The 128,820-nt window shown below is 46.4% G+C and overlaps 24 non-coding genes and 2 pseudogenes across 24 annotated transcripts; 11 read left to right on the top strand and 15 right to left on the bottom strand.

The window, feature by feature from the left end:
* Positions 1–70,296: 70,296 nt before the first annotated feature.
* Positions 70,297–70,460, top strand: LOC134950539 (U1 spliceosomal RNA). Its single transcript, XR_010183440.1, has one exon. It is a non-coding gene; the product is annotated as a U1 spliceosomal RNA (small nuclear RNA).
* A 152-nt stretch (positions 70,461–70,612) lies between these two features.
* On the top strand, positions 70,613–70,775 carry LOC134952145 (U1 spliceosomal RNA). Its single transcript, XR_010184734.1, has one exon. It is a non-coding gene; the product is annotated as a U1 spliceosomal RNA (small nuclear RNA).
* Positions 70,776–71,458: 683 nt separating this feature from the next.
* On the top strand, positions 71,459–71,622 carry LOC134951886 (U1 spliceosomal RNA). The gene has a single exon (XR_010184542.1). It is a non-coding gene; the product is annotated as a U1 spliceosomal RNA (small nuclear RNA).
* Positions 71,623–71,774: 152 nt separating this feature from the next.
* LOC134952291 (U1 spliceosomal RNA) lies at positions 71,775–71,937 on the top strand. The gene has a single exon (XR_010184849.1). It is a non-coding gene; the product is annotated as a U1 spliceosomal RNA (small nuclear RNA).
* A 671-nt stretch (positions 71,938–72,608) lies between these two features.
* Positions 72,609–72,772, top strand: LOC134951098 (U1 spliceosomal RNA). Its single transcript, XR_010183900.1, has one exon. It is a non-coding gene; the product is annotated as a U1 spliceosomal RNA (small nuclear RNA).
* A 152-nt stretch (positions 72,773–72,924) lies between these two features.
* Positions 72,925–73,087, top strand: LOC134952317 (U1 spliceosomal RNA). The gene has a single exon (XR_010184869.1). It is a non-coding gene; the product is annotated as a U1 spliceosomal RNA (small nuclear RNA).
* Positions 73,088–73,758: 671 nt separating this feature from the next.
* Positions 73,759–73,913, top strand: LOC134953166 (U1 spliceosomal RNA; annotated as a pseudogene).
* A 145-nt stretch (positions 73,914–74,058) lies between these two features.
* Positions 74,059–74,200, top strand: LOC134953316 (U1 spliceosomal RNA; annotated as a pseudogene).
* Positions 74,201–74,895: 695 nt separating this feature from the next.
* On the top strand, positions 74,896–75,059 carry LOC134951384 (U1 spliceosomal RNA). The gene has a single exon (XR_010184135.1). It is a non-coding gene; the product is annotated as a U1 spliceosomal RNA (small nuclear RNA).
* A 152-nt stretch (positions 75,060–75,211) lies between these two features.
* LOC134952115 (U1 spliceosomal RNA) lies at positions 75,212–75,372 on the top strand. Its single transcript, XR_010184720.1, has one exon. It is a non-coding gene; the product is annotated as a U1 spliceosomal RNA (small nuclear RNA).
* A 672-nt stretch (positions 75,373–76,044) lies between these two features.
* LOC134951571 (U1 spliceosomal RNA) lies at positions 76,045–76,208 on the top strand. Its single transcript, XR_010184287.1, has one exon. It is a non-coding gene; the product is annotated as a U1 spliceosomal RNA (small nuclear RNA).
* A 2,025-nt stretch (positions 76,209–78,233) lies between these two features.
* LOC134952044 (U1 spliceosomal RNA) lies at positions 78,234–78,396 on the bottom strand. The gene has a single exon (XR_010184664.1). It is a non-coding gene; the product is annotated as a U1 spliceosomal RNA (small nuclear RNA).
* A 152-nt stretch (positions 78,397–78,548) lies between these two features.
* Positions 78,549–78,712, bottom strand: LOC134950960 (U1 spliceosomal RNA). The gene has a single exon (XR_010183787.1). It is a non-coding gene; the product is annotated as a U1 spliceosomal RNA (small nuclear RNA).
* A 22,721-nt stretch (positions 78,713–101,433) lies between these two features.
* LOC134953405 (U1 spliceosomal RNA) lies at positions 101,434–101,596 on the bottom strand. Its single transcript, XR_010185560.1, has one exon. It is a non-coding gene; the product is annotated as a U1 spliceosomal RNA (small nuclear RNA).
* Positions 101,597–101,748: 152 nt separating this feature from the next.
* Positions 101,749–101,912, bottom strand: LOC134950354 (U1 spliceosomal RNA). Its single transcript, XR_010183288.1, has one exon. It is a non-coding gene; the product is annotated as a U1 spliceosomal RNA (small nuclear RNA).
* Positions 101,913–104,520: 2,608 nt separating this feature from the next.
* LOC134952952 (U1 spliceosomal RNA) lies at positions 104,521–104,683 on the bottom strand. The gene has a single exon (XR_010185316.1). It is a non-coding gene; the product is annotated as a U1 spliceosomal RNA (small nuclear RNA).
* A 152-nt stretch (positions 104,684–104,835) lies between these two features.
* LOC134951738 (U1 spliceosomal RNA) lies at positions 104,836–104,999 on the bottom strand. The gene has a single exon (XR_010184423.1). It is a non-coding gene; the product is annotated as a U1 spliceosomal RNA (small nuclear RNA).
* A 671-nt stretch (positions 105,000–105,670) lies between these two features.
* LOC134953085 (U1 spliceosomal RNA) lies at positions 105,671–105,833 on the bottom strand. The gene has a single exon (XR_010185419.1). It is a non-coding gene; the product is annotated as a U1 spliceosomal RNA (small nuclear RNA).
* Positions 105,834–106,503: 670 nt separating this feature from the next.
* On the bottom strand, positions 106,504–106,666 carry LOC134952538 (U1 spliceosomal RNA). The gene has a single exon (XR_010185040.1). It is a non-coding gene; the product is annotated as a U1 spliceosomal RNA (small nuclear RNA).
* Positions 106,667–106,818: 152 nt separating this feature from the next.
* LOC134951431 (U1 spliceosomal RNA) lies at positions 106,819–106,982 on the bottom strand. The gene has a single exon (XR_010184173.1). It is a non-coding gene; the product is annotated as a U1 spliceosomal RNA (small nuclear RNA).
* Positions 106,983–107,652: 670 nt separating this feature from the next.
* Positions 107,653–107,815, bottom strand: LOC134952290 (U1 spliceosomal RNA). The gene has a single exon (XR_010184848.1). It is a non-coding gene; the product is annotated as a U1 spliceosomal RNA (small nuclear RNA).
* A 152-nt stretch (positions 107,816–107,967) lies between these two features.
* Positions 107,968–108,131, bottom strand: LOC134951885 (U1 spliceosomal RNA). Its single transcript, XR_010184541.1, has one exon. It is a non-coding gene; the product is annotated as a U1 spliceosomal RNA (small nuclear RNA).
* Positions 108,132–108,805: 674 nt separating this feature from the next.
* Positions 108,806–108,968, bottom strand: LOC134952228 (U1 spliceosomal RNA). The gene has a single exon (XR_010184797.1). It is a non-coding gene; the product is annotated as a U1 spliceosomal RNA (small nuclear RNA).
* A 152-nt stretch (positions 108,969–109,120) lies between these two features.
* Positions 109,121–109,284, bottom strand: LOC134951945 (U1 spliceosomal RNA). The gene has a single exon (XR_010184584.1). It is a non-coding gene; the product is annotated as a U1 spliceosomal RNA (small nuclear RNA).
* A 674-nt stretch (positions 109,285–109,958) lies between these two features.
* On the bottom strand, positions 109,959–110,121 carry LOC134951967 (U1 spliceosomal RNA). The gene has a single exon (XR_010184600.1). It is a non-coding gene; the product is annotated as a U1 spliceosomal RNA (small nuclear RNA).
* Positions 110,122–110,273: 152 nt separating this feature from the next.
* Positions 110,274–110,437, bottom strand: LOC134950594 (U1 spliceosomal RNA). The gene has a single exon (XR_010183487.1). It is a non-coding gene; the product is annotated as a U1 spliceosomal RNA (small nuclear RNA).
* Positions 110,438–128,820: the final 18,383 nt, after the last annotated feature.

The following is a 128,820-nucleotide window of genomic DNA, read 5'->3' as shown; positions in this document are numbered from 1 at the left end:
GTGCCCAGTGGAGACTGGGTGCTTTTCAGGAGCTCTCCTGAGCTTTCTGACAGAAAGTATTTTGTTAGGTTTTTAATTTTCAGGGAGCACTGCTGGCAACAGACTCCCTCATCGAGGGACTGAGGGGAGAGAAGCAGCCCTACTCTCTGAGTTGCAAGGTCCTGCTTCTTAGGCTACTGGACACCATTAGCTCCAGAGGGATTGGTACGCAGGATCTCACCCTCGCCGTCCGTCCCAGAGCCGCGCCTCCGTCCCCCTCGCAGAGCCGGAAGATAGAAGCCGGGTGAGTATGAGAAGAAAAGAAGACTTCAGAGGCGGCAGAAGACTTCATGATCTTCACTGAGGTAACGCACAGCACTGCAGCTGTGTGCCTTTGCTCCCATACACCTCACATACTCCGGTCACTGTAAGGGTGCAGGGCGCAGGGGGGGCGCCCTGGGCAGCAATATAAACCTCTTTCGCAAAAATATAACATATATACAGCTGGGCACTGTATATATGTATGAGCCCCCACCAATTTTACAGTTTAAGCGGGACAGAAGCCCGCCTCCGAGGGGGTGGGGCTTCTCCCTCAGCACTCACCAGCGCCATTTTTTCTCCACAGCACCGCTGAGAGGAAGCTCCCCGGACTCTACCCTGCTTATACCACGTTAGACAAGAGGGTTGAAAAGAGGGGGGGGGGGGCACATAATTCGCAAATTACATACAGCAGCACTACTGGGCAAACATTAAGTTACTGTTTTATTCCTGGGTTATATAGCGCTGGGGTGTGTGCTGGCATACTCCCTCTCTGTCTCTCCAAAGGGCCTTGTGGGGAAACTGTCTTCAGAAAAAGCATTCCCTGTGTGTGTGGTGTGTCGGTACACGTGTGTCGACATGTCTGAGGAAGAAGGCTATATTAGAGAGGAGCGGGAGCAAATGAATGTGGTGTCTCCGCCGACAGCTGATTGGATGGATATGTGGAATGTTTTAAATGCTAGTGTAAACTCATTGCACAAAAGATTAGACAAGGCAGAAGCTTTGGGACAGTCAGGGTCTCAACCCATGCCTGATCCTATGTTGCAGGGACTGTCAGGGTCTCATAAGCGCCCACTATCCCAGTTTGTTAACACAGATACCGACACGGATTCTGACTCCAGTGTCGATTACGATGATGCAAAGTTACAGCCAAAATTGGCAAAATCCATTCGATTTATGATTATGGCAATAAAAGATGTTTTGCACATCACAGAGTAACCCCCTGTCGCTGACAAGAGGGTACATATGTACAAGGGAAAGAAGCCTGAGGTAACCTTTCCCCCCTCACACGAGCTGAACGAGTTATGTGAAAAAGCTTGGAAATCTCCAGATAAAAGACTGCAGATTTCCAAAAGGATTCTTATGGCGTATCCTTTCCCATCAACGGATAGGTTACGATGGGAATCCTCCCCTAGGGTGGACAAAGCATTAACACGCTTATCCAAGAAGGTAGCCCTCCCGTCCCAGGATACGGCTACCCTCAAAGAGTGTGCTGACCGCAAACAGGAGATTACCCTGAAGTCCATTTATACACATTCAGGTACCTTACTCAGACCGGCAATTGCGTCGACCTGGGTGTGTAGTGCTGTAGCGGCATGGACAAATGCCTTATCTGAGGGGATGGATAGCCTAGACAAGGATACTATTTTATTGACCCTGGGGCATATAAGAGATGCTGTCCTATATATGTGTGTATGCAAACTACCGGTGGTGCTGCAGGGCCCACACCCTTTTACTTGTCTTGTAGAGCAGCTCTGAAGCTGTTACAGTGCCCAGCTGCTGCAAGAAATCAGCTTGAATGCTTCAGGGGCTTGGGCATGGCCAACATGAGCCCCACACCGAAGGAGGGTGGGGGTGTTTAATGCAAACTTGGGGTTATCCAAGCGCCGCAAAAGACCGCCATGCCCCGCATGCCCCTTTTCTCTTTTCATATACAGATGAGGGTTCCAGCCAACTTTGGCCCACTGCTTGGATGACATCACCGAATGCAAATCCGTCTGCTGCAGACCTTCCCCCAGGAATGCTTGCAATAGTTGTTGCATATGGTTTAATGTCTGAGGGTGCTTCAGTATTAGGCAGCCTTCCGCCCTCCCATGTTCATCTGAAAAGATGTGGTCTCCCTGCAGTTGTTGTCCTCAGACGAGAGTTCCCTTGTGCTTCCTCAGTTAAATCTCCTTAACTTGACGAGGGTGTGCCCGAGCAGCCGCCCTCCCCAGCCCTTTCCCAACACATACTTATCTTGCATATGAGATCTCTTGATCATGAAGATAGTTCTCACAGGTTGAGGTTCATCCTGGCCCCGCTCCCCGCTGGAGAGCGCTGATGAGGACAGCAGCGGGGCTTCAGCAGCAGGGTGAGTATGTGTGGCCAGAGACCTCCCTTCCCATCTGCAGGCCTGCAGAGTGTGCCGCGCAGGATGGGGCATGTGACACTCTCCCTCCCTGGGGCTCTTCCAGATGTAGCTCCTCAGCAGTATTTTTCCCGGGCTGCGCGGCGCTCTCCCCGACTGGCATCCGCCCTGGAACACTGCCTTCCTCAACGCAACATCAGCAGGGGGCCCGGGCCTCATCACCATCCCAGGTCTTTCTCATGTATGTATCATGTATGTGTGTGTGATATATGTATGAATCATATATGTTTGTGATATCTATCTATCTATCTATCTATCTATCTATCTATCTATCTATCGTATGTGTGTGTATATATGTATCTATCATGTATGTATGTATCTATCTTGTATGTATGTGTTCTATCTATCTATCTATCTATCTATCTATCTATCTATCTATCTATCTATCTATCTATCTATCGTGTGTGTGATATATGTATGTATCTATCATGTATGTGTTATATGTATGTATCACACCTTCCTCTATACATATACATACATACATACATACATGCATACATACACACACCTATATCTGTACGTACACTGACATACACACACCAACATCTATACATAAACACGCTGACCCCTAAACGTACACCAACGTACCCACATGTGAATCTATACATACATGTGCTGACACCTGGACATACACTGATGTACCCACACCTAACATCTATACATACACATGCTAACAACTGGACGTATACAGACGTACCCACATTTGCATCCATGCATATATAGATGTAGGTGTGTGTACGTCAGTGTACGTCCAGGTGTCAGCGCGTGTATGTATAGATGCAGGTGTGGGTACGTCTGTGTATGTCCAGGTGTCAGAATGTGTATGTATAGATGCAGGTGTGGGAACGTCAGTGTAGGTTCAGGTGTCAGCGCGTGTATGTATAGATGCAGGTGCTTGTATGTCCAGATGTCAGTGCATGTATGTATAGATGCAAGTGTGGGTACGTCGGTGTATGTCCATTTGTCAGCGCGTGTATATATAGATGCAGGTGCTTGTATGTTGGTGTATGTCCAGGTGTCAGCATGTGTATGTATAGATGCAGGTGTGGGAATGTTGGTGTATGTCCAGGTGTCAGGGCGTGTATGTATGGATATTAGGTGTGGGTACATCAGTGTATGTCCAGGTGTTAGCGCATGTATGTATAGATGCAGGATAATAATCGCACAGCGTGCCCCCCGCCAACCACAAACCTCCCCCACCCCCCTGTATGACATAAACACCGCTAATTCCACTTACACACAATAATTTCAGTTTGCGACCAGGAGCCGGCAATGTATGTGCACCCAAATGAAGCCACTGTACATGCCCTGCAGGCTGCTATGTACTGCACAGGTGCAACAAATTTAAATGCCCTATCTTTAAAATGGGGCATATTTTACTAAATTAAAAAAACCTGTAACTTTCTGTAAAACCTTAACCCCAAAAGGCACTACACTAACATCGGGGTGTAGAGTTGGATGTTGATCCAAGGCACCAACAGGCTAAAGCTTTGACTGTTCCCAGGATGCCTTGCACCGCCTCCTCTATAACCCTGCCCAGTGGCGTAACTAGACCTTTGTGGGCCCCATAGCAAAATTCTGAATGGGCCCACCAGCACTCAACAAGAATGAGTGGCGTTTGGGGTCAGAAAAGTAGAGGGGAAGGGGTCTGACAGAGTAGGGGGCAGGACATGAATGAATAGAAACTGAGGTGTCCATTATATAAAGAAATACAGTATGTGTGTCTGTGTGTATATCACACACACACATATAAGGGAAATTCAAATGCCCTCAATTATTGCGCCCATTACACTCTGGTTTAGGTGCACAAAGCACCTAAACCTGAATAAAGTAATGGGCGCGATCGTGAAAAGACACCGTTTGGTTGCCCAAATGGGTCTCTTTGCACACATTTCAGCTTGTTTCCCCTGGGGGTAGCGAGCTGAAATAAACATGTCGCACCCGTTAGCAGCAACATTAGAATAGCTGCTGACGGGCACGATTGAGGGAGGAAAGGGACATTTGAATCCAGCCCATAGATGCAATGTGAATATGTAATTTGTACCTTCCTATCTTAAAATGTATATAGTAGTGTATACACTAGAGGTCTTTCCGAACCCCCTAATCCTAACATTGTAATTTGCTTTAGGGCGCACCTCCAATTAGTCTAGTGTTTCGTATTTTCACATTAAATACTTTCTTGCATTGGTTGGTTAAAGATTAGATCGTATATTTTTCTAGATATAGCTGTGCATAGTCTACAAGGCTACATGCTTCACCCCTAACTAGAGATGTGCAGCGGGCATTTTTCGTGTTTCATGTTTTGGTTTTGGTTTCGGATCCGCAGTTGTGTTTTGGATACGGACGCGTTTTGGCAAAACCACCCTTTCGGGTTTTGGATTCGGGTGATTTTTTTTTAAAACCTCAAACAGCTAAAATCATAGAATTTGGGGGTAATTTTGATCCTATAGTATTAAGCTCAATAACCATAATTTCTACTCCTTTCCAGTCTATTCTGAACACCTCACACCTCCCAATATTATTTTTAGTCCTAAAATTTGCACCAAGGTCCCTGGATGACTAAGCTAAGCGACCCAAGTGGGCAGCACAAACACCTGGCCCATCTAGGAGTGGCACTGCAGTGTCAGACAGGATGGCACTTAAAAAAATAGCCCCAAACAGCACATGATGCAAAGATAAATAAAAAAAGAGGCGCAAGATGAAATTGTAGTGTGTCTCTCCTGCTCAGTGTCAGTTCTCAGTAGTATCCTCATCAGTGCTCAGTATCACTGCTCATTGTCTTGTGCTGCATTGTGGTGCTCAGTATACTAGAGTACATTACTAATAGTCCAGTGCTGCATCTTGCTGCTCAGTGTCAGTTCTAGTATCCTCATCAGTGCTCAGTATCACTGCTCATTGTTTTGTGCTGCATTGTGGTGCTCAGTATACTACAGAACATTACTAATAGTCCAGTGCTGCATCTGGCTGCTCAGTGTCAGTTCTAGTAATCTCATCAGTGCTCCGCATCACTGCTCATTGTCTTGTGGTGCTCAGTATACTACAGTACATTACTAATACTCCAGTGTCTTGTGCCGCATATGGCTGCTGTAGGGTGCTGTGGTAGTGTCCTGTCACTGTGCATATGTCATCATTCCAGTCACAGTGACATACCCTCCAACTGTACCTTTTTAATAGGTACAGTACCTTTTTTTCATGGTCTGTACCTATTTTTGGCTCTCCAAACTTCCATTGAAAGTATAGGAAAAGGGGCGTGACCACGCCCCCTTTACCCGTGACCACGCCCCTTTCCCTAATTTGTACCAATTTTTGTGTGTAAAATGTTGGAGGGTATGCAGTGATATCTGGTATCTATCTAGTGGTATCTAATTCCAGACATTACCACCGTCTAAGTCCAGATATATTACTGGCATATAATTCCACACATTAAAAAATGGAGAACAAAAAGGTGGAGGGCAAAATAGGGAAAGATCAAGATCCACTTCCACCTAGTGCTGAAGCTGCTGCCACTAGTCAAGGCAGAGACAATTCAATGCCATCAACATTATGTAATTATTATACGATAGATTATATATCATATCATTGTATGGTTGTAAAATACAACTTAAAAACTTTAATGAATAAATACATAAAGTAGCTTTTATGTAACCTTTTTAAACCTATTAGCATAGACCGAATCTCATCGTGTGTATAGGCCTTTAGTTCAACAACAGCATGGGACCAGTTAGTGTGTTTTGACCACTGCACAGCACCTGGTGTTATATAGTAAGCACCACTATGGCATAGTATACAGCATTATGGGCCTGATATGAGTGTGACCAGCGGTGATGTGGAATGCAGTAGGAGGTGCTGTTTAGTAAGCACCACTTCTATATTCACCATGCAGTATATTGTGTGAATATAGAAGTGTTGGCTGTGTTATATATTAGAGTAATTATTGCAGCTCCCAGCTAAAATTGCAACAATGTAATTTAGTGACAAATTGCAGAGATTAACCCTTTCTGTGGCTGCTGCACAACCTCTATTCATATAGCTGAATTCAATTAGGGAGATGTTCTCACCCCGCGAGCAAGCGCAGGTATATGCCACACTTATGGTAACATTGGATTTGCAGATATTTTCTTGCAGGGGTGTTTCTAAACAATTTGGCTTCAAATGCGTGCCCCCCGCCACCATTGGCATTAAAAATTGTGCCCCTCCCCCATATATATATATATAAAAAAAACTATATTTGCGTGAGCGCTCCGGACGGGATGGGGGGGCGTGACCTCGCAAAAATGGGTATGGTCTCCATAAAATGGGCGTAGCCTTGCAGGCAAAGACTACCTTACACCCCAGTTCTTGACCCTGCACCAACAGACCTCGGCCACCACAGGGAAAAAAGTACAGTAATTTCCACCATGTTAAGCCCCACACATTAATGCCCTTTGGAACATATTATGTCACTCACCACAATATCTGTGATACACTATGCCCTACAGTAAAGCTTCTAATTACTTTTACAAAAACTGCTCAATGCCAAGAGTTTCACGTGCTGGGTGTCATGCTCATTGCCAGGGGTTTCACTCTCTGGATGTCATGCTCATTGCCAGGGGGAACGCAGTAGGAGGTGTTATATACTATAGTAAGCACCACTATGGCATAGTATATAGCATTATATATATTGTGAGCACTGGTGATGTTGAGTGCAGTAGAGCTGCTGCTGGGTAATTACAATTGACTACAACCACCAATATATTCTGCTGCACTATATCTATATATGCAAAGCTAATTCTGCTGAGTAATTACAATTGACTACAACCACCAATATATTCTGCTGCACTATATCTATATATGCAAAGCTAATTCTGCTGGGTAATGCAAATTGAAACATTATTGCATAGTATGTGATTTTGAAGTACTTTTTTAAAGTTTTGAATGATATAGACCCAGTTTAATCTTTGTGGAATGCCTGGTTGTTGTTTTTAAGGTAATTTATTGCCTGGCATTTGAGGGGGTGGGGTGTGGTTACAGATTTCAATTATTGATTTCACTTGTAATAGTCTTCTACTTAAGTCCAATGGTGTAGGCTGTGCAAAGCCGTTTGGCTGTGCATTTATTGATCTAAGCGTGCATTTTTATCAAAGCGTGATAAAATTGACACATAACAGCAGTGTTCAATCAGCATTAATTTATCTTCAGCTGATATCGATTGTGAATTGACGTTTCTTCTCTTCTTGTCACCTACAGGTAATTACAATTGACTACAACCACCAATATATTCTGCTGCACTATATCTATATATGCAAAGCTAATTCTGCTGGGTAATGCAAATTGAAACATTATTGCATAGTATGTGATTTTGAAGTACTTTTTTAAAGTTTTGAATGATATAGACCCAGTTTAATCTTTGTGGAATGCCTGGTTGTTGTTTTTAAGGTAATTTATTGCCTGGCATTTGAGGGGATGGGGTGTGGTTACAGATTTCAATTATTGGTTTCACTTGTAATAGTCTTCTACTTAAGTCCAATGGTGTAGGCTGTGCAAAGCCATTTGGCTGTGCATTTATTGATCTAAGCGTGCATTTTTATCAAAGCGTGATAAAATTGACACAACAGCAGTGTTCAATCAGCGTTCAATCGAAGTGAAAAAGAAGGAAAACAGAAGCACACCAATCTAACAAAACAAAGAAAACTGAAGAACTAATAACAAATGTGAGTCACTTACTCCTCAGATCACTCACCTCCTGATTGTTGCATCTGATTACATAGCACAGAACTACCTTACTTGGACATTTCATAAACCATCCATTTCACCTACAAATGCCTGTATCTGTATTATTGTAATTTTGTTTTTTAAGCACAGCTGCACCAATGCAATTTAACCTGCATACACTTAAAACATCTAACATAATTACCATTGCTTCTTAAACCTCTCACAATCCTTTCATTTCTTACACTCCAAATACTTTTCTGCATCCACTTTATCTACGCTTTTGACTCATTTCATACTAAATCTACACCCCTTGAGCCTACACTGCTTTTCTCACCTGCATTTCTGCAATTCTTCTGCTCGGATTGCCTTACAGTCTCCTCTCCTACTTCCACTTTCCCTCAACCTATTTACCTACTTAACACTATGTCAATGTTTTCTTATACTCCCCACATCACTCAGTGTTTACCTAATAATGTATCTTTAGCCTTCCCCCCTAGTCTCCTCCACCTCCTCCTCTCTCCCCTCCTCTGTCTCCCCTCCATCCCTCTGTTTCCTTCCCCCACCTTTCCTGTTACCCCACTTTCATTCACCTCTGCCCCATGGTCCTGCTACCCCACAACTCAGCCCTGCTCCCTCTCTCCCTTCCCTGTCACCTCCCCACACCCCCATCCACATCACACTGACCTCCCTCCCTGCCCACCTCCTGCAGTTTCCCCTCCTAGCTCAGGCACCCGTACCATCACTACTCTCTCATCATCCCTGCCCTCAAACTTAATCCCACCTCATCGCTACAGCAACCCTGAAAATCTAATTCACATCTCTCCCACAAACTCATACCCCCTATCCTGTGCCCTCTGGAATGCCAGATCTGTTTATAACAAACTGGTCCCCACTCATGACCTTTTCATTTCCAACTCCCTACACCTACTAGCCATTACTGAAACTTGGATTACGCCCTCTGACACTACTTCTGCTGCTGCTCTCTCTGCTGGGGGCCTTACATTCACACACACACCCCGACCTGGGGGTCGCCATGGGGGTGGTGTTGGGGTCCTTTTACCTTCTAGTTACTCCTACCAACTCATACCACCAGAACCATCCCTTATATTCTCTACAGTTGAGGTCCACGCCATATGCCTCTTCCAACCAGTCCATCTTAGAGTAGCTGTCATTTACCGCCCCCCTGGCACTGCTTCCAAATTAATCGACAACTTTGCTTCCTGGCTTCCTCACTTCCTCTCTTCTGACATTCCCACCATTATCCTAGGCGATTTCAACATCCCTATTGACATCCCCACACAATCCCCTGCCTCTAAACTCCTTAACCTCACCTCTTCACTTGGTCTCTCCCAGTGGACCTCCTCACCCTCCCATGCGAATGGGAGCTCACTGGATCTGGTCTTCACTCACCGCTGTGATATTTCTGATTTTTCCAACTCCCCATTTCCCCTCTCTGACCACCACCTGCTCTCCTTCAACCTATCTCTCTCGACTTCCCCATCTCTACCTCCTAAGGCTACCATCACTAAGCGTAACATTGAAGCTATTGACACCACATTCCTTTCCTCCCTGTTTGACTCACTTCTCTCTCCTATTCTCTCTCTCATGCCCTGAACAAGCCACTTCCACATACAATGCTTCCCTTACTTCTGCTCTTGACTCTGTTGCTCCACCAACCACTATTCACCCTCACAAATTAACACCTCAACCCTGGCACACCAAATGCACCAGATATCTGCAAAAATGCTCACGTACGGCTGAGCGACACTGGAGGAAATCACGCTCTAAGGCAGACTTCCTCCATTTCAAACTTATGCTCTCATCCTTCAGTGCTGCCCTTTCTCTTGCTAAACAGTCATACTTCAAGAACCTCATCTCCTCCCAGTCTTCCAACCCCCGGCGCCTCTTTGCCACTCCCAACTCACTCCTCTGCCCACCTCCACCTCGTCTCCCTTCCTCACTCTCTGCTCTTGACTTTGCCACTTACTTCACATCCAAAATTGACTCCATACGTCAGGACATCACATCACACCAGACTATCAGTAACCAGCCTTCTCCCAACCCTTACCAACCCTCCCCATCCCTCGCACCAACTCTGTCATCTTTCTCCCATGCATCTGGAGAGGAAGTCATGGCCCTCATTCGTTCCTGTCCCCTCACCACCTCCCCACTTGACCCAATCCCCTCCAGCCTCCTTTGCCACCTCTCTTCTTCTGCTTTTTCCCATCTTTCCCACCTTCTCAATCTCTCCCTCTCATCAGGCACTGTCCCCTCTGCCTTCAAGCACGCTCTCATCTCTCCTATTCTTAAAAAAACCTACCCTTGATCCAAACACTCTCTCCAACTACCGACCCATCTCTCTCCTCCCTTTTGCCTCCAAACTCCTTGAGCGTATTGTCTACAACCGCCTTACTTCCTTTCTTTCCTCACACTCACTGCTTGACCCATTCCAGTCTGGCTTCCGTCCTCTCCACTCCACTGAAACTGCCCTTACAAAAGTATGCAATGACCTCCATGCTGCTAAATCTAAGGGACACTACTCTCTACTTATTCTACTTGATCTCTCTGCTGCTTTTGACACTGTGGACCATCCTCTCCTACTGCAAATCCTTCACTCCATTGGTCTGCGTAACACAGCCCTCTCTTGGTTGTCGTCCTACCTTTCTGACCGTTCATTCTCTGTCTCCTCTCATGACTCCACCTCCCCCTCACTTCCACTAACTGTAGGGGTACCCCAAGGTTCTGTCCTTGGTCCTCTTCTCTTCTCTCTCTATACGTCCTCACTAAGTAAGCTCATTAGTTCTTTTGGTTTCCAATATCATCTCTATGCTGATGACACTCAAATCTATCTTTCCTCTCCAGACCTCTCCCCTACTCTCCTCACTCGTATCTCCAACTGTCTCTCTGCTATCTCTTCCTGGATGTCCCAGCTCTTTCTTAAACTTAACATGTCTAAGACCGAGCTGATCATCTTCCCTCCCTCCCGCATAACCTCACCTCCTACAATCTCATTATCTATTGATGGCACTACTATCTCCTCTACCCCCCAAGTGCGCTGTCTTGGAGTAATCCTTGACTCCTCCCTCTCCTTCAAACCACACATTCAGCACCTCTCACAAACCTGCCGTTTTCATCTAAAAAATATTTCCAGGATCAGACCCTTTCTGACCCAGGATGCTACTAAGACTCTTATCCACTCACTGGTCATCTCCAGACTGGACTGCTGTAATCTCTTCCTGACTGGCATTCCTGACAAATACCTCTCTCCACTCCAATCTATCCTCAATGCTGCTTCCCGGCTCATTTTCCTCACCAAACGCACTACGTCCACCTCTCCTCTCTTACTAGTCCTTCACTGGCTCCCCTTCCCTTTCAGAATCCATTTCAAGCTTCTCACACTTGCTTACAAAGCCCTCACCCACTCCTCTCCCATCTACATCTCTGATCTTATCTCGCTTTACACTCCCACCCGTCCTCTTCGCTCTGCTAATGCACACCGACTCCTGCCTACGGATTACTTCCTCCCACTCCTACCTCCAAGATTTTTCACGTGCTGCACCACTTCTCTGGAATTCCCTACCTCTCCCCCTCAGACTCTCCACCTCTCTACAAAACTTCAAACGGGCTCTCAAGACCCACTTCTTCACCAAACCCAGCCAAATCTCATCCTAAACCTCTGTTCTACGCTCTCTATGTACCCCATCTGTCTCACCCCTGTCTGTCTACCCCTCCCTTTTAGAATGTAAGCTCTCACGAGCAGGGCCCTCTTCCCTCATGTGCTTACTCTTTTCTTACTTTAATAATCTTCAGCTGCACCAAATCCAGCAGTCTTCTGCCACCTGATACTTATTCCAGTGTCATCTGCTGATGTAGCTATGTTTATTTACCCTGTACTTGTCCTATATTGTCGTCAACTGTAAGTTGCTGTTTTCCTGTTTGATTATTTGTTTATGTACTCTGTAATTGGGCACTGCGGAGCCCTTGTGGCGCCATATAAATAAAGGATAATAATAATAATAAATAATATAATATATAGCAGTACGGTACAGTAGGCCACTGCTCTACCTACCTCTGTGTCGTCAAGTATACTATCCATCCATACCTGTGGTGCATTTTAGAAAAAAACATGTCTCGGCAGAGCAATCTATAAATCCATAATTTTTCAGACAGCAACAGTGGGTATTGTAATAGTCACCCAATCCATCACTTTTATAGGGTTACATGCACCCACATGCTACAGCCTGTCTCAATAATTTTACTGTCACGCTGTGTGTGTTTGTGTTTTTATTTGGGTATTTTTTGTTGTTGTAGAACTACAGGTACCAGCAAGCCCGTTATTTCCCCGCCTGCTGGTACTTGAGGTTCTCCAAGTACCAGCAAGCGGGGGAGGCTTGCTGGGCCTTGTAGTTCCACAACAAAAAAACAATATTCTTTTTTTACACACATGGCTATCAGCCCGGCACCCACCACCCAGGGGTGCTGGGGACAGCCTCGGGCTTCACCTCTGGCCCTTGGGTGCCTCGAGGGGAGGAACCTCTTGATTTAAGGGGTCCCCACTCCTCCAGGGAACCCCGGCCAGGGGTGACTAGTTGGAGGGGTAATGCCAAGGCCGCAGGGACCTACATAAAAGTGTCCCCCGGCTGTGGCATTATCTCTCTGGCTAGTGGAGCCCGGTGCTGGTTTTAAAAATATGGGGGACCCCTACATCTTTTGTCCCACGTATTTTTGGAACCTGGACCGTTCTAAGAGCCCGGTGCTGGTTGTCTGAATACGGGGAACCCCTGTCCAATTTTCCCCCCAGTATTTAAATAACCAGGACCGGCTCAAAGAGCCCGAGGCTGGTTATACTAAGGAGGGGGGACCTCACGCATTTTTTTTTAACCCATTCAGACCCTTCTCCTTTAAGTTAATGGAAGCCCTGGACAACAAAATTGCATTCATGTCCTCCTCCCTCACCCTTCCCAGTCCCAAACACTCATTTTTTTTTTCTTTAAAAATGTATAATATATAACAAGAACAATGAGCAGGCAGGCAGCGGGCATTGGCGGCATCGGACTGAGATAGAAATTAGTGGTGGAGGGCTGGGTCAGTTGATTGTGGGAGAGTTTGTAAGCCATTGGCGGTGGCAGCGGGTATCGGCTCAGAGGCAGTAGCGGGCATTGGCTAAGGGTCATCGGCAGGATTCGGCGGAAATTATGGCTGTAGTGCCTCACTAGCCACTGACCTCACCGCACGCCACTGTGGGACAGATGTAACATGCAGAGAGAGGTAGATTTGGGAGGGGGAATGTCCTAGCATAACTGTTAATTGCAGTGTAATACTGTAATTCAGCTGTGCAGCATTTGTGGCTAAATGTCAACGAAGCCAGTATTTACCCTGCATGCAAAACAATAAATGTATTTGAACATACCTCCCAACTATACCAATTTTTGCAGGACAGTCACTTTTTTGGGGAATGTCCAGCTAACCCAAACACCCCCCCCCCCCCTGTGGGGGCCGCAGTGTCCCATAGTCATGGGGAAGGGGGGGGGGGTGGAAGGCTCCCTGTAGCTTGTTGCTCTGCAAATATGCACATTGTGGGTAATTCAGACCTGATCGCTAGGGTGTGTTTTTTGCATCCCTGTAATTAGGTAGTTGCCGCCTACAGCGGAAGGGAAAATTTGCTGTGCAGGTGTGTGATCACATGTGCACAAGAGCTGCACAGCTCAGCACTTACTCAGCCATTGAGGTGACGTCACAAATCCTCCCACAAAACGCCGTGTCCCTCCAGTGTTTTTCCGGACACTCCCTAGAAACATTCAGTTGCCACCCACACAAACACCCTCTTCTTGTCAATCTTCTTGTGATCTCCGGACCGTCGCACTTACGCATTGTGGCGCATACGCATGTGCAGTGCAGACCTGATTGCCCGCTGGGTGAAAATAAATTGAAGCGATCTGGTCTGAATAAGCCTCAATGTCTATTCACGGGAGACAGAGGGGCTGGGGCATGGCCAGCAGCTCACAGAGCACCTATAATGACAAAAATGGGAGACATGGCTCATGATTGCGATATACCTGCGAAGGTACGCCCTCTACTGATTGACAGGCAGAGGCATTCGCATTTTCTGCGGGGCACCCGGAGAAAATGTAGGCACACGCACAGGATGGACCCTGCGTATATGCCCCCATCCTCTTCATAGTTTTTGCGGTTGTAACGCGTATTACGATCCAAACTATGTCTTATATACACGAGCAGTGTGAAAATGGGGGTAATTCGATGGGGTAATTCCAAGTTGATCACAGCAGGAATTTTGTTTGCAGTTGGGCAAAACCATGTGTACTGCAGGGGAGGCAGATATAACATGTGCAGAAAGAGTTAGATTTGGGTGAGTTATTTTGTTTCTGTGCAGGGTAAATACTGACTGCTTTATTTTTACACTGCAAATTAGATTGCAGATTGAACACACCACACCCAAATCTAACTCTCTCTGCACATGTTAAATCTGCCTTCCCTGCAGTGCACATAGGTGGTCATTCCGAGTTGTTCGCTCGGTAATTTTCTTCGCATCGCAGCGATTTTCCGCTTAATGCGCATGTGCAATGTTCGCACTGCGACTGCGCCAAGTAAATTTGCTATGCAGTTAGGAATATTACTCACGGTTTTTTCATCGTTCTGGTAAACGTAATGTGATTGACAGGAAGTGGGTGTTTCTGGGCGGAAACAGACTGTTTTAGGGGCGTGTGGGAAAAAATGCTACCGTTTCTGGGAAAAACGCGGTAATGGCTGGAGAAACGGAGGAGTGTCTGGGCGAACGCTGGGTGTGTTTGTGACGTCAAACCAGGAACGACAAGCACTGAACTGATCGCACTGGCAGAGTAAAGGGCCCTACACACTCGGCGATGCGCCGCCGAGGTGCCCGACGGCCGATACGGCCGACGAGCAACCCGGCGGCGGGGGGGCAGTGACGGGGGGAGTGAAGTTTCTTCACTCCCCCCGTCACCCGGCTGCATTGAAGTGCAGGCAAATATGGACGAGATCGTCCATATTGGCCTGCATGCACAGCCGACGGGAGACCAGCGATGAACGAGCGCGGGGACGCGCATCGTTCATCGCTTAAGTCTCCACACTGAAAGATATGAACGAGTTCTCGTTCATTTATGATCGAGATCGTTCATATCTTTCAGAATATCGCCAAGTGTGTAGGGCCTATAAGTCTCGAGCTACTCAGAAACTGCACAGAGATGTCTTATCGCAATATTGCAAATCTTTCGTTCGCAATTTTAAGATGCTAAGATTCACTCCCAGTAGGCGGCGGCTTAGCGTGTGCAATGCTGCTAAAAGCAGCTTGCGAGCGAACAACTCGGAATGAGGGCCATGGGGGGTAATTCTGAGTTGATCGCAGCAGGATTTTTGTTAGCAGTTGGGCAAAACCATGTGCACTGCATTTACGAACAGATGATTTTTTATATAAATTTTAAAATGTTAGTAAATGTGTGTTTTTTTTTCAACCTGGAAGCCCAACATCGATTAAGATCGATCTTAAATAGACCCCTGGGTTTTAAGGATAACCATGGTTGAGTCCAATGGTTAATTCACATTGACCGAAGTTCTAATTAAGTCACCTGTGCTCAAGCATGATATCCTTAAAATCTGGATTGCAATGACAGCATTTGGGAACTATGCCTAAGGGTTTAATTTTTACATTTATCCACTGACAATAAATCTACCTACAATATCCCTGTAACTGTTATGATTACAGTATTTCACTAAATAATTTAATTTGCTGAACCTTCTGTAAAAAGAAATATTAAGATGCTGTAATTCCCAGATGCAGCAAATTTGTTAGCTAGTGGGCAAAACCATGTGCACTGCATGGATGGGGGGGGGGGGGGCAGATATAACATTTGCAGAGAGATTTAGGTGGGTTATATTGTTTGTGTGCAGGGTAAATACTGGCTGTTTTGTTTTTACACTGCAATTTAGATTTCAGTTTGAACACACCGCACCAAAATCTAACTCTCTCTGCACATATTATACACCCCCCCCCCCCCCCTGCAGTGTACATGGTTTTAGCTAATAAATTTGCTGCTGTGATCAGATCTGAGTTAAGCCCTATGTATTTGGCACTGGCAAAGGATTAGAGGCCTTGCTGTAGAGCTCACACCTTTCTTATCATGCATTGTAATATTTCCTATGTCCTGATGTTGTGCTCTCTGCTCCATCCAAGTAAACAGCAATGTAGCGTGGCTATCAAAGAGCGTGAAGATTGCAGATTTCCTGGGATTAATGCTAAAGAATGCTATTATAGAGGCTGCTGCTTTAATTCAAGTGTCACTGGGGTTAAATGGTGTTTTTACCTTAAAAACACAGGTAGAGTATACAGTAGAGTGGGAGCATGTAGTGCTATTGATTACAGATTTGATGGAGCTTAAACATGGATAAGGTCCATAGCTATAAGAGTTTATCTTGTGTATCCTTTATTCTTAGTCATGGTCAGATAAGATTAGAAAATACCATTTAAGTGGAAATTTCCTGTTAGCTGTTTTAGCTAAATTGTACCAGTTAAAAAAAAAAAAAAACTAAGCTGCTGTAATTCCTGGATGTTTCCTTACTGCATCAACAGGAAGTGACAAGAAACAATGTAATGTGGAACCGTACAGCAGAAGGGATTGCGGCTACCCCTCAATAAGTGCAGCGGAATGTAAGAAGAGGAATTGTTGCTTTGACTGCAGCATTCCCGGGGTTAACTGGTGTTTCTTCAAGTCACAAGGTATGGAGCTGCTGTATAGTTACTCGCAAGTCAGTAGTTGTATGATGCTCACACCTGTTAAGCTGGATACACACAGAATGCCCTACACAGGGGGTGAAATGAGCGCCCCCCCACCCCCCGTACGCTCAGTACACATCACGCTGTGCTGAGCGGGGGGAGAGATGTGTGCTGAGCAGTTCGCTCAGCACACATCTCCCCAAAATCGGGCCGTGAATACGGACCTTTAAACTGGATCCACACTTAGATTATCTGTCCAATTTTTTTTTTCTAGTTGAAACAAAATTATGCTAATATGTGGCAGCAAATGACAATTGACCATTTGCTCACAAACACTGGAAAACATCCAAAAATGGTCATTTAGATAAATTGGTTAAATCCATTTCATTTAGCTAATTTATCCAAACTACCTTTATTGTATCTTTGTGGGTGAATGATGTGTGGGTCAGTGTTGAGGGTGGTGGAGGAGATGGGTAATAGGCACAGCAGGGTGTGGACAGTCAAATAGTGTGCTTAGAGGTTCAGAGTCATTGTATGAGACTCTGGCAACAGTGACTTGATGAGTCTGGTGTCCATAGGGTGGGACGCACTAACCTTTTTATGCTATTGAAATAGTTCTCCTCCTGACCGACGCAGTTCCTTGCTCCGAGGTTGGTGTATTGTCCTGTTGCAGCGCCTCTCCACTGTGGTCACAGTGAGCTGTGTGGTGTTGCTGGCGCATGCCAATCTCCCCCCAACCTCCCTCTGGCATTTCAGACCTACGTACGCATGATGGGATCTTGTATGATATGCGCGTGTGCTGTAGAGATGAAAGTGGCGGTGAGGAGGCAGATCGTGAGATGGGGAAACTTTGTGGACTGTTAGCGAAGGGGAGCACTGGGCAATCTGAGTTGCAAAGAGGGCAGCAGAAGAGGTTATTGCATGTGCACTGGTGACAGGTCCATCCTTGGTGGCTAGCCTCAGTGGTAAAGGGGTACATGAGCTAGTGTCCCTTGGTCAGCCATGTACCATGGCCACCTCCCTACCTCCTATATATTCTCCCTAATCTGTCACTTTGTTACGGTCTGCTGCTGGCACTGGTGTATCGTCCTGCAGATGCCGTCTCCGCCCATTGATGTGACTTCCCCCAGAGTTAGCCACACAGAGTGACAGATCTGGGAAAATATATAGGAGATCATTACTTTCACTTGCAGCCTACCTTATTTTTTGCAGCCTAGCATGCTCCTGACCCCTTCTCTCACTAATACTTTTACAACATTCATGAACTCATCTTAAGGTTTCTTTATTATTCAGTCACACTGTCTTGGATCCAAACCATTTCCTGTGGCATTGCAGTCAAACAATTGAGCTATTTACCCTTGCATAGAAAGGTATAATCTAAGCTAGAGAATTCTATTTGGAGCTCACCTTGTACTTTGTGAAGAAATAATCAGCATTGTGGCTGAGCAGATATATGGAGTGTGTGGCTGCACACTGCATTGATCTGCTGAGTTGCAATGCTAATAATATTTTTTTGCAAAGTACCAATAGCTTCATATAATGTTCACAATTTTTATGCAGGATCAAGTAGCTCAATGGGTAGGGTGTTTGATTAGAATTCAACAGGTTATAGGTTTGAATCCTGGGTATGGTAGTTTGAGGTGTTATTTAATAAAGTGTGTTTTATATATTAGTCACACATGGCTTACTTGTACAAATGGCATGTCACCAGTTAGTGCTGACTGCTGATATGCCATTTGCACAAGCAAGCCATGTGTGACTGTATATGCATTTAAGGAGGGCCCCCCGGCAATACCACAAACCATTGAGTGTCAAGTATACTAGATATATCTTCATATCTCATGTGCTTTCTCTGAGACCAATCTTGTTATGCCCCTTCCCCACGAGGCATGCGCCTTTTGTCCATATTGCAAAAATAGTGGGGGGGGGGGGGGGCATATAATTCTCTGTCACAGGGCACTAAAAAGTCTAGTTATGGCTCTGGTATGCATTATGTAATCTGGCAGACCATCTCTCCAGCACTGGCTGATTGGAATAGAAATCCGGTTATCTATGTGAGCAAATGACCATCAACGATTTACTCTCAAACACTAGAAAATGGACAAAAATGGTCCCCTAAACAAATTGGTTAAATTTTGGGTTTAACCAATTTGTGTAATGACCATTTTTGACCACTTTTCTAGTGTTTGGGAGCAAATGGTTAATCGACATTTGCTCCTATACATTACCAGATTTTTATTCCATCCATCCAGACTGGATAGATAGCCTGACAGATAATTGTGTAGTGTACGCCCAGGATAACTGTCAGTTATGCTTTATTTTATGATGGCACACAAATAGGTGGGCAGATCCAGGGCAAGCACTGCCCACTCATGCATAGTTGTCAACTGATGTGAAGTTCCAGGGGGCAATCTCAGTTATAAATAATAGTATCTGGAAATTGTCCCTAGTTTAATAAAAAAAAAAAAAAAATTGATCAACTCCATTTATTTAGTATGATATCCCAGGTGATAGGATGCCGGCAGTCAGAATAACATGCTTTATTAAATAACACATCTCAAACTACAATACCCAGGATTCAAACCTATAACCTGTTGAATTCTAATCAAACACCCTACCCATTGAGCTATTTGATCCTGCATAAAAATTGTGAACATTATATGAAGCTATTGGTACTTTGAAAAAAAAAAAGTATCAGCATTGCAACGCAGCAGATCCATGCAGTTTGCAGCCACACACTACATGTATCTGCTCAGCCACAATGCTGATTATTTCTTCACAAAGTACAAGGTGAGCTCCAAATAGAATTCTCTATCTTAGAATTATACCTTTCTATGCCAAACCTAGAAGTCGGGCCCCCCACCCTGGGATCCCCCAGAGGGAGGCCCGCCCCGTCATGCGGCAGGCTTGTCCGTTTTGGAAGCAGGCTGACGGGCAGCACAGGCTTGCTTCAGTCTGGGCTTGGCAGGTCTGGAAGCATGAGCTTGCTTTGGGTATGCCTGACCATGGGTACGCTTTACCTGGAGGATGAAAGGGCCAAGGAAAAGTACTTTTAGCCTTCTGCGTGGTAGGAGTCATACTAGGTAGGCAAGTTGTTTTAGCAGTAGCCAGATCAGCTACAATCTTATTGAGGTCTTCTCCAAAGAGAGTGTCTCCCTTGAAAGGAAGCACCTCCAGGGTTTTCTTGGAATCCATATCCACCGACCAGGATCTCAACCAGCTGTATAAAGTATTACCTTGGAACTGGCTCTCCACTCCCCATTATCTGGTTATCATGACTTCCTCCGCCAGTTTCCAGACTCGCTTGCTGAAGCTCGGCCACTTCTTCCTAGCAGCAGGCTCCTGGATCACTGGGCAGCAGAGGTGCTTGGGAGCCGGATGGGGGAGGAGCAATAAGGCAGGCAGCCTTTGGCACCCACACACACCCACACACACCAAAAAAGAACATATCCCAGTTTAACATAACGCTATGTGGTGCAAGGTATGGAGCTGGTCACTTGTATCAGACCTCTGACATTTGCCTTTTCACCCATATTGCATACTTTTTCTTGCAGGTTGTGTCTTAATTCAAGAAGTGTTCTAAGTACTTCAGCTTAGTATCTTTACTGACCCCTCTTTACCCCACACTACATAACTGACCCCTCTATACCCTACACTACATCACTGACCTTTCTATAACCATCACTGCATTACTGACCCCTCTTTACAGTACACTGACCTCTATATACCTGCTAGTACATCCCTGATGCCTATATTCCCTACGCTACATCCCTGACGCCTCTATTCCCTACGCCACATCCCTGATGCCTCTATTCCCTACGCCACATCCCTGACGCCTCTATTCCCTACGCCACATCCCTGACGCCTCTATTCCCTACGCCACATCCCTGACGCCTCTATTCCCTACGCCACATCCCTGACGCCTCTATTCCCTACGCCACATCCCTGACGCCTCTATTCCCTACGCCACATCCCTGACGCCTCTATTCCCTACGCCACATCCCTGACGCCTCTATTCCCTACGCCACATCCCTGACGCCTCTATTCCCTACGCCACATCCCTGACGCCTCTATTCCCTACGCCACATCACTGACGCCTCTATTCCCTACGCCACATCCCTGACGCCTCTATTCCCTACGCCACATCCCTGACGCCTCTATTCCCTACGCCACATCCCTGACGCCTCTATTCCCTATGCTACATCCCTGACGCCTCTATTCCCTACGCTACATCCCTGATGCCTCTATACAGTACAATGCATTACTGATCCCTCTAGACCATACATCCTCATTACATCAGAGAGTTAGTGAAACACTGGAAAAAATAAGGGTATAAGTGGACTACAGAAACTGATGCTCTAAACAAAGGAGAGAGAGAGAGAGAGAGAGTAAAGCACAAGGGAAAGTGGGCAATTGGAACACCATAGAGAGAGGAGAGATAGAAATGCCTGAAAAAGTAAAGGGGGTTGGGTATGGCATCCGGCGCTCGGGATTCCAGAGGTCACATGATCCCCAATCCTAATACTAACCCTCTGGGGGGGTGGCGGATAGGGCTAACCCTCAGGGGGTGGCAGCTAGGGCTACCCCCCCCTCCCCTCCTAGTGCCTTCCCTTACACCACCTCCCCTGGTCCGACTCCTAACCCTCCCTCCAATACTCACCTTCGGGATGTTGGCTGTCTGTGTGCCGGCACCAGTCTCCCAAGTGGTGTCAGGATTCCAACATCGGTCAAATGACCGCCGGTATACCGTCTGCCAGGATGGTAAATGTATCCTGAGGACAGGAAGTGAGTGTGGAGGGATAGGTGGTTCAGTAAAATGTAACGGCTCAAACTGCGATCATTCACTGATAAATTGATTTATAGCTCTCCCTTTTTAACCATTGCAATTATAAAAGCAATGTTTTTTTTTAAACTTTTAAATAAAGCTTGTTAGCATCCCCAGCACACTGTATATGCTGGGAGATGTAGTTCTCAATATGAAAACATTTAATTACTGTATGAACTCTAATCCCCCAACTGAAACCTGGATGGTGCTCCTGGCAAGTGACATCCTGGCCAAGGGGTAGATACGCCCCAGAGGGTCAGGGCCAGCAACAGAAATCTTGGGCCCCAGTACACTGATATCTCTTGGGCCCCCTTAAGCCCCCCTTAACTTGGCAGAGGGATCTTTAAAAAAAAAATGGAGCCTTTGACTCGGACCGTCAGTGAGGCCGGCAGGTGGTTTTCATACTGGGCTATCCAGCTCTTCGGTGGCGGTGGCAGGGACATTCAGAAAAGGGCCAGCACAGCAACATGCATAATAATGGCAATACAGTATGGACCACAGGGACTGGACAAAGTGATGGGGTAAAAGGAGGGGGGAGGGTTTAGTTGGCCTGTTGACACTGCAGCATACTTACGACTGCAAGGGATATAGGACTCTTGAGTTCACGGGCCAATTTCATGGCAGTCTCGGATAGGAGGGCATTGTGGATTCACCAAGGGAATGCTGATGCTGACTCCAAGAAGAAAGGGAGTCTCTTCCCTATGAAGGTGAAGCCTTGTTTGGCGACGGCCTAGTTAATTTGATCTCGGCAGCTCCCGCAGGTAAGTCAACCTTCTTGCCCTATGTTCCCTCTCAACGGATGAAGATGCATCATTATCTACCGCAGTCATTTTGGCCCAATAGATATGCAAGAAGTTAAGATTCCCCTTTCTTTGCAGGTAGAGGAAGGAGAAGGAAGAGGTCTGTAGCCTCTTCAAGATCGCAGGAGCAGAGATTGTCCTCTGCTTCTGCCAAATCCACTGCATGACGCTGGGGCTTTCTTGCAGGAGCTCACACCAGTGGGGGCACGTCTAAAACTCTTCAGTCAGTTCTGGATTCATTCGGACCTGGACTCGTGGGTTTTACAAATAGTGTCCCAAGGGTACAAACTGGGTTTTCAAGACGTTCCCCCTCACCGATTGTTCAAATTGGCCTTAGTCAGCAGGGAGAAGGTTTTTATTCAAGCCTCTTCGTGGTCCCGAAGCCGGACGGCTCAGTCAGACCAATCTAAAATCTGAAATCCCTCAATTTCTTCCTAAAGAAATTCAATTTCAAGATGGAATCTCTCAGGGTAGTGATCTCCAGTCCGGAGGAAAGAGATTTCATGGTTTTGGTAGACATAAAGGATGCCTACTTACATGTTCCCATTTAGCCACTGCATCAAGCTACCTAAGGTTTGCAATTCAGGATTGTCATTACCAATTTCAGACATTGCCGTTTGGTCTGTCCACGGCTCCGAGGATTTTTACCAGGGTGATGGCGGAAATGATGGTTCTCCTTCGCAAGCAAGGAGTCACAATTATCCCGTACTTGGATGATCTCCTGATAAAGGCGAGATCCAGGGACCAGTTGGTGCAAAACATTGCACTCTCCCTGACAGTTCTTCAACAACATGGTTGGCTCCTACACTTGCCAAAATCGCAGTTGGTCCCAATGACGCGGTAGTTGTTTTTGGGAGTCATGCTGGACACAGAAGAGGTTTTCTTCCAGGGGAAAGGCTATGGAGATCCAGAGTCTGGTCAAACAAATTCTGAAACCAGCAAGAGTGTTAATCCATCAATGCATTCGGTTGCTGGGGAAGATGGTTGTGGCCTACGAGGCCATTCAGTTTGGCAGGTTCCATGCCAGAGTGTTCCAGTGGGACCTGTTGGACAAGTGGTCCGGATCCCACCTACACATGCACCGGAGGATAATCCTGTCTTCCAAGACCAGAATCTCACTCCATTGGTGGCTGCACAGTTCTCACCTCCTAGAGGGGCGATGGTTCGGGATCCAGCACTGGATCCTAGGGACCACAGATGCAACCCTCCGAGGCTGGGGAGCAGTCACACAGGGGGAAAACGTCCAAGGAAGATGGTCAAGTCAGGAAAGTTGTCTCCACATAAATGTTCTGGAGTTAAGGGCCATTTAATAACTGCAGACACAGTACACACTGGGACGGGTGCCCAGCATCCTCTACAGACTAGGAGAAAAGGATTTACCGGTAGGTATTAAAATCCTAGTTTCTCTAACGTCCTAGAGGATGCTGGGGACTCCGTAAGGACCATGGGGATAGACGGGCTCCGCAGAGTTCATGATCTTCACTGAGGTAACGCACAGCACTGCAGCTGTGCGCCATTGCTCCCATACACCTCACATACTCCGGTCACTGTAAGGGTGCAGGGCGCAGGGGGGGCACCCTGGGCAGCAATATAAACCTCTTTTTGGCAAAAATATAACATATATACAGCTGGGCACTGTATATATGTATGAGCCCCCGCCAATTTTACAGTTTAAGCGGGACAGAAGCCCGCCGCCGAGGGGGCAGGGCTTCTCCCTCAGCACTCACCAGCGCCATTTTTTCTTCACAGCACCGCTGAGAGGAAGCTCCCCGGACTCTCCCCTGCTTATACCATAGTAGACAAGAGAGTTGAAAAGAGGGGGGGGGCACATAATTCGGCGCAAATTACATACAGCAGTACTACTGGGCAAACATTAAGATACTGTGTTATTCCTGGGTTATATAGCGCTGGGGTGTGTGCTGGCATACTCTCTCTCTGTCTCTCCAAAGGGCCTTGTGGGGAAGCTGTCTTCACACATTCCCTGTGTTTGTGGTGTGTCGGTACACGTGTGTCGACATGTCTGACATGTCTGAGGAAGAAGGCTATATTAGAGAGGAGCAGGAGCAAATGAATGTGGTGTCTCCACCGACAGCTGATTGGATGGATATGTGGAATGTTTTAAATGCTAGTGTAAACTCATTGCACAAAAGATTGGACAAGGCTGAAGCTTTGGGACAGTCAGGGTCTCAACCCATGCCTGATCCTATGTTGCAGGGACTGTCAGGGTCTCATAAGCGCCCACTATCCCAGATTGTTGACACAGATACCGACATGGATTCTGACTCCAGTGTCGATTACGATGATGCAAAGTTACAGCCAAAATTGGCAAAATCCATTCGATATATGATTATGGCAATAAAAGATGTTTTGCACATCACAGAGGAACCCCTGTCCCTGACAAGAGGGTACATATGTACAAGGGAAAGAAGCCTGAGGTAACCTTTCTCCCCTCACACGAGCTGAACGAGTTATGTGAAAAAGCTTGGAAATCTCCAGATAAAAGACTGCAGATTTCCAATAGGATTCTTATGGCGTATCCTTTCCCATCAACGGATAGGTTACGATGGGAATCCTCCCCTTGGGTGGACAAAGCATTAACACGCTTATCCAAGAAGGTAGCCCTCCCGTCCCAGTATACGGCTACCCTCAAAGAGTCTGCTGACCGCAAACAGGAGATTACCCTGAAGTCCATTTATACACATTCAGGTACCTTACTCAGACCGGCAATTGCGTCGGCCTGGGTGTGTAGTGCTGTAGCGGCATGGACGGTTACCTTATCTGAGGGGATGGATACCATAGATAAGGATACTATTTTATTGACCCTGGGGCATATAAGAGATGCTGTCCTATATATGTGTGTATGCAAACTACAGGTGGTGCTGCAGGGCTCACACCCTTTTACTTGTCTTGTAGAGCAACTCTGGAGCTGTTACTGGGTCCAGCTGCTGCAAGAAATCAGCTTGAATGCTTCAGGGGCTGGGGCATGGCCAACATGAGCCCACACTGATGGGGGGTGGGGGTGTATAAAGCGATTTAGGTGTCATCCAAGCGCAACCCCACAAAGGCCGCCATGCCCTGCGTGACCCTTTTCTCTTTTCATATGCAGACGAGGGTTGCAGCCAACTATGCCCACTGCTTGGATGACGTCACCATATGCAAATCCATCTGCTGCAGGCCTTCCCCCAGGAATGCTTGCACTAGTTGTTGCATTTGGTTTGTTGTTTGGGGGTGCTTCAGTATTAGGCAGCCTTCTGCCCTCCCACATTCGTCTGAAAATGTGTTCTCCCTGCAGTTGTTGTCCCCAGATGAGAGTTCCCTTGTGCTGCCTCAGTTGAATCTCCTTAACTTGACAGGGGTGTGCCCGAGCAGCCGCCCTCCACAGCCCTATCCCAACACATACTTATCTTGCATATGAGATCTCTTGATCATGAAGATAGTTCTCACAGGGTGAGGTTCATCCATTACATTTTAAAGTAGGAAGGTACAAATTACATATATGTGCTGGATTCAAATGTTTCCCCCCCTTCCTTTCTCAATTGTGCCCATCAGCAGCTATTCTAATGTTGCTGCCAATGGGTGTGACACATTCATTTCTTCTGTGGGGTACACTGGACTCCACAAGGATTCACATTGGGGTGTAGAGTAGTATCTTGATCTGAGGCACCAACAGGCTCAAAGCTTTTGACTGTTCCCAAGATGCTCAGCGCCCCCTCCTCTATAACCTCGCTTCCATGAACAGGGAGCTCAGTTTGTAGTTGGTGCCTTCAGTAGCAGGCCACTTAGGTAGCCTATTCTTAGCTATTAATTTTGGCAAGAAAAGAAGAACTTTTTTCATAAGAATCTACAAGGGCTGCAGCAGGCTAGGTCTAATAGACTTCTTTACTGCAGCTCCATCACTCCCAGTGGCGCAGTATACTCCCGTGCCCCGGTTGCTGGGTCACTGCAGCGGAGGCTCCGGTTTCTTCCTAAGGTCAGTCACACACACACCACCCTCCGGGATCACGAGGCCGCTGATGGGGGCGGGCCGTGTGCGCACTGGCGTGGACACTGATTACTGGGCAGCCGCTCCACTAGCCACCAGGGACAGTTAAGGAGCACAGCTCTGGGGTTTTTTCTCCTATATTAACCCCATTTTGTACTACCCGCAGTGCATTGTGATAGGTAATGGGGCCTGATTCAGGTTGGATCGCAATCCAACTGCAAAAACTGCTAAGAGCAAACGCATCCGCCTGCATTTTCTGCGGTACCCCGCAGATAATGCGATCGCCTCTGCCTGTGAATCGGTGAAGGGGGGGTCAACAACATTCCATTTCCAAGTCGGAGATGGAGCGGTGCGGGGGCACGGTTTCAAAATGGGGTCGGCAACGGAGAAACAGGAGGTGTGGTCAGAGCAGCTGCATGACATCACATGGGCCGGACTCTGCCAGTGGAGCCCCAGCGTCATGAGGTAGATTTTGTAGAGGCCGGGGAGGACTTCTGTTCCTGGGAACTAGCTGTGTTGTGCAGCTTTATTCCTCTGCCCCTACCTCTGGCAAGAAAGGACGCACCTCGCACTTTCTTGTTTCTTTGTGACCAAAAGGACTGCATTTGATAATGCGGAGCTTTCTTATGCTGTGAGGGAACATAAGGTAAAAATTTGATTTTCCAACTGTAGCTGTGCGTGTTAATGCTTTGTCCATCCTAGGGGAGGATTTCCATCGTAACCTATCCGTTGATGGAAAAGGATACGCCATAAGAATCCTTTTGGAAATCTGCAGTCTTTTATCTGGAGATTCCCAAGCTTTTTCACATAACTCGTTCAGCTCGTGTGACCCCCTCAAAGGTTACCTCAGGCTTCTTTCCCTTGTACATATGTACCCTCTTGTCAGGGACAGGGGGTTCCTCTGTGATGTGCAAAACATCTTTTATTGCCATAATCATATATCGAATGGATTTTGCCAATTTTGGCTGTAACTTTGCATCATCGTAATCGACACTGGAGTCAGAATCCATGTCGGTATCTGTGTCAACAATCTGGGATAGTGGGCGCTTATGAGACCCTGACAGTCCCTGCAACATAGGATCAGGCATGGGTTGAGACCCTGACTGTCCCAAAGCTTCAGCCTTGTCTAATCTTTTGTACAATGAGTTTACACTAGCATTTAAAGCATTCCACATATCCATCCAATCAGGTGTCAGCGAGGACACCACATTCATTTGCTCCCGCTCCTCTCTAATATAGCCTTCTTCCTCAGACATGTCGACACACGTGTACCGACACCACACACACAGGGAATGCTTTTTCTGAAGACAGTTTCCCCACAAGGCCCTTTGGAGAGACAGAGAGAGAGTATGCCAGCACACACCCCAGCGCTATATAACCCAGGAATAACACAGTAACTTAATGTTTGTCCAGTAGCGCTGCTGTATGTAATTTGCGACAAATTTTGTGCCCCCCCCCCCTCTTTTCAACCATCTTCTCTACCGTGGTATAAGCAGGGGAGAGTCCGGGGAGCTTCCTCTCAGCGGTGCTGTGGAGAAAAAATGGCGCTGGTGAGTGCTGAGGGAGAAGCCCCGCCCCCTCGGCGGCGGGCTTCTGTCCCGCTTAAACTGTAAAATTGGCGGGGGCTCATACATATATACAGTGCCCAGCTGTATATATGTTATATTTTTGCCAATAAGAGGTTTATATTGCAGCCCAGGGTGCCCCCCCTGCGCCCTGCACCCTTACAGTGACCGGAGTATGTGAGGTGTATGGGAGCAATGGCGCACAGCTGCAGTGCTGTGCGTTACCTCAGTGAAGATCATGAACTCTGCGGAGCCCGTCTATCCCCATGGTCCTTACGGAGTCCCCAGCATCCTCTAGGACGTTAGAGAAACTAGGATTTTAATACCTACCGGTAAATCCTTTTCTCTTAGTCTGTAGAGGATGCTGGGCACCCGTCCCAGTGTGTACTGTGTCTGCAGTTATTAAATGGCCCTTAACTCCAGAACATTTATGTGGAGACAACTTTCCTGACTTGACCATCTTCCTTGGACGTTTTCCCCCTGTGTGACTGCTCCCCAGCCTCGGAGGGTTGCATCTGTGGTCCCTAGGATCCAGTGCTGGATCCCGAACCATCGCCCCTCTAGGAGGTGAGAACTGTGCAGCCACCAATGGAGTGAGATTCTGGTCTTGGAAGACAGGATTATCCTCCGGTGCATGTGTAGGTGGGATCCGGACCACTTGTCCAACAGGTCCCACTGGAACACTCTTGCATGGAACCTGCCAAACTGAATGGCCTCGTAGGCCACAACCATCTTCCCCAGCAACCGAATGCATTGATGGATTAACACTCTTGCTGGTTTCAGAATTTGTTTGACCAGACTCTGGATCTCCATAGCCTTTCCCCTGGAAGAAAACCTCTTCTGTGTCCAGTATGACTCCCAAAAACAACTACCGCGTCATTGGGACCAACTGCGATTTTGGCAAGTGTAGGAGCCAACCATGTTGTTGAAGAACTGTCAGGGAGAGTGCAATGTTTTGCACCAACTGGTCCCTGGATCTCGCCTTTATCAGGAGATCATCCAAGTACGGGATAATTGTGACTCCTTGCTTGCGAAGGAGAACCATAATTTCCGCCATCACCCTGGTGAAAATCCTCGGAGCCATGGACAGACCAAACGGCAATGTCTGAAATTGGTAATGACAATCCTGAATTGCAAACCTTAGGTAGCTTGATGCAGTGGCTAAATGGGAACATGTAAGTAGGCATCCTTTATGTCTACCAAAACCATGTAATCTCTTTCCTCCGGACTGGAGATCACTACCCTGAGAGATTCCATCTTGAAATTGAATTTTTTTAGGAAGAAATTGAGGGATTTCAGATTTTAGATTGGTCTGACTGAGCCGTCTGGCTTCGGGACCACGAAGAGGCTTGAATAAAAACCTTCTCCCTGCTGACTAAGGCCAATTTGAACAATCGGTGAGGGGGAACGTCTTGAAAACCCAGTTTGTACCCTTGGGACACTATTTGTAAAACCCACGAGTCCAGGTCCGAATGAATCCAGAACTGACTGAAGAGTTTTAGACGTGCCCCCACTGGTGCGGGCTCCTGCAAGAAAGCCCCAGCGTCATGCAGTGGATTTGGCAGAAGCAGAGGACAATCTCTGCTCCTGCGATCTTGAAGAGGCTACAGACCTCTTCCTTCTCCTTCCTCTACCTGCAAAGAAAGGGGAATCTTAACTTCTTGCATATCTATTGGGCCAAAATGACTGCGGTAGATAATGATGCGTCTTCATCCGTTGAGAGGGAACATAGGGCAAGAAGGTTGACTTACCTGCGGGAGCTGCCGAGATCAAATTAACTAGGCCGTCGCCAAACAAGGCTTCACCTTCATAGGGAAGAGACTCCCTTTCTTCTTGGAGTCAGTATCAGCATTCCCTTGGTGAATCCACAATGCCCTCCTCTCCGAGACTGCCATGAAATTGGCCCGTGAACTCAAGAGTCCTATATCCCTTGCAGTCGTAAGTATGCTGCAGTGTCAACAGGCCAACTAAACCCTCCCCCCTCCTTTTACCCCATCACTTTGTCCAGTCCCTGTGGTCCATACTGTATTGCCATTATTATGCATGTTGCTGTGCTGGCCCTTTTCTGAATGTCCCTGCCACCGCCACCGAAGAGCTGGATAGCCCAGTATGAAAACCACCTGCCGGCCTCACTGACGGTCCGAGTCAAAGGCTCCATTTTTTTTTTAAAGATCCCTCTGCCAAGTTAAGGGGGCCCAAGAGATATCAGTGTACTGGGGCCCAAGATTTCTGTTGCTGGCCCTGACCCTCAGGGGCGTATCTACCCCTTGGCCAGGATGTCACTTGCCAGGAGCACCATCCAGGTTTCAGTTGGGGGATTAGAGTTCATACAGTAATTAAATGTTTTCATATTGAGAACTACATCTCCCAGCATATACAGTGTGCTGGGGATGCTAACAAGCTTTATTTAAAAGTTTAAAAAACATTGCTTTCATAATTGCAATGGTTAAAAAGGGAGAGCTATAAATCAATTTATCAGTGAATGATCGCAGTTTGAGCCGTTACATTTTACTGAACCACCTATCACTCCACACTCACTACCTGTCCTCAGGATACATTTACCATCCTGGCAGACGGTATACCGGCGGTCATTTGACCGATGTTGGAATCCTGACACCACTTGGGAGACTGGTGCCGGCACACAGACAGCCAACATCCCGAAGGTGAATATTGGAGGGAGGGTTAGGAGTCGGACCAGGGGAGGTGGTGTAAGGGAAGGCACTAGGAGGGGGAAGGGGGTAGCCCTAGCTGCCACCCCCTGAGGGTTAGCCCTATCCGCCACCCCCCCAGAGGGTTAGTATTAGGATTGGGGATCATGTGACCTCTGGAATCCAGAGCGCCGATGCCATACCCAACCCCCTCTACTTTTTCAGGCATTTCTATCTCTCCTCTCTCTATGGTGTTCTAATTGCCCACTTTCCCTTGTGCTTTACTCTCTCTCTCCTTTGTTTAGAGCATCAGTTTCTGTAGTCCACTTATACCCTTATTTTTTCCAGTGTTTCACTAACTCTCTGATGTAATGAGGATGTATGGTCTAGAGGGATCAGTAATGCATTGTACTGTATAGAGGCGTCAGGGATGTAGCGTAAGGAATAGAGGCGTCAGGGATGTGGCGTAGGGAATAGAGGCGTCATGGATGTGGCGTAGGGAATAGAGGCGTCATGGATGTGGCGTAGGGAATAGAGGCGTCATGGATGTGGCGTAGGGAATAAAGGCGTCAGGGATGTGGCGTAGGAAATAGAGGCGTCAGGGATGTGGCGTAGGGAATAGAGGCGTCAGGGATGTGGCGTAGGGAATAGAGGCGTCAGGGATGTGGCGTAGGGAATAGAGGCGTCAGGAATGTGGCGTAGGGAATAGAGGCGTCAGGGATGTGGCGTAGGGAATATAGGCATCAGGGATGTACTAGCAGGTATATAGAGGTCAGTGTACTGTAAAGAGGGGTCAGTAATGCAGTGATGGTTATAGAAAGGTCAGTGATGTAGTGTAGGGTATAGAGGGGTCAGTTATGTAGTGTGGGGTAAAGAGGGGTCAGTAAAGATACTAAGCTGAAGTACTTAGAACACTTCTTGAATTAAGACACAACCTGCAAGAAAAAGTATGCAATATGGGTGAAAAGGCAAATGTCAGAGGTCTGATACAAGTGACCAGCTCCATACCTTGCACCACATAGCGTTATGTTAAACTGGGATATGTTCTTTTTTGGTGTGTGTGTGTGTGTGTGTGTGTGCCAAAGGCTGCCTGCCTTATTGCTCCTCCCCCATCCGGCTCCCAAGCACCTCTGCTGCCCAGTGATCCAGGAGCCTGCTGCTAGGAAGAAGTGGCCGAGCTTCAGCAAGCGAGTCTGGAAACTGGCGGAGGAAGTCATGATAACCAGATAATGGGGAGTGGAGAGCCAGTTCCAAGGTAATACTTTATACAGCTGGTTGAGATCCTGGTCGGTGGATATGGATTCCAAGATAACCCTGGAGGTGCTTCCTTTCAAGGGAGACACTCTCTTTGGAGAAGACCTCAATAAGATTGTAGCTGATCTGGCTACTGCTAAAACAACTTGCCTACCTAGTATGACTCCTACCACGCAGAAGGCTAAAAGTACTTTTCCTGGGCCCTTTCATCCTCCAGGTAAAGCGTACCCATGGTCAGGCATACCCAAAGCAAGCTCATGCTTCCAGACCTGCCAAGCCGAGACTGAAGCAAGCCTGGGCTGCCCGTCAGCCTGCTTCCAAAACGGACAAGCCTGCCGCATGACGGGGCGGGCCTCCCTCTGGGGGATCCCAGGGTGGGGGGCCCGACTTCTAGGTTTGGCATAGAAAGGTATAATTCTAAGATAGAGAATTCTATTTGGAGCTCACCTTGTACTTTGTGAAGAAATAATCAGCATTGTGGCTGAGCAGATACATGTAGTGTGTGGCTGCAAACTGCATGGATCTGCTGCGTTGCAATGCTGATACTTTTTTTTTTCAAAGTACCAATAGCTTCATATAATGTTCACAATTTTTATGCAGGATCAAATAGCTCAATGGGTAGGGTGTTTGATTAGAATTCAACAGGTTATAGGTTTGAATCCTGGGTATTGTAGTTTGAGATGTGTTATTTAATAAAGCATGTTATTCTGACTGCCGGCATCCTATCACCTGGGATATCATACTAAATAAATGGAGTTGATCAATTTTTTTTTTTTTTTATTAAACTAGGGACAATTTCCAGATACTTTTATTTATAACTGAGATTGCCCCCTGGAACTTCACATCAGTTGACAACTATGCATGAGTGGGCAGTGCTTGCCCTGGATCTGCCCACCCATTTGTGTGCCATCATAAAAGAAAGCATAACTGACAGTTATCCTGGGCGTACACTACACAATTATCTGTCAGGCTATCTATCCAGTCTGGATGGATGGAATAAAAATCTGGTAATGTATAGGAGCAAATGTCGATTAACCATTTGCTCCCAAACACTAGAAAAGTGGTCAAAAATGGTCATTACACAAATTGGTTAAACCCAAAATTTAACCAATTTGTTTAGGGGACCATTTTTGTCCATTTTCTAGTGTTTGAGAGTAAATCGTTGATGGTCATTAGCTCACATAGATAACCGGATTTCTATTCCAATCAGCCAGTGTTGGAGAGATGGTCTGCCAGATTACATAATGCATACCAGAGCCATAACTAGACTTTTTAGTGCCCTGTGACAGAGAATTATATGCCCCCCCCCCCCCCCACTATTTTTGCAATATGGACAAAAGGCGCATGCCTCGTGGGGAAGGGGCATAACAAGATTGGTCTCAGAGAAAGCACATGAGATATGAAGATATATCTAGTATACTTGACACTCAATGGTTTGTGGTATTGCCGGGGGGCCCTCCTTAAATGCATATACAGTCACACATGGCTTGCTTGTGCAAATGGCATATCAGCAGTCAGCACTAACTGGTGACATGGCATTTGTACAAGTAAGCCATGTGTGACTAATATATAAACACACTTTATTAAATAACACCTCAAACTACCATACCCAGGATTCAAACCTATAACCTGTTGAATTCTAATCAAACACCCTACCCATTGAGCTACTTGATCCTGCATAAAAATTGTGAACATTATATGAAGCTATTGGTACTTTGCAAAAAAATATTATTAGCATTGCAACTCAGCAGATCAATGCAGTGTGCAGCCACACACTCCATATATCTGCTCAGCCACAATGCTGATTATTTCTTCACAAAGTACAAGGTGAGCTCCAAATAGAATTCTCTAGCTTAGATTATACCTTTCTATGCAAGGGTAAATAGCTCAATTGTTTGACTGCAATGCCACAGGAAATGGTTTGGATCCAAGACAGTGTGACTGAATAATAAAGAAACCTTAAGATGAGTTCATGAATGTTGTATAAGTATTAGTGAGAGAAGGGGTCAGGAGCATGCTAGGCTGCAAAAAAATAAGGTAGGCTGCAAGTGAAAGTAATGATCTCCTATATATTTTCCCAGATCTGTCACTCTGTGTGGCTAACTCTGGGGGAAGTCACAGCAATGGGCGGAGACGGCATCTGCAGGACGATACACCAGTGCCAGCAGCAGACCGTAACAAAGTGACAGATTAGGGAGAATATATAGGAGGTAGGGAGGTGGCCATGGTACATGGCTGACCAAGGGACACTAGCTCATGTACCCCTTTACCACTGAGGCTAGCCACCAAGGATGGACCTGTCACCAGTGCACATGCAATAACCTCTTCTGCTGCCCTCTTTGCAACTCGGATTGCCCAGTGCTCCCCTTCGCTAACAGTCCACAAAGTTTCCCCATCTCACGATCTGCCTCCTCACCGCCACTTTCATCTCTACAGCACACGCGCATATCATACAAGATCCCATCATGCGTACGTAGGTCTGAAATGCCAGAGGGAGGTTGGGGGGAGATTGGCTTGCGCCAGCAACACCACACAGCTCACTGTGACCACAGTGGAGAGGCGCTGCAACAGGACAATACACCAACCTCGGAGCAAGGAACTGCGTCGGTCAGGAGGAGAACTATTTCAATAGCATAAAAAGGTTAGTGCGTCTCACCCTATGGACACCAGACTCATCAAGTCACTGTTGCCAGAGTCTCATACAATGACTCTGAACCTCTAAGCACACTATTTGACTGTCCACACCCTGCTGTGCCTATTACCCATCTCCTCCACCACCCTCAACACTGACCCACACATCATTCACCCACAAAGATACAATAAAGGTAGTTTGGATAAATTAGCTAAATGAAATGGATTTAACCAATTTATCTAAATGACCATTTTTGGATGTTTTCCAGTGTTTGGGAGCAAATGGTCAATTGTCATTTGCTGCCACATATTAGCATATTTTTTTTTTCTAGTTGAAACAAAATTTGGACAGATAATCTAAGTGTGGATCCAGTTGAAAGGTCCGTATTCACGGCCCAATTTTGGGGAGAGATGTGTGCTGAGCGAACTGCTCAGCACACATCTCTCTCCCCGCTCAGCACAGCGTGATGTGTACTGAGCGTACGGGGGGTGGGGGGGTGCTCATTTCACCCCCTGTGTAGGGCATTCTGTGTGTATCCAGCTTAACAGGTGTGAGCATCATACAACTACTGACTTGCGAGTAACTATACAGCAGCTCCATACCTTGTGACTTGAAGAAACACCAGTTAACCCCGGGAATGCTGCAGTCAAAGCAACAATTCCTCTTCTTACATTCCGCTGCACTTATTGTGGGGTAGCCGCAATCCCTTCTGCTGTACGGTTCCACATTACATTGTTTCTTGTCACTTCCTGTTGATGCAGTAAGGAAACATCCAGGAATTACAGCAGCTTAGTTTTTTTTTTTTTTTTTAACTGGTGCAATTTAGCTAAAACAGCTAACAGGAAATTTCCACTTAAATGGTATTTTCTAATCTTATCTGACCATGACTAAGAATAAAGGATACACAAGATAAACTCTTATAGCTATGGACCTTATCCATGTTTAAGCTCCATCAAATCTGTAATCAATAGCACTACATGCTCCCACTCTACCACTGTACTGTATACTCTACCTGTGTTTTTAAGGTAAAAACACCATTTAACCCCAGTGACACTTGAATTAAAGCAGCAGCCTCTATAATAGCATTCTTTAGCATTAATCCCAGGAAATCTGCAATCTTCACGCTCTTTGATAGCCACGCTACATTGCTGTTTACTTGGATGGAGCAGAGAGCACAACATCAGGACATAGGAAATATTACAATGCATGACAAGAAAGGTGTGAGCTCTACAGCAAGGCCTCTAACCCTTTGCCAGTGCCAAATACATAGGGCTTAACTCAGATCTGATCACAGCAGCAAATTTATTAGCTAAAACCATGTACACTGCAGGGGGGGGGGGTGTATAATATGTGCAGAGAGAGTTAGATTTTGGTGCGGTGTGTTCAAACTGAAATCTAAATTGCAGTGTAAAAACAAAACAGCCAGTATTTACCCTGCACACAAACAATATAACCCACCTAAATCTCTCTGCCAATGTTATATCTGCCCCCCCCCCCCATCCCTGCAGTGCACATGGTTTTGCCCACTAGCTAACAAATTTGCTGCATCTGGGAATTACAGCATCTTAATATTTCTTTTTACAGAAGGTTCAGCAAATTAAATTATTTAGTGAAATACTGTAATCATAACAGTTACAGGGATATTGTAGGTAGATTTATTGTCAGTGGATAAATGTAAAAATTAAACCCTTAGGCATAGTTCCCAAATGCTGTCATTGCAATCCAGATTTTAAGGATATCATGCTTGAGCACAGGTGACTTAATTAGAACTTCGGTCAATGTGAATTAACCATTGGACTCAACCATGGTTATCCTTAAAACCCAGGGGTCTATTTAAGATCGATCTTAATCGATGTGTGTTTTTTTTTCAACCTGGAAGCCCAACATTTACTAACATTTTAAAATTTATATAAAAAATCATCTGTTCGTAAATGCAGTGCACATGGTTTTGCCCAACTGCTAACAAAAATCCTGCTGCGATCAACTCAGAATTACCCCCCATGGCCCTCATTCCGAGTTGTTCGCTCGCAAGCTGCTTTTAGCAGCATTGCACACGCTAAGCCGCCGCCTACTGGGAGTGAATCTTAGCATCTTAAAATTGCGAACGAAAGATTTGCAATATTGCGATAAGACATCTCTGTGCAGTTTCTGAGTAGCTCGAGACTTACTCTGCCAGTGCGATCAGTTCAGTGCTTGTCGTTCCTGGTTTGACGTCACAAACACACCCAGCGTTCGCCCAGACACTCCTCCGTTTCTCCAGCCATTACCGCGTTTTTCCCAGAAACGGTAGCATTTTTTCCCACACGCCCCTAAAACGGTCTGTTTCCGCCCAGAAACACCCACTTCCTGTCAATCACATTACGATCACCAGAACGATGAAAAAACCGTGAGTAATATTCCTAACTGCATAGCAAATTTACTTGGCGCAGTCGCAGTGCGAACATTGCGCATGCGCATTAAGCGGAAAATCGCTGCGATGCGAAGAAAATTACAGAGCGAACAACTCGGAATGACCACCTATGTGCACTGCAGGGAAGGCAGATTTAACATGTGCAGAGAAAGTTAGATTTGGGTGTGGTGTGTTCAATCTGCAATCTAATTTGCAGTGTAAAAATAAAGCAGTCAGTATTTACCCTGCACAGAAACAAAATAACTCACCCAAATCTAACTCTTTCTGCACATGTTATATCTGCCTCCCCTGCAGTAAAATAATATTGTGAGGTGTGAGGTGTTCAAAAAAGACTGAAAATGAGTGGAAATTATGGTTATTGAGGTTAATAATACTATGGGATCAAAATGACCCCCAAATTCTATGATTTAAGCTGTTTTTTAGGGTTTTTTGAAAAAAACACCCGAATCCAAAACACACCCGAATCCGACAAAAAAATTTCGGTGAGGTTTTGCCAAAACGCGTCCGAACCCAAAACACGGCCGCGGAACCGAACCCAAAACCAAAACCCGAAAAATTTCCGGTGCACATCACTACTTAATTAGAACTTCGGTCAATGTGAATTAATTATTGGACTCAACCATGGTTATCCTTAAAACCCAGGGGTCTATTTAAGATCGATCTTAATCGATGTTGGGCTTCCAGGTTGAAAAAAACACACATTTACTAACATTTTAAAATTTATATAAAAAATCATCTGTTCGTAAATGCAGTGCACATGGTTTTGCCCAACTGCTAACAAAATTCCTGCTGCGATCAACTTGGAATTACCCCCATCGAATTACCCCCATTTTCACACTGCTCGTGTATATAAGACATAGGGCCTAATTCAGTTTGGATCGTAATACGCGTTCCAACCGCAAAAACTATGAAGAGGATGGGGGCATATACGCAGGGTCCATCCTGTGCGTGTGCCTACATTTTCTCCGGGTGCCCCGCAGAAAATGCGAATGCCTCTGCCTGTCAATCAGTAGAGGGCGTACCTTCGCAGGTATATCGCGATCATGAGCCATGTCTCCCATTTTTGTCATTATAGGTGCTCTGTGAGCTGCTGGCCATGCCCCAGCCCCTCTGTCTCCCGTGAATAGACATTGAGGCTTATTCAGACCAGATCGCTTCAATTTATTTTCACCCAGCGGGCAATCAGGTCTGCACTGCACATGCGTATGCGCCACAATGCGTAAGTGCGACGGTCCGGAGATCACAAGAAGATTGACAAGAAGAGGGTGTTTGTGTGGGTGGCAACTGAATGTTTCTAGGGAGTGTCCGGAAAAACACTGGAGGGACCCGGCGTTTTGTGGGAGGATTTGTGACGTCACAATGTGCATATTTGCAGAGCAACAAGCTACAGGGAGCCTTCCACCCCCCCCCCCTTCCCCATGACTATGGGACACTGCGGCTCCCACAGGGGGGGGGGGGGGGGGTTGTTTGGGTTAGCTGGACATTCCCAAAAAAAGTGACTGTCCTGCAAAAATTGGTATAGTTGGGAGGTATGTTCAAATACATTTATTGTTTTGCATGCAGGGTAAATACTGGCTTCTTTGACATTTAGCCACAAATGCTGCACAGCTGAATTACAGTATTACACTGCAATTAACAGTTATGCTAGGACATTCCCCCTCCCAAATCTACCTCTCTCTGCATGTTACATCTGTCCCACAGTGGCGTGCGGTGAGGTCAGTGGCTAGTGAGGCACTACAGCCATAATTTCCGCCGAATCCTGCCGATGACCCTTAGCCAATGCCCGCTACTGCCTCTGAGCCGATACCCGCTGCCACCGCCAATGGCTTACAAACTCTCCCACAATCAACTGACCCAGCCCTCCACCACTAATTTCTATCTCAGTCCGATGCCGCCAATGCCCGCTGCCTGCCTGCTCATTGTTCTTGTTATATATTATACATTTTTAAAGAAAAAAAAAATGAGTGTTTGGGACTGGGAAGGGTGAGGGAGGAGGACATGAATGCAATTTTGTTGTCCAGGGCTTCCATTAACTTAAAGGAGAAGGGTCTGAATGGGTTAAAAAAAAATGCGTGAGGTCCCCCCTCCTTAGTATAACCAGCCTCGGGCTCTTTGAGCCGGTCCTGGTTATTTAAATACTGGGGGAAAAATTGGACAGGGGTTCCCCGTATTTAGACAACCAGCACCGGGCTCTTAGAACGGTCCAGGTTCCAAAAATACGTGGGACAAAAGATGTAGGGGTCCCCCATATTTTTAAAACCAGCACCGGGCTCCACTAGCCAGAGAGATAATGCCACAGCCGGGGGACACTTTTATGTAGGTCCCTGCGGCCCTGGCATTACCCCTCCAACTAGTCACCCCTGGCCGGGGTTCCCTGGAGGAGTGGGGACCCCTTAAATCAAGAGGTTCCTCCCCTCGAGGCACCCAAGGGCCAGAGGTGAAGCCCGAGGCTGTCCCCAGCACCCCTGGGTGGTGGGTGCCGGGCTGATAGCCATGTGTGTAAAAAAAGAATATTGTTTTTTTTGTTGTGGAACTACAAGGCCCAGAAAGCCTCCCCCGCTTGCTGGTACTTGGAGTACCTCAAGTACCAGCAGGCGGGGAAATAACGGGCTTGCTGGTACCTGTAGTTCTACAACAACAAAAAATACCCAAATAAAAACGCAAACACACATAGCGTGACAGTAAAATTATTGAGACAGGCTGTAGCATGTGGGTGCATGTAACCCTATAAAAGTGATGGATTGGGTGACTATTACAATACCCACTGTTGCTGTCTGAAAAATTATGGATTTATAGATTGCTCTGCCGAGACATGTTTTTTTCTAAAATGCACCACAGGTATGGATGGATAGTATACTTGACGACACAGAGGTAGGTAGAGCAGTGGCCTACTGTACCGTACTGCTATATATTATATTATTTATTATTATTATTATCCTTTATTTATATGGCGCCACAAGGGTTCCGCAGTGCCCAACTACAGAGTACATAAACAAATAATCAAACAGGAAAACAGCAACTTACAGTTGACGACAATATAGGACAAGTACAGGGTAAATAAACATAGCTACATCAGCAGATGACACTGGAATAAGTATCAGGTGGCAGAAGACTGCTGGATTTGGTGCAGCTGAAGATTATTAAAGTAAGAAAAGAGTAAGCACATGAGGGAAGAGGGCCCTGCTCGTGAGAGCTTACATTCTAAAAGGGAGGGGTAGACAGACAGGGGTGAGACAGATGGGGTACATAGAGAGCGTGGAACAGAGGTTTAGGATGAGATTTGGCTGGGTTTGGTGAAGAAGTGGGTCTTGAGAGCCCGTTTGAAGTTTTGTAGAGAGGTGGAGAGTCTGAGGGGGAGAGGTAGGGAATTCCAGAGAAGTGGTGCAGCACGTGAAAAATCTTGGAGGTAGGAGTGGGAGGAAGTAATCCGTAGGCAGGAGTCGGTGTGCATTAGCAGAGCGAAGAGGACGGGTGGGAGTGTAAAGCGAGATAAGATCAGAGATGTAGATGGGAGAGGAGTGGGTGAGGGCTTTGTAAGCAAGTGTGAGAAGCTTGAAATGGATTCTGAAAGGGAAGAGGAGCCAGTGAAGGACTAGTAAGAGAGGAGAGGTGGACGTAGTGCGTTTGGTGAGGAAAATGAGCCGGGAAGCAGCATTGAGGATAGATTGGAGTGGAGAGAGGTATTTGTCAGGAATGCCAGTCAGGAAGAGATTACAGCAGTCCAGTCTGGAGATGACCAGTGAGTGGATAAGAGTCTTAGTAGCATCCTGGGTCAGAAAGGGTCTGATCCTGGAAATATTTTTTAGATGAAAACGGCAGGTTTGTGAGAGGTGCTGAATGTGTGGTTTGAAGGAGAGGGAGGAGTCAAGGATTACTCCAAGACAGCGCACTTGGGGGGGTAGAGGAGATAGTAGTGCCATCAATAGATAATGAGATTGTAGGAGGTGAGGTTATGCGGGAGGGAGGGAAGATGATCAGATCGGTCTTAGACATGTTAAGTTTAAGAAAGAGCTGGGACATCCAGGAAGAGATAGCAGAGAGACAGTTGGAGATACGAGTGAGGAGAGTAGGGGAGAGGTCTGGAGAGGAAAGATAGATTTGAGTGTCATCAGCATAGAGATGATATTGGAAACCAAAAGAACTAATGAGCTTACTTAGTGAGGACGTTTAGAGAGAGAAGAGAAGAGGACCAAGGACAGAACCTTGGGGTACCCCTACAGTTAGTGGAAGTGAGGGGGAGGTGGAGTCATGAGAGGAGACAGAGAATGAACGGTCAGAAAGGTAGGACGACAACCAAGAGAGGGCTGTGTTACGCAGAACAATGGAGTGAAGGATTTGCAGTAGGAGAGGATGGTCCACAGTGTCAAAAGCAGCAGAGAGATCAAGTAGAATAAGTAGAGAGTAGTGTCCCTTAGATTTAGCAGCATGGAGGTCATTGCATACTTTTGTAAGGGCAGTTTCAGTGGAGTGGAGAGGACGGAAGCCAGACTGGAATGGGTCAAGCAGTGAGTGTGAGGAAAGAAAGGAAGTAAGGCGGTTGTAGACAATACGCTCAAGGAGTTTGGAGGCAAAAGGGAGGAGAGAGATGGGTCGGTAGTTGGAGAGAGTGTTTGGATCAAGGGTAGGTTTTTTAAGAATAGGAGAGATGAGAGCGTGCTTGAAGGCAGAGGGGACAGTGCCTGATGAGAGGGAGAGATTGAGAAGGTGGGAAAGATGGGAAAAAGCAGAAGAAGAGAGGTGGCAAAGGAGGCAGGAGGGGATTGGGTCAAGTGGGGAGGTGGTGAGGGGACAGGAACGAATGAGGGCCATGACTTCCTCTCCAGATGCATGGGAGAAAGATGACAGAGTTGGTGCGAGGGATGGGGAGGGTTCGTAAGGGTTGGGAGAAGGCTGGTTACTGATAGTCTGGTGTGATGTGATGTCCTGACGTATGGAGTCAATTTTGGATGTGAAGTAAGTGGCAAAGTCAAGAGCAGAGAGTGAGGAAGGGAGACGAGGTGGAGGTGGGCAGAGGAGTGAGTTGAGAGTGGCAAAGAGGCGCCGGGGGTTGGAAGACTGGGAGGAGATGAGGTTCTTGAAGTATGACTGTTTAGCAAGAGAAAGGGCAGCACTGAAGGATGAGAGCATAAGTTTGAAATGGAGGAAGTCTGCATTAGAGCGTGATTTCCTCCAGTGTCGCTCAGCCGTACGTGAGCATTTTTGCAGATATCTGGTGCATTTGGTGTGCCAGGGTTGAGGTGTTAATTTGCGAGGGTGAATAGTGGTTGGTGGAGCAACAGAGTCAAGAGCAGAAGTAAGGGAAGCATTGTATGTGGAAGTGGCTTGTTCAGGGCATGAGAGAGAGAGACTAGGAGAGAGAAGTGAGTCAAACAGGGAGGAAAGGAATGTGGTGTCAATAGCTTCAATGTTACGCTTAGTGATGGTAGCCTTAGGAGGTAGAGATGGGGAAGTCGAGAGAGATAGGTTGAAGGAGAGCAGGTGGTGGTCAGAGAGGGGAAATGGGGAGTTGGAAAAATCAGAAATATCACAGCGGTGAGTGAAGACCAGATCCAGTGAGCTCCCATTCACATGGGAGGGTGAGGAGGTCCACTGGGAGAGACCAAGTGAAGAGGTGAGGTTAAGGAGTTTAGAGGCAGGGGATTGTGTGGGGATGTCAATAGGGATGTTGAAATCGCCTAGGATAATGGTGGGAATGTCAGAAGAGAGGAAGTGAGGAAGCCAGGAAGCAAAGTTGTCGATGAATTTGGAAGCAGTGCCAGGGGGGCGGTAAATGACAGCTACTCTAAGATGGACTGGTTGGAAGAGGCATATGGCGTGGACCTCAAATGTAGAGAATATAAGGGATGGTTCTGGTGGTATGAGTTGGTAGGAGTAACTAGAAGGTAAAAGGACCCCAACACCACCCCCATGGCGACCCCCAGGTCGGGGTGTGTGTGTGAATGTAAGGCCCCCAGCAGAGAGAGCAGCAGCAGAAGTAGTGTCAGAGGGCGTAATCCAAGTTTCAGTAATGGCTAGTAGGTGTAGGGAGTTGGAAATGAAAAGGTCATGAGTGGGGACCAGTTTGTTATAAACAGATCTGGCATTCCAGAGGGCACAGGATAGGGGGTATGAGTTTGTGGGAGAGATGTGAATTAGATTTTCAGGGTTGCTGTAGCGATGAGGTGGGATTAACTTTGAGGGCAGGGATGATGAGAGAGTAGTGATGGTACGGGTGCCTGAGCTAGGATGGGAAACTGCAGGAGGTGGGCAGGGAGGGAGGTCAGTGTGATGTGGATGGGGGTGTGGGGAGGTGACAGGGAAGGGAGAGAGGGAGCAGGGCTGAGTTGTGGGGTAGCAGGACCATGGGGCAGAGGTGAATGAAAGTGGGGTAACAGGAAAGGTGGGGGAAGGAAACAGAGGGATGGAGGGGAGAGAGGAGGAGGTGGAGGAGACTAGGGGGGAAGGCTAAAGATACATTATTAGGTAGACACTGAGTGATGTGGGGAGTATAAGAAAACCTTGACATAGTGTTAAGTAGGTAAATAGGTTGAGGGAAAGTGGAAGTAGGAGAGGAGACTGTAAGGCAATCCGAGCAGAAGAATTGCAGAAATGCAGGTGAGAAAAGCAGTGTAGGCTCAAGGGGTGTAGATTTAGTATGAAATGAGTCAAAAGCGTAGATAAAGTGGGTGCAGAAAAGTATTTGGAGTGTAAGAAATGAAAGGATTGTGAGAGGTTTAAGAAGCAATGGTAATTATGTTAGATGTTTTAAGTGTTTGCAGGTAAAATTGCATTGGTGCAGCTGTGCTTAAAAAACAAAATTACAATAATACAGATACAGGCATTTGTAGGTGAAATGGATGGTTTATGAAATGTCCAAGTAAGGTAGTTCTGTGCTATGTAATCAGATGCAACAATCAGGAGGTGAGTGATCTGAGGAGTAAGTGACTCACATTTGTTATTAGTTCTTCAGTTTTCTTTGTTTTGTTAGATTGGTGTGCTTCTGTTTTCCTTCTTTTTCACTTCGATTGAACGCTAATTGAACACTGCTGTTATGTGTCAATTTTATCACGCTTTGATAAAAATGCACGCTTAGATCAATAAATGCACAGCCAAATGGCTTTGCACAGCCTACACCATTGGACTTAAGTAGAAGACTATTACAAGTGAAACCAATAATTGAAATCTGTAACCACACCCCACCCCCTCAAATGCCAGGCAATAAATTACCTTAAAAACAACAACCAGGCATTCCACAAAGATTAAACTGGGTCTATATCATTCAAAACTTTAAAAAAGTACTTCAAAATCACATACTATGCAATAATGTTTCAATTTGCATTACCCAGCAGAATTAGCTTTGCATATATAGATATAGTGCAGCAGAATATATTGGTGGTTGTAGTCAATTGTAATTACCTGTAGGTGACAAGAAGAGAAGAAACGTCAATTCACAATCGATATCAGCTGAAGATAAATTAATGCTGATTGAACACTGCTGTTATGTGTCAATTTTATCACGCTTTGATAAAAATGCACGCTTAGATCAATAAATGCACAGCCAAATGGCTTTGCACAGCCTACACCATTGGACTTAAGTAGAAGACTATTACAAGTGAAACCAATAATTGAAATCTGTAACCACACCCCACCCCCTCAAATGCCAGGCAATAAATTACCGTAAAAACAACAACCAGGCATTCCACAAAGATTAAACTGGGTCTATATCATTCAAAACTTTAAAAAAGTACTTCAAAATCACATACTATGCAATAATGTTTCAATTTGCATAACCCAGCAGAATTAGCTTTGCATATATAGATATAGTGCAGCAGAATATATTGGTGGTTGTAGTCAATTGTAATTACCTGTAGGTGACAAGAAGAGAAGAAACGTCAATTCACAATCAATATCAGCTGAAGATAAATTAACGCTGATTGAACGCTGCTGTTATGTGTCAATTTTATCACGCTTTGATAAAAATGCACGCTTAGATCAATAAATGCACAGCCAAACGGCTTTGCACAGCCTACACCATTGGACTTAAGTAGAAGACTATTACAAGTGAAACCAATAATTGAAATCTGTAACCACACCCCACCCCCTCAAATGCCAGGCAATAAATTACCTTAAAAACAACAACCAGGCATTCCACAAAGATTAAACTGGGTCTATATCATTCAAAACTTTAAAAAAGTACTTCAAAATCACATACTATGCAATAATGTTTCAATTTGCATTACCCAGCAGAATTAGCTTTGCATATATAGATATAGTGCAGCAGAATATATTGGTGGTTGTAGTCAATTGTAATTACTCAGCAGAATTAGCTTTGCATATATAGATATAGTGCAGCAGAATATATTGGTGGTTGTAGTCAATTGTAATTACCCAGCAGAATTAGCTTTGCAAATATAGATATAGTGCAGCAGAATATATTGGTGGTTGTAGTCAGTTGTAATTACCCAGCAGAATTAGCTTTGCATATATATAGTGCAGCAGAATATATTGGTGGTTGTAGTCAATTGTAATTACCCAGCAGCAGCTCTACTGCACTCAACATCACCAGTGCTCACAATATATATAATGCTATATACTATGCCATAGTGGTGCTTACTATATAACACCTCCTACTGCGTTCCCCCTGGCAATTAGCATGACACCCAGAGAGTGAAACCCCTGGCAATGAGCATGACACCCAGCACGTGAAACTCTTGGCATTGAGCAGTTTTTGTAAAAGTAATTAGAAGCTTTACTGTAGGGCATAGTGTATCACAGATATTGTGGTGAGTGACATAATATGTTCCAAAGGGCATTAATGTGTGGGGCTTAACATGGTGGAAATTACTGTACTTTTTTCCCTGTGGTGGCCGAGGTCTGTTGGTGCAGGGTCAAGAACTGGGGTGTAAGGTAGTCTTTGCCTGCAAGGCTACGCCCATTTTATGGAGACCATACCCATTTTTGCGAGGTCACGCCCCCCCATCCCGTCCGGAGCGCTCACGCAAATATATATTTTTTTATATATATATATATATATATGGGGGAGGGGCACAATTTTTAATGCCAATGGTGGCGGGGGGCACGCATTTGAAGCCAAATTGTTTAGAAACACCCCTGCAAGAAAATATATGCAAATCCAATGTTACCATAAGTGTGGCATATACCTGCGCTTGCTCGCGGGGTGAGAACATCTCCCTAATTGAATTCAGCGATATGAATAGAGGTTGTGCAGCAGCCACAGAAAGGGTTAATCTCTGCAGCTTGTCACTAAATTACATTGTTGCAATTTTAGCTGGGAGCTGCAATAATTACTCTAATACATAACACAGCCAACACTTCTATATTCACACAATATACTGCATGGTGAATATAGAAGTGGTGCTTACTAAACAGCACCTCCTACTGCATTCCACATCACCGCTGGTCACACTCATATCAGGCCCATAATGCTGTATACTATGCCATAGTGGTGCTTACTATATAACACCAGGTGCTGTGCAGTGGTCAAAACAAACTAACTGGTCCCATGCTGTTGTTGAACTAAAGGCCTATACACACGATGAGATTCGGTCTATGCTAATAGGTTTAAAAAGGTTACATAAAAGCTACTTTATGTATTTATTCATTAAAGTTTTTAAGTTGTATTTTACAACCATACAATGATATGATATATAATGTATCGTATAATCATTACATAATGTTGATGGCATTGAATTGTCTCTGCCTTGACTAGTGGCAGCAGCTTCAGCACTAGGTGGAAGTGGATCTTGATCTTTCCCTATTTTACCCTCCACCTTTTTGTTCTCCATTTTTTAATGTGTGGAATTATATGCCAGTAATATATCTGGAATTAGACGGTGGTAATGTCTGGAATTAGATACCACTAGATAGATACCAGATATCACTGCATACCCTCCAACATTTTACACACAAAAATCGGTACAAATTAGAAAAAGGGGCGTGGTCACAGGTAAAGGGGGCGTGGTCACGCCCCTTTTCCTATACTTTCAATGGAAGTTTGGAGAGCCAAAAATAGGTACAGACCATGAAAAAAAGGTACTGTACCTATTAAAAAGGTACAGTTGGAGGGTATGTCACTGTGTCTGGAATGATGACATATGCACAGTGACAGGACACTACCACAGCACCCTACAGCAGCCATATGCGGCACAAGACACTGGAGTATTAGTAATGTACTCTAGTATACTGAGCACCACAAGACAATGAGCAGTGATGCGGAGCACTGATGAGATTACTAGAACTGACACTGAGCAGCCAGATGCAGCACTGGACTATTAGTAATGTTCTGTAGTATACTGAGCACCACAATGCAGCACAAAACAATGAGCAGTGATACTGAGCACTGATGAGGATACTAGAACTGACACTGAGCAGCAAGATGCAGCACTGGACTATTAGTAATGTACTCTAGTATACTGAGCACCACAATGCAGCACAAGACAATAAGCAGTGATACTGAGCACTGATGAGGATACTACTGAGAACTGACACTGAGCAGGAGAGACACACTACAATTTCATCTTGCGCCTCTTTTTTTATTTATCTTTGCATCATGTGCTGTTTGGGGCTATTTTTTTAAGTGCCATCCTGTCTGACACTGCAGTGCCACTCCTAGATGGGCCAGGTGTTTGTGCTGCCCACTTGGGTCGCTTAGCTTAGTCATCCAGGGACCTTGGTGCAAATTTTAGGACTAAAAATAATATTGGGAGGTGTGAGGTGTTCAGAATAGACTGGAAAGGAGTAGAAATTATGGTTATTGAGCTTAATACTATAGGATCAAAATTACCCCCAAATTCTATTATTTTAGCTGTTTGAGGTTTTAAAAAAAAATCACCCGAATCCAAAACCCGAAAGGGTGGTTTTGCCAAAACGCGTCCGTATCCAAAACACAACTGCGGATCCGAAACCAAAACCAAAACATGAAACACGAAAAATGCCCGCTGCACATCTCTAGTTAGGGGAGAAGCATGTAGCCTTGTAGACTATGCACAGCTATATCTAGAAAAATATACGATCTAATCTTTAACCAACCAATGCAAGAAAGTATTTAATGTGAAAATACGAAACACTAGACTAATTGGAGGTGCGCCCTAAAGCAAATTACAATGTTAGGATTAGGGGGTTCGGAAAGACCTCTAGTGTATACACTACTATATACATTTTAAGATAGGAAGGTACAAATTACATATTCACATTGCATCTATGGGCTGGATTCAAATGTCCCTTTCCTCCCTCAATCGTGCCCGTCAGCAGCTATTCTAATGTTGCTGCCAACGGGTGCGACATGTTTATTTCAGCTCGCTACCCCCAGGGGAAACAAGCTGAAATGTGTGCAAAGAGACCCATTTGGGCAACCAAACGGTCTCTTTTCACGATCGCGCCCATTACTTTATTCAGGTTTAGGTGCTTTGTGCACCTAAACCAGAGTGTAATGGGCGCAATAATTGAGGGCATTTGAATTTCCCTTATATGTGTGTGTGTGATATACACACAGACACACATACTGTATTTCTTTATATAATGGACACCTCAGTTTCTATTCATTCATGTCCTGCCCCCTACTCTGTCAGACCCCTTCCCATCTACTTTTCTGACCCCAAACGCCACTCATTCTTGTTGAGTGCTGGTGGGCCCATTCAGAATTTTGCTATGGGGCCCACAAAGGTCTAGTTACGCCACTGGGCAGGGTTATAGAGGAGGCGGTGCAAGGCATCCTGGGAACAGTCAAAGCTTTAGCCTGTTGGTGCCTTGGATCAACATCCAACTCTACACCCCTATGTTAGTGTAGTGCCTTTTGGGGTTAAGGTTTTACAGAAAGTTACAGGTTTTTTTTAATTTAGTAAAATATGCCCCATTTTAAAGATAGGGCATTTAAATTTGTTGCACCTGTGCAGTACATAGCAGCCTGCAGGGCATGTACAGTGGCTTCATTTGGGTGCACATACATTGCCGGCTCCTGGACGCAAACTGAAATTATTGTGTGTAAGTGGAATTAGCGGTGTTTATGTCATACAGGGGGGTGGGGGAGGTTTGTGGTTGGCGGGGGGCACGCTGTGCGATTATTATCCTGCATCTATACATACATGCGCTAACACCTGGACATACACTGATGTACCCACACCTAATATCCATACATACACGCCCTGACACCTGGACATACACCAACATTCCCACACCTGCATCTATACATACACATGCTGACACCTGGACATACACCAACATACAAGCACCTGCATCTATATATACACGCGCTGACAAATGGACATACACCGACGTACCCACACTTGCATCTATACATACATGCACTGACATCTGGACATACAAGCACCTGCATCTATACATACACGCGCTGACACCTGAACCTACACTGACGTTCCCACACCTGCATCTATACATACACATTCTGACACCTGGACACACACAGACGTACCCACACCTGCATCTATACATACACGCGTTGACACCTGGACGTACACTGACGTACACACACCTACATCTATATATGCATGGATGCAAATGTGGGTACGTCTGTATACGTCCAGTTGTTAGCATGTGTATGTATAGATGTTAGGTGTGGGTACATCAGTGTATGTCCAGGTGTCAGCACATGTATGTATAGATTCACATGTGGGTACGTTGGTGTACGTTTAGGGGTCAGCGTGTTTATGTATAGATGTTGGTGTGTGTATGTCAGTGTACGTACAGATATAGGTGTGTGTATGTATGTATGTATGTATGTATGTATATGTATAGAGGAAGGTGTGATACATACATATAACACATACATGATAGATACATACATATATCACACACACGATAGATAGATAGATAGATAGATAGATAGAACACATACATACAAGATAGATAGATACATACATACATACATACATACATGATAGATACATATATACACACACATACGATAGATAGATATATATATATATATATATATATCTATCACAAACATATATGATTCATACATATATCACACACACATACATGATACATACATGAGAAAGACCTGGGATGGTGATGAGGCCCGGGCCCCCTGCTGATGTTGCGTTGAGGAAGGCAGTGTTCCAGGGCGGATGCCAGTCGGGGAGAGCGCCGCGCAGCCCGGGAAAAATACTGCTGAGGAGCTACATCTGGAAGAGCCCCAGGGAGGGAGAGTGTCACATGCCCCATCCTGCGCGGCACACTCTGCAGGCCTGCACATGGGAAGGGAGGTCTCTGGCCACACATACTCACCCTGCTGCTGAAGCCCCACTGCTGTCCCCATCAGCGCTCTCCAGCAGGGAGCGGGGCCAGGATGAACCTCAACCTGTGAGAACTATCTTCATGATCAAGAGATCTCATATGCAAGATAAGTATGTGTTGGGAAAGGGCTGGGGAGGGCGGCTGCTCGGGCACACCCTCGTCAAGTTAAGGAGATTTAACTGAGGAAGCACAAGGGAACTCTCGTCTGGGGACAACAACTGCAGGGAGACCACATCTTTTCAGATGAACATGGGAGGGCGGAAGGCTGCCTAATACTGAAGCACCCTCAGACATTAAACCATATGCAACAACTATTGCAAGCATTCCTGGGGGAAGGTCTGCAGCAGACGGATTTGCATTCGGTGATGTCATCCAAGCAGTGGGCCAAAGTTGGCTGGAACCCTCATCTGTATATGAAAAGAGAAAAGGGGCATGCGGGGCATGGCGGTCTTTTGCGGCGCTTGGATAACCCCAAGTTTGCATTAAACACCCCCACCCTCCTTCGGTGTGGGGCTCATGTTGGCCATGCCCAAGCCCCTGAAGCATTCAAGCAGATTTCTTGCAGCAGCTGGGCACTGTAACAGCTTCAGAGCTGCTCTACAAGACAAGTAAAAGGGTGTGGGCCCTGCAGCACCACCGGTAGTTTGCATACACACATATATAGGACAGCATCTCTTATATGCCCCAGGGTCAATAAAATAGTATTCTTGTCTAGGCTATCCATCCCCTCAGATAAGGCATTTGTCCATGCCGCTACAGCACTACACACCCAGGTCGACGCAATTGCCGGTCTGAGTAAGGTACCTGAATGTGTATAAATGGACATCAGGGTAATCTCCTGTTTGCGGTCAGCACACTCTTTGAGGGTAGCCGTATCCTGGGACGGGAGGGCTACCTTCTTGGATAAGCGTGTTAATGCTTTGTCCACCCTAGGGGAGGATTCCCATCGTAACCTATCCGTTGATGGGAAAGGATACGCCATAAGAATCCTTTGGGAAATCTGCAGTCTTTTATCTGGAGATTTCCAAGCTTTTTCACATAACTCGTTCAGCTCGTGTGAGGGGGGAAAGGTTACCTCAGGCTTCTTTCCCTTGTACATATGTACCCTCTTGTCAGCGACAGGGGGTTACTCTGTTATGTGCAAAACATTTTTTATTGCCATAATCATAAATCGAATGGATTTTGCCAATTTTGGCTGTAACTTTGCATCATCGTAATCGACACTGGAGTCAGAATCCGTGTCGGTATCTGTGTCAACAAACTGGGATAGTGGGCGCTTATGAGACTCTGACAGTCCCTGCAACATAGGATCAGGCATGGGTTGAGACCCTGACTGTCCCAAAGCTTCTGCCTTGTCTAATCTTTTGTGCAATGAGTTTACACTAGCATTTAAAACATTCCACATATCCATCCAATCAGCTGTCGGCGGAGACACCATATTCATTTGCTCCCGCTCCTCTCTAATATAGCCTTCTTCCTCAGACATGTCGACACACGTGTACCGACACACCACACACACAGGGAATGCTTTTTCTGAAGACAGTTTCCCCACAAGGCCCTTTGGAGAGACAGAGAGGGAGTATGCCAGCACACACCCCAGCGCTATATAACCCAGGAATAAAACAGTAACTTAATGTTTGCCCAGTAGTGCTGCTGTATGTAATTTGCGAATTATGTGCCCCCCCCCCCCCTCTTTTCAACCCTCTTGTCTAACGTGGTATAAGCAGGGTAGAGTCCGGGGAGCTTCCTCTCAGCGGTGCTGTGGAGAAAAAATGGCGCTGGTGAGTGCTGAGGGAGAAGCCCCGCCCCCTTGGAGGCGGGCTTCTGTCCCGCTTAAACTGTAAAATTGGTGGGGGCTCATACATATATACAGTGCCCAGCTGTATATATGTTATATTTTTGCGAAAGAGGTTTATATTGCTGCCCAGGGCGCCCCCCCTGCGCCCTGCACCCTTACAGTGACCGGAGTATGTGAGGTGTATGGGAGCAAAGGCACACAGCTGCAGTGCTGTGCGTTACCTCAGTGAAGATCATGAAGTCTTCTGCCGCCTCTGAAGTCTTCTTTTCTTCTCATACTCACCCGGCTTCTATCTTCCGGCTCTGCGAGGGGGACGGAGGCGCGGCTCTGGGACGGACGGCGAGGGTGAGATCCTGCGTACCAATCCCTCTGGAGCTAATGGTGTCCAGTAGCCTAAGAAGCAGGACCTTGCAACTCAGAGAGTAGGGCTGCTTCTCTCCCCTCAGTCCCTCGATGAGGGAGTCTGTTGCCAGCAGTGCTCCCTGAAAATTAAAAACCTAACAAAATACTTTCTGTCAGAAAGCTCAGGAGAGCTCCTGAAAAGCACCCAGTCTCCACTGGGCACAGTATCAAACTGAGGTCTGGAGGAGGGGCATAGAGGGAGGAGCCAGTGCACACCCAGAACTAAAGTCTTTCTTAAAGTGCCCATGTCTACTGTGGAGCCAATCTATCCCCATGGTCCTTACGGAGTCCCCAGCATCCTCTAGGACTTTAGAGAAAATAGGATTTTAATACCTACTGGTAAATCCTTTTCTCTTAGTCCGTAGAGGATGCTGGGCACCCGTCCCAGTGCGTACTGTGTCTGCAGTTATTAAATGGCCCTTAACTCCAGAACATTTATGTGGAGACAACTTTCCTGACTTGACCATCTTCCTTGGATGTTTTCCCGCTGTGTGACTGCTCCCCAGCCTCGGAGGGTTGCATCCGTGGTCCCTAGGATCCCGTCCTGGATCCCAAACCATCGCCCCTCTAGGTGGTGAGAACTGTGCAGCCACCAATGGAGTGAGATTCTGGTCTTGGAAGACAGGATTATCCTCCGGTGCATGTGTAGGTGGGATCCGGACCACTTGTCCAACAGGTCCCACTGGAACACTCTGGCATGGAGCCTGCCAAACTGAATGGCCTCGTAGGCCGCAACCATCTTCCCCAGCAACCGAATGCATTGATGGATTAACACTCTTGCTGGTTTCAGAATTTTTTTGACCAGACTCTTGATCTCCAGAGCCATTCCACTAGAAGAAAACCTCTTCTGTGTCCAGTATCACTCCCAAAAACAACAACCGCGTCATTAGGACCAACTGCGATTTTGGCAAGTTTAGGAGCCAACCATGTTGTTAAAGAACTGTCAGGGAGAGTAGATGTTTTGCACCAACTGGTACCTGGATCTCGCCTTTATCAGGAGATCATCCAAGTACGGGATAATTGTGACTCCTTGCTTGCGAAGGAGAACCATCATTTCCGCCATCACCCTGGTGAAAATCCTCGGAGCCGTGGACAGACCAAACGGCAACGTCTGAAATTGGTAATGACAATCCTGAATTGCAAACCTCAGGTAGCTTGATGCAGTGGCTAAATGGGAACATGTAAGTAGGCATCCTTTATGTCTACCAAAACCAGGAAATCTCCTTTATCCCCCGGACTGCAGATCACTACCCTGAGAGATTCCATCTTGAAATTGAATTTCTTTAGGTAGAAATTAAGGGATTTCAGATTTAAGATTGGTCTGACTGAGCCGTCCGGCTTCGGGACCACTAAGAGGCTTGAATAAAAACCTTCTCCCTGCTGACTAAGGCTGATTTGAACAATCGGTGAGGGGGAACTTCTTGAAACCCCAGTTTGTACCCTTGGGACACTATTTGTAAAACCCACGAGTCCAGGTCCGAATGAATCCAGAACTGACTGAAGAGTTTTAGACGTGCCCCCCAGTGGCGGAACTAGCGAGCAGTGGGCCCATGTGCGACAAAATGGCTTGGGCCCCCCCCCCATCCCTTCCCATCCAAGTCCACCCCCTCACCCCTGGAGAGGATCTGGTGAGGGGGGCCTGCTCAGGGAAGTGGATACCTAGCAACAGTGCCGTAACTAGACATTTTAGCAGTGTGTGCAAGAAACGGCATTGGAGCCCCACCCCTGCATGCAAAACAGGGGCAGTGCGCGCCGTAGGCGCGCGCAAAAAAACATAGTGGCGTGGCTTCGTGGTTAAGGGGTGTGGCCACAAAATAATACCAATTCATAAAACGGTGCACAGTAGTCTCCATTATTCAAATTACGCCGCACAGTAGCACCACTACACCAGGTAGAGACCCTTTTACACCTTACGGCGGACAGATTCCTCTTTTTACACATTACAGCAGACAGCGTCCTCTTTTTACACATTACAGCAGACAGCGTCCCCTTTTTACACATTACGGCAGACAGCATCCCCCTTTTTTACACAACGGCAGACAGCGTGCCCTTGTTACACATAGCGGCAGACATCGTACATTTTTTTCACATAACGGCAGACAGCCTGCCCTTGTTAAACATAGCGGCAGACAGCGTACACTTTTTACACATAACGGCAGACAGCCTGCCCTTGTTAAACATAGCGGCAGACAGCGTACACTTTTTTCACATAACAGCAGTCAGCCTGCACTTGTTACACATAATGGCAGACATCGTATACTTTTTACACATTACAGCAGACAGCTTGCCCTTGTTACACATTACAGCAGACAGCTTGCCCTTGTTACACATTATGGCAGACAGCGTGCCCTTGTTACACATTACGGCAGACAGCATCCCCCTTGTTACACATTACGGCAGGCAGATTCCCCCTTGTTACACATTGCGGCAAGCAGATTCCCCCTTTTTACACATTGCGGCAAGCAGATTCCCCCTTTTTACACATTGCGGCAAGCAGCTTCCCCCTTTTTACACATAGCGGCAGGCAGATTCCCCCTTTTTACACATTGCGGCAGGCAGTCCCCCTTTTTACACATAGCTGCAGGCTGTCACGATCCGGGTATCTGGACGCCATTTCTTACCCATCAGATGCCTCCTAAGGCTGGCTCAGCGCTCCAGGACCGGATTCCATCTGTTATCCTGATGTGTACATTCCTGTATCCTCTCCTGTCACTCTGGGACGCTGTCACAGTAAGCGCCATATTACATCTGGCATGGCGTCTCCCGCGGCCTCCGCCGCCGTCCCTGAGCTTCTGCATGCAGAGTGTCAGAGTGGCGATTACGTCAGCCGCGGCCTCCGCTGTGTCCGCGTGGTTGGATGTGCACTTGTCAGCCTGGCGTCTCCTGTCTCCAGTGGCCGGCGCCGCCATTACTGTTTTCATTACCACATGGATTACAAACCAAACTTCCCTCCAAGTGTCTGCATGGGCGCAGCCATCTTGGATTCTGTCAGCTGATCATTTCCTCCAATCTGTTGTCAGTATTGTTAATCTGCATAATTGCCTAGCCAATCCCTTCCTTGCTGCAGGTATAAATACACTGTGCCTGAGCAAGGAAGGCGTCAGTGCTTTGGTTGTCAAACCTAGTTCCTGTTTGTCTCTCTCCTGTGATTGTCTTCCAGGTTCCAGCTCCTGTCTCAAGACTTCCACCATAGAGACCCGCACCAGCATTCCACCTGCGGTGTAGCCTGACTCTCCAATCCATTGTGGATTCATCTGTTTCCAGCTACAACATTACCTGCTCCCAGCTCAGCTTCCAGCAGAGTACAGCTTCCCTTAAAGGGCCGGTGTCCTTTCTACACTTTACCACTCTCCACCGGTATTATTATTTCTCCGCTCTCAAGTTCTACATTTCAGTTCATATTTCATCGCTCCCAAGTTCATTTATTATTTAACTGGTTCCAGACAGTATCCACTCCGTGCTAACAACAGTCTGGTTCCAGCCAGTATCCACAGCAGCTGTTTTATCTTCAGCAACCCAGCTTTTCCTGGAACACCAGCTGGCACAATCCTGGGTTATCTCCATTGCTACAGTCGGGCCTGGTAAGGACTTTCCATCTAGAAGATCATAAGAACTATCTCACACTACCAGTGCCCTGTGGCTCCTGCCATCCTGTAGTACCCAGGAACTGTATTTATTCTTTGCTGACTTTTACGTTTTCTTTTACTGCTGCTGTGTTGCGGAGTTGTCATAATAAACATCATTGACTTTTATCCAAGTTGTCGTGGTCACGCCTTCGGGCAGTTATTATTCATGTTACTTACATGTCCAGGGGTCTGATACAACCTCCCAGGTTCCGGTACATCTCAGCCCCTACAACTGAGGCTGCCTCCCGTCAGCTCAGGCCCTCAGTTGTGACAGTAAGCACTGACCTAATGAATCCAGCCGGAGACCAGGATCAAGCGGCCAGGCCGATGCAAGAACTGGCAGCCCGACTAGAACATCAGGAGGCTGCACAGGGCCACATCATCCGCTGTCTCCAGGATCTCTCTACTCGGCTGGATGGGATTCAGACAACTCTCCTTGAATCAGGCGCGTCTGGTGCGTCAACCACAGTGACTCCAGCTATAACCCCACCCACCTTACCCATTTCTGCTCCACGTCTTCATCTTCCAACGCCAGCAAAATTTGACGGATCTCCAAGATTCTGCAGGGGATTTCTCAACCAGTGTGAGATTCAGTTTGAGCTACAACCTGGCAATTTTCCCAGTGACCGTACAAAAATTGCCTACATTATTTCTCTTCTCAGTGGCTCAGCCCTTGATTGGGCATCACCGTTATGGGAGAGGTCCGACACCCTGCTATCTTCCTACACTGCCTTCGTGTCAACATTCAGGCGCATCTTCGACGAGCCAGGCCGGGTAACCTCAGCTTCATCCGAGATTCTCCGTTTACGCCAGGGGTCACGTACTGTAGGACAATATCTGATACAGTTCCAGATCCTGGCATCCGAACTGGCATGGAACGACGAGGCCCTGTATGCTGCATTCTGGCATGGCTTATCTGAGCGTATTAAAGATGAGTTAGCTACCAGAGACTTACCTTCTAAGTTAGATGAGCTAATCTCACTCTGCACGAAAGTTGATTTACGTTTCAGAGAGAGAGAGCAACTGAGCGTGGAAGATCATCTGCTCCAAAATCTTCTGCTCCTCCTCCTCGTCAACTGTCACCATCTAAAGATGAGCCCATGCAACTTGGCCGTTCCCGTTTAACTCCTGCTGAGCGCCGAAGACGTCTCTCCGAGTTTCTCTGTCTCTATTGTGCAGCTCCGTCTCACACCATTAACGCCTGTTCCAAACGTCCGGGAAACTCCAAATCCTAGCTCGCCAAGGAGAGGGCCGGCTAGGAGTAATGATCTCCTCTCCATCTCCTCAAGATTGTAATCTCCCAGTCTCGCTTCAAGTTGCTCAACGTTACCGGAACGTCATTGCCCTCCTTGATTCCAGAGCAGCTGGGAACTTTATTACCGAAGCCTATGTTAAACGGTGGTCCCTACCCACCGAGAGACTTCCTTCGTCCATTTCTTTAACTGCCGTGGATGGCAGCAAAATTTTTGATGCAGTTATTTCTTTAAGGACTCTACCAGTTCGTCTGAGAGTGGGAGTTCTTCATTCCGAACTTATTTCTTTTTTAGTGATTCCAAGAGCCACACATCCTGTGGTCCTGGGCCTTCCATGGCTCCGTCTTCACAATCCTACAATTGATTGGACGACTACGCAAATCCTGGCATGGGGTTCCTCCTGTGCTGAGACATGTTTGTTTAAAGTATTGCCTGTCTGTTCTTCCTCCCCCAGGTCGTCTGATGTTCCACCTCCTCCATATCAAGATTTCACGGATGTGTTCAGTAAAGCTTCTGCTGATATCCTTCCTCCTCATAGAGAATGGGACTGTCCGATTGATCTCGTTCCAGGGAAGGTTCCACCTCGAGGCCGAACTTATCCGTTGTCTCTGCCTGAGACGCATTCTATGGAGGAATATATTAAAGAGAACCTAGCAAAGGGGTTCATTCGACCTTCTTCTTCTCCAGCCGGCGCAGGCTTCTTTTTTGTAAAAAAGAAAGATGGTGGTCTGCGGCCGTGCATCGACTACAGAGGTTTGAACGACATTACCATCAAGAACCGTTATCCTTTACCCCTGATTACTGAGCTCTTTGACAGAGTTAGCGGAGCTACCATCTTTACAAAGCTGGACTTGCGAGGTGCATACAATCTCATCCGGATCCGTGAGGGTGACGAGTGGAAGACCGCCTTTAACACCCGTGACGGACATTATGAGTACCTCGTCATGCCCTTCGGATTGAGCAATGCTCCAGCTGTCTTCCAGCATTTTGTCAATGAGATCTTCAGAGACATTCTATACCATCATGTCGTGGTCTATCTAGACGATATCCTCATTTTTGCCAACGATTTAGAGGAACATCGTTTTTGGGTTAAAGAGGTTCTGTCCCGTCTCCGTGTCAATCATCTCTATTGCAAATTAGAAAAATGCGTCTTTGAAGTCAAGTCCATTCCGTTTCTAGGGTACATTGTGTCCGGTTCCGGACTAGAGATGGATCCTGAGAAACTACAAGCAATCCAAAATTGGCCGGTACCCTTAACCCTCAAAGGGGTCCAGAGGTTCTTAGGGTTCGCCAACTATTACCGAAAGTTTATACGAGACTTTTCCACCATTGTGGCGCCTATTACTGCTTTCACTAAGAAGGGTGCTAACCCGTCCAAGTGGTCTGAAGAAGCCATGCAAGCATTTCATCTTTTAAAACAAAGGTTCATCTCTGCGCCTGTTCTGAAACAGCCTGACATCGACTCTCCTTTCATCTTAGAGGTGGATGCCTCCTCCGTTGGAGTAGGAGCGGTGTTATCTCAGAGGGCTAAAGATGGCCATTTACACCCTTGCAGTTTCTTCTCCCGGAAGTTCTCCCCAGCTGAGCGCAACTATGCCATTGGCGACCAGGAGTTGCTAGCCATCAAGCTCGCTCTAGAAGAGTGGAGGTATCTGTTGGAGGGAGCTTCTCATTCAATCACCATACTTACAGACCACAAGAACCTTTTATACCTGAAGGGCGCACAATGTCTCAACCCTCGTCAGGCCAGATGGGCACTTTTCTTTTCCAGGTTCGACTTTAAACTCCAGTTCTGTCCGGGCTCTCAGAATCGCAAGGCCGATGCCCTTTCCCGCTCATGGGAGCAAGAAAATGAGTCAGAGTCTTCAGACAAGCATCCTATTATAAATCCGTTGGCATTCTCCACGGTAGGGATGGACTCTACGCCCCCATCAGGGAAAAGTTTTGTGAAGCCGATGCTAAGGAAGAAGCTCATGCATTGGGCCCATGCTTCCCGTTTTGCCGGACATACAGGTATCCAAAAAACCCTGGAGTTTATCTCTAGGTCCTATTGGTGGCCAACTCTGAAAAAGGACGTCTTGGAGTTTATTGCATCTTGCCCAAAGTGTGCCCAACATAAAGTATCCCGCCAGTCGCCTGCGGGGCAACTGGTTCCACTATCCGTTCCCCGTCGACCATGGACCCACTTGTCGATGGATTTCATTTCAGACTTACCCATGTGCAACAAGTTCAATACCATCTGGGTGGTAGTTGACCGGTTCACCAAGATGGCACACTTCATTCCTCTCACCGGTCTTCCGTCAGCTTCCAAGTTGGCTCAAGTATTCATACAAGAGATCTTCCGACTCCACGGTCTTCCTGAAGAAATTATCTCAGATCGAGGAGTTCAATTCACAGCCAAATTCTGGCGAAGTTTATGTCAAGTCCTCCAAGTCAAGCTAAAGTTTTCCACGGCTTACCATCCTCAGACCAATGGTCAAACCGAGAGGGTGAATCAGGACTTGGAGGCCTTCCTCCGCATCTATGTGTCCTCCTCTCAAGATGACTGGGTTCAATTACTTCCCTGGGCCGAGTTCTGTCATAACAACCAGTATCATTCTTCATCTGCTTCAACACCATTCTTCACTAACTTTGGATTCCACCCTAAAGTCCCTGAGTTCCAACCGCTTCCAGCAACTTCTGTTCCCGCAGTGGATATCACCTTGCATCAGTTTGCCAATATCTGGAAGAGCGTACGATCAGCTCTGCTCAAGGCATCGTTCAGGTACAAGAAGTTTGCGGATAAGAAGCGTCGAGCAGTTCCTGCTCTCAAGGTGGGTGATCGGGTATGGTTATCCACGAAGAATTTGAGGTTAAGAGTTCCCAGTATGAAGTTTGCACCTCGCTATATCGGTCCTTTCAAGATTGAACAAGTCATCAATCCTGTTGCTTACAGACTCCAGTTGCCTCCCTTCTTAAAAATACCCAGGACATTCCATGTTTCCCTGTTGAAACCGCTGATCTTGAATCGGTTTCATTCCTCACTTCCTCCAACTCCGAAAGTCCAAACTCAACGAGGCGTTGAGTATGAAGTGGCCAAGATCCTGGACTCACGTCACCGTTACGGTCAACTACAATATCTTATTGACTGGAAAGGTTATGGTCCTGAGGAACGTTCATGGACCAATGCTTCTGATGTCCATGCTCCTGCCTTGGTCCGGAGATTCCATTCCAAGTTTCCTCAAAAGCCAAAGAAGTGTCCTGGGGCCACTCCTAAAGGGGGGGTGCTGTCACGATCCGGGTATCTGGACGCCATTTCTTACCCATCAGATGCCTCCTAAGGCTGGCTCAGCGCTCCAGGACCGGATTCCATCTGTTATCCTGATGTGTACATTCCTGTATCCTCTCCTGTCACTCTGGGACGCTGTCACAGTAAGCGCCATATTACATCTGGCATGGCGTCTCCCGCGGCCTCCGCCGCCGTCCCTGAGCTTCTGCATGCAGAGTGTCAGAGTGGCGATTACGTCAGCCGCGGCCTCCGCTGTGTCCGCGTGGTTGGATGTGCACTTGTCAGCCTGGCGTCTCCTGTCTCCAGTGGCCGGCGCCGCCATTACTGTTTTCATTACCACATGGATTACAAACCAAACTTCCCTCCAAGTGTCTGCATGGGCGCAGCCATCTTGGATTCTGTCAGCTGATCATTTCCTCCAATCTGTTGTCAGTATTGTTAATCTGCATAATTGCCTAGCCAATCCCTTCCTTGCTGCAGGTATAAATACACTGTGCCTGAGCAAGGAAGGCGTCAGTGCTTTGGTTGTCAAACCTAGTTCCTGTTTGTCTCTCTCCTGTGATTGTCTTCCAGGTTCCAGCTCCTGTCTCAAGACTTCCACCATAGAGACCCGCACCAGCATTCCACCTGCGGTGTAGCCTGACTCTCCAATCCATTGTGGATTCATCTGTTTCCAGCTACAACATTACCTGCTCCCAGCTCAGCTTCCAGCAGAGTACAGCTTCCCTTAAAGGGCCGGTGTCCTTTCTACACTTTACCACTCTCCACCGGTATTATTATTTCTCCGCTCTCAAGTTCTACATTTCAGTTCATATTTCATCGCTCCCAAGTTCATTTATTATTTAACTGGTTCCAGCCAGTATCCACTCCGTGCTAACAACAGTCTGGTTCCAGCCAGTATCCACAGCAGCTGTTTTATCTTCAGCAACCCAGCTTTTCCTGGAACACCAGCTGGCACAATCCTGGGTTATCTCCATTGCTACAGTCGGGCCTGGTAAGGACTTTCCATCTAGAAGATCATAAGAACTATCTCACACTACCAGTGCCCTGTGGCTCCTGCCATCCTGTAGTACCCAGGAACTGTATTTATTCTTTGCTGACTTTTACGTTTTCTTTTACTGCTGCTGTGTTGCGGAGTTGTCATAATAAACATCATTGACTTTTATCCAAGTTGTCGTGGTCACGCCTTCGGGCAGTTATTATTCATGTTACTTACATGTCCAGGGGTCTGATACAACCTCCCAGGTTCCGGTACATCTCAGCCCCTACAACTGAGGCTGCCTCCCGTCAGCTCAGGCCCTCAGTTGTGACACAGGCAGATTCCCCCTTTTAACACATAGCTGCAGGCAGATTCCCCCCTTTTACACATAGCTGCAGGCAGATTCCCCCTTTTTACACATAGCGGCATGCAGATTCACCCTTTATACACATAGCGGCAGGCAGATTCCCCCTTTTTACACATAGCGGCAGGCAGATTCCCCCTTTTTACACATAGCGGCAGGCAGTCCCAACAAAGAAAGAAAGAGACGAAAGAAAGAAAGAAAGAAAGAAAGAAAGAAAGAAAGAAAGAAAGAAAGAAAGAAAGAAGAATTATACTTACCCTCTCCGCTGGCTCAGGCTCCTCGTGCAGCTTGACGATTCCCGGGCAGTAGAGAAGGAGGAGGAGGGAGGTGGAGGAGGGAGCCGCAGCAGCGCTGTGTTATTGGTGGAGGCGCTGCTGCTGCTGCTGCCCCTCTGCTTCACTATAGGCTGTTCTCGGAAGACAGCCTATAGTGAAGCAGAGGGGCAGCAGCAGCAGCGCCTCCACCAGTAACAAAGCGCTGCTGCGGCTCCTTCCTTCACCTCCTCCTCCTCCTCCTCCCCCCCGTGCCGCTGCTCCTCTCATCTCCAAGCGACCCTCCTCCCTCTTCGTGTGTTACAGAGGCGGCAGCGTGTCTGGTGCTGCGGCTGCTGCCCGTAGTGCCCTGGCCTGATCTGTTCGTTACGACGGGCGGCGGGAGTCGCAGGACGCAGACCCGACGGGAGCGCTGGTGTGCGGCTGCGGCATGATACAATGAGTCATTGTGACTCTTTGTAATGCCGGCGGCTGTGGGCCCTTGAGTGCGGCGGGGCCCCAGTGCAATGCACTGCCTGCCCTGCCAGTAGTTCCGCCCCTGGTGCCCCCCACTGGTGTGGGCTCCTGCAAGAGAGCCCCAGTGTCATGCAGTGGATTTGGCAGAAGCAGAGGACTCTGCTCCTGCGATCTTGAAGAGGCTTCTTGGAGTCAGCATCAGCATTCCCTTGGTGAATCCACAATGCCCTCCTATCCGAGACTGCCATGAAATTGGCCCGTGAGCACTTGTGCCCGGTGTAGGATTTTTAAATATGTGTAGTTTACTGTATGCAAGGGTTTAAAACCTTTTAGGAACTGAGATCTAAGGTGTATTACATGTAGTTTAAAAAAAACAAAAAAGGTTTATTTTATGGCAGTAGTTTCCAAACTGGGGTTCTTGCACTGGTAGCAAAGTTTGGTGGTCCAGGACCAATTAAAATTATTTATACTTTATTAAATTGGCAAAACCATTCCCTCACAACATAACTGAACCTGAGGATGACATGCTATAAACACAATTTACTTAATTTTATATTTTTTTCTGAATTTCTCAATAAAAAAAACTTTGGCCTAGGGGTGCCGTGAAACAAATTTTGATACTATTTATTTATATAGTGCTCTTTCTCCAACAGGACTCAAGGCGCTTGAGATATGGCTTCTGGAACTGAACACAGGATTCTAAATGTGGCTGTACCAAGGACCTATACAGTGGCATTACAGGTTGAGTATCCCTTATCCAAAATGCTTGGGACCAGAGGAATTTTGGATATCGGATTTTTCTGTATTTTGGAATAATTGCATACCATAACGAGATATTATGGTGATGGGACCTAAATCTAAGCACAGAATGCATTTATGTTTCATATATACCATATACACACAGCCTGAAGGTCATTTTAGCCAATATTTTTTATAACTTTGTGCATTAAACAAAGTGTGTGTACATTCACAGAATTCATTTATGTGTCATATACACCTTATACACACAGTCTGAAGTTCATTTAATACAATATTTTTAATAACTTTGAGCATTAAACAAAGTTTGTGTACACTGAGCCATCAAAAAACAAAGGTTTCACTATCTCAGTCTCACTCAAAAAAGTCCGTATTTCGGAATATTCCGTATTTCGGAATATTTGGATATGGGATACTCAACCTGTATTACTTTTTTCTGCTACTGGTTCTTTACCTATGCAAACAAGCATCTGACTTGCCTTTCCTATTGCTTTGTTACATTGCTCACCTGAAATAGTAATACTTAGATAGCTTTCCTCTTGCCATTATAATGCCCTTAATATTATAGTTAGCCTTTGTATTTTTGAGACGTGTATGATTTTGCATTTTTTGACATTAAATGTTGCCATGTTCTTGACCATTCCTCTAGTCCAGGGGCGGAACTGCCAGAGACAACGGAGTCAGTTGCCGCCGGGCTCCAGCCCTAAAGGGGCTTCCTCCATTGCCCTCCGGCTGTTACGTGCCCTTCCTACTAAATAGACAAAGGCGCTACCAGCAGGGTCTCGCAGTTTGTACATTCCATGCCGTAACACCCTTCTTTCCACCTTTTTCAAGACCCAGCCCAGCAGCCTCGCCGCTGCCACCACCGCTAGCTGCAGCACTGCAAGCGGTGGGGTGCCCCTGCTTCTTCTCACACCACAGATAGCTGGGCAGCACTGCAACTGCCTGCCTGATTGCTCCGCCCCCTTCTGGCTCCCAAGCACCTCTGCTGCCCAGTGATCCAGGAGCCTGCTGCTAGGAAGAAGTGGCCGAGCTTCAGCAAGCGAGTCTGGACACTGGCGGAGGAAGCCATGATAACCAGATAATGGGGAGTGGAGAGCCAGTTCCAAGGTAATACTTTATACAGCTGGTTGAGATCCTGGTCGGTGGATATGGATTCCAAGAAAACCCTGGAGGTGCTTCCTTTCAAGGGAGACACTCTCTTTGGAGAAGACCTCAATAAGATTGTAGCTGATCTGGCTACTGCTAAAACAGCTTGCCTACCTAGTATGACTCCTACCACGCAGAAGGCTAAAAGTACTTTCCCTTGGCCCTTTCATCCTCAAGGTAAAGCGTACCCAAGGTCAGGCATACCCAAAGCAAGCTCATGCTTCCAGACCTGCCAAGCCCAGACTGAAGCAAGCCTGGGCTGCCCATCAGCCTGCTTCCAAAACGGACAAGCCTGCCGCATGACGGTGCAGGCCTCCCTCTGGGGGATCCCAGGGTGGGGGGCCCGACTTCTAGGTTTGGCATAATTCTAAGCTAGAGAATTCTGTTTGGAGCTCACCTTGTACTTTGTGAAGAAATAATCAGCATTGTGGCTGAGCAGATACATGTAGTGTGTGACTGCAAACTGCATGGATCTGCTGCGTTGTAATGCTGATACTTTTTTTTTCAAAGTACCAATAGCTTCATATAATGTTCACAATTTTTATGCAGGATCAAATAGCTCAATAGGTAGGGTGTTTGATTAGAATTCAACAGGTTATAGGTTTGAATCCTGGGTATGGTAGTTTGAGATGTGTTATTTAATAAAGTATGTTGTTCTAACTGCCGGCATCCTATCACCTGGGATATCATACTAAATAAATGGAGTTGATCAATTTTTTTTAATTTTTTTTTTAAACTAGGGACAATTTCCAGATACTTTTCTTTATAACTGAGATTGCCCACTGGAACTTCACATCAGTTGACAACTATGCATGAGTGGGCAGTGCTTGCTCTGGATCTGCCCACCCATTTATGTGCCGTCATAAAAGAAAGCACAACTGACAGTTATCCTGGGCGTACACTACACAATTATCTGTCAGGCTATCTATCCAGTCTGGATGGATGGAATGAAAATCTGGTAATGTATAGGAGCAAATGTCAATTAACCATTTGCTCCCAAACACTAGAAAAGTGGTCAAAAATGGTCATTACACAAATTGGTTAAACCCAAAATTTAACCAATTTGTTTAGGGGACCATTTTTGTCCATTTTCTAGTGTTTGAGAGTAAATCGTTGATGGTCATTTGCTCACATAGATAACCGGATTTCTATTCCAACCAGCCAGTGTTGGAGATATGGTCTGCCAGAATGCATAATGCATACCAGAGCCATAACTAGACTTTTTGGTGCCCTGTGACAGATAATTATATGCCCCCCCCCCCTCCTCCTCCTCCCCCCCATTTTTGCAATATGGACAAAAGGCGCATGCCTTGTGGGGAAGGGGCATAACAAGATTGGTCTCAGAGAAAGCACATGAGATATGAAGATATATCTAGTATACTTGACACTCAATGGTTTGTGGTATTGCCGGGGTGCCCTCCTTAAATGCATATATAGTCACACATGGCGTGTTTGTGCAAATGGCATATCAGCAGTCAGCACTAACTGGTGACATGCCATTTGTACAAGTAAACCATGTGTGACTAATATATAAACATACTTTATTAAATAACACCTCAAGCTATCATACCCAGGATTCAAACCTATAACCTGTTGAATTCTAATCAAATACCCTACCCATTGAGCTACTTGATCCTGCATCTATTCTAACCTCCAAAAACAGATTCAGTTGCATTTTCCAGCGTGTTTTGTTTGCGCCTTTGCAAATGTCTTACATCGACAAACTTATTTAGTACTATTTTGCAAATAGGGTTACATTGTCGCAACATTGTGTTCCCTAATTGCTTGATTTTTTTAAATGCAACAATTGATAAAGACACCTGATAATTGCTCTGTGGAGTCTTATTTTGTGTCTACTTCTTATCTACATTTAATTCCCTACCTCTAATCAAGGCATTTTTAAATGCTGGGGGCTGCCAGGACGTGAGGCCTACCTAGACTTTAGATCTGAATTTGAATGTACTTGTGAACTAACTTAATTTCCTACTTCTAAATTCATTCCTAATTTCACTACTTATATTAATCCTGTAGTTGGGCATTTTGAGCCTTCAATTGTGGGCATTGTTTTGTGTCCAGACCAGCAGCTGGTGGTGTGCATTTTGCTGGAAAGGCATCGAAGACCTCCGATATGCTGCATCTCCTGATGTGTGTCTCCCTCAAGTGGCTGTCAGCAAATGCATGCTAGACACCCCATTCCAAGCTGATTGTGACATCACGGAACATGCATCATAGAACAGGCATGCTAGAATATGGGTCTTCAACCTGCGACCCTCCAGCTGCTGTGGAACTACATATACCAGCATGCCCTGCCTCAGTTTTAGCATACCTTAATAGCAAAACTGTGGCAGGGCATGCTGGGATGTGTAGTTTCACAGCAGCTGGAGGGCCACAGGATGAAGACCCATGTGCTAGAGCCAAGCCGCAGGTACATTGAATGCTAGCAAGCTGAATGTTTAAATCATTTTTGTTCCGCAGCATTCCAATGCGGAAGATTCCATGGAACCAGAGATTATTCCATTGAGAAGGACATGCTGCCTGGATGACTGCACTGTGCAAATTAAATCACGGAGGCAGTTGGCTTGTGGGTGGCTCTGGTGACTGGGTGGTTGGGTGGGCGGTGTGTCGGAGGTGGAGCACATGCAAACGAATGTGTATCATCCAGCTAGTGAGAGTGAAAACTCATGCAGGAGTGTGCCTGCTTGTCAGTGGGTTATGCACCTTGCCAGGCGTCAAATCTACATGGAGCAGCTGGAGGGGACAAGAGCAGGTTTGCAAAATATAGATAGAAGAGCATATATGCTGGCGCATTCTCCATGATTGTGTCAGCTTATGTTTTGGTGCACTGCACTTTCCTTCACTAAGTTTTAGCCATTTTGGTTAAACGCAAGTGTAGTTGCTTCTCGCCCTTTTGGCTGTGATCTTGTATCGTGGTTGAAGAGTCTTCTGGAGGGATTGTTTTCTTCATTGGCGAGAGACTGAAGATATTCCAGGATGAAAGGCTTGGGAACACTATCCGTTTTTCAGTTGTGGAAGAGTTGAAAGACCGGATTGGACTACATTCTATAGTAAAGGATATCTTTGTATTTATTAATCCTCCCTTTATATGTGTCTGTCTTTCAATAAAGCTTCGGGCTTGTGATTCCTTCACCCTCTTACACTCCACACCCATAGCCTTATTAACTGTTGTATTATTGTATTGTTTAAATGTATAGTGCAGTTCATGATTTATAGTGTAGGCTGGCCTGTGCTGTAGTTCTTGAACTGTACTATACCGACAGCATTTGTATTGTGTTTTGGCTGTGCTGCAACACGGTACTTATGTGTGTAATGTTTATGTATGTTTTTTTGCTTCTTTATGTCAATAAAGACTGCTTTTTCAATCCAATATCTGAAAACAATCAATGTTTATCTTTGATGGCAATAGAAGTGGTATGATATTTGCTGCTTTTGAAAGGCAATATCTGATATGTCCCCTATCTGGGAACCATATATTAAATGGCTTTTCAGAAAAGGGAGATGGGAGAAGAGCTTTCAGTACTTGTAGGACCAATGCTCATTTCCTATTCTAGCCTCCAAAAACAGATTCAGTTGCATTTTCCAGCGTGTTTTGGATGCGCCTTTGCAAATGTCTTACATCGACAAACTTATTTAGTACTATTTTGCAAATAGGGTTACATTGTTGCAACATTGTGTTCCCTAATTGCTTGATTTTTTAAATGCAACAATTGATAAAGACACCTGATAACTGCTCTGTGGAGTCTTATTTTGTGTCTACTTCTTATCTACATTTAATTCTCTACCTCTAATCAAGGCATTTTTAAATGCTGGGGGCTGCCAGGACGTGAGGCCTACCTAGACTTTAGATCTGAATTTGAATGTACAAAGGGAGATGGTAGAAGAGCTTTCAGTACTTGTAGGACCGATGCACATTTCCTATTCTAGCCTCCAAAAACAGATTCAGTTGCATTTTCCAGCGTGTTTTGGATGCGCCTTTGCAAATGTCTTACATCGACAAACTTATTTAGTACTATTTTGCAAATAGGGTTACATTGTTGCAACATTGTGTTCCCTAATTGCTTGATTTTTTAAATGCAACAATTGATAAAGACACCTGATAACTGCTCTGTGGAGTCTTATTTTGTGTCTACTTTTTATCTACATTTAATTCTCTACCTCTAATCAAGGCATTTTTAAGTGCTGGGGGCTGCCAGGACGTGAGGCCTACCTAGACTTTAGATCTGAATTTGAATGTACTTGTGAACTAACTTAATTTCCTACTTCTAAATTCATTCCTAAATTCACTACTTACATGAATCCTGTAGTTGGGCATTTTGGGACTTCGATTGTGGGCATTGTTTTGTGTCCAGACCAGCAGCAGGTGGTGTGCATTTGCTGGAAAGGCATCGAAGACCTCCGATATGCTGCATCTCCTGATGTGTGTCTCCCTCAAGTGGCTGTCAGCAAATGCCTGCTAGACACCCCATTCCAAGCTGATTGTGACATCACGGTACATGCATCATAGAACAGGCATGCTAGAACATGGGTCTTCAACCTGCGACCCTCCAGCTGCTGTGGAACTACACATCCCAGCATGCCCTGCCTCAGTTTTAGCATACCTTAATAGCAAAACTGTGGCAGGGCATGCTGGGATGTGTAGTTTCACAGCAGCTGGAGGGCCACAGGATGAAGACCCATGTGCTAAAGCCAAGCCGCAGGTACATTGAATGCTAGCAAGCTGAATATTTAAATCCTTTTTATTCCGCAGCATTCCAATGTGGAAGATTCCATGGAACCAGAGATCCTTCCATTGAGAAGGACATGCTGCCTGGATGACTACACTGTGCAAATTAAATCACGGAGCCAGTTGGCTTGTGGGTGGCTCTGGTCACTGGGTGGTTGGGTGGGTGGTGTGTCAGAGGTGGAGCACATGCAAATGATTGTGTATCATCCAGCTAGTGAGAGAGAAAACTCATGCAGGAGTGTGCCTGCTTGTCAGTGGGTTATGCACCTTTCCAGACGTCAAATCTACATGGAGCAGCTGGAGAGGACAAGAGCAGGTTTGCAAAATATAGACAGAAGAGCTCTCCAGCCTAGTTTGCTGTCTGTTTCCACTTCTCTTTTCTTGAGCCGCTCCCTTCTATGCCCTTGCGCACTATCCTGACTTCTCCCATCTGCTTACTTTGTGCCTTCCAACGCACAATGCGAACTACAGGTAGTGCTGCAGGGCCCACACCCTTTTACTTGCCATACAGAGCAGCTCTGGAGCTGTTACAGTGCCCAGCTTCTGCAAGAAATCAGCTTGAATGCTTCAGGGGCTGGGGCATAGCCAACATGAGCCCCACACCGAAGGAGGGTGGAGGTGTTTAATGCGAACTAGGGGTCATCCAAGCGCCGCAAAAGGCCGCCATGCCCTGCACGCCCCTTTTCTCTTTTCATATGCAGACGAGGGTTGAAGCCAACTTTGACCCACTGCTTGGATGACATCACCATATGCAAATCCATCTGCTGCAGGCCTTCCCCCAGGAATGCTTGCACTAGTTGTTGCATTTGGTTTGTTGTTTGGGGGTGCTTCAGTATTAGGCAGCCTTCTGCCCTCCCATGTTCTTCTGAAAATATGTGTTCTCCCTGCAGTTGTTGTCCCCAGATGAGAGTTCCCTTGTGCTGCCTCAGTTGAATCTTCTTAACTTGACAGAGATGTGCCTGAGCAGCGGCCCTCCCCAGCAATATCCCAAATCATACTTATTTTGCATAGGAGATACCATGGTCATGAAGATTGTTCTCCCAGGGTGAGGTTCATTCATTGCATTCTGGGTATGCTGACCCCTGTGATTTCCCCAAATGTGGGAAACTTGACTGCATTATTTGTGGTAGTGGGGGACTGTGTTTGTGCTTTCCTCTGGTCAGCTCTGGTAAAAGTCAGATTTCTTTGTCTCAGATCTTCCTCTAGCCTTGTTCTTCTTTCGAGAGTTCCCTTGTGCTGATTCAGTTGGATCTCCTTCACTTGACAGGGGGGTGCCCAAGCAGCGACCCTCCCCAGCTCTAGCCCAACTCCTACTTACCTGCCAGGTGAGATACTATGATCATGAAGGTGCTTCTCTCAGGGCAAGGCTCACCCATTGCACTCTGGGTGTGCTGCCCCTGTGATTTCCCCAAATGTGGGAAACTTGACTGCATAATTTGTGTTTCCACTGGTCGGCTTTCATATAATTCAGATCTCTTTGTCTCAGGTCTCTCTCCAGCCTAGTTTGCAGTCTGTTTCCACTTCTTTTTTTTTGAGCCCCTCCCTTCTATACCCTTGTGCACTATCCTGATTTCTCCTCCTGTCTGCTTACTTTGTGCCTTCCAATGCACAATGCAAACTACAGGTAGTGCTGCAGGGCCCACAAACTTTTACTTGCATTACAGAGCAGCTCTGGAGCTGTTACAGTGCCAAGCTGCTGCAAGAAATCAGCTTGAATGCTTCAGGGGCTGGGGCATTGCCAACATGAGCCCCACACCGAAGGAGGGTGGGGTGTTTAATGCGAACTAAGGGTCATCCAAGCGCCGCAAAAGGCCGCCATTCCCTGCATACCCCTTTTCTCTTTTCATATGCAGATGAGGGTTCCAGCCAACTTTGGCCCACTGCTTGGATGACATCACTGTATGCAAATCCGTCTTCTGCAGACCTTCCCCCAGGAATGCTTGTACTAGTTGTTGCATTTGGTTTGTTGTTTGGGGGTGCTTCAGTATTAGGCAGCCTTCTGCCCTCCCATGTTCATCTGAAAATATGTGTTCTCCCTGCAGTTGTTGTCCCCAGATGAGAGTTCCCTTGTGCTGCCTCAGTTGAATCTCCTTAACTTGACAGAGATGTGCCTGAGCAGCGGCCCTCCCCAGCCCTCCCCAGCCCTATCCCAAATCATACTTATTTTGCATAGGAGATATCATGGTAATGAAGACTGTTATCCCAGGGTGAGGTTCATTCATTGCATTCTGGGTATGCTGACCCCTGTGATTTCCCCAAATGTGGGAAACTCGACTTCATTATTTGTGGTAGTGGGGGACTGTGTTTGTGCTTTCCTCTGGTCAGCTCTGGTAAAAGTCAGATTTATTTGTCTCAGATCTTCCTCTAGCCTTGTTCTTCTTTCGAGAGTTCCCTTGTGCTGACTCAGTTGGATCTCCTTCACTTGACAGGGAAGTGCCCGAGCAGCGACCCTACCCAGCTCTAGCCCAACTCCTACTTACCTGCCAGGTGAGATACTATGATCATGAAGGTGCTTCTCCCAGGGCAAGGCTCACCCATTGCACTCTGGGTGTGCTGCTCTTGCGATTTCCCCAAATGTGGGAAACTTGACTGCATAATTTGTGTTTCCCCTGGTCGGCTCTCGTATAATTCAGATCTCTTTGTCTCAGGTCTCTCTCCAGCCTAGTTTGCTGTCTGTTTCCACTTCTCTTTTCTTGAGCCGCTCCCTTCTATGCCCTTGCGCACTATCCTGACTTCTCCCGTCTGCTTACTTTGTGCCTTCCAACGCACAATGCAAACTACAGGTAGTGCTGCAGGGCCCACGCCCTTTTACATGCTTTACAGAGCAGCTCTGGAGCTGTTACAGTGCCCAGCTGCTGCAAGAAATCAGCTTGAATGCTTCAGGGGCTGGGGCATAGCCAACATGAGCCCCACACCGAAGGAGGGTGGAGGTGTTTAATGTGAATTAGGGGTCATCCAAGCGCCGCAAAAGGCCGCCATGCCCTGCACATCCCTTTTTTCTTTTCATATGCAGACGAGGGTTGAAGCCAACTTTGACCCACTGCTTGGATGACATCACCATATGCAAATCCATCTGCTGCAGGCCTTCCCCCAGGAATGCTTGCACTAGTTGTTGCATTTGGTTTGTTGTTTGGGGGTGCTTCAGTATTAGGCAGCCTTCTGCCCTCCCATGTTCATCTGAAAATATGTGTTCTCCCTGCAGTTGTTGTCCCCAGATGAGAGTTCCCTTGTGCTGCCTCAGTTGAATCTCCTTTACTTGACAGAGATGTGCCTGAGCAGCGGCCCTCCCCAGCTCTATCCCAAATCATACTTATTTTGCATAGGAGATACCATGGTCATGAAGATTGTTCTCCCAGGTTGAGGTTCATTCATTGCATTCTGGGTATGCTGACCCCTGTGATTTCCCCAAATGTGGGAAACTTGACTGCATTATTTGTGGTAGTGGGGGACTGTGTTTGTGCTTTCCTCTGGTCAGCTCTGGTAAAAGTCAGATTTCTTTGTCTCAGATCTTCCTCTAGCCTTGTTCTTCTTTCGAGAGTTCCCTTGTGCTGCATCAGTTGGATCTCCTTCACTTGACAGGGGGGTGCCCGAGCTGCGACCCTCCCCAGCTCTAGCCCAACTCCTACTTACCTGCCAGGTGAGATACTATGATCATGTAGGTGCTTCTCCCAGGGCAAGGCTCACCCATTGCACTCTGGGTGTGCTGCCCCTGTGATTTCCCCAAATGTGGGAAACTTGACTGCATAATTTGTGTTTCCTCTGGTCGGCTCTCGTATAATTCAGATCTCTTTGTCTCAGGTCTCTCTCCAGCCTAGTTTGCTGTCTGTTTCCACTTCTCTTTTCTTGAGCCGCTCCCTTCTATGCCCTTGCGCACTATTCTGACCTCTCCTGTCTGCTTACTTTGTGCCTTCCAACGCACAATGCAAACTACAGGTAGTGCTGCAGGGCCCACACCCTTTTACATGCTTTACAGAGCAGCTCTGGAGCTGTTACAGTGCCCAGCTGCTGCAAGAAATCAGCTTGAATGCTTCAGGGGCTGGGGCATAGCCATCATGAGCCCCACACCGAAGGAGGGTGGAGGTGTTTAATGCGAACTAGGGGTCATCCAAGCACCGCAAAAGGCCGCCATGCCCTGCATGCCAATTTTATCTTTTCATATGCAGACGAGGGTTGAAGCCAACTTTGACCCACTGCTTGGATGACATCACCATATGCAAATCCATCTGCTGCAGGCCTTCCCCCAGGAATGCTTGCACTAGTTGTTGCATTTGGTTTGTTGTTTGGGGGTGCTTCAGTATTAAGCAGCCTTCTGCCCTCCCATGTTCATCTGAAAATATGTGTTCTCCCTGCAGTTGTTGTCCCCAGATGAGAGTTCCCTTGTGCTGCCTCAGTTGAATCTCCTTTACTTGACAGAGATGTGCCTGAGCAGTGGCCCTCCCCAGCCCTATCCCAAATCATACTTATTGTGCATAGGCGATACCATGGTCATGAAGATTGTTCTCTCAGGGTGAGGTTCATTCATTGCATTCTGGGTATGCTGACCCCTGTGATTTCCCTAAATGTGGGAAACTCGACTGCATTATTTGTGGTAGTGCTTTCCTCTGGTCAGCTCTGGTAAAAGTCAGATTTCTTTGTCTCAGATTTTCCTCTAGCCTTGTTCTTCTTTCGAGAGTTCCTTTGTGCTGCCTCAGTTGGATCTCCTTCACTTGACAGGGGGGTGCCCGAGCAGCGACCCTCCCCAGCTCTAGCCCAACTCCTACTTACCTGCCAGGTGAGATACTATGATCATGAAGTTGCTTCTCCCTGGGCAAGGATCACCCATTGCACTCTGGGTGTGCTGCCCCTGTGATTTCCCCAAATGTGGGAAACTTGACTGCGTAATTTGTGTTTCCCCTGGTCGGCTCTCATATAATTCAGATCTCTTTGTCTCAGGTCTCTCTCCAGCCTAGTTTACTGTCTGTTTCCACTTCTTTTTTCTTGAGCCCCTCCCTTCTATACCCGTGTGCACTATCCTGACTTCTCCTCACGTCTGCTTACTTTGTGCCTTACAATGCACAATGCAAACTACAGGTAGTGCTGCAGGGCCCACACCCTTTTACTTGCCTTACAGAGCAGCTCTGGAGCTGTTACAGTGCCCAGCTGCTGCAAGAAATCAGCTTGAATGCTTCAGGGGCTGGGGCATGGCCAACATGAGCCCCACACAGAAGGAGGGTGGGGGTATTTAATGCGAACTAGGGGTCATCCAAGCGCCGCAAAAGGCCGCCATGCCCTGCATACCCCTTTTCTCTTTTCATATGCAGATGAGGGTTCCAGCCAACTTTGGCCCACTGCTTGGATGACATCACCGTATGCAAATCCGTCTTCTGCAGACCTTCCCCCAGGAATGCTTGTACTAGTTGTTGCATTTGGTTTGTTGTTTGGGGGTGCTTCAGTATTAGGCAGCCTTCTGCCCTCCCATGTTCATCTGAAAATATGTGTTCTCCCTGCAGTTGTTGTCCCCAGATGAGAGTTCCCTTGTGCTGCCTCAGTTGAATCTCCTTTACTTGACAGAGATGTGCCTGAGCAGCGGCCCTCCCCAGCCCTATCCCAAATCATACTTATTTTGCATAGGAGATACCATGGTCATGAAGATTGTTCTCCCAGGGTGAGGTTCATTCATTGCATTCTGGGTATGCTGACCCCTGTGATTTCCCCAAATGTGGGAAACTTGACTGCATTATTTGTGGTAGTGAGTGACTGTGTTTGTGCTTTCCTCTGGTCAGCTCTGGTAAAAGTCAGATTTCTTTGTCTCAGATCTTCCTCTAGCCTTGTTCTTCTTTCGAGAGTTTCCTTGTGCTGCCTCAGTTGGATCTCCTTCACTTGAGAAGGGGGTGCCCGAGCAGCGACCCTCCCCAGCTCTAGCCCAACTCCTACTTACCTGCCAGGTGAGATACTATGATCATGAAGGTGCTTCTCCCAGGGCAAGGCTCACCCATTGCACTCTGGGTGTGCTGCTCCTGCGATTTCCCCAAATGTGGGAAACTTGACTGCATAATTTGTGTTCCCCTGGTCGGCTCTCGTATAATTCAGATCTCTTTGTCTCAGGTCTCTCTCCAGCCTAGTTTGCTGTCTGTTTCCACTTCTCTTTTCTTGAGCCCCTCCCTTCTATGCCCTTGCGCACTATCCTGACTTCTCCCGTCTGCTTACTTTTTGCCTTCCAACGCACAATGCGAACTACAGGTAGTGCTGCAGGTCCCACACCCTTTTATTTGCCTTACAGAGCAGCTCTGGAGCTGTTACAGTGCCCAGCTGCTGCAAGAAATCAGCTTGAATGCTTCAGGGGCTGGGGCATAGCCAACATGAGCCCCACACCGAAGGAGGGTGGAAGTGTTTAATGCGAGCTAGGGGTCATCCAAGCGCCGCAAAAGGCTGCCATGCCCTGCACGCCCCTTTTCTCTTTTCATATGCAGACGAGGGTTGAAGCCAACTTTGACCCACTGCTTGGATGACATCACCATATGCAAATCCATCTGCTGCAGGCCTTCCCCCAGGAATGCTTGCACTAGTTGTTGCATTTTGTTTGTTGTTTGGGGGTGCTTCAGTATTAGGTAGCCTTCTGCCCTCCCATGTTCATCTGAAAATATGTGTTCTCCCTGCAGTTGTTGTCCCCAGATGAGAGTTCCCTTGTGCTGCCTCAGTTGAATCTCCTTTACTTGACAGAGATGTGCCTGAGCAGCGGCCCTCCCCAGCCCTATCCCAAATCATACTTATTTTGCATAGGAGATACCATGGTCATGAAGATTGTTCTCCCAGGGTGAGGTTCATTCATTGCATTCTGGGTATGCTGACCCCTGTGATTTCCACAAATGTGGGAAACTCGACAGCATTATTTGTGGTAGTGGGGGGCTGTGTTTGTGCTTTCCTCTGGACAGCTCTGGTAAAAGTCAGATTTCTTTGTCTCAGATTTTCCTCTAGCCTTGTTCTTCTTTCGAGAGTTCACTTGTGCTGCCTCAGTTGGATCTCCTTCACTTGACAGGGGGCTGCCCGAGCAGCGACCCTCCCCAGCTCTAGCACATGTAAGTTTGTTTTTATTTTACTACATTGTGGTTTTTGGCTCTATACCATGTAATGCATGTCTTTTAACAGTAGTCAAGTCTTCCAATGTGCTTGTTAGTGAAACCCAATACATAGCTTTATTTTATTTTGTTTCTTCAAATATTGAATGCATATGTCTTATAACTTTTTTTTTCAATATGTAAACATTTTTATTATAAGATTTTCAATGACACAAGTACATCCAAGTTGCAGATTATGGGTTGTGAAGGACAAATCAACCATATAAACAATTTAAGCAATTTAAATTGCATGCAGGTAGTAGAATATCAAACTCCTTGGATGAGAGTTGGTCGTAATAAACTAGGATAGAAAAGAATAAAGTAGAAAATAAGATTTTAAACCTACCGGTAAATCTTTTTCTCGTAGTCCGTAGAGGGTGTTGGGGACTCCGAAAGGACCATGGGGATAGACGGGCTCCGCAGGAGACATGGGCACTTTAAGAAAGACTTTAGTTCTGGGTGTGCACTGGCTCCTCCCTCTATGCGCCTCTATGCCACAGTTAGAGAAACTGTGCCCAGAGGAGACTGACAGTATGAGGAAAGGATTTTGTTAATCCAGGGCAAGATTCATACCAGCCACACCAATCACACCGTATAACTTGTGATAAACTACCCAGTTATGAGTACGAAAAAACAACATACTGTAGCATCAGTGCAGGACCGATGCAACTATAACATAACCCTTATTGAAGCAATAACTATATACAAGTATTGCAGAAGTAGTCCGCACTTGGGACGGGCGCCCAGCATCCTCTACGGACTACGAGAAAAAGATTTACCGGTAGGTTTAAAATCTTATTTTCTCTAACGTCCTAGAGGATGCTGGGGACTCCGTAAGGACCATGGGGATTATACCAAAGCTCCAAAACGGGCGGGAGAGTGCGGATGACTCTGCAGCACCGATTGAGCAAACATGAGTTCCTCCTCAGCCAGGGTATCAAACTTATAGTATTTTGAAAAGGTGTAGTGCCGAGACCCCTCGGGCAGCCGCCCAAGAAGAGCCCACTTTCCTCGTGGAATGGGCCTAGACCGATTTCGGTAACTGCAATCCAGCCATAGAATGCGCTTGCTGAATCGTGTTACAAATCCAGCGAGCAATAGCCTGCTTTGAAGCAGGGGCACCAATCTTGTTGGTTGCATACAGGACAAACAGCGCTTCAGTTTTCCTGACTCTAGCCGTCCTGGCCACGTAAATTTTCAAAGCCCTGACCACATCAAGTAACTCGGAATCCTCCAAGTCACGCGTAGCCAAAGGCACCACAATAGGTTGGTTCATATGAAAACATGAGACCACTTTTGGTAGGAATTGAGGATGGGTCCGCAATTCCGCTCTATCCACATGGAACACCAAATATGGGCTTTTATGTGACAAAGCCGCTAATTCCGACACTCGCCTAGCCGAAGCCAAGGCTAATAACATGACCACCTTCCACGTGAGATATGTTAACTCCACCGTTTTAAATAGCGAGCAATCAACTCAGAATGACCCCCATAGTGTATTGCAAAAAAATATCTGTAAATCCAATGGTACCGTAAGTGCGGTATATACTCGCACTTCTTTGCGGGGCGAGAACATCTCCCCTAAGTGAAGTCAGCCCTATGAATAGAGTTTGTGTGATCCCTGTGCAGCAGTCACAGAAAGCGTTCATCTCTGCAGTTTGTCACTCAAATTACATTGTTGCATTTTTTCTAGAAGTGGATCTGAGAGCTGTTACCCGCAGACCAGCTACAATAATTATCCTGGGATAGTGCGCAAGGGCATAGAAGGGAGCGGCTCAAGAAAAGAGAAGTGGAAACAGACAGCAAACTAGGCTGGAGAGAGACCTGAGACAAAGAGATCTGAATTATACGAGAGCCGACCAGGGGAAACACAAATTATGCAGTCAAGTTTCCCACATTTGGGGAAATCGCAGGAGCAGCACACCCAGAGTGCAATGGGTGAGCCTTGCCCTGGGAGAAGCACCTTCATGATCATAGTATCTCACCTGGCAGGTAAGTAGGAGTTGGGCTAGAGCTGGGGAGGGTCGTTGCTCGGGCACCCCCCTGTCAAGTGAAGGAGATCCAACTGAGGCAGCACAAGGAAACTCTCGAAAGAAGAACAAGGCTAGAGGAAGATCTGAGACAAAGAAATCTGACTTTTACCAGAGCTGACCAGAGGAAAGCACAAACACAGTCCCCCACTACCACAAATAATGCTGTCAAGTTTCCCACATTTGGGGAAATCACAGGGGTCAGCATACCCAGAATGCAATGAATGAACCTCACCCTGGGAGAACAATCTTCATGACCATGGTATCTCCTATGCAAAATAAGTATGATTTGGGATAGGGCTGGGGAGGGCCGCTGCTCAGGCACATCTCTGTCAAGTAAAGGAGATTCAACTGAGGCAGCACAAGGGAACTCTCATCTGGGGACAACAACTGCAGGGAGAACACATATTTTCAGATGAACATGGGAGGGCAGAAGGCTACCTAATACTGAAGCACCCCCAAACAACAAACAAAATGCAACAACTAGTGCAAGCATTCCTGGGGGAAGGCCTGCAGCAGATGGATTTGCATATGGTGATGTCATCCAAGCAGTGGGTCAAAGTTGGCTTCAACCCTCGTCTGCATATGAAAAGAGAAAAGGGGCGTTCAGGGCATGGCGGCCTTTTGCGGCGCTTGGATGACCCCTAGTTCGCATTAAACACCTCCACCCTACTTCGGTGTGGGGCTCATGTTGGCTATGCCCCAGCCCCTGAAGCATTCAAGCTGATTACTTGCAGCAGCTGGGCACTGTAATAGCTCCAGAGCTGCTCTGTAAGGCAACTAAAAGGGTGTGGGCCCTGCAGCAATACCTGTAGTTCGCATTGTGCGTTGGAAGGCACAAAGTAAGCAGACAGGAGAAGTCAGAATAGTGGAGATAAGAAGTAGACGCAAAATAAGACTCCACAGAGCAGTTATCAGGTGTCTTTATCAATTGTTGCATTTAAAAAATCAAGCAATTAGGGAACACAATGTTGCAACAATGTAACCCTATTTTCAAAATAGTACTAAATAAGTTTGTCGATGTAAGACATTTGCAAAGGCGCATCCAAAACACGCTGGAAAATGCAACTGAATCTGTTTTTGGAGGCTAGAATAGGAAATGAGCATCGGTCCTACAAGTACTGAAAGCTCTTCTCCCATCTCCCTTTTCTGAAAAGCCATTTAATATATGGTTCCCAGATAGGGGACATATCAGATATTGCCTTTCAAAAGCAGCAAATATCATACCACTTCTATTGCCATCAAAGATAAACATTGATTGTTTTCAGATATTGGATTGAAAAAGCAGTCTTTATTGACATAAAGAAGCAAAAAAACATACATAAACATTACACACATAAGTACCGTTTTGCAGCACAGCCAAAACACAATACAAATGCTGTCGGTATAGTACAGTTCAAGAACTACAGCACAGGCCAGCCTACACTATAAATCATGAACTGCACTATACATTTAAACAATACAATAATACAACAGTTAATAAGGCTATGTGTGTGGAGTGTAAGAGGGTGAGGGAATCACAAGCCCGAAGCTTTATTGAAAGACAGACACATATAAAGGGAGGATTAATAAATACAAAGATATCCTTTACTATAGAATGTAGTCCAATCCGGTCTTTCAACTCTTCCACAACTGAAAAACGGATAGTGTTCCCAAGCCTTCCATCCTGGAATATCTTCAGTCTCTCGCCAATGAAGAAAACAATCCCTCCAACAGACTCTTCAACCACGATACAAGATCACAGCCAAAAGGGCGAGAAGCAACTACACTTGCATTTAACCAAAATGGCTAAAACTTAGTGAAGGAAAGTGCAGTGCACCAAAACATAAGCTGACACAATCATGGAGAATGCGCCAGCATATATGCTCTTCTATCTATATTTTGCAAACCTGCTCTTGTCCCCTCCAGCTGCTCCATGTAGATTTGACACCTGGCAAGGTGCATAACCCACTGACAAGCAGGCACACTCCTGCATGAGTTTTCACTCTCACTAGCTGGATGATACACATTCATTTGCATGTGCTCCACCTCCGACACACCGCCCACCCAACCACCCAGTCACCAGAGCCACCCACAAGCCAACTGGCTCCGTGATTTAATTTGCACAGTGCAGTCATCCAGGCAGCATGTCCTTCTCAATGGAATAATCTCTGGTTCCATGGAATCTTCCGCATTGGAATGCTGCGGAACAAAAATGATTTAAACATTCAGCTTGCTAGCATTCAATGTACCTGCGGCTTGGCTCTAGCACATGGGTCTTCATCCTGTGGCCCTCCAGCTGCTGTGAAACTACACATCCCAGCATGCCCTGCCACAGTTTTGCTATTAAGGTATGCTAAAACTGAGGCAGGGCATGCTGGTATATGTAGTTCCACAGCAGCTGGAGGGTCGCAGGTTGAAGACCAATATTCTAGCATGCCTGTTCTATGATGCATGTTCCGTGATGTCACAATCAGCTTGGAATGGGGTGTCTAGCATGCATTTGCTGACAGCCACTTGAGGGAGACACACATCAGGAGATGCAGCATATCGGAGGTCTTCGATGCCTTTCCAGCAAAATGCACACCACCAGCTGCTGGTCTGGACACAAAACAATGCCCACAATTGAAGGCTCAAAATGCCCAACTACAGAATTAATATAAGTAGTGAATTTAGGAATGAATTTAGAAGTAGGAAATTAAGTTAGTTCACAAGCACATTCAAATTCAGATCTAAAGTCTAGGTAGGCCTCACGTCCTGGCAGCCCCCAGCATTTAAAAATGCCTTGATTAGAGGTAGGGAATTAAATGTAGATAAGAAGTAGACACAAAATAAGACTCCACAGAGCAATTATCAGGTGTCTTTATCAATTGTTGCATTTAAAAAAATCAAGCAATTAGGGAACACAATGTTGCGACAATGTAACCCTATTTGCAAAATAGTACTAAATAAGTTTGTCGATGTAAGACATTTGCAAAGGCGCAAACAAAACACGCTGGAAAATGCAACTGAATCTGTTTTTGGAGGCTAGAATAGGAAATGAGCATCGGTCCTACAAGTACTGAAAGCTCTTCTCCCATCTCCCTTTTCTGAAAAGCCATTTAATATATGGTTCCCAGATAGGGGACATATCAGATATTGCCTTTCAAAAGCAGCAAATATCATACCACTTCTATTGCCATCAAAGATAAACATTGATTGTTTTCAGATATTGGATTGAAAAAGCAGTCTTTATTGACATAAAGAAGCAAAAAAACATACATAAACATTACACACATAAGTACCGTTTTGCAGCACAGCCAAAACACAATACAAATGCTGTCGGTATAGTACAGTTCAAGAACTACAGCACAGGCCAGCCTACACTATAAATCATGAACTGCACTATACATTTAAACAATACAATAATACAACAGTTAATAAGGCTATGTGTGTGGAGTGTAAGAGGGTGAGGGAATCACAAGCCCGAAGCTTTATTGAAAGACAGACACATATAAAGGGAGGATTAATAAATACAAAGATATCCTTTACTATAGAATGTAGTCCAATCCGGTCTTTCAACTCTTCCACAACTGAAAAACGGATAGTGTTCCCAAGCCTTCCATCCTGGAATATCTTCAGTCTCTCGCCAATGAAGAAAACAATCCCTCCAGCAGACTCTTCAACCACGATACAAGATCACAGCCAAAAGGGCGAGAAGCAACTACACTTGCATTTAACCAAAATGGCTAAAACTTAGTGAAGGAAAGTGCAGTGCACCAAAACATAAGCTGACACAATCATGGAGAATGCGCCAGCATATATGCTCTTCTATCTATATTTTGCAAACCTGCTCTTGTCCCCTCCAGCTGCTCCATGTAGATTTGACACCTGGCAAGGTGCATAACCCACTGACAAGCAGGCACACTCCTGCATGAGTTTTCACTCTCACTAGCTGGATGATACACATTCATTTGCATGTGCTCCACCTCCGACACACCGCCCACCCAACCACCCAGTCACCAGAGCCACCCACAAGCCAACTGGCTCCGTGATTTAATTTGCACAGTGCAGTCATCCAGGCAGCATGTCCTTCTCAATGGAATAATCTCTGGTTCCATGGAATCTTCCGCATTGGAATGCTGCGGAACAAAAATGATTTAAACATTCAGCTTGCTAGCATTCAATGTACCTGCGGCTTGGCTCTAGCACATGGGTCTTCATCCTGTGGCCCTCCAGCTGCTGTGAAACTACACATCCCAGCATGCCCTGCCACAGTTTTGCTATTAAGGTATGCTAAAACTGAGGCAGGGCATGCTGGTATATGTAGTTCCACAGCAGCTGGAGGGTCGCAGGTTGAAGACCAATATTCTAGCATGCCTGTTCTATGATGCATGTTCTGTGATGTCACAATCAGCTTGGAATGGGGTGTCTAGCATGCATTTGCTGACAGCCACTTGAGGGAGACACACATCAGGAGATGCAGCATATCGGAGGTCTTCGATGCCTTTCCAGCAAATGCACACCACCAGCTGCTGGTCTGGACACAAAACAATGCCCACAATTGAAGGCTCAAAATGCCCAACTACAGGATTAATGTAAGTAGTGAATTTAGGAATGAATTTAGAAGTAGGAAATTAAGTTAGTTCACAAGTACATTCAAATTCAGATCTAAAGTCTAGGTAGGCCTCACGTCCTGGCAGCCCCCAGCATTTAAAAATGCCTTGATTAGAGGTAGGGAATTAAATGTAGATAAGAAGTAGACACAAAATAAGACTCCACAGAGCAATTATCAGGTGTCTTTATCAATTGTTGCATTTAAAAAAATCAAGCAATTAGGGAACACAATGTTGCGACAATGTAACCCTATTTGCAAAATAGTACTAAATAAGTTTGTCGATGTAAGACATTTGCAAAGGCGCAAACAAAACACGCTGGAAAATGCAACTGAATCTGTTTTTGGAGGTTAGAATAGATGCAGGATCAAGTAGCTCAATGGGTAGGGTATTTGATTAGAATTCAACAGGTTATAGGTTTGAATCCTGGGTATGATAGTTTGAGGTGTTATTTAATAAAGTATGTTTATATACTAGTCACACATGGCTTACTTGTACAAATGGCATGTCACCAGTTAGTGCTGACTGCTGATATGCCATTTGCACAAACACGCCATGTGTGACTGTATATGCATTTAAGGAGGGCACCCCGGCAATACCACAAACCATTGAGTGTCAAGTATACTAGATATATCTTCATATCTCATGTGCTTTCTCTGAGACCAATCTTGTTATGCCCCTTCCCCACAAGGCATGCGCCTTTTGTCCATATTGCAAAAATGGGGAGGGGGGGGGGGGCATATAATTAACTGTCACAGGGCACCAAAAAGTCTAGTTATGGCTCTGGTATGCATTATGTAATCTGGCAGACCATATCTCCAACACTGGCTGGTTGGAATAGAAATCCAGTTATCTATGTGAGCAAATGACTATCAACGATTTACTCTCAAACACTAGAAAATGGACAAAAATGGTCCCCTAAACAAATTGGTTAAATTTTGGGTTTAACCAATTTGTGTAATGACCATTTTTGACCACTTTTCTAGTGTTTGGGAGCAAATGGTTAATTGACATTTGCTCCTATACATTACCAGATTTTCATTCCATCCATCCAGACTGGATAGATAGCCTGACAGATAATTGTGTAGTGTACGCCCAGGATAACTGTCAGTTGTGCTTTCTTTTATGACGGCACATAAATGGGTGGGCAGATCCAGAGCAAGCACTGCCCACTCATGCATAGTTGTCAACTGATGTGAAGTTCCAGGGGGCAATCTCAGTTATAAAGAAAAGTATCTGGAAATTGTCCCTAGTTTAAAAAAAAAATTAAAAAAAATTGATCAACTCCATTTATTTAGTATGATATCCCAGGTGATAGGATGCCGGCAGTCAGAACAACATACTTTATTAAATAACACATCTCAAACTACCATACCCAGGATTCAAACCTATAACCTGTTGAATTCTAATCAAACACCCTACCTATTGAGCTATTTGATCCTGCATAAAAATTGTGAACATTATATGAAGCTATTGGTACTTTGAAAAAAAAAGTATCAGCATTACAACGCAGCAGATCCATGCAGTTTGCAGCCACACACTACATGTATCTGCTCAGCCACAATGCTGATTATTTCTTCACAAAGTACAAGGTGAGCTCCAAACAGAATTCTCTAGCTTAGAATTATGCCAAACCTAGAAGTCGGGCCCCCCACCCTGGGATCCCCCAGAGGGAGGCCTGCACCGTCATGCGGCAGGCTTGTCCGTTTTGGAAGCAGGCTGATGGGCAGCCCAGGCTTGCTTCAGTCTGGGCTTGGCAGGTCTGGAAGCATGAGCTTGCTTTGGGTATGCCTGACCTTGGGTACGCTTTACCTTGAGGATGAAAGGGCCAAGGGAAAGTACTTTTAGCCTTCTGCGTGGTAGGAGTCATACTAGGTAGGCAAGCTGTTTTAGCAGTAGCCAGATCAGCTACAATCTTATTGAGGTCTTCTCCAAAGAGAGTGTCTCCCTTGAAAGGAAGCACCTCCAGGGTTTTCTTGGAATCCATATCCACCGACCAGGATCTCAACCAGCTGTATAAAGTATTACCTTGGAACTGGCTCTCCACTCCCCATTATCTGGTTATCATGGCTTCCTCCGCCAGTGTCCAGACTCGCTTGCTGAAGCTCGGCCACTTCTTCCTAGCAGCAGGCTCCTGGATCACTGGGCAGCAGAGGTGCTTGGGAGCCGGAAGGGGGCGGAGCAATCAGGCAGGCAGTTGCAGTGCTGCCCAGCTATCTGTGGTGTGAGAAGAAGCAGGGGCACCCCACCGCTGGCAGTGCTGCAGCTAGCGGTGGTGGCAGCGGCGAGGCTGCTGGGCTGGGTCTTTAAAAAGGTGGAAAGAAGGGTGTTACGGCATGGAATGTACAAACTGCGAGACCCTGCTGGTAGCGCCTTTGTCTATTTAGTAGGAAGGGCACGTAACAGCCGGAGGGCAATGGAGGAAGCCCCTTTACGGCTGGAGCCCGGCGGCAACTGACTCCGTTGTCTCTGGCAGTTCCGCCCCTGGACTAGAGGAATGGTTAAGAACATGGCAACATTTAATGCCAAAAAATGCAAAATCATACACGTCTCAAAAATACAAAGGCTAACTATAATATTAAGGGCATTATAATGGCAAGAGGAAAGCTATCTAAGTATTACTATTTCAGGTGAGCAATGTAACAAAGCAATAGGAAAGGCAAGTCAGATGCTTGTTTGCATAGGTAAAGAACCAGTAGCAGAAAAAAGTAATACAGGTTGAGTATCCCATATCCAAATATTCCGAAATACGGAATATTCCGAAATACGGACTTTTTTGAGTGAGACTGAGATAGTGAAACCTTTGTTTTTTGATGGCTCAGTGTACACAAACTTTGTTTAATACTCAAAGTTATTAAAAATATTGTATTAAATGAACTTCAGACTGTGTGTATAAGGTGTATATGACACATAAATTAATTCTGTGAATGTACACACACTTTGTTTAATGCACAAAGTTATAAAAAATATTGGCTAAAATGACCTTCAGGCTGTGTGTGTATATGGTATATATGAAACATAAATGCATTCTGTGCTTAGATTTAGGTCCCATCACCATAATATCTCGTTATGGTATGCAATTATTCCAAAATACAGAAAAATCCGATATCCAAAATTCCTCTGGTCCCAAGCATTTTGGATAAGGGATACTCAACCTGTAATGCCACTGTATAGGTCCTTGGTACAGCCACATTTAGAATCCTGTGTTCAGTTCCAGAAGCCATATCTCAAGCGCCTTGAGTCCTGTTGGAGAAAGAGCACTATATAAATAAATAGTATCAAAATTTGTTTCACGGCACCCCTAGGCCAAAGTTTTTTTTATTGAGAAATTCAGAAAAAAATATAAAATTAAGTAAATTGTGTTTATAGCATGTCATCCTCAGGTTCAGTTATGTTGTGAGGGAATGGTTTTGCCAATTTAATAAAGTATAAATAATTTTAATTGGTCCTGGACCACCAAACTATGCTACCAGTGCAAGAACCCCAGTTTGGAAACTACTGCCATAAAATAAACCTTTTTTGTTTTTTTTAAACTACATGTAATACACCTTAGATATCAGTTCCTAAAAGGTTTTAAACCCTTGCATACAGTAAACTACACATATTTAAAAATCCTACACCGGGCACAAGTGCTCACGGGCCAATTTCATGGCAGTCTCGGATAGGAGGGCATTGTGGATTCACCAAGGGAATGCTGATGCTGACTCCAAGAAGCCTCTTCAAGATCGCAGGAGCAGAGTCCTCTGCTTCTGCCAAATCCACTGCATGACACTGGGGCTCTCTTGCAGGAGCCCACACCAGTGGGGGGCACCAGGGGCGGAACTACTGGCAGGGCAGGCAGTGCATTGCACTGGGGCCCCGCCGCACTCAAGGGCCCACAGCCGCCGGCATTACAATGAGTCACAATGACTCATTGTATCATGCCGCAGCCGCACACCAGCGCTCCCGTCGGGTCTGCGTCCTGCGACTCCCGCCGCCCGCCCGTCGTAACGAACAGATCAGGCCAGGGCACTACGGGCAGCAGCCGCAGCACCAGACACGCTGCCACCTCTGTAACACACGAAGAGGGAGGAGGGTCGCTTGGAGATGAGAGGAGCAGCGGCACGGGGGGGAGGAGGAGGAGGAGGGAGGTGAAGGAAGGAGCCACAGCAGCGCTTTGTTACTGGTGGAGGCGCTGCTGCTGCCCCTCTGCTTCACTATAGGCTGTCTTCCGAGAACAGCCTATAGTGAAGCAGAGGGGCAGCAGCAGCAGCGCCTCCACCAATAACACAGCGCTGCTGCGGCTCCCTCCTCCACCTCCCTCCTCCTCCTTCTCTACTGCCCGGGAATCGTCAAGCTGCACGAGGAGCCTGAGCCAGCGGAGAGGGTAAGTATAATTCTTCTTTCTTTCTTTCTTTCTTTCTTTCTTTCTTTCTTTCTTTCTTTCTTTCTTTCTTTCTTTCTTTCTTTCTTTCTTTCTTTCTTTCTTTCTTCTCTTTCTTTGTTGGGACTGCCTGCCGCTATGTGTAAAAAGGGGGAATCTGCCTGCCGCTATGTGTAAAAAGGGGGAATCTGCCTGCCGCTATGTGTAAAAAGGGGGAATCTGCCTGCCGCTATGTGTAAAAAGGGGGAATCTGCCTGCAGCTATGTGTAAAAGGGGGGAATCTGCCTGCAGCTATGTGTTAAAAGGGGGAATCTGCCTGCAGCTATGTGTAAAAAGGGGGACTGCCTGCCGCAATGTGTAAAAAGGGGGAATCTGCCTGCCGCTATGTGTAAAAAGGGGGAATCTGCCTGCAGCTATGTGTAAAAAGGGGGACTGCCTGCCGCAATGTGTAAAAAGGGGGAATCTGCCTGCCGCAATGTGTAAAAAGGGGGAAGCTGCTTGCCGCAATGTGTAAAAAGGGGGAATCTGCTTGCCGCAATGTGTAACAAGGGGGAATCTGCCTGCCGTAATGTGTAACAAGGGGGATGCTGTCTGCCGTAATGTGTAACAAGGGCACGCTGTCTGCCATAATGTGTAACAAGGGCAAGCTGTCTGCTGTAATGTGTAACAAGGGCAAGCTGTCTGCTGTAATGTGTAAAAAGTGTACGATGTCTGCCATTATGTGTAACAAGGGCAGGCTGACTGCTGTTATGTGAAAAAAGTGTACGCTGTCTGCCGCTATGTTTAACAAGGGCAGGCTGTCTGCCGTTATGTGTAAAAAGTGTACGCTGTCTGCCGCTATGTTTAACAAGGGCAGGCTGTCTGCCGTTATGTGAAAAAAATGTACGCTGTCTGCCGCTATGTGTAACAAGGGCACACTGTCTGCCGTTGTGTAAAAAAGGGGGATGCTGTCTGCCGTAATGTGTAAAAAGGGGACGCTGTCTGCTGTAATGTGTAAAAAGAGGACGCTGTCTGCTGTAATGTGTAAAAAGAGGAATCTGTCCGCCGTAAGGTGTAAAAGGGTCTCTACCTGGTGTAGTGGTGCTACTGTGCGGCGTAATTTGAATAATGGAGACTACTGTGCACCGTTTTATGAATTGGTATTATTTTGTGGCCACACCCCTTAACCACGAAGCCACGCCACTATGTTTTTTTGCGCGCGCCTACGGCGCGCACTGCCCCTGTTTTGCATGCAGGGGTGGGGCTCCAATGCCGTTTCTTGCACACACTGCTAAAATGTCTAGTTACGGCACTGTTGCTAGGTATCCACTTCCCTGAGCAGGCCCCCCTCACCAGATCCTCTCCAGGGGTGAGGGGGTGGACTTGGATGGGATGGGGGGGGGGCCCAAGCCATTTTGTCGCACATGGGCCCACTGCTCGCTAGTTCAGCCACTGGGGGGCACGTCTAAAACTCTTCAGTCAGTTCTGGATTCATTCGGACCTGAACTCGTGGGTTTTACAAATAGTGTCCCAAGGGTACAAACTGGGGTTTCAAGAAGTTCCCCCTCACCGATTGTTCAAATCAGCCTTAGTCAGCAGGGAGAAGGTTTTTATTCAAGCCTCTTCGTGGTCCCGAAGCCGGACGGCTCAGTCAGACCAATCTTAAATCTGAAATCCCTTAATTTCTACCTAAAGAAATTCAATTTCAAGATGGAATCTCTCAGGGTAGTGATCTCCAGTCCGGGGGATAAAGGAGATTTCATGGTTTTGGTAGACATAAAGGATGCCTACTTACATGTTCCCATTTAGCCACTGCATCAAGCTACCTGAGGTTTGCAATTCAGGATTGTCATTACCAATTTCAGACGTTGCCGTTTGGTCTGTCCACGGTAGAGATGAGCGCCGGAAATTTTTCGGGTTTTGTGTTTTGGTTTTGGGTTCGGTTCCGCGGCCGTGTTTTGGGTTCGACCGCGTTTTGGCAAAACCTCACCGAATTTTTTTTGTCGGATTCGGGTGTGTTTTGGATTCGGGTGTTTTTTTCAAAAAACCCTAAAAAACAGCTTAAATCATAGAATTTGGGGGTAATTTTGATCCCAAAGTATTATTAACCTCAAAAAACATAATTTACACTCATTTTCAGCCTATTCTGAACACATCACACCTCACAATATTATTTTTAGTCCTAAAATTTGCACCGAGGTCGCTGTGTGAGTAAGATAAGCGACCCTAGTGGCCGACACAAACACCGGGCCCATCTAGGAGTGGCACTGCAGTGTCACGCAGGATGGCCCTTCCAAAAAACCCTCCCCAAACAGCACATGACGCAAAGAAAAAAAGAGGCGCAATGAGGTAGCTGACTGTGTGAGTAAGATTAGCGACCCTAGTGGCCGACACAAACACCGGGCACATCTAGGAGTGGCACTGCAGTGTCACGCAGGATGTCCCTTCCAAAAAACCCTCCCCAAACAGCACATGACGCAAAGAAAAAAAGAGGCGCAATGAGGTAGCTGTGTGAGTAAGATTAGCGACCCTAGTGGCCGACACAAACACCGGGCCCATCTAGGAGTGGCACTGCAGTGTCACGCAGGATGTCCCTTCCAAAAAACCCTCCCCAATCAGCACATGATGCAAAGAAAAAGAAAAGAAAAAAGAGGTGCAAGATGGAATTATCCTTGGGCCCTCCCACCCACCCTTATGTTGTATAAACAAAACAGGACATGCACACTTTAACCAACCCATCATTTCAGTGACAGGGTCTGCCACACGACTGTGACTGATATGACGGGTTGGTTTGGACCCCCCCCAAAAAAGAAGCAATTAATCTCTCCTTGCACAAACTGGCTCTACAGAGGCAAGATGTCCACCTCATCTTCACCCTCCGATATATCACCGTGTACATCCCCCTCCTCACAGATTATCAATTCGTCCCCACTGGAATCCACCATCTCAGCTCCCTGTGTACTTTGTGGAGGCAATTGCTGCTGGTCAATGTCTCCGCGGAGGAATTGATTATAATTCATTTTAATGAACATCATCTTCTCCACATTTTCTGGATGTAACCTCGTACGCCGATTGCTGACAAGGTGAGCGGCGGCACTAAACACTCTTTCGGAGTACACACTTGTGGGAGGGCAACTTAGGTAGAATAAAGCCAGTTTGTGCAAGGGCCTCCAAATTGCCTCTTTTTCCTGCCAGTATAAGTACGGACTGTGTGACGTGCCTACTTGGATGCGGTCACTCATATAATCCTCCACCATTCTATCAATGTTGAGAGAATCATATGCAGTGACAGTAGACGACATGTCCGTAATCGTTGTCAGGTCCTTCAGTCCGGACCAGATGTCAGCATCAGCAGTCGCTCCAGACTGCCCTGCATCACCGCCAGCGGGTGGGCTCGGAATTCTGAGCCTTTTCCTCGCACCCCCAGTTGCGGGAGAATGTGAAGGAGGAGATGTTGACAGGTCGCGTTCCGCTTGACTTGACAATTTTGTCACCAGCAGGTCTTTCAACCCCAGCAGACCTGTGTCTGCCGGAAAGAGAGATCCAAGGTAGGCTTTAAATCTAGGATCGAGCACGGTGGCCAAAATGTAGTGCTCTGATTTCAACAGATTGACCACCCGTGAATCCTTGTTAAGCGAATTAAGGGCTGCATCCACAAGTCCCACATGCCTAGCGGAATCGCTCCGTGTTAGCTCCTCCTTCAATGCCTCCAGCTTCTTCTGCAAAAGCCTGATGAGGGGAATGACCTGACTCAGGCTGGCAGTGTCTGAACTGACTTCACGTGTGGCAAGTTCAAAGGGCATCAGAACCTTGCACAACGTTGAAATCATTCTCCACTGCACTTGAGACAGGTGCATTCCACCTACTATATCGTGCTCAATTGTATAGGCTTGAATGGCCTTTTGCTGCTCCTCCAACCTCTGAAGCATATAGAGGGTTGAATTCCACCTCGTTACCACTTCTTGCTTCAGATGATGGCAGGGCAGGTTCAGTAGTTTTTGGTGGTGCTCCAGTTTTCTGTACGTGGTGCCTGTACGCCGAAAGTGTCCCGCAATTCTTCTGGCCACCGACAGCATCTCTTGCACGCCCCTGTCGTTTTTTAAAAAATTCTGCACCACCAAATTCAAGGTATGTGCAAAACATGGGACGTGCTGGAATTGGCCCAGATTTAATGCACACACAATATTGCTGGCGTTGTCCGATGCCACAAATCCACAGGAGAGTCCAATTGGGGTAAGCCATTCCGCGATGATCTTCCTCAGTTGCCGTAAGAGGTTTTCAGCTGTGTGCGTATTCTGGAAAGCGGTGATACAAAGCGTAGCCTGCCTAGGAAAGAGTTGGCGTTTGCGAGATGCTGCTACTGGTGCCGCCGCTGCTGTTCTTGCGGCGGGAGTCCATACATCTACCCAGTGGGCTGTCACAGTCATATAGTCCTGACCCTGCCCTGCTCCACTTGTCCACATGTCCGTGGTTAAGTGGACATTGGGTACAGCTGCATTTTTTAGGACACTGGTGACTCTTTTTCTGAGGTCTGTGTACATTTTCGGTATCGCCTGCCTAGAGAAATGGAACCTAGATGGTATTTGGTACCGGGGACACAGTACCTCCAACAAGTCTCTAGTTGGCTCTGCAGTAATGATGGATACCGGAACCACGTTTCTCACCACCCAGGATGCCAAGGCCTCAGTTATCCGCTTTGCAGTAGGATGACTGCTGTGATATTTCATCTTCCTCGCAAAGGACTGTTGAACAGTCAATTGCTTACTGGAAGTAGTACAAGTGGGCTTACGACTTCCCCTCTGGGATGACCATCGACTCCCAGCGGCAACAACAGCAGCGCCAGCAGCAGTAGGCGTTACACGCAAGGATGCATCGGAGGAATCCCAGGCAGGAGAGGACTCGTCAGACTTGCCAGTGACATGGCCTGCAGGACTATTGGCATTCCTGGGGAAGGAGGAAATTGACACTGAGGGAGTTGGTGGGGTGGTTTGCGTGAGCTTGGTTACAAGAGGAAGGGATTTACTGGTCAGTGGACTGCTTCCGCTGTCACCCAAAGTTTTTGAACTTGTCACTGACTTATTATGAATGCGCTGCAGGTGACGTATAAGGGAGGATGTTCCGAGGTGGTTAACGTCCTTACCCCTACTTATTACAGCTTGACAAAGGGAACACACGGCTTGACACCTGTTGTCCGCATTTCTGGTGAAATACCTCCACACCGAAGAGCTGATTTTTTTGGTATTTTCACCTGGCATGTCAACGGCCATATTCCTCCCACGGACAACAGGTGTCTCCCCGGGTGCCTGACTTAAACAAACCACCTCACCATCAGAATCCTCCTGGTCAATTTCCTCCCCAGCGCCAGCAACACCCATATCCTCCTCATCCTGGTGTACTTCAACACTGACATCTTCAATCTGACTATCAGGAACTGGACTGCGGGTGCTCCTTCCAGCACTTGCAGGGGGCATGCAAATAGTGGAAGGCGCATGCTCTTCACGTCCAGTGTTGGGAAGGTCAGGCATCGCAAACGACACAATTGGACTCTCCTTGTGGATTTGGGATTTCAAAGAACGCACAGTTCTTTGCGGTGCTTTTGCCAGCTTGAGTCTTTTCAGTTTTCTAGCGAGAGGCTGAGTGCTTCCATCCTCATGTGAAGCTGAACCACTAGCCATGAACATAGGCCAGGGCCTCAGCCGTTCCTTGCCACTCCGTGTGGTAAATGGCATATTGGCAAGTTTACGCTTCTCCTCCGACAATTTTATTTTAGGTTTTGGAGTCCTTTTTTTTCTGATATTTGGTGTTTTGGATTTGACATGCTCTGTACTATGACATTGGGCATCGGCCTTGGCAGACGACGTTGCTGGCATTTCATCGTCTCGGCCATGACTAGTGGCAGCAGCTTCAGCACGAGGTGGAAGTGGATCTTGATCTTTCCCTAATTTTGGAACCTCAACTTTTTTGTTCTCCATATTTTATAGGCAGAACTAAAAGGCACCTCAGGTAAACAATGGAGATGGATGGATTGGATACTAGTATACAATTATGGACGGACTGCCACGGTTAGGTGGTATAAAAAAACCACGGTTAGGTGGTATATATTATAATAATAATACAATTATGGATGGACGGACTGCCTGCCGACTGCCGACACAGAGGTAGCCACAGCCGTGAACTACCGCACTGTACACTGGTTGATAAAGAGATAGTAGTATACTCGTAACAACTAGTATGACACTATGACGACGGTATAAAGAATGAAAAAAAAACCACGGTTAGGTGGTATATATTATAATAATAATACAATTATGGATGGACGGACTGCCTGCCGACTGCCGACACAGAGGTAGCCACAGCCGTGAACTACCGCACTGTACACTGGTTGATAAAGAGATAGTAGTATACTCGTAACAACTAGTATGACACTATGACGACGGTATAAAGAATGCAAAAAAAACCACAGTTAGGTGGTATATATTATAATAATAATACAATTATGGATGGACGGACTGCCTGCCGACTGCCGACACAGAGGTAGCCACAGCCGTGAACTACCGCACTGTACACTGGTTGATAAAGAGATAGTAGTATACTCGTAACAACTAGTATGACACTATGACGGTATAAAGAATGAAAAAAAAACCACGGTTAGGTGGTATATATTATAATAATAATAATACAATTATGGATGGACGGACTGCCTGCCGACTGCCGACACAGAGGTAGCCACAGCCGTGAACTACCGCACTGTACACTGGTTGATAAAGAGATAGTAGTATACTCGTAACAATTAGGATGACACTATGACGGTATAAAGAATGAAAAAAAAACCACGGTTAGGTGGTAGGTATATAATAATAAATAATACAATTCTGGTCGGACGGACTGCCTGCCGTGTGCCGACACAGAGGTAGCCACAGCCGTGAACTACCGCACTGTACACTGGTTGATAAAGAGATAGTAGTATACTCGTAACAATTAGGATGACACTATGACGGTATAAAGAATGAAAAAAAAACCACGGTTAGGTGGTAGGTATATAATAATAAATAATACAATTCTGGTCGGACGGACTGCCTGCCGTGTGCCGACACAGAGGTAGCCACAGCCGTGAACTACCGCACTGTACACTGGTTGATAAAGAGATAGTAGTATACTCGTAACAATTAGGATGACACTATGACGGTATAAAGAATGAAAAAAAAAACCACGGTTAGGTGGTAGGTATATAATAATAAATAATACAATTCTGGTCGGACGGACTGCCTGCCGTGTGCCGACACAGAGGTAGCCACAGCCGTGAACTACCGCACTGTACACTGGTTGATAAAGAGATAGTAGTATACTCGTAACAATTAGGATGACACTATGACGGTATAAAGAATGAAAAAAAAACCACGGTTAGGTGGTAGGTATATAATAATAAATAATACAATTCTGGTCGGACGGACTGCCTGCCGTGTGCCGACACAGAGGTAGCCACAGCCGTGAACTACCGCACTGTACACTGGTTGATAAAGAGATAGTAGTATACTCGTAACAATTAGGATGACACTATGACGGTATAAAGAATGAAAAAAAAACCACGGTTAGGTGGTAGGTATATAATAATAAATAATACAATTCTGGTCGGACGGACTGCCTGCCGTGTGCCGACACAGAGGTAGCCACAGCCGTGAACTACCGCACTGTACACTGGTTGATAAAGAGATAGTAGTATACTCGTAACAATTAGGATGACACTATGACGGTATAAAGAATGAAAAAAAAACCACGGTTAGGTGGTAGGTATATAATAATAAATAATACAATTCTGGTCGGACGGACTGCCTGCCGTGTGCCGACACAGAGGTAGCCACAGCCGTGAACTACCGCACTGTACACTGGTTGATAAAGAGATAGTAGTATACTCGTAACAATTAGGATGACACTATGACGGTATAAAGAATGAAAAAAAAACCACGGTTAGGTGGTAGGTATATAATAATAAATAATACAATTCTGGTCGGACGGACTGCCTGCCGTGTGCCGACACAGAGGTAGCCACAGCCGTGAACTACCGCACTGTACACTGGTTGATAAAGAGATAGTAGTATACTCGTAACAATTAGGATGACACTATGACGGTATAAAGAATGAAAAAAAAACCACGGTTAGGTGGTAGGTATATAATAATAAATAATACAATTCTGGTCGGACGGACTGCCTGCCGTGTGCCGACACAGAGGTAGCCACAGCCGTGAACTACCGCACTGTACTGTGTCTGCTGCTAATATAGACTGGTTGATATTTAAAGAGATATTAGTAGTATACAACAATACTATACTGGTGGTCAGGCACTGGTCACCACTCCTGCAGCAAAAGTGTGCACTGTTAATTAATATAATTGTACTCCTGGCTCCTGCTAACAACCTGCAGTGCTCCCCAGTCTCCCCCACAATTAATTATAAGCTTTTAATTTATACATTGATGACTGTGCAGCACACTGGGCTGAGCTGAGTGCACACAGACTGAGTCACACTGTGTGACTGACTGTGCTGTGTATCGTTTTTTTTTTCAGGCAGAGAACGGATATAGCAGAGAGAAGTGAACGGATATATTATATTAAATAAAAGTTAACTAGCAACTGCACTGGTCACTGACTGTGGTAAACTAACTCTGTCTGCGACTCTGCACAATCTCTCTCTATCTAATCTATCTATCTCTATTCTAATGGAGAGGACGCCAGACACGTCCTCTCCCTATCAATCTCAATGCACGAGTGAAAATGGCGGCGACGCGCGGCTCCTTATATAGAATCCGAGTCTCGCGAGAATCCGACAGCGTCATGATGACGTTCGGGCGCGCTCGGGTTAACCGAGCAAGGCGGGAAGATCCGAGTCGCTCGGACCCGTGGAAAAAAAAGTGAAGTTCGTGCGGGTTCGGATTCAAAGAAACCGAACCCGCTCATCTCTAGTCCACGGCTCCGAGGATTTTCACCAGGGTGATGGCGGAAATGATGGTTCTCCTTCGCAAGCAAGGAGTCACAATTATCCCGTACTTGGATGATCTCCTGATAAAGGCGAGATCCCGGTACCAGTTGGTGCAAAACATCTACTCTCCCTGACAGTTCTTTAACAACATGGTTGGCTCCTAAACTTGCCAAAATCGCAGTTGGTCCTAATGACGCGGTTGTTGTTTTTGGGAGTGATACTGGACACAGAAGAGGTTTTCTTCTAGTGGAATGGCTCTGGAGATCCAGAGTCTGGTCAAACAAATTCTGAAACCAGCAAGAGTGTTAATCCATCAATGCATTCGGTTGCTGGGGAAGATGGTTGCGGCCTACGAGGCCATTCAGTTTGGCAGGCTCCATGCCAGAGTGTTCCAGTGGGACCTGTTGGACAAGTGGTCCGGATCCCACCTACACATGCACCGGAGGATAATCCTGTCTTCCAAGACCAGAATCTCACTCCATTGGTGGCTGCACAGTTCTCACCACCTAGAGGGGCGATGGTTTGGGATCCAGGACGGGATCCTAGGGACCACGGATGCAACCCTCCGAGGCTGGGGAGCAGTCACACAGGGGGAAAACATCCAAGGAAGATGGTCAAGTCAGGAAAGTTGTCTCCACATAAATGTTCTGGAGTTAAGGGCCATTTAATAACTGCAGACACAGTACGCACTGGGACGGGTGCCCAGCATCCTCTACGGAATAAGAGAAAAGGATTTACCAGTAGGTATTAAAATCCTATTTTCTCTAACGTCCTAGAGGATGCTGGGGACTCCGTAAGGACCATGGGGATAGACGGGCTCCGCAGGAGACATGGGCACTTTAAGAAAGACTTTAGTTCTGGGTGTGCACTGGCTCCTCCCTCTATGCCCCTCCTCCAGACCTCAGTTTGATACTGTGCCCAGTGGAGACTGGGTGCTTTTCAGGAGCTCTCCTGAGCTTTCTGACAGAAAGTATTTTGTTAGGTTTTTAATTTTCAGGGAGCACTGCTGGCAACAGACTCCCTCATCGAGGGACTGAGGGGAGAGAAGCAGCCCTACTCTCTGAGTTGCAAGGTCCTGCTTCTTAGGCTACTGGACACCATTAGCTCCAGATGGATTGGTACGCAGGATCTCACCCTCGCCGTCCGTCCCAGAGCCGCGCCGCCGACCCCCTCGCAGAGCCGGAAGATAGAAGCCGGGTGAGTATGAGAAGAAAAGAAGACTTCAGAGGCGGCAGAAGACTTCATGATCTTCACTGAGGTAATGCACAGCACTGCAGCTGTGTGCCTTTGCTCCCATACACCTCACATACTCCGGTCACTGTAAGGGTGCAGGGCGCAGGGGGGGCGCCCTGGGCAGCAATATAAACCTCTTTCGCAAAAATATAACATATATACAGCTGGGCACTGTATAAATGTATGAGCCCCCACCAATTTTACAGTTTAAGCGGGACAGAAGCCCGCCTCCGAGGGGGCGGGGCTTCTCCCTCAGCACTCACCAGCGCCATTTTTTCTCCACAGCACCGCTGAGAGGAAGCTCCCCGGACTCTACCCTGCTTATACCACGTTAGACAAGAGGGTTGAAAAGAGGGGGGGGGGGGGGGCACATAATTCGCAAATTACATACAGCAGCACTACTGGGCAAACATTAAGTTACTGTTTTATTCCTGGGTTATATAGCGCTGGGGTGTGTGCTGGCATACTCCCTCTCTGTCTCTCCAAAGGGCCTTGTGGGGAAACTGTCTTCAGAAAAAGCATTCCCTGTGTGTGTGGTGTGTCGGTACACGTGTGTCGACATGTCTGAGGAAGAAGGCTATATTAGAGAGGAGCGGGAGCAAATGAATGTGGTTTCTCTGCCGACAGCTGATTGGATGGATATGTGGAATGTTTTAAATGCTAGTGTAAACTCATTGCACAAAAGATTAGACAAGGCAGAAGCTTTGGGACAGTCAGGGTCTCAACCCATGCCTGATCCTATGTTGCAGGGACTGTCAGGGTCTCATAAGCGCCCACTATCCCAGTTTGTTGACACAGATACCGACACGGATTCTGACTCCAGTGTCGATTACGATGATGCAAAGTTACAGCCAAAATTGGCAAAATCCATTCGATTTATGATTATGGCAATAAAAGATGGTTTGCACATCACAGAGTAACCCCCTGTCGCTGACAAGAGGGTACATATGTACAAGGGAAAGAAGCCTGAGGTAACCTTGCCCCCCTCACACGAGCTGAACGAGTTATGTAAAAAAGCTTGGAAATCTCCAGATAAAAGACTGCAGATTTCCAAAAGGAATCTTATGGCGTATCCTTTCCCATCAACGGATAGGTTACGATGGGAATCCTCCCCTAGGGTGGACAAAGCATTAACACGCTTATCCAAGAAGGTAGCCCTCCCGTCCCAGGATACGGCTACCCTCAAAGAGTGTGCTGACCGCAAACAGGAGATTACCCTGAAGTCCATTTATACACATTCAGGTACCTTACTCAGACCGGCAATTGCGTCGACCTGGGTGTGTAGTGCTGTAGCGGCATGGACAAATGCCTTATCTGAGGGGATGGATAGCCTAGACAAGGATACTATTTTATTGACCCTGGGGCATATAAGAGATGCTGTCCTATATATGTGTGTATGCAAACTACCGGTGGTGCTGCAGGGCCCACACCCTTTTACTTGTCTTGTAGAGCCCAGCTGCTGCAAGAAATCAGCTTGAATGCTTCAGGGGCTTGGGCATGGCCAACATGAGCCCCACACCGAAGGAGGGTGGGGGTGTCTATTGCAAACTTGGGGTTATCCAAGCGCCGCAAAAGACCGCCATGCCCCGCATGCCCCTTTTCTCTTTTCATATACAGATGAGGGTTCCAGCCAACTTTGGCCCACTGCTTGGATGACATCACTGAATGCAAATCCGTCTGCTGCAGACCTTCCCCCAGGAATGCTTGCAATAGTTGTTGCATATGGTTTAATGTCTGAGGGTGCTTCAGTATTAGGCAGCCTTCCGCCCTCCCATGTTCATCTGAAAAGATGTGGTCTCCCTGCAGTTGTTGTCCCCAGACGAGAGTTCCCTTGTGCTTCCTCAGTTAAATCTCCTTAACTTGACGAGGGTGTGCCCGAGCAGCCGCCCTCCCCAGCCCTTTCCCAACACATACTTATCTTGCATATGAGATCTCTTGATCATGAAGATAGTTCTCACAGGTTGAGGTTCATCCTGGCCCCGCTCCCCGCTGGAGAGCGCTGATGGGGACAGCAGCGGGGCTTCAGCAGCAGGGTGAGTATGTGTGGCCAGAGACCTCCCTTCCCATGTGCAGGCCTGCAGAGTGTGCCGCGCAGGATGGGGCATGTGACACTCTCCCTCCCTGGGGCTCTTCCAGATGTAGCTCCTCAGCAGTATTTTTCCCGGGCTGCGCGGCGCTCTCCCCGACTGGCATCCGCCCTGGAACACTGCCTTCCTCAACGCAACATCAGCAGGGGGCCCGGGCCTCATCACCTTCCCAGGTCTTTCTCATGTATGTATCATGTATGTGAGTGTGATATATGTATGAATTATATATGTTTGTGATATATATATATATATATCTATCTATCTATCTATCTATCTATCGTATGTGTGTGTATATATGTATCTATCTATCATGTATGTATGTATGTATCTATCTTGTATGTATGTGTTCTATCTATCTATCTATCTATCGTGTGTGTGATATATGTATGTATCTATCATGTATGTGTTATATGTATGTATCACACCTTCCTCTATACATATACATACATACATACATACATACACACACCTATATCTGTACGTACACTGACATACACACACCAACATCTATACATAAACACGCTGACCCCTAAACGTACACCAACGTACCCACATGTGAATCTATACATACATGTGCTGACACCTGGACATACACTGATGTACCCACACCTAACATCTATACATACACATGCTAACAACTGGACGTATACAGACGTACCCACATTTGCATCCATGCATATATAGATGTAGGTGTGTGTACGTCAGTGTACGTCCAGGTGTCAACGCGTGTATGTATAGATGCAGGTGTGGGTACGTCTGTGTATGTCCAGGTGTCAGAATGTGTATGTATAGATGCAGGTGTGGGAACGTCAGTGTAGGTTCAGGTGTCAGCGCGTGTATGTATAGATGCAGGTGCTTGTATGTCCAGATGTCAGTGCATGTATGTATAGATGCAAGTGTGGGTACGTCGGTGTATGTCCATTTGTCAGCGCGTGTATATATAGATGCAGGTGCTTGTATGTTGGTGTATGTCCAGGTGTCAGCATGTGTATGTATAGATGCAGGTGTGGGAATGTTGGTGTATGTCCAGGTGTCAGGGCGTGTATGTATGGATATTAGGTGTGGGTACATCAGTGTATGCCCAGGTGTTAGCGCATGTATGTATAGATGCATGGTATCTCCTATGCAAAATAAGTATGACTTGGGATAGAGCTGGGGAGGGCCGCTGCTCAGGCACATCTCTGTCAAGTAAAGGAGATTCAACTGAGGCAGCACAAGGGAACTCTCATCTGGGGACAACAACTGCAGGGAGAACACATATTTTCAGATGAACATGGGAGGGCAGAAGGCTGCCTAATACTGAAGCACCCCCAAACAACAAACCAAATGCAACAACTAGTGCAAGCATTCCTGGGGGAAGGCCTGCAGCAGATGGATTTGCATATGGTGATGTCATCCAAGCAGTGGGTCAAAGTTGGCTTCAACCCTCGTCTGCATATGAAAAGAGAAAAGGGGCGTGCAGGGCATGGCGGCCTTTTGCGGCGCTTGGATGACCCCTAGTTCGCATTAAACACCTCCACCCTCCTTCGGTGTGGGGCTATGCCCCAGCCCCTGAAGCATTCAAGCTGATTTCTTGCAGCAGCTGGGCACTGTAACAGCTCCAGAGCTGCTCTGTAAGGCAAGTAAAAGGGTGTGGGCCCTGCAGCACTACCTGTAGTTTGCATTGTGCGTTGGAAGGCACAAAGTAAGCAGACGGGAGAAGTCAGGATAGTGCGCAAGGGCATAGAAGGGAACAACTCAAGAAAAGAGAAGTGGAAACAGACAGCAAACTAGGCTGGAGAGAGACCTGAGACAAAGAGATCTGAATTATTCGAGAGCCGACCAGGGGAAACACAAATTATGCAGTCAAGTGTCCAACATTTGGGGAAACCGCATGAGCAGCACACCCAGAGTGCAATGGGTGAGCCTTGCCCTGGGAGAAGCACCTTCATGATCATAGTATCTCACCTGGCAGGTAAATAGGAGTTGGGCTAGAGCTGGGGAGGGTCGCTGCTCGGGCACCCCCCTGTCAAGTGAAGGAGATCCAACTGAGGCAGCACATGGAAACTCTCGAAAGAAGAACAAGGCTAGAGGAAGATCTGAGACAAATAAATCTGACTTTTACCAGAGCTGACCAGAGGAAAGCACAAACACAGTCCCCCACTACCACAAATAATGCAGTCGAGTTTCCCACATTTGGGGAAATCACAGGGGTCAGCATACCCAGAATGCAATGAATGAACCTCACCCTGGGAGAACAATCTTCATGACCATGGTATCTCCTATGCAAAATAAGTATGATTTGGGATAGGGCTGGGGAGGGCCGCTGCTCAGGCACATCTCTGTCAAGAATTTATAAAGTCTATACATATATATAACCAAATGTCAATATATATATATAGAACCCAGCGCTCCTATCAAAACGTATCTATTTCACCAATTTGTTGCTTATTTAATCTTTATACATCTATTAATTTTCACCATATATTATAAAATGCTGCTCCCATAGGTAGTACTGTTCTACCAATAATAAACCAAATTTTAAAGATAATCACACTTGTTATCAAGGGAGCGCAAAAAATAAAATGTACAAGCTCTTTATTTTTAAAAAATATATATAGACAGAAGAAACCCACATTCAATAAAATACAATGGAGTCAACATATATAGGCACCACTATCCATATCTAAATGTAATCAGGATCTATTTCATATTGCCCTTGATGACAACGGAATGTTTATTAAAGTGTCCAAAAAATCCTCCTGGATACAGCTGTTGTAATTTAATCGTTACTTTCCAATTGTAATTGATACATTAAATTCCTTCTTGTGGATGAACAGCAACAGTTGTAACCAACGCCTCTTATTTACTGCAGTTAAAGTTCATATGTAACTCACGTGAGTAATGAAAGAAAACAGGGGGAGAGCGCTGTGATGGTTGGTGAAACACAGCGGTATGCTACGACCCCCGTTAACCGTGGCTGGATCTTATTGGCACTCGCGGTCGGGATATTTCTCCCTGCCGTGGGGTAGAGACCTCCTTTTGCTCGGTCTCAAATTGCTTTTTCCCCTTCACCGCTGTCTTTACATCAGACGTCCGCCGTGATGTAGCTCGTTCATGAACGGGCTTATATCTCAGCAATCAGAGTGTCCGGTAATCACTTTCTCCGCTGTTATCCAAGAGCGGTTTCGTCAGAGGATACATCAGCAGCCTAGCAGGCTCTTTTTAAAATACACCGGACCAATAGCATTACTAATTAGTTGATTGGATACATACATGTACTAATTGGATGCATACATGTAATGACCCACATATGGAACAACTTTCTAATTGCAATTGCACATATAAAGGCATTTCATAATATAAAAATAAGCAACATGGTGATTAAAAATAATAATAAAATAAGCAACAAGGTGGTTTAAAAAATAACAGAAAATATATAATCTATATACAGATTAACCTATAATCTTTCAATCAATACCTCATATCTATAATCACATATACATAATTCAGAGACTCAGCACTAAGGATCCCCATTTACTTATATAAAACCTTTTAGGGTAACATAAATCCATGCCACTACTAAAGCAGTTCTTGTGGCGCAGGGGAAACATCACCTGCACTCTATGCAGCTAGTCCCATGTTTGAATCCAACCCGCTCAGCTTAACATCCATATTATTTATTTACTTTTAATGGGATCATTCTATCAATTCATTTTTACCTTTAATTTTTGTTAATATTATTTCTATATTTCATTATTTTAACCCCTGGAATAATTACATTGCTGTTTAAACAACAAAAAGAAATGAAGAAAAAATAAATATTAAACAGACAATTTAAGGATTCGAAGATTTAAATATTTAAAGATTTTAAAATTTAAAACAGGGAGGGGGGGGAGGGGGGCCTTTTGGGAGAAGGAGGGGAAAAAAAAATAGAAAAAAAAATATATATATATAGAACCAAGAGAAAGTGTAAAAAGAGGATGGAGGAAGAAATCTGATGTTCATCATTACTAGTGGATTTTACTAAAGAACTTTAAAGGAACACACACAACAGGATTATACAGTTTCATCCTAAGAGGAAAGCTGTTTCCAAAATAGCTACTTCTAATAATTTTGTTTATTTATTAAACATACAATAAATGGATATTCAATAAATAATATATTAGGTAAATCAATAGATAAAATCTTCAGAGACTGCCAATGTTGTTCAGTTCGATGCTCTCATTCAGACCATCAGGTGTAAGGGTACCCAAAGAAAAAATCCAAAATGCCTCCCTTGTCAAGTAAAGGAGATTCAACTGAGGCAGCACAAGGGAACTCTCATCTGGGGACAACAACTGCAGGGAGAACACATATTTTCAGATGAACATGGGAGGGCAGAAGGCTGCCTAATACTGAAGCACCCCCAAACAACAAACCAAATGCAACAACTAGTACAAGCATTCCTGGGGGAAGGCCTGCAGCAGATGGATTTGCATATGGTGATGTCATCCAAGCAGTGGGTCAAAGTTGGCTTCAACCCTCGTCTGCATATGAAAAGAGAAAAGGGGCGTGCAGGGCATGGCGGCCTTTTGCGGCGCTTGGATGACCCCTAGTTCGCATTAAACACCTCCACCCTACTTCGGTGTGGGGCTCATGTTGGCTATGCCCCAGCCCCTGAAGCATTCAAGCTGATTACTTGCAGCAGCTGGGCACTGTAATAGCTCCAGAGCTGCTCTGTAAGGCAACTAAAAGGGTGTGGGCCCTGCAGCACTACCTGTAGTTCGCATTGTGCGTTGGAAGGCACAAAGTAAGCAGACGGGAGAAGTCAAGATAGTGCGCAAGGGCATAGAAGGTAGTGGCTCAAGAAAAGAGAAGTGTAAACAGACAGCAAACTAGGCTGGAGAGAGACATGAGACAAAGAGATCTGAATTATACGAGAGCCGACCAGGGGAAACACAAATTATGCAGTCAAGTTTCCCACATTTGGGGATATCGCAGGAGCAGCACACCCAGAGTGCAATTGGTGAGCCTTGCCCTGGGAGAAGCACCTTCATGATCATAGTATCTCACCTGGCAGGTAAGTAGGAGTTGGGCTAGAGCTGGGGAGGGTCGCTGCTCGGGCACCCCCCTGTCAAGTGAAGGAGATCCAACTGAGGCAGCACAAGGGAACTCTCGAAAGAAGAACAAGGCTAGAGGAAGATCTGAGACAAAGAAATCTGACTTTTACCAGAGCTGACCAGAGGAAAGCACAAACACAGTCCCCCACTACCACAAATAATGCTGTCAAGTTTACCACATTTGGGGAAATAACAGGGGTCAGCATACCCAGAATGCAATAAATGAACCTCACCCTGGGAGAACAATCTTCATGACCATGGTATCTCCTATGCAAAATAAGTATGATTTGGGATAGGGCTGGAGAGGGCCGCTGCTCAGGCACATCTCTGTCAAGTAAAGGAGATGCAACTGAGGCAGCACAAGGGAACTCTCATCTGGGGACAACAACTGCAGGAGGTACACATATTTTCAGATGAACATGGGAGGGCAGAAGGCTGCCTAATACTGAAGCACCCCCAAACAACAAACCAAATGCAACAACTAGTGCAAGCATTCCTGGGGGAAGGCCTGCAGCAGATGGATTTGCATATGGTGATGTCATCCAAGCAGTGGGTCAAAGTTGGCTTCAACCCTCGTCTGCATATGAAAAGATAAAATTGGCATGCAGGGCATGGCGGCCTTTTGCGGTGCTTGGATGACCCCTAGTTCGCATTAAACACCTCCACCCTCCTTCGGTGTGGGGCTCATGATGGCTATGCCCCAGCCCCTGAAGCATTCAAGCTGATTTCTTGCAGCAGCTGGGCACTGTAACAGCTCCAGAGCTGCTCTGTAAGGCAAGTAAAAGGGTGTGGGCCCTGCAGCACTACCTGTAGTTTGCATTGTGCGTTGGAAGGCACAAAGTAAGCAGACGGGAGAAGTCAGGATAGTGCGCAAGGGCATAGAAGGGAGCAACTCAAGAAAAGAGAAGTGGAAACAGACAGCAAATTAGGCTGGAGAGAGACCTGAGACAAAGAGATCTGAATTATACGAGAGCCGACCAGGTGAAACACAAATTATGCAGTCAAGTGTCCAACATTTGGGGAAACCGCAGGAGTAGCACACCCAGAGTGCAATGGGTGAGCCTTGCCCTGGGAGAACAATCTTCATGACCATGGTATCTCCTATGCAAAATAAGTATGATTTGGGATAGGGCTGGGGAGGGCCGCTGCTCAGGCACATCTCTGTCAAGTAAAGGCGATTCAACTGAGGCAGCACAAGGGAACTCTCATCTTGGGACAACAACTGCAGGGAGAACACATATTTTCAGATGAACATGGGAGGGCAGAAGGCTGCCTAATACTGAAGCACCCCCAAACAACAAACCAAATGCAACAACTAGTGCAAGCATTCCTGGGGAAGGCCTGCAGCAGATGGATTTGCATATGGTGATGTCATCCAAGCAGTGGGTCAAAGTTGGCTTCAACCCTCGTCTGCATATGAAAAGAAAAAAGGGATGTGCAGGGAATGGCGGCCTTTTGCGGCGCTTGGATGACCCCTAATTCGCATTAAACATCTCCACCCTCCTTCGGTGTGGGGCTCATGTTGGCTATGCCCCAGCCCCTGAAGCATTCAAGCTGATTTCTTGCAGCAGCTGGGCACTGTAACAGCTCCAGAGCTGCTCTGTAAAGCATGTAAAAGGGTGTGGGCCCTGCAGCACTACCTGTAGTTTGCATTGTGCGTTGGAAGGCACAAAGTAAGCAGACAGGAGAGGTCAGAATAGTGCGCAAGGGCATAGAAGGGAGCGGCTCAAGAAAAGAGAAGTGGAAACAGACAGCAAACTAGGCTGGAGAGAGACCTGAGACAAAGAGATCTGAATTATACGAGAGCCGACCAGGGGAAACACAAATTATGCAGTCAAGTTTCCCACATTTGGGGAAATCACAGGGGCAGCACACCCAGAGTGCAATGGGTGAGCCTTGCCCTGGGAGAAGCACCTACATGATCATAGTATCTCACCTGGCAGGTAAGTAGGAGTTGGGCTAGAGCTGGGGAGGGTCGCAGCTCGGGCACCCCCCTGTCAAGTGAAGGAGATCCAACTGAGTCAGCACAAGGGAACTCTCGAAAGAAGAACAAGGCTAGAGGAAGATCTGAGACAAAGAAATCTGACTTTTACCAGAGCTGACCAGAGGAAAGCACAAACACAGTCCCCCACTACCACAAATAATGCAGCCAAGTTTCCCACATTTGGGGAAATCACAGGGGTCAGCATACCCAGAATGCAATGAATGAACCTCAACCTGGGAGAACAATCTTCATGACCATGGTATCTCCTATGCAAAATAAGTATGATTTGGGATAGAGCTGGGGAGGGCCGCTGCTCAGGCACATCTCTGTCAAGTAAAGGAGATTCAACTGAGGCAGCACAAGGGAACTCTCATCTGGGGACAACAACTGCAGGGAGAACACATATTTTCAGATGAACATGGGAGGGCAGAAGGCTGCCTAATACTGAAGCACCCCCAAACAACAAACCAAATGCAACAACTAGTGCAAGCATTCCTGGGGGAAGGCCTGCAGCAGATGGATTTGCATATGGTGATGTCATCCAAGCAGTGGGTCAAAGTTGGCTTCAACCCTCGTCTGCATATGAAAAGAAAAAAGGGATGTGCAGGGCATGGCGGCCTTTTGCGGCGCTTGGATGACCCCTAATTCACATTAAACACCTCCACCCTCCTTCGGTGTGGGGCTCATGTTGGCTATGCCCCAGCCCCTGAAGCATTCAAGCTGTTTTCTTGCAGCAGCTGGGCACTGTAACAGCTCCAGAGCTGCTCTGTAAAGCATGTAAAAGGGTGTGGGCCCTGTAGCACTACCTGTAGTTTGCATTGACGTTGGAAGGCACAAAGTAAGCAGACAGGAGAGGTCATAATAGTGCGCAAGGGCATAGAAGGGAGCGGCTCAAGAAAAGAGAAGTGGAAACAGACAGCAAACTAGGCTGGAGAGAGACCTGAGACAAAGAGATCTGAATTATACGAGAGCCGACCAGGGGAAACACAAATTATGCAGTCAAGTTTCCCACATTTGGGGAAATCGCAAGAGCAGCACACCCAGAGTGCAATGGGTGAGCCTTGCCCTGGGAGAAGCACCTTCATGATCATAGTATCTCACCTGGCAGGTAAGTAGGAGTTGGGCTAGAGCTGGGTAGGGTCGCTGCTCGGGCACTTCCCTGTCAAGTGAAGGAGATCCAACTGAGTCAGCACAAGGGAACTCTCGAAAGAAGAACAAGGCTAGAGGAAGATCTGAGACAAATAAATCTGACTTTTACCAGAGCTGACCAGAGGAAAGCACAAACACAGTCCCCCACTACCACAAATAATGAAGTCGAGTTTCCCACATTTGGGGAAATCACAGGGGTCAGCATACCCAGAATGCAATGAATGAACCTCACCCTGGGATAACAGTCTTCATTACCATGATATCTCCTATGCAAAATAAGTATGATTTGGGATAGGGCTGGGGAGGGCCGCTGCTCAGGCACATCTCTGTCAAGTAAAGGAGATTCAACTGAGGCAGCACAAGGGAACTCTCATCTGGGGACAACAACTGCAGGGAGAACACATATTTTCAGATGAACATGGGAGGGCAGAAGGCTGCCTAATACTGAAGCACCCCCAAACAACAAACCAAATGCAACAACTAGTACAAGCATTCCTAGGGGAAGGTCTGCAGAAGACGGATTTGCATACAGTGATGTCATCCAAGCAGTGGGCCAAAGTTGGCTGGAACCCTCATCTGCATATGAAAAGAGAAAAGGGGTATGCAGTGAATGGCGGCCTTTTGCGGCGCTTGGATGACCCTTAGTTCGCATTAAACACCCCCACCCTCCTTCGGTGTGGGGCTCATGTTGGCAATGCCCCAGCCCCTGAAGCATTCAAGCTGATTTCTTGCAGCAGCTTGGCACTGTAACAGCTCCAGAGCTGCTCTGTAATGCAAGTAAAAGTTTGTGGGCCCTGCAGCACTACCTGTAGTTTGCATTGTGCATTGGAAGGCACAAAGTAAGCAGACAGGAGGAGAAGTCAGGATAGTGCACAAGGGTATAGAAGGGAGGGGCTCAAAAAAAAAGAAGTGGAAACAGACTGCAAACTAGGCTGGAGAGAGACCTGAGACAAAGAGATCTGAATTATATGAAAGCCGACCAGTGGAAACACAAATTATGCAGTCAAGTTTCCCACATTTGGGGAAATCACAGGGGCAGCACACCCAGAGTGCAATGGGTGAGCCTTGCCCTGGGAGAAGCACCTTCATGATCATAGTATCTCACCTGGCAGGTAAGTAGGAGTTGGGCTAGAGCTGGGGAGGGTCGCTGCTTGGGCACCCCCCTGTCAAGTAAAGGAGATCCAACTGAGGCAGCACAAGGGAACTCTCGAAAGAAGAACAAGGCTAGAGGAAGATCTGAGACAAATAAATCTGACTTTTACCAGAGCTGACCAGAGGAAAGCACAAACACAGTCCCCCACTACCACAAATAATGAAGTCGAGTTTCCCACATTTGGGGAAATCACAGGGGTCAGCATACCCAGAATGCAATGAATGAACCTCACCCTGGGATAACAGTCTTCATTACCATGATATCTCCTATGCAGAATAAGTATGATTTGGGATAGGGCTGGGGAGGGCCGCTGCTCAGGCACATCTCTGTCAAGTAAAGGAGATTCAACTGAGGCAGCACAAGGGAACTCTCATCTGGGGACAACAACTGCAGGGAGAACACATATTTTCAGATGAACATGGGAGGTCAGAAGGCTGCCTAATACTGAAGCACCCCCAAACAACAAACCAAATGCAACAACTAGTACAAGCATTCCTGGGGGAAGGTCTGCAGAAGACGGATTTGCATACAGTGATGTCATCCAAGCAGTGGGCCAAAGTTGGCTGGAACCCTCATCTGCATATGAAAAGAGAAAAGAGGTATGCAGTGAATGGCGGCCTTTTGCGGCGCTTGGATGACCCTTAGTTCGCATTAAACACCCCCACCCTCCTTCGGTGTGGGGCTCATGTTGGCAATGCCCCAGCCCCTGAAGCATTCAAGCTGATTTCTTGCAGCAGCTTGGCACTGTAACAGCTCCAGAGCTGCTCTGTAATGCAAGTAAAAGTTTGTGGGCCCTGCAGCACTACCTGTAGTTTGCATTGTGCATTGGAAGGCACAAAGTAAGCAGACAGGAGGAGAAGTCAGGATAGTGCACAAGGGTATAGAAGGGAGGGGCTCAAAAAAAAAGAAGTGGAAACAGACTGCAAACTAGGCTGGAGAGAGACCTGAGACAAAGAGATCTGAATTATATGAAAACCGACCAGTGGAAACACAAATTATGCAGTCAAGTTTCCCACATTTGGGGAAATCACAGGGGCAGCACACCCAGAGTGCAATGGGTGAGCCTTGCCCTGGGAGAAGCACCTTCATGATCATAGTATCTCACCTGGCAGGTAAGTAGGAGTTGGGCTAGAGCTGGGGAGGGTCGCTGCTTGGGCACCCCCCTGTCAAGTAAAGGAGATCCAACTGAGGCAGCACAAGGGAACTCTCGAAAGAAGAACAAGGCTAGAGGAAGATCTGAGACAAATAAATCTGACTTTTACCAGAGCTGACCAGAGGAAAGCACAAACACAGTCCCCCACTACCACAAATAATGCAGTCAAGTTTCCCACATTTGGGGAAATCACAGGGGTCAGCATACCCAGAATGCAATGAATTAACCTCACCCTGGGAGAACAATCTTCATGACCATGGTATCTCCTATGCAAAATAAGTATGATTTAGGATAGGGCTGGGGAGGGCCGCTGCTCAGGCACATCTCTGTCAAGTAAAGAAGATTCAACTGAGGCAGCACAAGGGAACTCTCATCTGGGGACAACAACTGCAGGGAGAACACATATTTTCAGATGAACATGGGAGGGCAGAAGGCTGCCTAATACTGAAGCACCCCCAAACAACAAACCAAATGCAACAACTAGTGCAAGCATTCCTGGGGGAAGGCCTGCAGCAGATGGATTTGCATATGGTGATATCATCCAAGCAGTGGGTCAAAGTTGGCTTCAACCCTCGTCTGCATATGAAAAGAGAAAAGGGGCGTGCAGGGCATGGCGGCCTTTTGCGGTGCTTGGATGACCCCTAGTTCGCATTAAACACCTCCACCCTCCTTCGGTGTGGGGCTCATGTTGGCTATGCCCCAGCCCCTGAAGCATTCAAGCTGATTTCTTGCAGAAGCTGGGCACTGTAACAGCTCCAGAGCTGCTCTGTATGGCAAGTAAAAGGGTGTGGGCCCTGCAGCACTACCTGTAGTTCGCATTGTGCGTTGGAAGGCACAAAGTAAGCAGATGGGAGAAGTCAGGATAGTGCGCTAGGGCATAGAAGGGAGCGGCTCAAGAAAAGAGAAGTGGAAACAGACAGCAAACTAGGCTGGAGAGCTCTTCTGTCTATATTTTGCAAACCTGCTCTTGTCCTCTCCAGCTGCTCCATGTAGATTTGACGTCTGGAAAGGTGCATAACCCACTGACAAGCAGGCACACTCCTGCATGAGTTTTCTCTCTCACTAGCTGGATGATACACAATCATTTGCATGTGCTCCACCTCCGACACACCACCCACCCAACCACCCAGTGACCAGAGCCACCCACAAGCCAACTGGCTCCGTGATTTAATTTGCACAGTGTAGTCATCCAGGCAGCATGTCCTTCTCAATGGAAGGATCTCTGGTTCCATGGAATCTTCCACATTCGAATGCTGCGGAATAAAAAGGATTTAAATATTCAGCTTGCTAGCATTCAATGTACCTGCGGCTTGGCTTTAGCACATGGGTCTTCATCCTGTGGCCCTCCAGCTGCTGTGAAACTACACATCCCAGCATGCCCTGCCACAGTTTTGCTATTAAGGTATGTTAAAACTGAGGCAGGGCATGCTGGGATGTGTAGTTCCACAGCAGCTGGAGGGTCGCAGGTTGAAGACCCATGTTCTAGCATGCCTGTTCTATGATGCATGTACCGTGATGTCACAATCAGCTTGAAATGGGGTGTCTAGCAGGCATTTGCCGACAGCCACTTGAGGGAGATGCAGCATATCGGAGGTCTTCGATGCCTTTCCAGCAAATGCACACCACCTGCTGCTGGTCTGGACACAAAACAATGCCCACAATCGAAGTCCCAAAATGCCCAACTACAGGATTCATGTAAGTAGTGAATTTAGGAATGAATTTAGAAGTAGGAAATTAAGTTAGTTCACAAGTACATTCAAATTCAGATCTAAAGTCTAGGTAGGCCTCACGTCCTGGCAGCCCCCAGCACTTAAAAATGCCTTGATTAGAGGTAGAGAATTAAATGTAGATAAAAAGTAGACACAAAATAAGACTCCACAGAGCAGTTATCAGGTGTCTTTATCAATTGTTGCATTTAAAAAATCAAGCAATTAGGGAACACAATGTTGCAACAATGTAACCCTATTTGCAAAATAGTACTAAATAAGTTTGTCGATGTAAGACATTTGCAAAGGCGCATCCAAAACACGCTGGAAAATGCAACTGAATCTGTTTTTGGAGGCTAGAATAGGAAATGTGCATCGGTCCTACAAGTACTGAAAGCTCTTCTACCATCTCCCTTTTCTGAAAAGCCATTTAATATATGGTTTCCAGATAGGGGACATATCAGATATTGCCTTTCAAAAGCAGCAAATATCATACCACTTCTATTGCCATCAAAGATAAACATTGATTGTTTTCAGATATTGGATTGAAAAAGCAGTCTTTATTGACATAAAGAAGCAAAAAAACATACATAAACATTACACACATAAGTACTGTGTTGCAGCACAGCCAAAACACAATACAAATGCTGTCGGTATAGTACAGTTCAAGAACTACAGCACAGGCCAGCCTACACTATAAATCATGAACTGCACTATACATTTAAACTATACAATAATACAACAGTTAATAAGGCTATGTCTGTGGAGTGTAAGAGGGTGAGGGAATCACAAGACCAAAGCTTTATTGTAACACAGACACATATAAGGGGAGGGGCAATAAATAGAAAGGTATCCTTTACTATAGAATGTAGTCCAATCCGACCTCTGTGCTCTTCCACAACTGAAAAACGGATAGTGTTCCCAAGCCTTCCATCCTGGAATTAGTGATGGGTAGTTCATGAATGATTAGTTCAAAATGAACTAATCTTCAAAGTGAACTAGTTCGTTCAGTTCACAGCTTTGGCAAAGATTAGTTCATCAGGAAGGAGGAGTCAGACACAGACAGAATAGAGCCAGCATTAGGCTTCTCACTGTCTCATTCACTGGATTTTCACTTCCTGAATCTGATGCTGTGAAATGAAAGTTAAAAGTACAACACAGCCCAGCAATCAGATCTAATAAAAAATAGCATCTGCACTGCCTAGCCAAAGTGTATGGGGTAAATTTACTAAGGTGGGAGATTTTTTAGAATTGGTGATGTTGCCCATAGCAACCAATCCGATTATATTTATTATCTGCTAGAAGCAGCTAGATAAATGGTAAGTAGAATTTGATTGGTTGCCATGGGCAACATCACCAGTTCTAAAAATCTCCCACCTTAGTAAATTTACCCCTATGTGTGTCTGTGAGTGAGCATGTGTGGTCATGCTGCTCACCTTTCTGTGATACAATCACTGTCCTATTAGTCCAGATGTCCAAACACTTGCTGCTACTTCTGGTACTACTGGTTCCTGTGCATATTGCTGTGCTAAATATTCTGCTGGGTGTTGTGTAGGTGCTGCTGCAGCACTGTTTTTATTCAGCTCTCACTCAGCAGTACTCATGAGTCAGTACATCTCTGCTGCCACAGGGGTCACTGCTGTGCTCAGACATGGATTGGACTCACTCTGTGGAGCTGAGTGAACTGCATTGTCCTGACGACTCGTGAGTCATTCTCCTTGCAAGTAGTTCAGTAGTTCAGCAAGTAGTTCAGTAGTTCAGTGATTCATTACAGTTCACTGATCAGTTCACTGACTCAATGACTCATACAGCCATACGAGTCAGTGCAGTACTTCTCAGCTACCATGTGTGGTACTGCTGTGCTCAGGCATATGCATTGTATGGAGCTGATACTGAACTGCATATAGCCATGATTAATTCACCTAGCATATTAGGTGGTCACAAGGTACACTGTCACTACCAATCAACCAAAGACAAATTCTGAGTGCTGCATGCTATCCTGTAGGGCAGGCATGTCCAAACTGCAGCCCTCCAGCTGTTGTGAAACTACATATCCCAGCATGCCCTGACACAGTTTTGCTGTCAGATGTCAGAGAATGCTAAAGCTGTGTCAGGGCATGCTGGGATATGTAGTTTCTCAACAGCTGGAGGGCCGCAGTTTGGACATGCCTGCTGTAGGGACTGATTACTCTACACAAGACATAGGGGGATATGTATGTCTGTCTGATGAACCTTCAGTCTTGAAATAATTAAAAATATGATGGTACATATACTTAGGTAGTTCTATAGAAGTGATGTTGCCCATAGCAACCAATCAGTGTGTGTGTGTGTGTGTGTGTGTGTGTGAGTGAATACTGAATTCTCATGAGTCAGTTTACCTCAGTTGCCACAGGGGTCACTGCTGTGCTCATGGAGTCAGTGGTGGACTCTATGAAGCTGATTGAACTGCATTGTCCTGACGACTCACGAGTCACTCTCCTTGCAAGTAGTTCAGTAGTTCAGCAAGTAGTTCAGTAGTTCAGTGATTCATTACAGTTCACTGATCAGTTCACTGACTCAATGACTCATACAGCCATACGAGTCAGTGCAGTACTTCTCAGCTACCATGTGTGGCACTGCTGTGCTCAGGCATATGCATTGTATGGAGCTGATGCTGAACTGCATATAGCCATGATTCATTCCTCCAGTATATTAGGTGACAAGCTACACTCCCAATCAGCTAAAGACACAGTGCTGAGTGCTGCATGCTATCCTGTAGGCGCAGGCATGTCCAAACTGCGGCCCTCCAGCTGTTGAGAAACTACACATCTCAGCATGCCCTGACACAGCTTTAGCATTCTCTGACGGAAAAACTGTGTCAGGGCATGCTGGGATATGTAGTTTCACAACAGCTGGAGGGCCGCAGTTTGGACATGCCTTCTGTAGGGTATGATTACTCCACACAAGACACAGGGGTATATGTACTATGAACCTTCAAGTGACATAAAGTTGAGCAGTTGCCCCTAGCAACCAATCAGCTTCTGTCACTTTATATACTGTTGAACATAAATGACAGAAGCTGATGGGTTGCTTTGCAACATCTCCACTTTATCTCTCTAAGGTCTGTTACATTTGGGCAAAGGGACTTTTTCTTTTAATTACTATATTTTAAAAGCAGAAAAAACTAAAAGTGATTTATGACATTACTCTGGATTTGGGTCTTTCACTTGCCTATTATGAAGTAAAAAGGAGTACCAACAATGGGATTAATATTGCAGAGATACATATGTCAGTATAAGGTTGCTATATAACTTATTGCTTTTCTTAAAAATAAAAAATCTGACATATTACACACATCTGATCATTTGAAAAAGATTATAACTCCTACAATGAGCTAGTATTAGAAATGCCTACTCTATGTGTAATAGTCTAGACTAGTTCTAAATCTAATCACTCCTTTCAGTCTCAGAGTCAGTGAGTGAAATGATGAACTAAATGAACTAGATGAACTAATCTTCTGAACTAATCTTTTCAGTGAACTAGATCATAATGAACTAATCACCGAACTGAACTAGATTTCCCATCACTACCTGGAATATCTTTGGTCTTTCGCCAATGAAGAAAACAATCCCTCCCTCCAGCAGACCCTTCAACCACGATACAAGATCACAGCCAAAAGGCCGAGAAGCAACTACACTTGAGCTTAACAAAAATGGCTAAAACTTAGTGGAGGAAAGTGCAGTGCACCAAAACATAAGCTGACACAATCATGGAGAATGTGCCAGCATATATGCTCTTCTATCTATATTTTGCAAACCTGCTCTTGTCTACTCCAGCTGCTCTATGTAGATTTGACGTCTGGCAAGGTGCATAACCCACTGACAAGCAGGCACACTCCTGCATGAGTTTTCTCTCTCACTAGCTGGATGATACACAATCATTTGCATGTGCTCCACCTCAGACACACCACCCACCCAACCACCCAGTCACCAGAGCCACCCACAAACCAACTGGCTCCGTGATTTAATTTGCACAGTGTAGTCATCCAGGCAGCATGTCCTTCTCAATGGAATAATCTCTGGTTCCATGGAATCTTCCGCATTGGAATGCTGCGGAACAAAAATGATTTAAACATTCAGCTTGCTAGCATTCAATATACCTGCGGCTTGGCTCTAGCACATGGGTCTTCATCCTGTGGCCCTCCAGCTGCTGTGAAACTACACATCCCAGCATGCCCTGCCACAGTTTTGCTATTAAGGTATGCTAAAACTGAGGCAGGGCATGCTGGTATATGTAGTTCCACAGCAGCTGGAGGGTCGCAGGTTGAAGACCCATATTCTAGCATGCCTGTTCTATGATGCATGTTCCGTGATGTCACAATCAGCTTGGAATGGGGTGTCTAGCATGCATTTGCTGACAGCCACTTGAGGGAGACACACATCAGGAGATGCAGCATATCGGAGGTCTTCGATGCCTTTCCAGCAAATGCACACCACCAGCTGCTGGTCTGGACACAAAACAATGCCCACAATTGAAGGCTCAAAATGCCCAACTACAGGATTAATGTAAGTAGTGAATTTAGGAATGAATTTAGAAGTAGGAAATTGAGTTAGTTCACAAGTACATTCAAATTCAGATCTAAAGTCTAGGTAGGCCTCACGTCCTGGCAGCCCCCAGCATTTAAAAATGCCTTGATTAGAGGTAGGGAATTAAATGTAGATAAGAAGTAGACACAAAATAAGACTCCACAGAGCAATTATCAGGTGTCTTTATCAATTGTTGCATTTAAAAAAATCAAGCAATTAGGGAACACAATGTTGCGACAATGTAACCCTATTTGCAAAATAGTACTAAATAAGTTTGTCGATGTAAGACATTTGCAAAGGCGCAAACAAAACACGCTGGAAAATGCAACTGAATCTGTTTTTGGAGGTTAGAATAGATGCAGGATCAAGTAGCTCAATGGGTAGGGTATTTGATTAGAATTCAACAGGTTATAGGTTTGAATCTTCGGTATGATAGTTTGAGGTGTTATTTAATAAAGTATGTTTATATATTAGTCACACATGGCTTACTTGTACAAATGGCATGTCACCAGTTAGTGCTGACTGCTGATATGCCATTTGCACAAACACGCCATGTGTGACTGTATATGCATTTAAGGAGGGCACCCCGGCAATACCACAAACCATTGAGTGTCAAGTATACTAGATATATCTTCATATCTCATGTGCTTTCTCTGAGACCAATCTTGTTATGTCCCTTCCCCACAAGGCATGCGCCTTTTGTCCATATTGCAAAAATGGGGAGGGGGGGGCGCATATAATTATCTGTCACAGGGCACCAAAAAGTCTAGTTATGGCTCTGGTATGCATTATGTAATCTGGCAGACCATATCTCCAACACTGGCTGGTTGGAATAGAAATCCGGTTATCTATGTGAGCAAATGACCATCAACGATTTACTCTCAAACACTAGAAAATGGACAAAAATGGTCCCCTAAACAAATTGGTTAAATTTTGGGTTTAACCAATTTGTGTAATGACCATTTTTGACCACTTTTCTAGTGTTTTGGAGCAAATGGTTAATTGACATTTGCTCCGATACATTACCAGATTTTCATTCCATCCATCCAGACTGGATAGATAGCCTGACAGATAATTGTGTAGTGTACGCCCAGGATAACTGTCAGTTGTGCTTTCTTTTATGACGGCACATAAATGGGTGGGCAGATCCAGAGCAAGCACTGCCCACTCATGCATAGTTGTCAACTGATGTGAAGTTCCAGGGGGCAATCTCAGTTATAAAGAAAAGTATCTGGAAATTGTCCCTAGTTTAAAAAAAAAATAAAAAAAATTGATCAACTCCATTTATTTAGTATGATATCCCAGGTGATAGGATGCCGGCAGTCAGAACAACATACTTTATTAAATAACACATCTCAAACTACCATACCCAGGATTCAAACCTATAACCTGTTGAATTCTAATCAAACACCCTACCTATTGAGCTATTTGATCCTGCATAAAAATTGTGAACATTATATGAAGCTATTGGTACTTTGAAAAAAAAAGTATCAGCATTGCAACGCAGCAGATCCATGCAGTTTGCAGCCACACACTACATGTATCTGCTCAGCCACAATGCTGATTATTTCTTCACAAAGTACAAGGTGAGCTCCAAACAGAATTCTCTAGCTTAGAATTATGCCAAACCTAGAAGTCGGGCCCCCCACCCTGGGATCCCCCAGAGGGAGGCCTGCACCGTCATGCGGCAGGCTTGTCCGTTTTGGAAGCAGGCTGATGGGCAGCCCAGGCTTGCTTCAGTCTGGGCTTGGCAGGTCTGGAAGCATGAGCTTGCATTGGGTATGCCTGACCTTGGGTACGCTTTACCTTGAGGATGAAAGGGCCAAGGGAAAGTACTTTTAGCCTTCTGCGTGGTAGGAGTCATACTAGGTAGGCAAGCTGTTTTAGCAGTAGCCAGATCAGCTACAATCTTATTGAGGTCTTCTCTAAAGAGAGTGTCTCCCTTGAAAGGAAGCACCTCCAGGGTTTTCTTGGAATCCATATCCACCGACCAGGATCTCAACCAGCTGTATAAAGTATTACCTTGGAACTGGCTCTCCACTCCCCATTATCTGGTTATCATGGCTTCCTCCGCCAGTGTCCAGACTCGCTTGCTGAAGCTCGGCCACTTCTTCCTAGCAGCAGGCTCCTGGATCACTGGGCAGCAGAGGTGCTTGGGAGCCGGAAGGGGGCGGAGCAATCAGGCAGGCAGTTGCAGTGCTGCCCAGCTATCTGTGGTGTGAGAAGAAGCAGGGGCACCCCACCGCTGGCAGTGCTGCAGCTAGCGGTGGTGGCAGCGGCGAGGCTGCTGGGCTGGGTCTTTAAAAAGGTGGAAAGAAGGGTGTTACGGCATGGAATGTACAAACTGCGAGACCCTGCTGGTAGCGCCTTTGTCTATTTAATAGGAAGGGCACGTAACAGCCGGAGGGCAATGGAGGAAGCCCCTTTAGGGCTGGAGCCCGGCGGCAACTGACTCCGTTGTCTCTGGCAGTTCCGCCCCTGGACTAGAGGAATGGTCAAGAACATGGCAACATTTAATGCCAAAAAATGCAAAATCATACACGTCTCAAAAATACAAAGGCTAACTATAATATTAAGGGCATTATAATGGCAAGAGGAAAGCTATCTAAGTATTACTATTTCAGGTGAGCAATGTAACAAAGCAATAGGAAAGGCAAGTCAGATGCTTGTTTGCATAGGTAAAGAACCAGTAGCAGAAAAAAGTAATACAGGTTGAGTATCCCATATCCAAATATTCCGAAATACGGAATATTCCGAAATACGGACTTTTTTGAGTGAGACTGAGATAGTGAAACCTTTGTTTTTTGATGGCTCAGTGTACACAAACTTTGTTTAATACTCAAAGTTATTAAAAATATTGTATTAAATGAACTTCAGACTGTGTGTATAAGGTGTATATGACACATAAATGAATTCTGTGAATGTACACACACTTTGTTTAATGCACAAAGTTATAAAAAATATTGGCTAAAATGACCTTCAGGCTGTGTGTATATGGTATATATGAAACATAAATGCATTCTGTGCTTAGATTTAGGTCCCATCACCATAATATCTCGTTATGGTATGCAATTATTCCAAAATACAGAAAAATCCGATATCCAAAATTCCTCTGGTCCCAAGCATTTTGGATAAGGGATACTCAACCTGTAATGCCACTGTATAGGTCCTTGGTACAGCCACATTTAGAATCCTGTGTTCAGTTCCAGAAGCCATATCTCAAGCGCCTTGAGTCCTGTTGGAGAAAGAGCACTATATAAATAAATAGTATCAAAATTTGTTTCACGGCACCCCTAGGCCAAAGTTTTTTTTATTGAGAAATTCAGAAAAAAATATAAAATTAAGTAAATTGTGTTTATAGCATGTCATCCTCAGGTTCAGTTATGTTGTGAGGGAATGGTTTTGGCAATTTAATAAAGTATAAATAATTTTAATTGGTCCTGGACCACCAAACTATGCTACCAGTGCAAGAACCCCAGTTTGGAAACTACTGCCATAAAATAAACCTTTTTTGTTTTTTTTAAACTACATGTAATACACCTTAGATCTCAGTTCCTAAAAGGTTTTAAACCCTTGCATACAGTAAACTACACATATTTAAAAATCCTACACCGGGCACAAGTGCTCACGGGCCAATTTCATGGCAGTCTCGGATAGGAGGGCATTGTGGATTCACCAAGGGAATGCTGATGCTGACTCCAAGAAGCCTCTTCAAGATCGCAGGAGCAGAGTCCTCTGCTTCTGCCAAATCCACTGCATGACGCTGGGGCTCTCTTGCAGGAGCCCACACCAGTGGGGGGCACCAGGGGCGGAACTTCTGGCAGGGCAGGCAGTGCATTGCACTGGGGCCCCGCCGCACTCAAGGGCCCACAGCCGCCGGCATTACAATGAGTCACAATGACTCATTGTATCATGCCGCAGCCGCACACCAGCGCTCCCGTCGGGTCTGCGTCCTGCGACTCCCGCCGCCCGCCCGTCGTAACGAACAGATCAGGCCAGGGCACTACGGGCAGCAGCCGCAGCACCAGACACGCTGCCGCCTCTGTAACACACGAAGAGGGAGGAGGGTCGCTTGGAGATGAGAGGAGCAGCGGCACGGGGGGGAGGAGTAGGAGGAGGGAGGTGAAGGAAGGAGCCGCAGCAGCGCTTTGTTACTGGTGGAGGCGCTGCTGCTGCTGCCCCTCTGCTTCACTATAGGCTGTCTTCCGAGAACAGCCTATAGTGAAGCAGAGGGGCAGCAGCAGCAGCGCCTCCACCAATAACACAGCGCTGCTGCGGCTCCCTCCTCCACCTCCCTCCTCCTCCTTCTCTACTGCCCGGGAATCGTCAAGCTGCACGAGGAGCTTGAGCCAGCGGAGAGGGTAAGTATAATTCTTCTTTCTTTCTTTCTTTCTTTCTTTCTTTCTTTCTTTCTTTCTTTCTTTCGTCTCTTTCTTTCTTTGTTGGGACTGCCTGCCGCTATGTGTAAAAAGGGGGAATCTGCCTGCCGCTATGTGTAAAAAGGGGGAATCTGCCTGCCGCTATGTGTAAAAAGGGGGAATCTGCCTGCAGCTATGTGTAAAAGGGGGGAATCTGCCTGCAGCTATGTGTTAAAAGGGGGAATCTGCCTGCAGCTATGTGTAAAAAGGGGGACTGCCTGCCGCAATGTGTAAAAAGGGGGAATCTGCCTGCCGCTATGTGTAAAAAGGGGGAATCTGCCTACAGCTATGTGTAAAAAGGGGGACTGCCTGCCGCAGTGTGTAAAAAGGGGGAATCTGCCTGCCGCAATGTGTAAAAAGGGGGAAGCTGCTTGCCGCAATGTGTAAAAAGGGGGAATCTGCTTGCCGCAATGTGTAACAAGGGGGAATCTGCCTGCCGTAATGTGTAACAAGGGGGATGCTGTCTGCCGTAATGTGTAACAAGGGCACGCTGTCTGCCATAATGTGTAACAAGGGCAAGCTGTCTGCTGTAATGTGTAACAAGGGCAAGCTGTCTGCTGTAATGTGTAAAAAGTGTACGATGTCTGCCATTATGTGTAACAAGGGCAGGCTGACTGCTGTTATGTGAAAAAAGTGTACGCTGTCTGCCGCTATGTTTAACAAGGGCAGGCTGTCTGCCGTTATGTGTAAAAAGTGTACGCTGTCTGCCGCTATGTTTAACAAGGGCAGGCTGTCTGCCGTTATGTGAAAAAAATGTACGCTGTCTGCCGCTATGTGTAACAAGGGCACGCTGTCTGCCGTTGTGTAAAATAGGGGGATGCTGTCTGCCGTAATGTGTAAAAAGGGGACGCTGTCTGCTGTAATGTGTAAAAAGAGGACGCTGTCTGCTGTAATGTGTAAAAAGAGGAATCTGTCCGCCGTAAGGTGTAAAAGGGTCTCTACCTGGTGTAGTGGTGCTACTGTGCGGCGTAATTTGAATAATGTAGACTACTGTGCACCGTGTTATGAATTGGTATTATTTTGTGGCCACACCGCTTAACCACGAAGCCACGCCACTATGTTTTTTTGCGCGCGCCTACGGCGCGCACTGCCCCTGTTTTGCATGCAGGGGTGGGGCTCCAATGCCGTTTCTTGCACACACAGCTAAAATGTCTAGTTACGGCACTGTTGCTAGGTATCCACTTCCCTGAGCAGGCCCCCCTCACCAGATCCTCTCCAGGGGTGAGGGGGTGGACTTGGATGGGATGGGATGGGGGGGGGCCCCAAGCCATTTTGTCGCACATGGGCCCACTGCTCGCTAGTTCCGCCACTGGGGGGCACGTCTAAAACTCTTCAGTCAGTTCTGGATTCATTCGGACCTGGACTCGTGGGTTTTACAAATAGTGTCCCAAGGGTACAAACTGGGGTTTCAAGAAGTTCCCCCTCACCGATTGTTCAAATCAGCCTTAGTCAGCAGGGAGAAGGTTTTTATTCAAGCCTCTTCGTGGTCCCGAAGCCGGACGGCTCAGTCAGACCAATCTTAAATCTGAAATCCCTTAATTTCTACCTAAAGAAATTCAATTTCAAGATGGAATCTCTCAGGGTAGTGATCTCCAGTCCGGGGGATAAAGGAGATTTCATGGTTTTGGTAGACATAAAGGATGCCTACTTACATGTTCCCATTTAGCCACTGCATCAAGCTACCTGAGGTTTGCAATTCAGGATTGTCATTACCAATTTCAGACGTTGCCGTTTGGTCTGTCCACGGCTCCGAGGATTTTCACCAGGGTGATGGCGGAAATGATGGTTCTCCTTCGCAAGCAAGGAGTCACAATTATCCCGTACTTGGATGATCTCCTGATAAAGGCGAGATCCAGGTACCAGTTGGTGCAAAACATCTACTCTCCCTGACAGTTCTTTAACAACATGGTTGGCTCCTAAACTTGCCAAAATCGCAGTTGGTCCTAATGACGCGGTTGTTGTTTTTGGGAGTGATACTGGACACAGAAGAGGTTTTCTTCTAGTGGAATGGCTCTGGAGATCCAGAGTCTGGTCAAACAAATTCTGAAACCAGCAAGAGTGTTAATCCATCAATGCATTCAGTTGCTGGGGAAGATGGTTGCGGCCTACGAGGCCATTCAGTTTGGCAGGCTCCATGCCAGAGTGTTCCAGTGGGACCTGTTGGACAAGTGGTCCGGATCCCACCTACACATGCACCGGAGGATAATCCTGTCTTCCAAGACCAGAATCTCACTCCATTGGTGGCTGCACAGTTCTCACCACCTAGAGGGGTGATGGTTTGGGATCCAGGACGGGATCCTAGGGACCACGGATGCAACCCTCCGAGGCTGGAGAGCAGTCACACAGGGGGAAAACATCCAAGGAAGTTGGTCAAGTCAGGAAAGTTGTCTCCACATAAATGTTCTGGAGTTAAGGGCCATTTAATAACTGCAGACATAGTACGCACTGGGACGGGTGCCCAGCATCCTCTACGGACTAAGAGAAAAGGATTTACCAGTAGGTATTAAAATCCTATTTTCTCTAAAGTCCTAGAGGATGCTGGGGACTCCGTAAGGACCATGGGGATAGACGGGCTCCGCAGGAGACATGGGCACTTTAAGAAAGACTTTAGTTCTGGGTGTGCACTGGCTCCTCCCTCTATGCCCCTCCTCCAGACCTCAGTTTGATACTGTGCCCAGTGGAGACTGGGTGCTTTTCAGGAGCTCTCCTGAGCTTTCTGACAGAAAGTATTTTGTTAGGTTTTTAATTTTCAGGGAGCACTGCTGGCAACAGACTCCCTCATCGAGGGACTGAGGGGAGAGAAGCAGCCCTACTCTCTGAGTTGCAAGGTCCTGCTTCTTAGGCTACTGGACACCATTAGCTCCAGAGGGATTGGTACGCAGGATCTCACCCTCGCCGTCCGTCCCAGAGCCGCGCCTCCGTCCCCCTCGCAGAGCCGGAAGATAGAAGCCGGGTGAGTATGAGAAGAAAAGAAGACTTCAGAGGCGGCAGAAGACTTCATGATCTTCACTGAGGTTACGCACAGCACTGCAGCTGTGTGCCTTTGCTCCCATACACCTCACATACTCCGGTCACTGTAAGGGTGCAGGGCGCAGGGGGGGCGCCCCGGGCAGCAATATAAACCTCTTTTGCAAAAATATAACATATATACAGCTGGGCACTGTATATATGTATGAGCCCCCACCAATTTTACAGTTTAAGCGGGACAGAAGCCCGCCTCCGAGGGGGCGGGGCTTCTCCCTCAGCACTCACCAGCGCCATTTTTTCTCCACAGCACCGCTGAGAGGAAGCTCCCCGGACTCTACCCTGCTTATACCACGTTAGACAAGAGGGTTGAAAAGAGGGGGGGGGGCACATAATTCGCAAATTACATACAGCAGCACTACTGGGCAAACATTAAGTTACTGTTTTATTCCTGGGTTATATAGCGCTGGGGTGTGTGCTGGCATACTCCCTCTCTGTCTCTCCAAAGGGCCTTGTGGGGAAACTGTCTTCAGAAAAAGCATTCCCTGTGTGTGTGGTGTGTCGGTACACGTGTGTCGACATGTCTGAGGAAGAAGGCTATATTAGAGAGGAGCGGGAGCAAATGAATGTGGTGTCTCCGCCGACAGCTGATTGGATGGATATGTGGAATGTTTTAAATGCTAGTGTAAACTCATTGCACAAAAGATTAGACAAGGCAGAAGCTTTGGGACAGTCAGGGTCTCATCCCATGCCTGATCCTATGTTGCAGGGACTGTCAGGGTCTCATAAGCGCCCACTATCCCAGTTTGTTGACACAGATACCGACACGGATTCTGACTCCAGTGTCGATTACGATGATGCAAAGTTACAGCCAAAATTGGCAAAATCCATTCGATTTATGATTATGGCAATAAAAGATGTTTTGCACATCACAGAGTAACCCCCTGTCGCTGACAAGAGGGTACATATGTACAAGGGAAAGAAGCCTGAGGTAACCTTTCCCCCCTCACACGAGCTGAACGAGTTATGTAAAAAAGCTTGGAAATCTCCAGATAAAAGACTGCAGATTTCCAAAAGGATTCTTATGGCGTATCCTTTCCCATCAACGGATAGGTTACGATGGGAATCCTCCCCTAGGGTGGACAAAGCATTAACACGCTTATCCAAGAAGGTAGCCCTCCCGTCCCAGGATACGGCTACCCTCAAAGAGTGTGCTGACCGCAAACAGGAGATTACCCTGAAGTCCATTTATACACATTCAGGTACCTTACTCAGACCGGCAATTGCGTCGACCTGGGTGTGTAGTGCTGTAGCGGCATGGACAAATGCCTTATCTGAGGGGATGGATAGCCTAGACAAGGATACTATTTTATTGACCCTGGGGCATATAAGAGATGCTGTCCTATATATGTGTGTATGCAAACTACCGGTGGTGCTGCAGGGCCCACACCCCTTTACTTGTCTTGTAGAGCAGCTCTGAAGCTGTTACAGTGCCCAGCTGCTGCAAGAAATCAGCTTGAATGCTTCAGGGGCTTGGGCATGGCCAACATGAGCCCCACACCGAAGGAGGGTGGGGGTGTTTAATGCAAACTTGGGGTTATCCAAGCGCCGCAAAAGACCGCCATGCCCCGCATGCCCCTTTTCTCTTTTCATATACAGATGAGGGTTCCAGCCAACTTTGGCCCACTGCTTGGATGACATCACCGAATGCAAATCCGTCTGCTGCAGACCTTCCCCCAGGAATGCTTGCAATAGTTGTTGCATATGGTTTAATGTCTGAGGGTGCTTCAGTATTCGGCAGCCTTCCGCCCTCCCATGTTCATCTGAAAAGATGTGGTCTCCCTGCAGTTGTTGTCCCCAGACGAGAGTTCCCTTGTGCTTCCTCAGTTAAATCTCCTTAACTTGACGAGGGTGTGCCCGAGCAGCCGCCCTCCCCAGCCCTTTCCCAACACATACTTATCTTGCATATGAGATCTCTTGATCATGAAGATAGTTCTCACAGGTTGAGGTTCATCCTGGCCCCGCTCCCCGCTGGAGAGCGCTGATGAGGACAGCAGCGGGGCTTCAGCAGCAGGGTGAGTATGTGTGGCCAGAGACCTCCCTTCCCATGTGCAGGCCTGCAGAGTGTGCCGCGAAGTATGGGGCATGTGACACTCTCCCTCCCTGGGGCTCTTCCAGATGTAGCTCCTCAGCAGTATTTTTCCCGGGCTGCGCGGCGCTCTCCCCGACTGGCATCCGCCCTGGAACACTGCCTTCCTCAACGCAACATCAGCAGGGTGTTAGGTTCCTGGTGCTCAGAACAAGGGAGATGTTATGAAGCGAGTCCAGAGCACCAGGACGTAATGCTGGGAAAGGGGAATGGAAAGGGAATAGCCCCTGGCGCCCTAACTCCGTTGTCTCGCCCGTGTGGTCAGAAATCCCCTGCGAGACTATGGTTGCTTGAGCCCATGGCAGCCGCGTTTGAAGGGCGGATTATGTCTGCCCAACTCCGATGCCCCCTCAGGTCTTAATGGGAGACAAAGGGAAATCCGAGACAGGGTGATAACAAGGGGCCCTCTGACTAAACAACCAGGCCAGGGGCTACAAGCTAACTGACTAAACCTGAGGTATGTGCGGTAACCCGCCAGGGAAAAGGACAACCAAAATCCACTAGTCCGTACTCCTACCCAGCACCGCTGGATACCAGAGTGGATCTGTGGGAGCGGAATCCTCCGCAAAAGCTCCGGAACACAAATAATAAAAGATAAATAATTAAGCGGCCCAAGCCGCAACACACGGCTACGCCGTGACTCACGAACACCACTGGATGTTCAAAGGTGCTCAGTCAGGACTCCAGGAACAAATGACGACTTCCGAGTACAGGACAACTGAGAACAGGAACGACCGGATACAGCAGGACTGGAAACACTTTCAGCAAACAGATTCAGCATTCAGGAAGCTCAGGAACTAGCAGGAACCAAGCTCAGAACTCAAGCAGACTGAAAACCCAGAAATATCACCAGCATCTGCGAACTGCAATCAGCCAGCATATAACAGAGAGGCCTAATTAATAATCCAGTGCAGCTGGCCTATTGCAGGACTCCAAGCTGACAAGATGCAATTAGCAGCCAGATGAGGCTGAACACATGGGAACAAGCTGCAATTGCACAGACTCACCAGCGGCAGCAGACAAGAGTAATCTAAAACAGAGCAATGGGAAATCCTGGCATGCAAGACAACTAAATAAACATAAAATAGAAATGAACCACTACCTGTGGTTCATAACACAGGGGGCCCGGGCCTCATCACCATCCCAGGTCTTTCTCATGTATGTATCATGTATGTGTGTGTGATATATGTATGAATCATATATGTTTGTGATATCTATCTATCTATCTATCTATCTATCTATCTATCTATCTATCGTATGTGTGTGTGTATATATGTATCTATCATGTATGTATGTATGTATGTATGTATGTATGTATCTATCTTGTATGTATGTGTTCTATCTATCTATCTATCTATCTATCTATCGTGTGTGTGATATATGTATGTATCTATCATGTATGTGTTATATGTATGTATCACACCTTCCTCTATACATATACATACATACATACATTAGAGATGAGCGCCTGAAATTTTTCGGGTTTTGTGTTTTGGTTTTGGGTTCGGTTCCGCGGCCGTGTTTTGGGTTCGAACGCGTTTTGGCAAAACCTCACCGAATTTTTTTTGTCGGATTCGGGTGTGTTTTGGATTCGGGTGTTTTTTTCAAAAAACACTAAAAAACAGCTTAAATCATAGAATTTGGGGGTCATTTTGATCCCAAAGTATTATTAACCTCAAAAACCATAATTTACACTCATTTTCAGTCTATTCTGAATACCTCACACCTCACAATATTATTTTTAGTCCTAAAATTTGCACCGAGGTCGCTGTGTGAGTAAGATAAGCGACCCTAGTGGCCGACACAAACACCGGGCCCATCTAGGAGTGGCACTGCAGTGTCACGCAGGATGTCCCTTCCTGTCACAAACCGGTCTCTCACCTTTGCGGGTTCTGGGGTTCATCCGTTGCCAGTGCGGTTGCTCGCGGTGCTGTGCGCCCGTGTGGGGACACGGCGTGATCAATGGCACAGGTAATGCAGAGTCTGGGAACTGTGAGTGCGGGGACCAAATGGCCTTAGGCACTGCGGTGTGTCTGCTGTATAGGAGGTGGCCATGTTGGAGACCAAATAGCTAATACTGAGCACTTGTGAAAACACCTGTGAGCAGGTGTAAGCCAATCCCGTGCTTGTGCTGCCTTTAAGTAGGCTGGGATTATGTCACTCTGGGCCAGTGCTTTGTTGTATCAAAGCTGTGCTCTAGCTCTGAACTCTCTCCGTGCATTCCTGTGTGATTCCCGTGGTTCAGATATCGCCTCCGTTCCCAGAGGTCCGTTTGCAGCCTTCACTGCCAAAGATTCACCGGCTCTCCATTGTGCTATCAGTCAATTGCACACCTATTGGAAATACTTGGATTCCCAGTGTCCTGCATGAGGTTACCTTGTCTGTCTGCCTTTCATACAAAGTCTGGAGGATTCCAATTCCCTCAGCTGTTCGTTTGTTCAACTCTGCATTTAACCCATTCATCACCCTGCCATCTACTACAGTTTCACAGTGATCTCCGGAACCCGCAAGTAACCCAATTCAGTACTTTTATTTTTTATGTTGTCATTACAAGGATAATTCTTCACAGTCTCTCAGTTAACTCTTAAAACTCCATTGCAAATTCTTACAGTTAATTCTCCATGTCTGCATTAACCAGTTAAACTCAATCTGCAGCTCAGCATCAAAGCTTGTTTATATTTGGACAATTCAACATTTATTCTTCAGCTTGTTTTTGCATATGTTTCCATGAACATTTCTTTTATTTATTTCTGAGTTTTCTCTTGCATATTATTTCTGCCATTCCTGCAATACTTCAGTATAATGATGATTAACAACTAGCCATTTAACTCCTTACTGAATTGTTACTTTAATAAATATATGAA

The sequence above is a fragment of the Pseudophryne corroboree genome, chromosome 8 (assembly GCF_028390025.1).
Source record: "Pseudophryne corroboree isolate aPseCor3 chromosome 8, aPseCor3.hap2, whole genome shotgun sequence".
Lineage (NCBI taxonomy): Eukaryota > Metazoa > Chordata > Amphibia > Anura > Myobatrachidae > Pseudophryne > Pseudophryne corroboree.
This window is presented reverse-complemented; position numbering and strand designations above follow the sequence as displayed.